At 38.0% G+C, this 113,116-nt stretch overlaps 4 protein-coding genes across 7 annotated transcripts; 2 read left to right on the top strand and 2 right to left on the bottom strand.

Moving 5' to 3' along the window:
* The first annotated feature begins 10,124 nt into the window (after nucleotides 1–10,124).
* On the top strand, nucleotides 10,125–97,644 carry LOC129738878 (aminopeptidase N-like). 4 transcript variants are annotated; one of them, XM_055730194.1, is made up of 11 exons: nucleotides 10,125–10,315; nucleotides 53,582–53,671; nucleotides 60,293–60,325; nucleotides 78,407–78,566; nucleotides 82,407–82,730; nucleotides 88,876–89,015; nucleotides 89,077–89,743; nucleotides 94,114–94,306; nucleotides 94,383–95,623; nucleotides 95,858–96,001; nucleotides 96,075–97,644. In XM_055730194.1, the coding sequence occupies exons 2-11, from the start codon at nucleotides 53,629–53,631 to the stop codon at nucleotides 96,328–96,330; spliced, it is 3,201 nt and encodes a 1,066-aa protein (XP_055586169.1). In that variant the 5' UTR covers nucleotides 10,125–10,315; nucleotides 53,582–53,628; the 3' UTR covers nucleotides 96,331–97,644. The 4 variants fall into 4 exon arrangements, with proteins under 4 accessions (XP_055586169.1, XP_055586171.1, XP_055586168.1 ...); XM_055730193.1 differs by lacking the exon at nucleotides 10,125–10,315 and adding an exon at nucleotides 45,562–46,897 and having other exon boundaries at nucleotides 96,075–97,643; XM_055730196.1 differs by lacking the exon at nucleotides 60,293–60,325 and having other exon boundaries at nucleotides 10,128–10,315; nucleotides 96,075–97,643.
* LOC129738880 (uncharacterized) lies at nucleotides 97,566–99,629 on the bottom strand. The gene is made up of 3 exons (XM_055730198.1): nucleotides 99,471–99,629; nucleotides 98,401–99,093; nucleotides 97,566–98,333 (listed from the first exon to the last, which is right to left on the bottom strand). Exons 2-3 carry the CDS (start codon nucleotides 99,052–99,054, stop codon nucleotides 98,025–98,027), a joined length of 963 nt encoding a protein of 320 aa, XP_055586173.1. The 5' UTR covers nucleotides 99,055–99,093; nucleotides 99,471–99,629; the 3' UTR covers nucleotides 97,566–98,024.
* Nucleotides 99,630–100,314: 685 nt separating this feature from the next.
* On the top strand, nucleotides 100,315–102,744 carry LOC129755792 (transcriptional protein SWT1). The gene is made up of 2 exons (XM_055752448.1): nucleotides 100,315–100,888; nucleotides 100,960–102,744. Exons 1-2 carry the CDS (start codon nucleotides 100,382–100,384, stop codon nucleotides 102,565–102,567), a joined length of 2,115 nt encoding a protein of 704 aa, XP_055608423.1. The 5' UTR covers nucleotides 100,315–100,381; the 3' UTR covers nucleotides 102,568–102,744.
* Nucleotides 102,745–104,155: 1,411 nt separating this feature from the next.
* Nucleotides 104,156–110,862, bottom strand: LOC129755476 (probable E3 ubiquitin-protein ligase makorin-1). The gene is made up of 4 exons (XM_055751994.1): nucleotides 110,438–110,862; nucleotides 106,566–107,498; nucleotides 106,239–106,500; nucleotides 104,156–106,167 (listed from the first exon to the last, which is right to left on the bottom strand). Exons 2-4 carry the CDS (start codon nucleotides 107,474–107,476, stop codon nucleotides 106,048–106,050), a joined length of 1,293 nt encoding a protein of 430 aa, XP_055607969.1. The 5' UTR covers nucleotides 107,477–107,498; nucleotides 110,438–110,862; the 3' UTR covers nucleotides 104,156–106,047.
* Between the last annotated feature and the right edge of the window lie 2,254 nt (nucleotides 110,863–113,116).

The raw sequence follows: 113,116 nt of genomic DNA, 5'->3' as shown, positions 1-113,116 counted from the left end.
AAAATAACGGATTTTTATTGTATTGCTGGATCTCGTCGCAACGTGTTTTGCAAACGTTTACTAAGTTCCAAGTGCTTTAGCTTTTCGCGAATTTGTACACCCAAAATTCAGCCTCTGTGCCAATGGCGTGTAGTCAATTACATAGCGTCATTGGTACAAGAAGATAACGCGATCGGTGCTGATTCGATTTGCTCCCACCGGCATTAATCTCCCAAGTTAACCGAATTGCGTATGTCTGAAAGAAACAAAATAAAAACGCTTTCACGTCCCTCCCTATCGCATCACAAGACGAAGAAGGATGGAAATAAATACCGGCCAACACCAGGCAGCCAGCGAACCGAGCACTGTGCGTGTGAATGTAGCAAAAGCAACAACAAAAACATCCTTCTAATTCAATCCCTTCAATCTACCGGCAAACAACCACGGCCGAGCTGTGCGTGTGTATGCAGTAAAAGCAACAACAAAAAAAACATTCCTTCAATTCAATTGCCGGCAAACATCCACGGCTAAGCTGTGCGTGTGTATGTAGCAAAAGCAACAAGAATATATTCCTTCAATTTACCGGCAAACAAGCACCGGCCAAGCTGCCCGGCTTTAGCAGCTGTGTATATGTAGCGTGTGTATGTAATAGCAGGCAGTAAGCAAAGCACAGTTCTCATTCAATGGGTTTCCCGTTTCCTCCACTCCCGTTCCCTTTCCCGTTTTCATCGCAAGACAAATGAATATCTTGAAAGGAGGCCAAACGCCGGGAAGCCACTGTCGTGCGTTTCTTTTGTGATTGATCGGCGGCAGAATGCCTATGACAAATATCCCTCTTCCTGCATGAAGCTCAAATAGTACACTGGTTAAGATGTCGGTCTGGCAAGACCATTTGGTTAGTGAATTGAGTTCGATTCTCCCTACGGGGCGCTATGGTTTATATTTTTATTTTCTTGTTTCTGGGATGAATTATCCAATAGGAACGAAATCCCATAAAATGTTTTTCTTGTTTTGCTTGAATGTAGTGGTCATGCATCATTTTAGTTGGGAGCCGAGTCCTTATGCCAGTTACGGTTTTTCAAACATATCATCTTCGGCACAGTGCACATTTCAGCGCATTATCGGCACAGAGATGTGCTAAATAGGCATTGGATTTTTGCAACCTCTTCTATGGGTGTAGTGGATAATATTAGGTTTCTGATATCTCCAACGATTTGTCGCTCGAAGTTGACGAAGAGCGTTCTCGTTGAACATTCCGGTTTCTAGGGCCAATTACACTGTGATTCAGCTCAAGTTGCCCCGTTTCCATGTAAGTTTTTTTTATATAGAATTGGAATATTTGTTAATCTAAACATCTTATCAGACGCTAGGCAATCTGTATCCGGAACGCCGGAACGTAGCACTCGAGTACAGACGAGTTAAGAAAGGGAACTATTTGTAAGTAACCGAATTTGTTTTGTTGTACCTCAATTTTAAATAAAAATGCCTTTGCAGTTGAGTCCTGTCGAGGACAGTTTCCCGTCATTAAACGGCATTAAGTCCTGTCGAGGACAGACTACAGAAAAACCCAAACAAGAGAAAATAAAAATTAATGAAATTTTGAACAATAAAATTAGAAAAAATACTAAAAATGTGTTATACACCAAATTTAAAGAAAAGGCTTAAATGATAAAGACTACGAAATAAACGTAAAAATGTCCAAAGTAAGAACCGAGTCGAAAAACGACAAAAAAACAACTTGAACTGGCATGGAATTGCATAAAATTCGAAGACTGATAAAAATGACAAAGATGATGAAAAAAAAAATGACTAGATGACCTAAAATGACAAAAATTTCGATTCTGTCAAAAATGCTAGGGATGACAAAATCGACACAGAAGCTAAAAAAAATCGACAATGACAAATCACTAATCACTAATCTCTAATCGTACTTCCATAGCCAGAACTTATGTCTGAGTCCCAAAGAATAATAAAATTGTCTTATTATTCTTCTTGTCTTTGTTCATGTCTTTGATTATTTTAACATAAAAATATTAAAATGATCAAAAACACAAAGTGGTAGGGCCTACCATGGAGCAGAGAACGCAGAGACATCTGGAACACAGGAACAGGAAGAAACGTGGACCACCAGTACCATACGTTTCAAATGGGCAATATCGTTGGAAGCATTTGGAGCATTTGGAACAAAACTCTTGGAAATGTACACCGCATGCCTTATAAAAAAGGTAATAATATGTGCGATTTATTTACCCCCTGACAAAAGCAACGATTGTGAGCTTATCGAAGCACATATTTCATCTGTACGGGAAATTTGTGAAAAAGAATCTATCGATGTCAACATCTTTGTATGCGGTGATTATAATCAGCCACATTTGGCATGGGATGTTTGCGATAATGAAATTATTTGTAACAAGGCTACATCACAAACGCCTGCAAGTGCAGCTCTACTTGATGGTATGAATTTTCTGAACTTATCCCAAAAAAACGTAAACCGTAATCATCTGGGACGAGTTCTTGATCTAGCATTTTGTTCTGCAGAAATATCAGTATCTACATGTGTTGCTGACGATCCTTTACTACCGCTAGATGCGCATCATCCAGCATTAATATTTACCGTGCCGCTGGCTTCGACCACACTTGAATCAAGGAACTATATCAATAGAGAAGAACCAATTAACTTGAAAAAAATCGATTTTGAAGCTCTATCAAATTACCTTAGCATCTTTGATTGGAACATCTGCTTCGAGAGCAATAGTGCAAACGACATGGCGGATAGTTTTGTCAACGTTATCTGTGCTTGGATCAATCAAAATGTTCCACGTTGTAAACCTAGCAGCTCACCAGCTTGGAGCACTAAACATTTGCGTAGTTTGAAGCGTGAGCGTAACAAGTGTCATCGTAAATATCGTGTCGATAGTTGTGAATCTTCCAAGAGAAACTTTAAAATCGCAAGTAATGCTTACAGATCGCTTAATGCCTCTCTGTATAAATCGTATGTGCTACGCATTCAGTCGAATCTGCGAAGAAATCCCAAACAATTTTGGAAATTTGTTGAATCTAGGCGAAAATCATCTACTGTACCCTCGACTGCTGTTTTGGATGATGTTGAATCGTCTTCTCCATCTGAAGTTTGTGAACTGTTTGCTGCCCATTTTTCATCAGTTTTTGCAACCAGCTCTGTATCAAAGGAAGAAGCAAATGCTATAACACAAGATGTTTCTACGTATACAAGTCTAATGGATACTTTTGAAATAACCTCGCAAATGGTGATCAATGCATCGAAAAAATTGAAAAGTTCTTTCTCGCCAGGACCTGATGGTATTCCATCTGTTGTTTATAAAAGATGTGTAGATTGCCTTGCGTGTCCGCTCAGTCAAATTTTCAATGCTTCCTTTGCCGAATCATGGAAAAAATCGTTTTTATCGCCCATACACAAAAATGGGGACAGGAAAAACGTCAAAAACTACCGTGGAATAACCAACTTATCTGCAGCATCGAAGATTTTTGAAATAATTATACATGGTTACATGTTCAACAGTACGAAAACATTAATTTCTGAAGATCAACACGGTTTCATGCCTGGACGTTCCGTCACAACCAACTTACTTTGTCTTACGAAAACATGTTTTACTGCCCTGGATGAAAGATTACAAGTTGATGTCGTCTATACAGATTTGAAAGCAGCTTTTGATCTGGTGGATCATGAAATACTTTTGTGTAAGCTAAGAAGACTAGGCGCTACTAACAAGTTTTGGCACTGGCTCCGTTCGTATCTCTGCGATAGAAAACTTCAAGTGAAGCTCGGTTCCTGTTTTTCAAGAAGTTTTGTAAACAATTCTGGCGTTCCACAAGGATCAACTCTTGGTCCATTATTGTTCACGTTATTTATCAACGATGGTGTTCAACTCCTTGAAAGTGGATGCAAGCTTGTGTATGCTGATGATCTGAAGTTGTATATGGTTGTTCGTGCTCTGGAAGATTGTAAACGATTGCAATCTTTACTGGATATTTTTGTTGATTGGTGTACCCAAAACAGAATGACACAGAGTATTCCCAAATGTACCGTTGTGCCGTTCCATCGAATATTGAGACCTGTAATATTTCAGTATTCAATCAACGGAATAGTTTTACAGCGCAGTGATTGTGTGAAAGACTTAGGAGTTTTATTGGACTCTAAATTAACTTTTAACTAACATCGTGACACGGTCATAGCAAAGGCTAACCGACAATTGGGATTTATTTTCAAGATGTCAAAAGATTTTAACGATCCTCACTGTTTGAAAGCACTGTATTGTTCGCTCGTACGACCTATTCTGGAAAGTTCAGTTTTGGTTTGGATGCCTTATCAAGTTTCTTGGAATCTAAGAATGGAACGTGTTCAGAAAAAAATTGTCCATCGAGCACTAAGACGATTACAATGGAGAGAACCTCAAGAAATGACACCGTATTCTGATCGCTGCCAACTATTGCAACTAGAAACACTATCTCGTCGTCGAAGTTTTCAACAGGCTACGTTTGTAGTGAAAGTTTTGAATGGTGAAGTTGATTGCCCCGAGCTGCTGTCATCGCTGGATTTTCGCGCAAGTCAAAGAACGCTACGAAATAACTCTCACATACAACCGAAATTTCGACGCACTACGTTCGCCTACTACCAACCAATAGATTCAATGATAAGAATGTTTACTGCTTCCGAAAGTTTGTTCGAATTTGTCCTCCGGAAAATTTACCGGGAAACTAAGAAGATCATAATTCTTATAACATTTTTTAATTTCTGTTGTTCCTATTTTATTATTCATTAAGACACCACAGTCAGATGAAATTTAAATAAATATACAAATATACAAATATAAATATTGGAAATTTAAAACATTATAATGCAATCTTCTTGTACATAAAGTAGGCATAGATCGGGCTCACCAATTCTACCAAATGCTACATATGCTTTATATACAATAACTATATAAAAATCATACAAAGCAGAAGATTAAAATCGTAATAAGGTTGGATCTCACCAAATAGCTCGACAGCACACACTCTTCGCTGATTTGAAACCATACTTCCAAAAGCCACGATTTCTCATAGTATTTTCTCTTATCCGGTGATCGCACATGCAAAATATTAAGAAACCACATCACATTGTTGAAATTATGTTACTTTACTATCATATGAACCGAAAACACTTTCTTTGAAACCCAGCTCCCAGCAGAAACCCAGCATATTCCTTGATTTCTCAACTTCTGTTTTCTGCGCTTTGTTTTCGTAACTAGTAAATTTAAGCAGGCCACCGAAAAAACCACTCCTCCCCAGCACTGGAATTTGAATTTTTTCTTCTACCTCAACAAGTTTCTTCCAGTCACAAAACCCTAATCGTCGAACATTGGAAAAATAATTGAAAGTTCTTCCCTTTTCATCACTATCACAAAAGAAAATTAAGCTGTATCCGTGGATTCAAATCAACCGAAATTTCTTTATTTTTCACAATTGGGGCACGTGCATTTTCTTCTCGAATCTACACGAATGTAAGCGGGAATCCAGTGTTGACCGTCATGGCCGTGAACCATCAAAGAATATCGACATTAAATAAATATTCCGATTATAACTCGATTGCTAAAAAAAAATCGACAATGACAAATTGACAAAAAGGACAAAAATTTAAACAAAAAATTGACAAAGACGACAATAATCACAAAATTACTGAAATTTTCCATTTTGCGAAATCACCATGTTATTTTATTTTGATAACTGAACCATAGCTGATATATTCTGAATTAATGTTGTGATATATCGGCAAATTATAATAAACTGTACAATGATTATGGTAGCAATGGATGTATGGGAGAAAATTCTTGATTGAATTTTGAAAACCGACCATATATATTTTGTAGACTGGACTTGATTTAGAGGTGCCTCAAACCACACAAAGTTTCGTTTATTTGACCCTCAAAAATCACAAAAAATCAAAATTTTAGTTTTGATGTCAAATGGTAAATGTTATTATTTTTTAACCAAAATCCAAAAGTTTCTTGCCTTTTGGTAAAATATAGATTCAAAACACTTTTAAAAAGTGATACATTTGAAGCAACATTAAAAAATAAATTAAAAATTTTTTTAAACATCTGAGCTTTGTTGAAGGTTATTCAGTTACGAGATATGTCGAAGAATCATTCAACCCAGGGAACAAGTATCATCTTTTTGTTCGTTTTCAGTGTTTAAAAGTAATTTGTAGTCACTTTTGAAATCTTGAAGTTGTTTTTGAAAAAAAAAATGAAAACACCAAATTTCGACTTTTTATGCATTTTTAAGTGATTTGGCATCAAAATTTAATTCGATTTTTCCGATTTCCTTTGGTCCTCCCTTTGATGATTTTTTAAGTTAAAAACCAAAACTTTGAGCGCTTTGAGGCACCCCTAAATCAAGTCCGATTTAGCTAAAATTTTGCAAAGATCAGTGGTGTCAGTTGGATTTATTTTTTTTTTTTTTTTTTCAATGCCAAAATACATACCCCTAATCAACTGCTAAAAACTTTTTTGCCTAATATAATACGCAACTACTGCCTTTGACAAAGTTGTTTAGTGCAAAATTTCCTTTAGCAAATTTATAAGTTGGCACAAAAGGCACTAGCAGGCTTGGTTCCACAGCGGAAACAAAAATGATGTTGATTTTTTAAAACAAAATATTCAATTTTTCCACACAAACTTGTAAGTCGAAATTAACTCATGTAAACGTTACTTAAAAATTCTGCAAAAAATCATGGATGAGTTTGATACAAAACGAAGTTTTTTAGACCCTAGGGGTTTGACTTCAAATCGACTCAATCTATTATCACAGCTCTAGGTGAGAGAAATTTTGAACTCAAATTTAGATACACTATTTTGAATTTATTATAAAAATGATAAATTATATTTAAATTAAGTATAAAAAAAATCATCATTTAAGAAGCCCAACATAATAAATTAAAAATCAACGGTGATTTCCGCTTACCAATGTTAGAATTTCGAATCTGAATTCTGAATCAGAAACTGAACTTTCTTAATTTGTCTTCTTGGTTGAATTTATTTCGAACACATGATGACATTGATGTGTTTTTCTTGAACACAAAATTTTCACAACATTGACTGTTTGGGAAAAACTTTTCCCTTTTTCCTAAACAAAATAGTTAAACCTGATTTATGACAAAGAAAAACTTCCTCAGAGCGAAGCCAAAACAACAACCCGATTTATTTGGGAAAACAAACAGACTCCAAACCCGACCAGAATCCTGGACAGCGGAATAGCTCGGAATAGATAATGAGGAATCCAGAAATTCGGTCCGACAGATAGTTAACTAAACGTTCATATAGTCCGGGGGGTGTGTGCGCTTCCATGGGAAAATTTTTTGATCAATGAAAATGACTTTATGAATGGTTGTTGGGCATTGTCGTTTTGCCTTTTCCAATGATCTTTCGCCACTGTTACTATGAAAGCGTGTAGTAACGAGAAGACGTCTGGAAATTTTCTCGGGAAGCGTTCCGACTAGGTCATCGATGATTCCCCCGCCCCAAACACTCGCGCCTTTACAAGTAAACATAAAAGAAAAATGTGAATCTCCCACCTCACCATGTTCTAGCTCAGATTAATGTGATTAAATGCTACAGTGGAACAATTACCACGCTCGATTAGCGTTTGCCACCGGTCTGTAACGGATCTTGAAAGTGGAACTAGAGAATCTACATATGTTCAATGTAAGAGAACTTCCTGTCAGCTGGGATGGCGGGCGGCATCTTTCAGATTTTCCGAACCGCCAACGGAAGGCGGCTAATTACTTTGCTCGGGCATAAGTCAGCGATTAATTCACTAGAACATGTTAGGTGAACTGACTGCACCTCACCTCATAGAAGCACACCGAACACGTGCCAAACGGTTCCTTTCACGTGTTTGTGTGTACGGTAAAACATTTATCACTTTCTCAAGTGGCAAGTGGCAATCTAACGGTCGCCAAGTAAGTACATACATAAATGCAATGAAAGGTGCTTCCACATCCTTAAGTTGGTGCTAACCCAAATCGGATGCCCTAGTTTTGCTGTTGCTTGGTCGAATGAATATCCTTCGGTTTCCTTACCAGTTTTAAAACGGTGCCGTACGTTGTCCTTTATCGCTTTCCATCAGGACAGCAGGGTGTGACCTGCTCCTTCATACACCAAGGTTCAGCTGGTTTCGGGTTTCACTCGGCTGAATACTTTCTCTCCGGGGTGTGTTATGGGTGAAAATTTATTTCCCACTTCCTTCGTTGTGCATGTTTTTGTTTTCTCTTCTTACGGATCATCGATGTTGATTTTTGTTTTGATTTTTTTAAGTTTAAGAGCGTATTGCTGAAGCCTTCAAAGCTCATAAATTAAACCTTTCCAAAACAAATCTTTTATGAACTGTCATATTAACGACTGAATGAATAATTTGTTGATGAACACCCAAACACGACATATTTTTTTAATGTAAAATAAATAAGTTGAATAATTAACGATATCCTTAAAAAATGTTTGGAAGAAATGATCTGCTTCTAAAAGCATCAGCTGTGCTAGCAATATTATATTATCTGGTCTTGACAACGGTATACAATTTCGAAAAAACAGACCATATACATTTTGTAGATTGGCCCAAAAAACTGACCTGTGCAAAATTTCAGCTCAATGGAACTTGATTTAGGGGTGCCTCAAAGCGATTGAAGTTTCGGTTTTCGACTCCCAAAAATCACCAAAGGAAATCGGAAAAATCAAAACTTTTATTTAGATGCCAAGGAATGCATAAAGCATCGAGATCTAGTGTTATCTGGAAAAAAAAATTTTATAACAAATTACCAAAGGGAGGACCAAAGGAAATTCGGACAATCGAAATTTTTGTTTTGATGCCATATTACTTAGAAATGTATAAAACGTCGAGATCTGGTATTATCTTGAATAACATTTTTTTTGGCAAAAAATCGACTTTCATGGACTAAGCCGTTTTTCGGAAAAACGACTCGTACGAAATTTTCTCGTACGTTTTGGATCAATTTGTCAGTATTTCGGTGTCCCGGAATAAAAACTATATACAGCATGTTTATATTTGAATTTTTATCCACTTTTTTGTATTCCCAAACAAAGAAATTGAAAACTTCTATTATTGGCATTTGCTATGCTATACAATGATTTTGATCGAAAAGTTACTCTACTCAGCATATGACGACCAGACTGTAAAAGCAATATTCCCGTTATTGGTAATATTACATTAAAAATGTGATACTTACATTATTGGATGAAATTTGAAATAATTTTTCCTGTAAACACTTGCTACAAAGCACGAAAAAATCGGCTAATAAGTACTTTTGTTCCCACGTTGTTAGAAGCGCACTCTACCTGTATATGTGAGTACAAAAAGATATTTATTGTCATTCTTACTTCCATAACTCTTGAAGTATTGTATGCCCTATTTTAGTATCTTCAGATGAAAGTTGCATCATAAATTCGGCTATACAATGGTATTTTTTGTAGAATATTCAGTGATGCAGACGCACTTTTAGCAGACACCATTTCAAGCTTATTTATAATTCTTCATGAATGGTTATTCCTGGTTATTGGTTTCTAATGGTATGGTCTAATTGGTCTAATGGTAATGGTTATTGGCTTCTAATGGTTATTACTTAAATTTTTCAATATTTTATTCATAAAACTGTTAAAAATTTCAATGCGGTTTGATGTGCTGTTTTATGACCACCGTTGAAAAACGACACACGTTAGCTTTGAAATATGGTTTGATTTTATTTACAAAAAAAAATTAACCAAATCTAACTCGAAAAACAAAAAATTAAAAAAAACCTGAAAAAGTTGTGTCTAACGTAAATCAGTGCATAATCAGTGTTTGTATAAACCAGATGTTATGTTCGAAAATGTTATTGATGATGCATAAATTAAGGGGTTAAAATAATCATACCTTTTTTTCGATACTCTATTCTAGGACTCCATCGGAAGGTAAGGTCATAATCTTCTGGATTTAACTTCAAGGTACGTACTGTTCTATGTGGTTTATCTATAGGTGGGGACAATCAAAAACCTTAGTATTTGTTTGTTGTATCCATACAGTAGTTTATGAACGATTGTGACGTAACGCGACGACATCACGGAGTCCAGTATTAGGCGTACGAATGTAGCCATAGAAACTTATTAGTGTAACGATGCGTAAACTGGGGTTTCAATAAACATAATATAGGTTATACGAAATCGAGTGTGTAAACGACGGACGGGAGGAAGAACGATGCGAAGGAAAGGCATTCTTGATTACGACGCGGAACAGACGACTGCTATAATGGCGACGAGGCTGAAAATCGGTAAGCGGATTTGTTAAATAACATTGCGGTCTTGATTTTTTTATAGGGGAAGGCGATGGAGATGTTTGCGATAAACTCGCAAGCATAAAATTGAGATGCGACACTTAGGAAGGTGTCCAAATTGGAAAACAAAAGTCACCCAGTATTCGAATTCGAACAATCGAAAATGGCGTCGTGTGAAGAAGTTCTGGCGTAGTAAAAATTTTCATGGGGTAAAAATTTAACAAAATGTACCAAAAAAGAAAAAAAAAAGATTGTGGAAGTTCTCGTTAAGTGATGAAAATGGCATCGGCTGTCGTATCCGGGAATTTCTAAACACAGATCAGCGCGAAATGAGTGTGGTTTTACAAGCTGGAATGAGGCCGGAACATAAGCGGAAATTAATTTTACGTCGCAGTGCGATTTCCATGGAACGAGTGGCGCTGAAGTTTCTGATGGTGAAGGGGGAGTTGTTTGAATTGATTGCTAATGTTTTTTTTTGTTACAACTATGATTTTAGCTCTCGCGCTTCACACTTGAAGTGCCCTTACTTAACGATACTTAAGAGATTGCTTGATGCTACGGAATGAAATGAGTCGGATTTATAGCATGTGATGATTCGTTTTTGAAAAGATGTGTAATGATCATATTGAGATGCTTCGTGCTACAGCTATGCTACGTGCTACAACTGTTGCCGCTACAGTTTTGCTTCGTGCTCATTTAGGCTTCGTACCAAAGTTATGCTTCGTGCTAAACCTATGCTTCGTGCTACAGCTATGTTTCGGTTACAGCTTTGCTTCGTGCTCAGCTAGGCTTCGTGCCACTGTTATGCTTCGTGCTACAGCTTTGCTTCGTGCTCAGCTAGGCTTCGTGCCACTGTTATGCTTCGTGCTACAGCTTTGCTTCGTGCTCAGCTAGGTTTCGTGCCACTGTTATGCTTCGTGCTACAGCTTTGCTTCGTGCTCTGCTAGGCTTCGTGCCACTGTTATGCTTCGTGCTACAGCTTGCTTCATGCTCAGCTAGGCTTCGTGCCACAGTTCTGCTCGTGTTATAGCTATGCTTCCTGCGTTTAATTTGCTTCATGTGGGGCAGAAGAGAACATTGCTTGGAATTTAAATACTTTTTGAATTTTTGAATAATTTCAAGTAGACCCGGTGTGTAGAGTTCTGCTGAAAGATTGATGCTTCGTGCTAAAGTTTGATGCTTCGTGCTAAGGATTGATGCTTCGTGCTAAGGATGTATGCTTCGTGCTTCAGATCTTACTTCGTGCTAAAGATTGAGCTCCGTGCTAAGGAAGGATGCTTCGTGCTCACATATGTACTTTTCTGCTAGAGATGTTATGCTTCGTGATGACGATGAACGAAAAAGTATTGGGATTGATACGCCCTGTGAAAAAGATTATCTGTGTTGGATCAGTTGGATCCTATGCTTCGTGCTATTGATGTCGTGCTTTGTGCTAAAGATTATTATGCGTGTTGGCTGTTTCGGAGGAGATATGTTTTAAGGTAGATGATAAGCCTTGTGCTAGATATGTGATATGTCGTGCTAAAGATGGTACGTTTCGTCGTGGCGATGATAAGATCCGTGCCAGAGAAGAAGATCTTTTGCAAGGGTTAAGATACCTGGCGATAAAGATGCAATAATATTCTGTGCTACAGGTGACGTACTTCGTGCTGGTATTTCATAAAGATGTTATGTGCATCGGGTTTGAAATGATGTACAACGCGCTTAAGACGCTCTGGTCCGTGTTCATTGAAAGCTGAAGTTGGAGATGATATGCAATGGAATTCGTATTCTGTGTGCGATAGTACTGGTTCATTCCTTATGCTTCATTGTTCTATGCTTACAGATGTTGGATGATGCATCTGTGTTGCTGGTTTTGGAACTCGCATGAGTTAGCCTTCGTGAAAGATGTATGTTCGAGAAATGGTTTGCTTCGGGCTAAATATATTTAAAATTTTTTTGTCTTTAAGTAGCCTTACGGCGAGATAGAGTTGTATTTTCATCCGGAAGGTATCGTATTACACAAATGCATGGAACGTGCTGTTTAGTGATACTTGATTTGTACAAGACACAATCTTGAGTTATGTCAGAGATTACGTACTGTTAGTAAATGTTAGAAAAGAAAGACACAACTTCGTAAGCTCTTTTTATTACAAAAAAAAAGTTTAGCCAAGAAATAACAGACGTTAACCTGAGACATGCAGGTTCTTTGAAGAAATGATCATGAAAATCATGAAAAAAAAGCTACAAATGTTGAAAACAAATGAAATAGATTGGGCTCTTGAAGAGATAAGTTGGTGGGTGACGTTGGTTTCAAATATGGAGAGTTTTGGAAGAAGGTAGAGGTAAATGGTTAAAGGCTTGAGAGTTTAACTAAACTAATTGAAAAGGTACGTGGTCAAGCGCTTATACAGCGTGAAAAAGGTTTAAGAATCCTGATTCAGCATTTCCCCCCTACGAATGAACTTGTGCTAGAACTTAAAAGATTGACGTGCTTCATTCAAGTTCTATCGGCAGACGCACGGGTGCTTCTGAGTTTTTATTATCCGGCAAACATGAATAGGAACAATAGGATAAAAAAAGATGTAGCGGACATCGATGATTTTGGAATGAATTCAAAGCAGAGAAGCTACAATATCCAACATCTATCGAGTATCAATTCAGCAAGAACATATATATGAATGGATTATTTTTTATGACGACTTAATATTTGGGGAAAAGCTAAGAATAGGTTTGGTCTTTGGATGATAATTTGGATACGAAATGTAATCTTAAATGCTATTTTATTTATAAGAACTAGGCATAGCATCAAATGGGGTTCGTGATCTGATTTTTAATCTGGGCTATTCGATTCGAGTCGGAACTCTCAGTACGAAAACATGATGTTTTAAGCCCTCAAATCGCTGGCGAGGCTCGTCAATAGTATGAGAAATCTCACTCGCCACGATCCGCAGACAGGTTGCTGCACAACGACATAGAGGTTACTTGATGGAAGAGACTCATTTTTGAGATTCTATTCAATATTCTTTGAGATTTTTTTTGTTGGTACATAAACAACATCGTAGGAACATGTATGTGCAGGATCCTTCGCCCAATGGGTTTGATGTCGTTTGAACAGGAACCGTTGCCTCATTCTGATCATCATATATGCATCTAAAGAATTGAGCTGTTTTGTTATCATTGTTTGATTGGACCAACCAACTAGATCCATGCGATTGGGTTGGAAAAAAAAAGTTCAAACCCTGATCAAGCAAACTAGGTGTAAATACCTACTGATATTTGGATAAGGAAGGGTTAGCAAAGAAACTGTTTTATACTAAGTTTTGTAATGAGAGAGATGTTTCATAATGACGCCACAGAACTTTCGAAGAAACAATTAAAAACATCGGACTGATGAAACTTTTCAAATATGTGGTGAAAATTTTCGCAGTAGAGGCTGAGATGTCCTTTAGAGATGTAATGAGCGGAAGTATTGACGAACACTCGTTCTGGGAAATTGATATGGATATAAGTATCTCTCATATTGATTTGACAGTTTTTGTTACTAGATTCAGTTTGATCATAAAGAGTTCTGCTGAAATTTTGAAGTGCATCAGTCAGAACTCTGGCAGAAAAAATGGAAAAGGGTCTAAAGGGATTGTTGATTTCGTGATCATGGTAGAAAAGTTGAAAGACGCGACCTAATTTTAAATAGACTTATAAAGTAAAGAGTGATAACATGGAGATCTACAGGGATTCACTTACGAAGAGTAAACGTTCCGATTTTACACTCGTATTTCCTTATTAAAAGAAAGTAAAACGAAATGAAAACGAAGGTAGACGTCGAGAGGAAGCTACAAATTTTCGTTCAAGATTCTTAAGATTTGTGAGATCCCAGATATCTTTTGGCTCAAAGGATGTATCACATTATCGAGTTCCGAAGATGTAGATCAGTTTTACAACAGGGCGCTCGGTTAGAACTTTGTGAAATAAATGGTATATATTTATATCTTAATCACCGTATTGAAAATCACTAAGTGGTCGGTACGTGGCATTTAAAACAAAAATCCATTGTAGTGAGGGGATAGCGTCAGAAATTCAACATGAAGTGGAGAAAGGATATGTGGTCATTTGTTGGGACAAATGGTATCCATGTAGAGCACAAATGAGGTACAGGACTTTGATATTTAATATATAAGAAGGGAAATATCGAACAAATATGAGCTTTACTGTATGGATTCATCTTCATTGTGTTTATTTACAGTCATTCGTCTAACAATATGATACCGTTTGAAATTGACATTGTTTTGATTGTATTGTGGTTGATAAACGGAATGTTCATTCCATACAACCGGTTCATAAGTAGAAAGAATGAGTTGGAATTTAAAAAAAGGAGGGATGTAACGATGCGTAAACTGGGGTTTCAATAAACATAATATAGGTTATACGAAATCGAGTGTGTAAACGACGGACGGGAGGAAGAACGATGCGAAGGAAAGGCATTCTTGATTACGACGCGGAACAGACGACTGCTATAATTAGGAAGAAGGTTTGGGACACAAATAAGTTTGTTTATTATTTATCACTCATAGCGCGCAGTTCTGGGCGTCAGGAAGAAAAAGCGTTAATAAAAGGGTGCTTTGATTGTGATTTTTTAAATAACATGGAACGTTGCATGTCGTCGATGTATGGCGACTTCAACGTCGAGACGCTCATGAACGTTTGTGACGTAGCAATCAAAACATTGAAAAAACTGATTCTCACACTCGTGCAAGGGAAGTCTTGTCCCCACCTATAGATAAACCACATGGCGTACTGTTAAGTTTCTACAAAAAAAACTTACGATTCACCAAAGTTGCGGGCATGTAACGTCGCTATTTGTAGTGTGAACCCAAAATTGATCAAATAAGCAATCCACAATCAACGGGAAAGCCAGCGAATTTGAGGGATTATGCAGAAGAGTTTGTGATTTGCGTGATTTTTTTTTCTAGAAAGTTTCTCAAACATGGTTGAAGAAATGTATCGGAGGTAGGAAAATTCATTTTCACGAAAAAATTAAGTAAAATACAGCTCAATTGTTTTAAGCTGAAACTAACTCATTCACCCGAATCTTTACGGCAGTAACACAACCGCAACCTTAAACCGAGAACAAAGTTTGACACTCAATGAAAACAGGAAAAATCATTTTCCCCTCCGCGAGTTTGGTGTTATTTTATTGCTCATTTTTTATCCAGTTTCGAAAACAAAAAAGTGCCAACTCGAAAAAAAAAACCAACGCCAACAGCGCGGAGGAAGTACGACGAAATTCGATACAACAATCACAACACAGCCAATCGTCACTCGGGTTGACTTTTCTCTTCATTTTTTCGAGCTTCTTTTGGATGATCACAGCTTATGATGAAACATTCCATCTGTTTGGCCGTTTGAAAAAAGAACAACATCTATGTACTGCAGCATAGAGCAATGGTTTTAATTATCAACAACTTATCTTTTTTTGTGTCAAGACCCCTTATGTGCTCCCCCTATTTAGCAAATCATACTTGGATTAGCCAAATACTTACTGAACTCTATCATGAATGCTGTTGCTGGACTAAATGGAACGAAAGCTGAGCTGCCCAAATATATGGCTCAATATAATGTGATAATTATAGCAGGGAGCAGTGTTGCTGTGCAATAATTGCTATCTAATTGTCATAATTTTCGGCTGATGATTTGTTAATGCTATTTGCTCGGGGAGAGGAAATTGTGCAATGCTCGTGCGCGAGTCGATGCTTTCCCCATATAAGGTATGTTGGAAATCAAGCAAAAATCTTTTGATTTCGCCAATATTAACAGCAATGTTTACTACTCAAAATTTTTCTCCTAAGTTTAGTTTTTTTTTACCTTAACCAAAAATTGATAAAAAAAAAACTCCCATCAAATTATTCATAGCCAGTGAACGTCGACAAGTTCTTCCAAGCTTCGCGCTTAAAAAAAATAGCCTTAATGTAGACTACGCTTCTCACGGTACGGAAAAGTCGACCAAGAGAAACTTCCCAATTTGAATCCGAAAACAAAATTCGATTCGTCAACCGCAGCACGTGCTTCGGTTGCCATGGTTGGCTTTGATTATACCGGTTGACAGTTTATTTGAGCAACGGTGAGTGAAGTAAATCGTATGAACAACACAGAGTGTCTTTATTCCAGCTATGAGTGCAGTGTGTTAAAACGCTAAACACCACCAGGGGAAAAACAGTCGGTAAAGATGAAAAGCATAATGCTGGGTGCATATGTATAATGAACATAAAAACAAAACATAAAATGAGCAATTTTCTGCAATCGCATATCGAACTTCCTTCGTTCTCATCTCACAAAACAGCCGAGCATGACTCGTATTGCATTATGCAACTAAATGCAAGGAAACGATTGTACTGAGAACCGGGGTTAAAAATCCCTAGAAAATTATGTACGAAAGCCAGAAGTAAATGGACCACACACAGATACTGCAACTCCTGTGCCGGTTTGAAGATGCACTCGTGGTTCCACAGGCTGACCAGATGGTCATCACGGCCAACCGGAGGAGCAACTGTAATGTCTATATAAAAATGTGCACCATCAAAGGAAATTGGAAATTATTTTCTCTTGCTTACTGACTGACTGCCCTCGCACTTTTGGGTGTGCGCCTGCATGTCTTCCTTCGGCAGCGGAAATTTAACCAGAGCGTCACATGTGTTTGTTTACTCAAATTGTATTTAGTTTTTAACAAAACGCCCAACGTCCATCGATGACGTTTGAAAGATGATCTAGTTTGGGTTTGGGTGCAAGATGTTTGGAATTTATCGATTTCCAGGTTGACGCTTTTTGACACAACTTGAGGAGTGAACATAAAAAGTTTGTAAAAATATTCCACATTATTAAATTTTTAATCATTTTCATAGTTGGAAGAATTTCAAAAGTAGGATTTTGCAACAGAAGAAAATTCATAAAACAGCCCCATTGAAGATATTAAACAAAAAAAGCATTCAACTTTATGGGAACGTATGGCACTGTTGTCCAGGTTTCTTCTCCCCTGTGTTCCGGTTGTCTTTGCGTTCAATACTGCACAGTGGACCCGACCTAGTGAAGATGAGAAGTAGGTAAATTAATTTAATATGTTCATTGACACGTGCGGCGAGATGAAACGCTAGGTAGAAGAATTTGTAAAGGCATGAAGAATAGGCGGATAGGCAAGCATCAGATGAGCTTCGTAGGATAAAGTTTGGATAGGGGCCGTTCAGATACCAGGTGGACAGAAAAATGAGATTTTTGACACCCCCCTCCCCCTCCGTGGACAAGCGTGGACATTTGGTAAACCCCTACCCCCCTCCCCGGATGTCCACGTGGACAGATTTGAAATTGTTTTTTTTTCAAAAACTCATTTGACAGCTTGAAAACACAGCTTTTTTGCCTGTTTGTTATTGGAATGGCTGATTTAAAAAAAAAATGCTTTACCTAATATAAAATAATTTTTAAATTTCTTAAAAATCATATTTATTACTTGCTTTCAAGTGGCTTCGATTGTTTAAACTTTAAATGGAAGGCTTTGTAATTCTATGATTCAAACAGTAAGTATGTCCACGTGGACATGACCCAAACCCCTACCCCCTCTCCGTGGACAAGCGTGGACATTTCCATACACCCCCCCCTCCCCCTAAGTTGTCCACGTGGTATGTGAACAGCCCCATAGGTGTTGAAACTGTAAGGGCAGAAACACAGTGCACGCGAGCGAGCGAGCGAGCGATTTTTGAATGAACCTGAAATGAATTTCGCGCGAACATTTTTCAGGATCGTTCACAGTGCACGCGACGAACGGGATGCGATTTACACTGAGAAAAAACTTTATGGATAGGAAAGAAAATAATATTTATGTAAATTAATTTATAAGGAATTGAAAGAATAATTTTGAAGAGGTTATTTTTGTTTAAATCATTATGAAATAATTCGTATGTGACATTCAATTAAAATGTTTAACAGCGTCATAAAACCATTCAATTATTTTTATTGCCGAATCCATGCACAAACCGGAGTTTTCATCGCTATCAGCGCCGGCGACTTTCACTGACGTCAAATCATGTTGACCCGACAAATCCACGTCACGTGACTCGCAGAATAAGCACCAAAGATTTTATTTCAAAAGCACTTTAATGTAAGATAAATTTGTTCTAGAGTCATATTTATTATTTAATCCTTGCTCATGTTACAGATTGAACTAGTAAAATTTACCTTTTCCTGGATATAAATGTTCTGTGCTCAGCAGTTGAGTGTTTTCTTTGGTTACAGATGTTAGGATGCTATAGTTTTTTCTAGGAGTTTTCATTGTGAGTCCAAGCAACTGATTTTGATCTGGCAGCTGCGTTTCTTTTCCAGTCGACATATTTTGAACTGTATAATCATGATTATAGTAATTTAGGATGAAGGGAAATGATAAATAACCATTTTTGCAGCTAGTACTTTATATATTTTTCAGCTAATCTACTCTTGTTTTAAATATTTAAAACAATATCCATAAATCAATTTCTCTAGGAGAAGTTATTTCATTTGTTCTTAAAGAAAAGGAGTATTTGTTTTTAGAAGAAAATTATTTTTTATAAACCATCTTTTTTATTTTGGCATCAAAACTTCACGTTTTTAAATTATTCGAGCAATTAAAAATGAAATGAAAAAAAATGGATCGTGCGAGACCTGATGACCACGCAATTTGTCACCGGAATCTCCAAAGATCTCGAATAATTAGAGAAAAAACGCGCGCCGGTATATGGAATATGCATCTTATGCAGCTTGGCGAAAAAAGTAAACTCACAATGTTTGAATTTTCCCCCGAAGTAATGTGTTTTTAACAGCACAAAGAGCACAATTCACCGTGCCGCAAAATAATACGAATTTCTCTTCAGAATTTGCTGGTCACCATTTCGTCCATATACTGGACAAACGACAGGTTTATGCTGGAAAAACTTTGTCATAATTGAAATTGACCTCTGCTTCGAATTTATTTAAACAGTTAGTCGAGGAAAATCGTTTTTTTTTTATTATTTAAAAATAACGCGATATATTTTCAAATAAAACTGCCGAGAAATAATCTCAGTGCAGGTTCATATGAAGTTTGGGTGAACCAAAACAAAGTATTCACGCGACTGCTGCGACGGATAATTTTCCGAATGGTATTTCGCGCGATAGTACGAATCGCATCGCTTGCACTGTGAACGGTCTCACAGTTTTCAACGTGTTCAAATGAGGTGCGATTCTTCGCGCGAATCGCTCGCTCGCTCGCTCGCGTGCACTGTGTTTCTGCCCTAAGTCTAGGGCATTTTTATTGGAAAGCATGAAAGTGTGGTGGTACGCCTTTGCCGTACAACAGACTACTCTGTATAGGAAGCGTGATCGACTTTTGATCAACACATTCCTAAACACAGCAGGCCAGTTGGACTGTGTACTGTCAATACACAGTCAGGCAAAAACGTAGCACCACACCGACTTACATGTGCTTTCTTAGATGCGCACCCGATTCTAGCGATGATTGCAATTTTTGGGTTTCGCTTAGAGTAGTTGCTACTTGTTGATTTTTCACATTTTATCTACTCGGCGTCCCTACTTTGCGAAAATTATCTAAGTGAATCGTAATAATTTGACAAAAAAGGGGGGTTAATAAATGGGAATAAACAAATTACGATTCACTTAGATAATTTTCGCAAAGTAGGGACGCCGAGTAGATAAAATGTGAAAAATCAACAAGTAGCAACTACTCTAAGCGAAACCCAAAAATTGCAATCATCGCTAGAATCGGGTGCGCATCTAAGAAAGCACATGTAAGTCGGTGTGGTGCTACGTTTTTGCCTGACTGTGTATTGACAGTACACAGTCCAACTGGCCTGCTGTGTTTAGGAATGTGTTGATCAAAAGTCGATCACGCTTCCTATACAGAGTAGTCTGTTGTACGGCAAAGGCGTACCACCACACTTTCATGCTTTCCAATAAAAATGCCCTAGACTTACAGTTTCAACACCTATCCAAACTTTATCCTACGAAGCTCATCTGATGCTTGCCTATCCGCCTATTCTTCATGCCTTTACAAATTCTTCTACCTAGCGTTTCATCTCGCCGCACGTGTCAATGAACATATTAAATTAATAAATTTATCGGCGATTAAAACTTATCATCAACGAAGTAGGTAAATGTACTTTTACTACTCACCGGCATGGTGACAAGATCTGGCGGTTGAAAATCTGGCATTAAAAAAATGATTCAACTTTGAGGAAAAATATCAGAATAGACAAATTTGAGAATTCCGCTAAAATTTACATATTTTAAAATTAACATTATATTGAACAAAAGACAGAATTTTTTAAAACTAACAAAATTTCAAAATAATGACAAAATCAACAAAACCTTCAAAATGTAAAAATTTGACGAAATTGACCGACAAAATTGACATAAATGACAACATTGACTAAATTGACCAAATTTTCAAAAAACACAAAATGACAATTAAAAATCAACAAAAATTATTAAAATTACATAGCTGACACAAATATCTCAAATACCAAAAATGACTCAAATGACAAAATTGACCAAAAAGACAAGAATAACAAAAAATAAGCAAAAATAACAATAATAACGAAAATGGCTAAAATTACTAAACTGATAAAACTGACAAAAAAGACATAACTTGACAAAATTTACAAAAATGACAATACCGACATAATTGGGGAAAATTGGAAAAATTTACAAAATTTACAAAATTGATAAAATTGACATGATTGAGAAATCTGACAACATAACAAAATTGAAAAAAATACTAAAAAATTGACAATATTATCAAAATAAACAATAATGACGAATATGTCAAAAATACCAAAAACGACAAAAGGGGTAAAGAATGAATAAACCCAAGAGGCTAAAATCTCATCAAAATGACAAAAGTGACCAAAATTGATTTCAAAATTCACAAAATTGATTTTTGCGAACAATTTCAAGGAATATTTAAAGAAGTTAGTGCCAGACAGCCCTGTTCTAGTATTGGTACACACTGTGACTGTGAAATTATGTAGTTTAAAGTTTTTGATGAAAATGTCCAAGCCAGGGAGGTTTATGGTCCTTGTTATAATTGAGTTATCATAACACAAATTTTTATACGAATCTACAATATTTTATTGGCTATTTAGTAAACCGGATTAACAATCATTTATTCATGTTAATTGTTCTACATAAGAATTGTACATAGTAAACCGGTTGGATAAAAAGTATGAACGCTCAAAAACTACCAGCTAGATCTTTTGAAAGCTGAATTTCTCTTCCTTTTTTCATGTTTTAACTTCAAGATGGCATTGCATTTGTTAATAAAAAAGAAAAAAAACATAATGCCATCTTCAAAGGACCAAAAAACTTCACTGCATAATTCAGGGCTAGAAGTTGGTCACTTTTTAGTAACTTAGCCACTTTTTTCAGGCTGGTCACTCACAAGTTACTTTTTTCGAAATTTGGTCACTAAAGTCACTATTTTTTAAATAATTTCCTTAGATTATTTTTTATTTAAATTTTTTCTCCTTTCTTTCCTTTCGAGTCCTGTGGGAATTCACACGATCTAAATTGGGAGAATGGATCAGATTCAGTAAATGAAGATTATTAGTTTGTTTTTCTTTGATATATTACACTTCAACATTATTTGGATGAAAATTTGAATTTAAACAAAAATCGTTTTTCGCCTTAAAAAGTATGTATTTTTTTGTTTATTTGGGGCACTTTACCAACGTTTTGGCATTCGTATTAAGAAAAAAAAGTATAATTAATAAATTTATTACCAAAAATATTTTCTAAAGAGACACTCTTACAACATGTTTAACCAAGATTTGAAGTTTCATGACTTTTAAAGCTTGAATTTGTTAAAATATAATAACTTAATTAAAATATATCAATCAAAATCTGTACAGCGCACTTTATCACATGGCAGGAAACTTCCATGCTATTAAAACTCTTGTTTGTATTGAATGAAAGGTAAACTTGTGAAAAGTGACTCAATTGAATCGAAAATATCAGATATTCCCATTCTAAGTTCCTTTATTTCTAGACATTTTGGAATCATTTGAAAAATTGGTAGATATATGTACAAAGTTATCAATTTAAGATTTCAAAACCTATTTGAAGTTTTCGATTACTTTCAGTAATTTCTGTACCTTTTAAGAGGTTGACTGATATATCTTCCACAATGTTACAAGAAATTACAGAGGTGTTTCTTGGATTTGATATTTTTTAAGAAAGTGTCATGTTAAATCATTTGTGAATAATTTTTAAAAATTTCTTCCTTTTTGAACCTCATTTTTCTTGTAAATCTTTCTTATGATTGATATGTGAATCATGCAATAAAGTCTGCAGTAAATATCTTTGGAAATGTTTCATTTTTGAAGGTAAATTCCCTTTGAGTTAATTTTAAATTTGAAAAATTTTATTCTTTGTGTAAATATCTTGAATCTTAAGTCAATTTTCCGCTGAGCTTCTTTGAGTCATTGTCAATCTTCTGTCAACATTTTGTCTTTTATCTATTTTCAATCTTCTACCATTATTTTGTCACTTTTTCATGAGGACCTACTTATTTTATAATTGCATGACTCTTTCATGAATTAAAATTTCTGCAAATGTAAATCTTAACTCAATCTCAAGTATATACTTTTCGTTGAACATGTGCTGGTTTTTTATTTGAATTTATAGTTTTCTCACATATAACAATTTTGATCAAAATTTTTGATTTCTGTTAGTTTATTTCGTTGTTAACTTTTTTCAATATGATTTTATTTTTTTTTTTTCAACTGTTTTAGTTACATTGAAAAAATTCGGATTTGGGTGTATACACTATTGAGTGAAGTTTCAAAATTTGTGGGTTTTTATTTTCAAAGAAAATGGATAAACTCGAAGTTCTTTTCGGACTTAGTTGTCCTAGTCCTTCGGATACGATCTCTTGGTTCCCTCATAACTTTAGGATTCTGCGGTCGCTATTCTTAAATTATCTAAGCTTATTTAAAATGTCCCTTTTTTGTCCAACGTACTGCTTATCTACTAGTGAGACCAAGAGGCTTTCAAAAAACGTTTTTCAATGAACAGAATTTTCTTTGAAGCGTTTTATTTCAGTTGTTAAAGTCATTTTTAGTTAGTTTTCGTCTTGACCTGGTCACTAATTTTACCCTAATTTCACTTCAAAGTAACTATTTTGCCCTACTTTTTTACCGCATGGTCGCTTCTAGCCCTGATAATTAATAGAGGCCTTACACAACATACAATCACAATGAAATTGAAATCCCATCACTGCATAATTAAACAGAGGCCTTACACAACATACAATCACAATGAAATTGAAATTCATTTTCGTTCTAAAACGTGTTTTTCTTTGAATTTCTGCCGTTCTCAAATAAATTTGCGTTACAATCGTTTTTGTGACGTCTCAAAAAAAATACAATACGGCTCTCGGCACTACCTTCTTTAAATATTCCTTGAAACAATTTGAATATTTTTCCATAGATTGTACAATTTGGTATATTCGATTGAATTGTCAATTGATAAGCGACGAATCCCAAATTGAATAAACAAATATTGAAAAAGAGGGCGTGAACCTCCGAAACAAAATATAGACGCCACAAAAGAAATTTCTGCATAACATCTGCAGAAATGCATTCAGAAACACACGCACCACGTTTAGCATAAACACGAACACGTTAAATTATTCCACATTTTGGCACAGTCTATTTTTATGTACTCTGTTCGGTTCGGATACAACAATCGTAATAAAAGCCATTTGCAATTATTCGCCGGCTGGCACATTTCGCGTATCTATGTGTATAATTGATACAGAGAGCGAAATAAAGTTGTGAATGAAAAGCCGGAAGGACATTGAAAGTCGGTGATGAATGAATGTGCATGAATGAATCGAATAAATAACATGTGGGATTGATGGATGGATTAACTGAGTACGATGAGGGGTGAGAAATTCCGGGACGTCCTATCGTTTTGCGAGTAGATAAAATCTAACCGATGTAGATTTTTTTTATTACTCTGCGAAATCAAGTTTATAATCAACGCCGAAACAAAAACAACACAGTAATAGCATGTAAATAAAGCTTTTTCTGAGTTACATGTAAATTTAATACGAATAAACTTACAAAACAGTATTGCTTAAATTTAGCTAAAAAGAATAATAGAAATAATAGAAAAACTGAAAAAAGGAGGATTACCAGATAATTGCCCATTTCTCTGAGGCATTAAACGCACATTCCCCTGCGAACAAAAATTTCCTTTATTGACCTATTTACTCGAATCTGGTCGTTAACTTTGAAAAGCAAGATCACAAAAGCTAAGTGCGTCATTATACGATCTACATCGATAGAGTTGTTCTTCCACGAGTTGTGACGATTGTTGTCTTTCCACCCCAAATTTTGTCCCAAATCACAAACTTCGGTCAAGGAGCACTGCGCTACTACTTCTATGCTGCTGCATATCTGGAGCGGGAGAAAAAAAATATCTACTCGACCCAACACTTTTCTCGGCACAAAGCGCGGTCCAGACTAGACGGCACCAGCAGTAAAATCGGCCATATCCATCCCACCAGCAGCCGCCAGGGTTCACCGGTTGCTGTACCTACAAACATATCTTTTCCGCATCTGCTGCTGCTGGATGTGGAAAATTCTATGTTCCGTAACAGAATCTTAGACGGATTCAATTTTGTTGTCAGCATACATGCCATCCTCAAATTTACAAACTGAAAAAAAATCGACACTTTAATTGGAGACTCATTGATTTACGAAAACTCCTGAAGTTATATATTTCTTAGAAGGAAAAATTAAAACACCTTTTAATAGGCAAAAAATTCTGGATAAAATGAAAGTCACATCTTTAAAAGTATCCAAATATGTTCACATAAGGCAACGTGATTTGCAATTACTGCATTTGTGCTTCATAAACATTGTTTATTGTGCTGAACTAATTAGAAGAATTCGTTCAAAACCGAAATTCGGGGGTAAATAACGCACAATAGTACCTACTATTTGCCGCTAGAAGTGTTCGTGATGTTATGCTGGTTGTTTCACCAAGACTTCTCAGTTTTGGGAAAATCAACATAAAAAACGACCGCCTGTCCGTTTTTTTGTACCGAGAGCTTTTGAGATTAATTGTCCCGTCTCATCAGTACACGCTCAGCAAGTGTGCGTTAGAAATGTCATAAACTACTTTCACAACTCAAGCTAAAAATAACTTTATTTTTGGTTTAAAAATTTTTTAAAACTTTTTCGAATATTAATAATGTTTTTTAACTCTTTTTTTCTAGGATTCTAACGCTTTCGCGTTATTCATTATAATAACTCCTCCCGAAACGTTCTACAATGAACTCATGTTTTAATTTAATGTATTAATAAATCATGATCTTATATTGGTACTTTCTCTAGGAAATTAATTTGATCAAATTCATGCTTAGCATGCATATCAATTAAAAAAAAATCCAGGTTTTGTTATAACACCACTAGATTGAAGGAAATATCTACGGAAAATAAAAAAAGGCAAAATTTACCGAGAAGCAATGTAATTTTTAGCTACCCATCTTTCTCAATATATATTTTACCTTTTTTTTTTTCTTCTACCTAGCAAAATGGTAAATTTTACCTTTTTCGCATTCACCTAGCAAAGTAGTAAAAAATACCATTTTCTCATTCACTAATTTTAAAGGTGAATGCTAATTGGTTTATTTGGTTTAATGAAAAAAAAACAAAATTTATTAGAAAATTTATATTTATTTGAGACTAGCTGACCCGGTGTACTTTGCTACACATTTATGGAAATTGTTTTAATTTCTATTTTTTTTTTATAGGAATCATTTTAAGTCAAATTGCAGAGTTGCAGCTGGAGTTTCGGATAGAACTACAAAGATGATTTAATCTTATTTTCTGAAACTTGATCTCAAAATTAATTTTTCAAGATTTAGAATTTTTTCTCTGTTTTTATAAGCTTCATTGATTATTCAATTATGCAAAACTGTATGTTTTCTGGTATGGTATGGTATCATCACTCTTTCTCCCTTTCAATGAAGAAAACTACTCTCGAACACTACAATAGATATATTTTAATATCTATATATAACGTCAGATTTCACTGCGTTTTTCTGATAAGTTCTAAAGATTAAAGGAAGGTCTCAAATTACAACCTCTCTTACGTAATATGGTAGAACTCGATTCTCTGTCCCTCCCCCTCTCCACACTGCCAGGCAGAAGGGTCTATAACATTCATAAAAACATACCTCGTACTCATACACCTTCCCATGTCAAATTTTATTTTATTTGCCTCATTACTTCTCCAGTTATACCAACAAAATTGTATTAAGGCTCACTCCCCACTTCCTTTGTACTCCCTGGAAGACGGATGGTGTTTCAAATATTCATAGAACCATTCCTTGTACCCAAATAATTTCCCATGTAACATTAAGCTCTATTTGTTAGATAAGCTTTTGGTTTATGCAAACCAATTGTATGGAAGCTGCCCTCTTTCCTAACTTCATCCCAATTGAAAGACAAAGGAGTCTCAAATAAGCATTTTACTATTTCTCGTATCCAAAAGCCCTCATATGCCAAATTTGGTTCCATTTTCTCGATTAGTTCTCGGGTTATGCGATAAATTGTAAATCAGCCCCACTCCACCTCCTCTCCTTCCTTTCATCCCACTGGAGGGAGTGGTAGTACCAAATATTAATAAAAATATTCCTCGTATTTAATTTTAGTTTAGTTCCAGTGGCTGAATAAGTTTCCGAGTAATGTAAAAAAATTGTACAAGAGCCCCTTCCCCTTTTCTATTTCTCCACTGGAAGAAGGAAGAGGTACCAAATATTCATAGAACCATTTCTCGTACCCAAATATCCTTCCAAGCCAAATTTGGTTCCATTTTATCAATGTTCTTAAGTTATCAACAAAAAAGGTATGCAAGCTTTTCTTAATCCCACTGGAAAAAGGGAGGGGTCTGAAATAATCATAGGCAAATTTCTCGTATTCCAATACTCTCCCATGCCAAATTTGGTTCCATTAGCATGATTAGTTCTCGAGTAATGTAAAAAATTCTAAGGAAGTCCCCCTCCTCCCTTCCTATCTCCTCACTGGAAGGAAGGAGGTACCAAATATTCATAGAAACATTCCTTGAACCGATATACACTCCCATGCCAAATTTGATACCATTTGCTTGATTGGTTCTCGAGTTATGTATACATTTGTCTTTTGTTTGGGAGGCCCCTCCTTCCCCGGCCTCCAATACCCCAACCTGCCAAATTTCACGAAAATCGGCTCAGTAGTTTCCGAGTCTATAGGGAACAGACAGACAGACAGAAATCGATTTTTATATACATACATACATAGATAGACTTTATTGTTAAGGCATGTCCTTTCTTCGTCAGGCTTTTGTTTATATTGGCTAATACGACCTAAACAAAACAAACTCTAGAATTGTACTTTTTTATTCAGTTCAATTCAGGTGAACTTCACCTCGCTTGGAGGTAGGATTTACATTTTTTGGATTCACCTTTTTTCTCGGTGAATTGTACCTTTTTTGTCTGCTCGATTGAGGTAAACTTTACCTGACTGTGAAGTAAGTTACACTTCGAGAAGGTAAAAGTTACCTGTTTTGCTTCCACGAGCGTAAATTTTCCTTTTTTATTATTTTCCGTGTCGTGAAGCTCTGCTTAGTTTGCATGATTAAAGGCAAAATGCCGTTGGAAGCATAATTGTCACATTTTAAATTTTGAAATTTTCTACATTTTAGTGTCTGGGCGACTTGTTGTTCTGTAATAGAAACATCAGGTTCAGTCTAAAAACTTAAGTGAGCAGAGTGTTGGCTAGACAACTGCAGTCAGGGCCGTAGGAAGAACTGACTCATGGGGGGGGGTTTTCATGACCTATTTTTTTCTATGACATTTTTGCTCAAACAATACTTGAATAAAATAAATAAAAATGCTTTTTTTTAAATATTATATAATTATTCGTTTTTATGTATTTTTTTAAACAGAAACTAGTTTCTATTGTTTACTAGAAACTGTTAAGAATACATCCTAAAATCTTTCAAAAGATATTAGGATTTTTAGAGAATGCTTTAGGACCAAAATAGGAAACTTACTTTCATCGATGGTTGAAATCTTAAATTTGCATCAAAATCTGTTGACTTAGCTTAAGATTGCCAGAAGTTCTCCTGCACGTATCCGGGCCTGGCAAATCCGGGTTATTTTATTTAAACCCTGGCAAAATTCGGACACTCTATTTCCAAATTTTCAAACCGAGATCCGGTCCATATTCGGAAAACTTTGATAAAATCCATCAACAAAAATCAAGAAAAAAAAAATTGAATAACTTTTTTTAACCGAAAATCACAACCAGATTTTTAATTGTATTTCAGTTTCCCAAAAAATCGTTTATGTTTATTTTTACAAATTTTACTTGCAAAATTTCATTTTTTGGCGACCAAATTTAAAATTGTAATGATGCAGATGATTTTCTTTTTATTTTCCAATAAAATGTGAATGAATCTGGACAAAATCAGGTTTATTTATCAACAAAATAATCGGGCAAGTCCAAGAAAATCCAAATAATTGACTAGCTTAATTTTGCTAATTTGATTTGAACTTACAGTCAGCTTTTGTAAGAAAGCCTTAAATTTTGAAAAAAAAATATTCTAAATATAAATCCAATTCTCAAAGATTTGCAGTACAAATCGTATTTATGCAAACTCGATCCTAGTTAAAGATTTTGGTTTGAAATTTGGTGGCAAATGGACTATAATTCTATTACTTTTTTGTAATTTTCAGCTGAATTGTGCAAACGAAACTGACTTTGGCTGAATTTTGCAATCGGACTTACAATCAGAATTATCATCCTGCGATCTCATGTAACTTAAATTCTCACCGAAATAGTCATCTGGATAATTTTGTGGAAATCATTTACTAATCACTAATCACTAATCGTACTGCCACAGCCAGAACTTATGTCTGAGTCCCGAAGAATAAAACAAATTTGTTATTATTCTTTTTGTCTTTCATCATGCTTTTAATTATGTTAACATGAAAACATTAAAATAATTAAAAACATGAAACGGTCGGGCCTACTGTGGAGCAGAGAACGCAGAGACATCAGGAACAAGGAGAAAGAAGAAGCGTGGACCACCAGTACCATACGCTCCGAGGGGCATTACGTTGGAAGCAAATAAGCTAAAAAAGTGCTCCTTGTTGATAATGGAACCTATGGAATATGACCCATCCTTCAGCGGTTGCAAATGAGTTATTTTAAACACAGAAATCATAAAACATTACAAATAATCAGTGAGGATTGGAAATTAGTAATTTCAATCATTTTTATTCAACTCATCTGTATTAAATAGATTTCTGTGTTCCCTCATTTCTGGTCGTTGACCAAGGATAAAGCGCCTTTACTCGCTCTTGAAAATAAAGAAGAACAAAATAAAACATTAGTAGACACAGGACCTTTCGAGCCCTTCAAGAGCTCAAAAGGCTTATTTCATAAATTCAGTCAGATACAAAAGTATTTGACTAATTGAATTTTCTGTTAATTGAACAATTAGGCAGACCTGTTTACCCATAGTGTTGAAAATAATAGTTAAAGCTGAATAATGATAAATTCAGATTATGTGAAATGAATTTTGTATTATGATTATAATGCGTTGAATCTTCATATCATCATATGAAATTATAAAAGATTAATAATTCTATTTTTTACTGAATTTTTACCGTTAAATTGTGTCGTGTAAAGGAAGCATAAGACCACGTTGAAATTGAAATAAAACCAGTAAAGAGCGAATATGGAAAAGTTAAATTGGAAGTTCCTCACCAAATGCTGCAAGGCAACGCTTGCTGTGACGATGTTCGCCTTCTTCTAGTAGTTCTGCATCGGAGCTTCCCGGTTCGCGAACATGTTTGGATTCAGTGCTGCAGACCAGTGTCATTGTATCATTAAAAAAGAAGCATTGATACTGTCCCACCAAAAATATCATTAAGGGGGGGGTAGGGTCTAACGGGTATAAAAAAACACAATTTTCACGATTTTTTTCTAGAGCTATCGTTCAAACAAATGTATTCAAATTTTTTGCATTATACAAAGCATTGTTAAAAGAACATTTAGTAATTTTTTCGTAGAAAAATATTGAAAAATGAGCCGGTGACGGAACACTTTCGAGGATGCCTTTTAGAAAACAGGATTTGCGGTGGACACTGTATCTCAGCACAGAATCATCTAAAGTCAAAAAATCAGAGCAAAATATTTTTAATAGATGTTTTTCTGGACCCCAACGTTTTTATTTAACTTAAAAATATTTTTTTGAAATTTTTGTGGCTGTTTGAAGTAAAAACTACGATTTTTCACTTAAAAATCCGCCATTTTTCACCTGTAAAATCTCCCCAAAGTAAAAAAATCGAAAAAGAAAAACGTTGGGGTCTGGTATTTTGTATGTAGAAAATATGTTCCAAATTTGAAAAGAATCGGATAAGTAGTTTTCAAATGACGATGTCCACGGACTTTAAAAATGTGCTTTCGAGAAAAACGCGTTTGAAGTTTCTGCTCTTGCTTTCTTGCAGTATCAGATAGGAGGAAATAAAGGCCTATAACTTCTACAGTTTTGCTTCAATTGACTTGAAAATTTGACACAACATTCTTGAAATGTTTTACAATAAGAAAATAAAAAAAATAAAAAATCGATTTTTTGAAAGAGTTTGACCCTACCCCCCCCTTAAATGAATGTGTTTAAGCAATGTGTCAAACATTTTTCACGTGTGCAAGCCACTTCATTTTTCCCAAGATGCAACACTTAACGCAATCTATGCCACTGAATCATTTTCCGAATAACACACAAGCCGGGGGAGCAATAATTTAGACACTCAGGCTTTGCTCTTTTTTAAGAATTCTACCAAGCTGTATTTTAATTTTTCACTCCACAATTAACTTATCAAAAACCTCCTTTCACTTCATCCAACAACCGCATCGTCAGCCAATGATAAGGTCGCCGTGCTTAATTTTTCTTCACATAAATTTCAAATCAATAACCGTTGTGCAAAAATAGCTCCAGCTTGATTCTTCAAATATCACTCCACATATCAATTTTGGGATTTACTTCCCATAGTACTCTTTTCTCAGGGCGCTAACTTAAATCGAACTGAATCTACACCGCTATTTCACGCTCTCCAAAGAGGCTTGAATATATAAAAATTAATCAAAAAACGCGTAGGAAACTTCTGGCGAGCATTTAAACAAAGATTTTCACTATTTCACTTCAAATTTCCTATTTAAACGATAAATGAATTGAATTTTTGGATGGAGGAAAACAAAAACGCGTCCGTCGCCAAAAAAGTCATGGCTTACTCCCCCGGCCAGGATCTGTACTGAAAAATAATGAAAAACTCTTTTTTTTTATGATAAATGTGTTCTTGGGGCAACCCTGCCCTCTGCTGTTTTAAATTTTTGTTTCTTGCAAAATAATTGTAAAGATGACGTTCGGAATAATTTTGTGGAAATCATTTACGAGCTGAATCTGAATTTCGAACCTGAATCAAAAATTTGAATTTTCAATCTGTTTCGAAATTTCAATACGCTTTCTGAAATGTACATAAAAACGGTTTCTGAATTAAGAAATATGAGTCAAGGATTGAAATCAGTTTCGGAGCTCTCAATCATGAATCCATCCATAATTAGGATGTTTTGGTTTTCAGTCATGAATCAAATTTTGAAGGAAATGTGAAACCAAATTTAAACGACGATACACAGCTTTTCATTTCAATTTTTAAAGACGATTCGAATCGATAATCAAGAATCCTTAACTGGAAACATAATCCGAAAAAAACAAATACAATTTAGATTTAGATTATAAGGACCAGGATAAAATTAAGTATTGAGAAATTAATTACAATCCATAAGGGAGAAAATTTTGAAAATCTGTAGCTGAATTTTAAACCTGGGATTAGTTTTCGAAGTTTTGATATCAGTTTTGAGTCAGAATTGTTACTATCAATAACCTTACTCCATCATCAAAATTTGATTGAAATTTTAAAATTTTGAGTGTAGAGTAGAATACCTCGCTTGCTTTTGATGGACCCTCATGGGGGGGTTTAATCCCCAAACCCCCCCCCCCCCCCCCCCCCCGTTCCTACTACCATTAATTGCAATCCATAAGGGAGAAAATTTTGAAAATCTGTAGCTGAATTTTAAACCTGGGATTAGTTTTCGAAGTTTTGATATCAGTTTTGAGTCAGAATTGTTACTATCGAATAACCTTACTCCATCATCAAAATTTGATTGAAATTTTAAAATTTTGAGTGTAGAGTAGAATACCTCGCTTGCTTTTGACCCCCCCCCCCCCCCGTTCCTACGACCATGACTGCAGTTTATCTTATCGAAAACCTTTTTTTCAACCCGCTTTTTTGAAACGGCTCTTAGGCGCAAGACAAAGCAGGATGAAAACAATCAGCCAGTAAGGATATTACCCAATAAACATTTTGGCTGCTTAAGAACGGCAATTCGCTGAACAAAAGCTGAGCTAAAGCGTAATTGCTGCTTCAGCTTAATGGTTGAATAAAGACAAACTATAACCATGTTTCAGCGTTTAAAGAAGTCTCAGTGCAGCCAATGGTAGGAGTTGAAGAGTTGCTTCCATAACACTTTTTCAACCATTCGCTACCAGGTTTTTTGCTGATTAAAAATTGAGCCACGATATTTTTTCAGCGTTTATTCAACAAAAAGTGTTTGTTGGGTAGCTTCGTTTATTAGCGAATAGAAATTAGTTTCGGTCAACTGGTAGTTGTTCAATGAGCCAATGCAATGTTTTGGTCGAAACTAGTCAGGTCGTGGATCAATGAAGCAAGTTGAAATCGATCGAAACTAGTTAAAACCGATCCAGCTCGGCTGCAGGATTCGTTCCGACCTGGTAGAAATCCACTAGTTCCATCAGTGATCGTCAATACGCAAAATGCCCAATCGTGGTTTTCAATAGGAATTCTACCCAATTTGACCAAAATCGTATTTGATGGATGTAGAACAATTTCTAAATTTTATCAAACACCTATGAAGAGGAGATTCATTCAATGAAATCTTCTAAATAGTTTTTCACAGAATTAACAGAAGTGTCATTTGACTCATTCTAGTAAAACGCTCAAGGTTGATTTACTTTCCCTCGGAGTTTTTCCAATAATTGTCTCTCTTCCATCCAGGCAGTGTGGAATGCTGGCTGCCAGAACCGGGGCAATGTTTGGATTAGATTTGGATAGGAAAAGATTCTCCCTTGATTGATTTAAACCCAAGATCCGGGGACCTTATAGTATAGCTAAGCTGTTGCTCCACAAAAATGGAACGGGAGCCGAAGTTAAATGGCAGGAAATCGAGATAAAACCATCATTAATCAACTGGCAATTTGTGATGTGCCTGCCATTCAGTCATGACGTCTAGAAATTAACTGTTTATTTTAGTTTGAATTTTTAAAATAAATATCGTTAAACTGGAAAAAAAACAAGTAAACGGTTTCTGCTTGTTCGAAGTGGAAGCTTAAAAATGCAATTCGGAATCCGATATATACACCTACCTTATATTAATACTAATGTTGGAATTACGTTGGAATAACAGTTGAGCATTCATCCAACTGAAGAGTTAAATACAATTGTGCTGGAATTCAAGATAAAGTTTCCACAATCATTTAAATTCACACTAGCTGTGTCCGAATGTTTACATTTCAGGAATCACGAGCAGGCTTGTGAGTGACACATACCTACTTATGATGGTTCAAGCGACAGAACTCGGAAGTGATACATTTAGCCGGAGCGTCCCACAAGCCATAAATGTAAATGTTTATCGATTCGCACGTTGTGGGTCATTGTTGAGTGTTGTCTTGAAAATTTGTCACCGTCTAGTTGGGGTAAACATTTGCGCGGAAAATAAACATTCGGTTTGGATGTGCTGGTGATAAAACCCACTCTTGATGATATCATTTTTCAAAGAAATCAAGCAAATCGTTCCCTTTTCTGTCACACTTTTTTTTCTTGAAGACTCATTGATTTAAAAATAATTAAAAATGTGAAAGGCATCAGGTGAGTTTAATGAAATAGGTCACCTGATTTTTTTCTTGAGTATTGTTCCATTTCTGTAAATGGGTCAAGCTATATTTTCTTATTCTTAAAAACTACAACCCAAAAGTAAATTGGAAATCATTCCCCAGAACATTCATTTATAGCAGCTGGTAAAAGATTTTTCACTTCCTCAGATCGCAACATAAACACTCATTGTATGTAAAACGCGCCGATGGATCCATCTCGTGTTGCAATAAATCGAGTTAAAATACGTTTGATCCGGTCAGGTTTCCCAATGCGACGTTTAGATCAATATTTTGGTTACGGATAGTCTTTTTTAAACTGAAATCGCTGTCTTTTTCGTTTGGTTTCAAATCATTCAGCAAAAATAAAGCGCTTGGAGAAAATGCGTCAATTTTTACGGCCCCTGCCCCTGAAGATGTTTGTGGGTGGAAAATGTTATTCTTTCTCTGACTCTCGTCTGAACCTTGTCATTGATCAGTATACGCGAGATGCTACCTATGCAGGGGTATTTGTTGGTGGAACGAACTGGGTCCGTTTTTGTTGATCTAACAAAATAGATAGTAGGATGTACAACAGAAAGAGAAAAAACGAGAATAAAATTTACGTTAACTGTGAACTTGTTGGCGGTTGTCAAATCCTACGCTGTTCGGTAATTTTAGAACCTCAAAAATAATATTTATCAATCATAAATCTTGTAAAGCCGACGACGGTGAGGTTGTATAATTTGAGTTATGATTCACGAAACGTGGATGCTAAAAATCAATGCTATCCTATCCAAGTTAGGATTCAAGGTGACAAAGCCAAGTTCATAGTTTGCATAATAAATATATGGCATTTATATGAAAAATAATTAATAGAGAGAAAAAAAGCTTCCTCCTTCAGACCTAATTAAAAGGTACTGTTTTAAAACGATATGTTTCATATTTTTCTAAACTTTCCAACTTAAGAGGGAGTGATTACTATTAAAAATTTATCATCCATAAATGAATCATGCAAGTTTATGGCCTATTCCGAAGAAGTTTGAATGAAGTCACTTTTTTAAGTTCTTTTAATCCCAAATGTACTTGAAAATTAATCATGGTGACAAATTTGCGGTCAACTCCAGTGAAAATCCACCCACTTCTTCGAACGATGATAATACTGGATGATCACATCCATAATACCGCCTCTGCAAATAATGATGAGCCACTCGCATCCAGTGATGATACACTAAGTTAAACAGACATTTCGTAGAACTCTCCACAAGCAGTTGACGCGCGCTAAATAGTTTGTCAATTTCTGCTTGCTGAAAGTCTTATACCATATTCATAAATGACCATTTTTCACACGCACTGACTAATGAGAGCAATATTAAAACACGACGCGCCGGCTGGGACTGGCATGTTGAGCAAGAAAAAGTGTCAACCGATTCAACCCAACATCCCTCTTTCGGTGCTACCTAAAGAGTTTGTGCGAATGCATGGATGGGATTAGCATTGATGCATTTAGGTTTTTACTTTTGACGTTTGGTCGGTCGAGAAAAAAAAACATTCTGAACAGAAGTGATCGAACGTCGTAAGAACCCAAAGGCCGAAGAAAGTCGGGAAAAACGAAGAGTGGTTAAGTGAGTAATAAATTAAACGAACTTGGGGCCCTTTAACTTCGTACACAGCTTGGTATACGTTTGCTGTTGAAAAAGTTGTCAACAGTTAAGTAGACTTAAGGAATTGCATGGTTGCCAATAATCTTAGTAGGAAATATAACAATAAAACTGATGTTCCGGAAGCATGAACTTTGATCAAACGTGTTTAACTATGGGGTGTTTCTAAGGAAAATCGATTGCATGTTTTCTAAAATTTGTTCTACAACAGAACTATACTAGTAGAGGGGGATTGTCAGTATATCGATATTTTTATAAAATTTATTACGACTTTTTTCAACCTTTTAGTAATTTTTTCGTTGTAGCACGACGGGTATGTCAGTTGGGCAGAGCTTTGAAACGTTGAAAAGTTTTCTGTTCGTGAGCACCAAATGGACGTTGTTTGCGATAAACCACTCCATGATCTTGCCGGTAATAACATGAAGGGTGATACGGTCAAAATTTGGTCAAGGGAAAACGCGTGTAAATCGGTGACATCGTTAATTTAAAAAATGAAATTAAATTTCATTTTCAAGTTAAATTAGTGTAAAACTCAGGTAAACTATTCAGTTAGGCTTCCGCTTTCCAAATCCGAATTGCCAGGCCTTAACGCTTAACCCCTGCCATCAGATTTTGTACAGCCACCTTGTCCACCTTCTTCTCCCCGGAAAGCCAGTTTGCCTTGAATTGCTGCTCGTCCTTAGCAGTTTTTTGGTCTTCTTTAGGTTCCGCTTGACAATAGCCTAGTATTTCTCAATTGGGGGGAGCTCTGGCGTGTTGGGAGGGTTCTTGTCCTTAGGAACCACCTGCACGTTGTTGGCGGCGTGCCTTTTTACCGTAATGGCAAGATGCCAAATCCGGCCAAAACAGTACGGAACAACCGTGTTTCTTCAGGGAAGGCAGCAGACGTTTATTCAAACACTCTTTCACGTAAATTTCTTGGTTGACAGTCCCGGAAGCTATGAAAATGCTGCTTTTCAAGCCACAGGTACAGATGGCTTGCCAAACCAGATATTTCTTCGCGAACTTTGACAGTTTCATGTGCTTGAAAATATCTGCTACCTTTCCCCTTCCTTTTACAGTATAAAACTGCTGCCCCTGAAGCTGCTTGTAGTCGGCTTTGACGTAGGTTTCGTCATCCATTACCGCGCAGTCAAACTTCGTCAGCATCGTCGTGTACAGCCTCCGGGATCGCGCTTTGCCCGTCGTATTTTGTTTATCATCGCGATTTGGAGTCACTGACTTCTTGTAAGTCGATAGTCCGACTCGTTTTTTGGCTCGATGCACGGTTGTAGACGATACACCCAGCTTATTTGCGGCATCTCGGAGAGAGAGGTTAGGGTTTCGCTTGGAACTACCGGCAACTCTCTTAGTCGTCTCAGCGGCTTCCGGTTTTCGATTTCCCCCCGATCCAGACTTCCTGGCTGTCGAAAAAAGTTCCCCAAACACTTTAATTACATTTGTAACGGTTGATTTGGTAACTTTTAGCGATTTTGCCAGCTTTGCGTGCGAGTAGCTTGGATTTTCGTGATGCGCGAGCAAAATTTTGATACGCTGCTCTTTTTCCTTGGACGGCATTTTGACAACTGAAGAGTGAATTCCAAAATCAAAATAGGAGCAACATTCTACACACACACCTTCAAATGAGGGGTGTTCAGGATTTTTAAATGCAAAATTGAAAGAAATACGTCAAGTTGATATTGATCAAATTTTGACCGTATCACCCTTTAATTAAGCATGTCAGACGATCGAAAAGCTCCTTATTCTTCCTCAACTTGGACGTTTCGACATCCACTGGATCATTTTCAAGTTTTTTCGATGATTTCCGCTTTGCTTACTCGGAGAAAACCTGCTTACTGACTTCCTTTTTTCGGCTTTCCATCTGATCATCGACTACCTACTCGTGGCTCCAAGCACTTGGATCTGATCTGACAACCTTCCCTGCCACAAGTTTTACCTTCCATGGCCTTGCTTCGCCAAACAGGAAATAGGTATTCAAAAGGTATTCGAAGGAAAGGTCCGCAGTCTACTGATCGCTTTTAACGCCTTGATACCACCCTGAACAAAAGAGAGGGATGCCTAAGCCCAATGGGCAAATGTGTTTAAACCTGGAAGAAATTCAATATCTGCCCTCCTCGACTATTGAGATTGAGATTAGCATTGAGGTAAAATACAGCCATATCTCAATTTTACGAAACGTAAGGTTTCTTCAATAGCCTTCATCGGGTTTCTTAGCAAAAATAACACAAAACAGGTCTTTTTTTGGTCGAAATGTTCAAGTCCAAACATGCTTTTTTGTGAATAATTTAAAGAAAATCAGGAAATTGAGTGTAAAAACAGCCATAACTTCAATTTGCGAGTCTTGCGTTGTGCAAAACAACACAAGTGAACGGTTTTTGCTTTTTCGAAGTGGAAGCTTAAAAATGCAATTTGAAATCCGAAATATACACTTACCTAATAGAAATAACGTTTCCTCCTCAGTTCAAAATTCATACAATCAGCCAGGCTAGGCTTTTAAAGAAAATATAGACCTTTCTGATCTAAATTTAACAGTAAAACATTCATCCAACTGAAGAGTTAAATAAAATTTTGCTGGAATTCAAGATAAAGTTTCCACAGTCATTTAAATGCATTTCAATTCTTTTTTCTTAATTATTTTAAATTTGGTTTCTGGAATGTAAACATTCGGACACAGCTAGTCCGAATGTTTACATTCCAGAAACCAAATTTAAAATAATTAAGAAAAAAGCATGCTCATATTTACTAATTTTTAACTCAACGAGACTTATCTAGGGGCATTAATACAGAGAATAATATCTCAATTTTACGAAACGTAAGGTTGCTTCAACAGCCTTCATTGGGTTTCTTAGACAAAAATAACACAAAACAGGTCTTATTTTGGTCAAAATGTTCAAGACCAAACATGCTTTTTATTTGAATTATTTTTAAAAAAAAATCAAATACATAAATCCAATTTCCGAAGCTTACGGTGTTGTTCAAAAAGCCTCCATTCGATTCCTCGGGAATAATCACACAGATAGGTCCCATTTTGTTAAAAGTTTTCATGTCCGAACGTGCTTTTTGAGAATTATTTGAAAAATGTAGGGGAATTGAGGATAAAAACAGCCATAACTCCAATTTCTGATGCGTGTGGTGGCTCAAACAGCCTTATTTTGATGCTTGGGAAAAATCACACAAGATAGGTCTAATTTGGTTCAAAACTTTCAAGTCCAAACATACTGTTTGCTAAGTTATTTGTAAAATATAGGGGAGCTAGGGGTAAAATAATCATGCTGTATTACGATGTCTCCCCTGAAATGAACCGCTAGTTTAATTGAACTGTCTTCAATGCCAAAAGACATACCACCACAAGAACATTCAGATGGGTTAGTTCCAAATTTGAAAGAATATTATGTTCGTTTTTCATAACAAAATTTTAAAGTTTCCCATAAAACCTTAAAGTTTAAAAAAATTCGAAAAAAAGGAGTTTTGAACTAAAAAGAAGCCTTTTAATCCTCAAAATCTGAAAAATTCCAAAATGACCCCATACCGACCTAGTCGTACTAATCTCATCTGCATAGGAATGCTATGCTATTTAAATAAGGTAATACGAGGAGCCAAATAATGACATTTTTTAATTTGTTAGAAAATTTAAAATATGTAGAAATTTCATATACATACTTGTTGAACATACCCCAAATATGATTTAGATCAAGCTTACTTGAAAGCCTGTCGGCGATTTCTATCCTGTTTTGTTATTTTTACATTTCTATTTTACATTGAAGTTGGTGGAACTAAGAATTAAAAACGTTGTTCCTCCCAACATCTCGTGGCACCACTGACGAATTGAGACGCGACGTCATAAAAAACCCTGGTTAAGTGATGATGTTCCTTTCTCCCTGACTGATACCACAACCGATGCGTCAACCATGGTTGAGGATTGGCATGGTTGGCGTCTGGCGTGGAGTGCCAAAGACCAGAGCGAGAGAAAGAGGGCTAAATAGCTTAAGTCCCAGTGTGACAGTTTTATGGGCAACGATTTATTTCCCATACACCGCGCGCACACTTCGGATCGAACGGATTGGTGCACCAGGAAGCGCATTGCCTTCGTGTTGCACTTGGCCTTCCGCCGTCGAGCCATTTGTAGAAGCCATTCCCCGGAGGTGGGTTGGTTGCGGTTGTTGGCTGATTCTTCTTCGGCTTAGGCAGAATTTCTTCGCTGTTTGCGTGGATATAGGGATGCCTGCCTACTCGGAAGATGAATCATTCGCACTGTTCTGGGTTCGATGACGCGCCAACATGCAAACAATGAAACACTCATTCTGTCAAAAAATAAAAAAGAAGGTTCAAGTGAATCGTTTGTTGTAAGTCGTGGAACGAAAGGAAATCGAATTACTGTCATGGCAAGAATTTTTTGCATCAAAACTTTTGAAACCAAACAGACGCGTCTGTTTAAAAAATTTGTGACATTAATCGTAGAAACAGCACGCAAGCAAACATTGTCACGCTTCGTCAAAGCTAGTCAATATTCAAAGTTTAATTACAACATCGTCAAAGTTTTAGTGGAATCAATCCAAACGACGACGTAAAGTCGAAGACGTTTAACCTCAACCTAAATCTATTTCAATTAAGGACTGACAGGCCGAACCGTTTCCTATTTACAGTGAGGGGCAAAATAAAGTGTCCAAATTATTTTTTTATCATTTCTTCAATTTTTCTGGTTAAAATTCACCGAAAACAAATCGCAATCATTTTTAAAATATTGTTTATTATGTTCTGTCTAATTTTTGTTAATATAGCGCTGGTAAAAAAAACAAAATTTTTCTGATAGAAAAAAAACAATTAATATTCCAAAAAAAAAAATGGGCAAAATAAAGTGTCCAACTCAAAAATCAATATAATTTCGATAAGTTTCCATCGCGAAGCCCCTCGAATTTGTTTGTTTTGTGAATTTTGACGTTTCATAAACAACTGGCTTGGCTCTGGAGTATTCAAACAGGTGTCTACATTCGAATAAGTTGTAAAATATGGGGAACGCATAAATTTCTGGTTCCATTCCGTTGTCCATCCGGAAACTGGTAGTTCGTGATGTGAATAACGGTCAAACGCACCGGGAAGTGGCCAAGCACTACGAAATCAGCAAGACAGCGGTATCAAAAATCATGAAGAAGATGAAAACGTTCGGATCGGAGATGGATCGCCCAGGAAGAGGACTGAAGCCCAAAACAGATGCCAGAACGGACAAGAAAATCATTCTCGAAGTGAAGAAAAACGCAATAATAACGATCCGGCAGATACAGGAAGAGCTCCAATTTTCGGTATTGCGTTGTACTGTCCGTCGCCGCATCCATGCAAAGGAGTACCATAGCAAGATCGCAGTGAGAAGGCCTTTCATCAGCCAAGTGAACAAGGCTAAGCGGCTCAAGTTCGTCAAGGAACACGCCGATAAACGGCTCGAGTACTTGAAAACATTGTTGTGGGAAGACGAATCCAAATTCGAGCTATTCAACCGGATGAAGCGGGATCATATGTGGCGCAAGTCGGGTGAGGAGCTCCAAGATCGCCATATCCTAGGAACAGTCAAGCACGGAGAAGGTAACGTGATGGTGTGGGGGTGCTTTTCTTGGGGTGGGGTGGGCAATTTGGTAAAAATTGACGGAATTATGACAGCTGAGTCATATTCCATTATCCTGCGGGAAAACCTCGAGGTATCGCTCATCAAGACGGGCCTCGAAGAGCGCTTCGTTTTACAGCAGAATAACGATCCGAAGCATACGGCAAATCTGATGAAGTCATTTTCCCGTTTCTGCCGCATCAAACCCCTTGAATGGCCCCCACAAAGTCCTGATCTGAACCCCATCGAAAATCTGTGGGCTAGCCTCGATGCTCTGATTGATAAGACTGGTGTGACAAATTAAAAATACTTATTTTGATGCCATGGAGCATGCGTGGGAGGAACTCGACCCACAACACATGCACAACCTTGTTGAAAGTATACCGAAGCACTTGTAGGAGGTGTTGAAGGCCGAAGGAGGCCATACCCATTATTAAATCGTTCTTGTTTGCCTTCAGTTTGAATCAATTTGAAGCTGTACCGATCTGGACACTTTATTTTGCCCCTGTTTTTTTGGAGTATTAACAGTTTTTTTTTTCTATCAGAAAAACGTTTTTTTTTATCAGCGCAACATTTACAAAAATTGAAAAGAACATAATAAACAATATTTAAAAAATGATTACGATGCGTTTTCGTTGAATTTTAACGAGAAAAATAAAAGAAATTGAAAAAAAACAATTTGGACACTTTATTTTGCCCCTCACTGTAAGTAATATGTAAGACTAGTTGGATTGACCGTGGCAATGGGCGCCGCCTGCTGTGTGTTTGTTTTCAGTTCCGTTCCGCTGATTTACTCAAGCTTCGGAAAGACCCTCTGGTTTGACTGGGTACGTCACCAATCCATCTAGTTGGCCATTCTCTGAAGTTACTGTTGAACATTCCTGGCATTTCTTTCATCGAGACGTCATAACAACAAAATAATCAGCAGACTGATTTCGTGTTCATGCATTTTTTGGTGGATTTTTATATCAGATTGCTGTTATAGAAATTTGACAAAATCAGGGCCGTTTTCTTCTTCTTGAATCTCTCTCATACGTTTTGATCGATACTCCCGGCATAAGGGAGGTTCATTTGAACAGATGTGTTACGCCCCATAGAAAAAACAAAACTCCGATTCAGATGTTCCTATCGTACTTCATATCGTACAACATTCATATTTTGCTGTTGGTTTCCGCTTGTTCTTTATAGCCCATGTACATACCTAGAATCATTTAATCAAAGGTTAAACGTATCAAATTTCGTGCTGCATTAAAAACTCCCTTTTATTACATCTCTATTAGAACGGTAGGCAGCTGCTCTAAAGCAACTGCAGCATCCCTAGTCCCTTACGCAAACTTGGGTTGTTTGTGAAATTCACACCTTTATGGCGTTCTCTCGATCTTGCTTACGGGATAAGAAAAAGGAAAATATCCATTGTACTTTAAACCACTTTAAACTTCTGTAATTCAAACGAACGTCGACATTAGGGATAAACATAGGAGGTGGGATAATATCAACAAAAACTAATCCTAGCAAGCGTGTCGTTATTTGGCAAGCTTTGACTATGGGTTTGATGGTCGTGCAAGAGTTTGATAAGAATCGCTTGAAGGTTTTATGGCCACCTTAGATCATAGTTTTGTTTCAACTGTTACCGTCGCGTCGTCTATTCCACTTTGACAAGCCTTTGTGAAGATGCGGTGGCATTTGTTGGTTTACTTAGAGCCAAATGGCATTTGCCAGATACATATTTGCTACTAGTGTGAGCGGTCTTTACTTTCATAGCAGACGGCGGCTCGTCAAAAATAGTAAATATCGGTTGTTATCAAAGTGTATCTTTGAGTATACTGGGACTCAAGGACTGACAACTGCGCGGTCACCGGTCACGTTCTCGACTCGAGCTTTTTCAAAGCTAAGGTTTGCAAAATTCCACCAACCATCATTCAATTGTTCTTACAAAACTTTTTTAATGTTTTCTAAACTTCCTTTAATTTGGAGGACGTATTATTTACTTTCAAAACATTCCTAATGAATGCTGAGCGCACTTCCGAAACGTTGATTAGACGAGAAAAAAATTATCTCAACCGTCAACAGCCACGTGCTGTTCTCTGAATTCACGTCACGCGCGTTTCGGCATTCATCCATCGGGGAGAGAAATCCTCTCAAGCTCTTGAGGGTCGGTCGACTCTCCGATCTGTTTTACTCAATTAATTACATCAATTCGAACAAACCGAACCGCACACCGCACGCGGGCGCCAAACCACAGAGAAAAACGTTCTCTGGTTAAGCTCTCGTCGTGAATCGTTTGTTTTTTTGTGCGTTGGATGAACGCTTACTAGGCTGCCTGTATTTTATAAGACATTAAAATCTAAAATTAATGTTCTTTTTCATCGAACTGTGAATTTACAGTACAATACATCAGGGTTTTTCAACACGCCTTTTTTGTTAGGATTTTTTCAAATATTTTTTTTATTATTTTTGGCAATAAGCACAATGAATAGTCCTTTTTGTGAAAAACTTTCAGACATTGATAAAGTTGCGAGAATTTTACCTCTGAGGTTAAGAAGGTAAGCCCTGGGATACCTGAGACCGGAGATATGAGATTTTAGAACTGAAACGTTAGAAACTTGAGACCTGAAATTTAAGATCTGAGACTTCAGATATGAGACCTGAATCCTGAGTCCTTATACATTAAACAAAAAATCTTACAATTGAGACATTAAGGCTTGAGTAAGGCATGAGACCGGTCTCAAGTCTCTCTGAACACGATTCATATATCACTGTCTCACGTTTCACTTCTCACGTATCACTTGTCATGTCTCATTTCTCACTTCTCTCGTCTTACGACTTATATGTCATATCTATGTCTATCTCGGCTCACTCGGTATCTCGGTACATGACACTCATTAGACCTTTCTACGGGTACGAGATGTGGATATTGTTCGAGGAGGAACCGCATACACTTGGAGTATTCGAGCGACGAGTGTTAAGAACCACCTTTGGCGGCGTGCAGGAGAACGGAATGTGGAGCCGATGGATGAACATGAACCACGAGCTCGCGCGACTCTACGCAAACTCAGTATCCAGAAGGTGGCGAAGACTGGACGGATACGCTGGGCGAAAATGTTGCGAGAATGCCCGTCGAATGTCCTGCAAATACCCCCATTGTCCTTTCGGGCTATATATTACGGTTTTATTGTTTGGAGCTATGAATGACGGGTTAGGGCGAGCTCAGCGACTCCCGATTGTAACGTTTTTTGATGTGTGAAGTCGACCTCGAGTCTTCAAGAGGAAATGTCAGATCTTGAGAGAGAGAAATGGTTTAACCTTGAGTCGTTAGAGGAAAGGTCGGGTCTCTAGTCGTCAAAAGGGAAGTATACCTTCCACTTCATCGTGCTGTGAGTTCCCATGTATAAATATACCTTGAATAAGTATACCTTCCACTTGATCGTGGTGTGAGTTCCCATGTTAAATATACCTTGAATAAAAACTGGTAAAATAATGGATATGTAATTATGGAATCTTTTCTTAAAGCTTTCCTGATGATCTGACTTGTCGAATATCTAAACCAAACACTCCAAATACCATCCAGACCGGCGCCAATCTGCTAAGAATTTTCCAGATGATCTCCGGATGTTAGCTGTATCACTCCAAAACGAGGTGACGTATCACCATAAAATTCGCACCGGTTGCCCTCCATTGTAGTGTTAACGATATGCTGTCAATCAATATTGATCGATACCATTAAAAATGTGGGGAAAAACAAATTTCTTCCGAAAATAACGCACCAATTTCAATCGAGTGAGCGAACCAAACAGCTAACTACGATACGATACGAACGGCTCTTGGCATGGCATAAACACTGCATATCAAGAGCAAAGCAAATTTTGAATTCCTCTCGCGCTCACTGTGATTCACGTGGTTTCTAGTTCGCGGATTCATTCTCGGACGGAACGGCTCGGCAGCACACCGGTCTCCCGGTTTGAAGCATACGCTCACGCGTTCAGTTCTTGATTCAAACTCCGCGGTGATAGTCGCGCGACTACAGAGGGTGTGTTTACGCTACGGTGTAACGTTAAGCGGCCGGAACGGTTTTTTTTCGTTTTTCATCGAACCTGAATCGAAAACTGCACACTTAGGGATTTTTTTCTTTTTCTTTTCACGACACTGCCACTTGCCACCGGGCTGCAGTTCCTAATTCTGGGACTCTGGCATTTCTGTTATTGTGAAAATGTGATGATATAGTTCAGCGGGAAGAAGAAAGTGAAGTGAAAAATGTGATGCGCGTGAATTTTGTGCTCGATCTAGCGTACGGAACAAGTTGTACGGCCTGAGGTTTGGGTTTTGTGTTAAGCAGACGCGAATAACGTGTGGAAATCTGCACCAGGTTTCGTACAGATGTTGAACCGATTCTGTGGCCGAACGTGTGTGTGGCAACAATTTGCTTTGGTTAGAAATTAACATAAATCATTCTATCGATGCTCGGTGTATTATGTAAAAATATCGCTCATAAGGGAAGTTCGGAAATTAGTAGGCGGCTTTTCGGCATAGGTGAGACCGTTTCATTATCACATTACGCACGTGGTTTGGTGTGAGGCGCTGCTTACATCGTAGCAGGCGAGCGGGGGTGGAATGAATGTAATGTGATAGCGGGTGTATGTACCCATATGTGTTTGATGTCGAGCGCCGACGTCTATGAATGAAGAGCGAAAATCCGTAAGGAATCCGTGCATAGTAGTGTTCATGCACGGGGTATAGTACTTCTCAGTAGGGTGGCACTGCTGGATTCAACAGCAATTACTTTTAGCGACCGCTAGTCCGTCGTCAGTCGACAACCGGTAGCCATTGAGTCGACACAGTCTGCATGCGACAAACCAACCAACAACAGTCGATGACACCATCGTCGTTCGAAAAAGGTCGATACGAGTACATACGCGAAATAATTCACAAGAAGCATAAAAAAAATTATCGCCAGCGAAAGTGAACCGAAACGCCTGGTGTAAGAAACCACTGCCAAGGGTGCGAAACATGAAAGCAAATCGTGGTGGTATCCTGTGACAGTGATTGTTGCGTTAAAGTGCTTTTTCATGCAATTTACTTCGGCCTGTCTACTACGTTCGTCCGTTCGTTCTTTTCGCGCCGAGTTGTTATTGTGCAAAAAATAAACCAATTCAGCAACACCCATCAGAAATCAGGTCACCTGGAAGAACTACTTACCTTTGTTGGAAGAAAGCTGAATAAGCAGACTAGTCAAGTGGAGCTTTTCGTTAGCTCCAAATTTCTTCGGAAGCTTCAAATTGAGAAATTTGAAAAAAAGTGAGTAAACAACACTGATTGCTTTGACCTAACCCCAAATTAAAAGTGCATTCAACTTGACTTCCGTTGTGCTGTTGAACCCCGAAACAAGAACAGCAAAAGCAAAAAATAAAATTCGTACACAATTCAATCAATCGATCGAAGCAACCTCAGGCAGGAGGGTAAAAGAATGCTAATGAGCAAATTGCATGCTTGGAAGAAATTAAGGAAGGAAAAAACGAGCCCCTCATATGGGCTTCGATGCGATCGATCGGTTTGATTTTTTATCATTTCGTTTATCTTGGATAGAGAAGTATGAATTTCCAAAATAATAAGAAAACCTTGCAACCAGGAACTTCAGTTGAATTGGATTCAATTTTTTTCATAGAAGGTCCAGCAGTTGATCGACGGAGCTCGATTGCTCGTGTTGGACGATTTCATCATGTTCACCGTTTCGAAATTGGCTTACGCGCCGTTGTACTGAAGCGGAGATTGCAGGTTCAAGTCCTGCCGGTGAGCCGTTGTATCTTTTTCGAAAAGTTCATGATATTTACGGCTTATGTTCTTTCGTTCTTTGATACCTTATGTTTCTCTATTTCTTTCCATCACCACCTACGAAAATGTGATAATTTTTTTGTACTTTTCATTGAAAATACCGAATTAAAAAAAAAACAAAAATTTACAGGACGTAAACCATCTTTGGTAATACATGCGTGCGGAGAACCGAAATGGGACAGCTTTCAAAACGAAAAGTCTGTGTTCCACAGGGTAGTTATGATCCTACAATGTTTTTACCTCGAACCCACTTCTAGGTGGTTTAATTAATTAGTTTTAACGATGATGATGATGATATAGTTTGCTAATTTTATCTTCCTCTTTTCACTTGTTTTCCTGTGTTTTTATCCGAAAACACGTTTTTGCCATTTTTTCGGGGTTGTGCCGAGAACGAACCCAAACAACCGTGTAAAAACGCTTTTTTTCGTTGTTTTGTTTTGCTTTTCTGCAGAACAGATGAATCGATCATCTGTCTGTTGTTGCTGGTGCTGCTGCTGCTAAGGAAGGATTTTTCGATCTGTGTTCGGAGGCTCCCGGCCGGGCCTTTGATCGTCGTGGCTAATCTAGCGAATCCAACCAGTCGGCTCGGCGTTGTGCTTTCATTTGGGAAGCAATTCACGCCTCTAATCCGGTCGCACGCGATTAAACTTTTAATTTGCGCTTTTAGTGCGAGGTATTTATGAGGAAAATTCTTATCTTCTAAAATAGATTCCGAGATCTGTTGAGAAGTAGAATGTAGTAGAGTGTAGAGTGAGAGTAGCTAAGGTAAGCCTGATGATCGTTGGCTGAAAAAATCCGTTTTCATTTTATTTTAGGTACATTAATATTAATCGTAAATTCATCTTCGGTTGATTAGAAAAATTAGAACATTTGAAGTATGTATGTACTTTAGACTGAGCCGATTTGAGGTCATTTTTGAATTTCTGATCCTAAGGGTTTAAAATAAGGTTGCCAGAATTTTTTCATTCCCATCCGGGCCAGCAATTCCGGGCATTTTTTCAAAAAAACCTGGCAAAATCCGGGCATGGATTTCAATTTTTCAAATCCAATAACCGGGCAAAATTCAGGTGTTATTATATATAAAAGCAAAGAAAAAATGCAAAAAAAATTGAAATTTATATTTTTTTAATGCAATTGCAGACTTTCAAAATTTTTTGGAAGACTTAAATATTGAAAGGTTTAAAAGAGTAAATCAGCGAAATTATTTGAAACAACCGTTGAAAATTTCCATACCGTTAATCGATTTTGCTGAAACTTACTCAAAAACTTTGATTTTTTTGGTTTCTTTGTGAAAATTGTGAAAAAATCCGGGTAATATCCGGACTTTTTTCACGATATCCGGGCAACCGGGCCGGACCGGACATTCTCGAAATTTTGCATCAAATATCCGAGCAAACCCAAATAAAACCGGGCAATCTGGCAAGCTTAGTTTAAAACGTTTCGTTTTGGTTCAAAACTCGTCGATGTTTTGAGAAGAGTAGGCGTGCGCTGAACCATCAGCACGTGGTTTTTGTGCTGTAAAAATCTCATTTTTAAATTTCACGAAAAATATAATTAATTGGAGGATTTTAAAACCAATATCGTTACATAATGTAAGAATTGTGCAAATAAAGTGTATTTTAGTAAGTTGTGCGTTAAACGGTTGGAAGTTTGATTGGCTCCGTTTGCACTTGTGGAATCAGTATCACGAAAGATCAATGTGGGTTAGAATAATATGCGAAGTTATGTGAAGAAAAAATAATGTTTTAGTTTTACTGGTCAAACATAAAAAATTTGAGCTACTTTGACAGCTAGTATCTTTATGAGCAATTGATTGAAGTGAAAAAAGTCTTCCTGTGTTGACTAGAAATGATGGTATACAGAAATCCTAAACAATACAACATTATTAAGTTTTTCATGTTCAAATATTATATAGTTATAATTTGACTTACTCTAACTTACTTTGATTATCAAGTTTTGTGATTTCTGTGTTCAAAAACTCATTTTCAGCCCCTGAAGGATGGATGATATTTCTCTTATCAACAAGGAGCACTTTTTAGCGTACTTCCAACACATTTTCCCTTAGTAGCGTATGGCTTCTTCTCTCTTTTCGTTTCTGACGTCTCTGCATTCTCTGCTCCACAGTAGGCCCGACCATTTCGTGTTTTTGATAATTTAACTGTTTTTATGTTAACATTTTGAAAAACAAGAACAATAAGAAGAAAAATGATTTCATATTTAATTATTCTTCATTTTTTTTTTGTTCCGCAGAATTAACAAGAACCTTCTAAGCTGTTCATTCCAATGACGATAACTTTGTATCTTTGAAGGTAAAAAAGTGATAAGTTTTCAATTGGGGTAAACATTTTGCTATTGAAAAAAAGATTAGAATATTTTTTTCAATAATAGGATGATGGAACAATGTTGTGATAGTAACAAATGTCAATTTTCAAGTAATCAATGCCAAGACGTATGGAGCGCGAAAACACTTTATCAAAAATTCAAAGGAGTATAAGTTCAACAATCATCAATTTCTAGTTAATAATGCCAAACAATTTTCATATCCTAATCTTTATCTGGTTTAAATTTCGGATTGTTAGAATATTATTACCTTTCTTCATTGATTGAATGAATATTGCACCTTTAAAAAAATATACAGTCGAAACTGGATAAGCCAGAGTCCAAGAAATCTATTTTTTTCCCTTGCTTGAAGATTTTTCATTTGTCCAGGTTTTCTTTTATAGGGTTTCTGGCTGAAACAATCCCTGTTCTTATAGCAGTTTTCATAAATGCAGCCAAAAACCATCTTAAGAAGTAATTGAAGATAATATTTTGACTGTAAGAAGTATGGAAAAAATAATTCTCAACGAGTTTATGACAAGGTCACGGGTATGTTTGTCGCCCTAATCAGTCTCAAAAAACCCTTTCATACTTGTTTGAATTTAAACAACCCAACCCAAAGGTCTGCAAAGTACCGAAGTTTGTATAAATATCTCGTATGTGAGTTATGAAGTTATATAATGAAGTTATAGTATTTGATAAAGCTTGTTCTTCAAGGTCACTGTTTAGAACAAGTATTTATAAGATACATAAATCAACCATCACGTGAAATTGATTGAACAATGTAAGATGTTGGGTTATCGTTTGTTAAGTTGATCAATGATAGGATGATTTGTTGGTTCTTCCAGATATAACTTCACTTTTACTTACGATCAGAAGAAATCCCATGAATGATTCAATCAGCCATGTTCCATGGTTGAAATGACTGAATCTGAATAACAATGGAGTATCAAAAAATTTATGACTACCATATTTATTGTTGGAAATTGCGTATTTTGAAGTTTTCTTAAACATTTTTTACTTTTTTCTCCATAGGTATAGTGTGAGTTTTACTATCATTAGGAAGTTAGTAATTTTTTTAATTTTATTTTTTCTCGAAAACTTGAGTAGAAGTAATTAAGAGTATATTGTTTGCCCTATTTTTATCATATTGTTCGAAAGTTTGAAAAGGATTGGTCTAGAAAGTAATTTTCTAATGGGTTTTTTTCTTCATATATTTCATCATATGATACATTTTCATATGACCTGGTCAATTTCGTTGAGCAATTCTGTTCGTGTAATGAAAGTTTCCCTTAGTTTTTTTGTTTCGATTATAGTCGTTTTACCATCTCTATGGCATTCGCGACGTTATCAACGTTGCAGTTGGTGGATCGTTATTGAAAAACTTATCCGGTACAACTGTGTTCGATGTTTACTCTTGGGCTCGAACTCACGGACATCGGCTCAGGAGACAACAGACTTGCCAACTGAGCTATATCACAAGCCCAAAGTTTCCCTTAGTCTATATTCAATAAGAAAAGCAAAAAAAATCATGCATCCTAACGCATTACTGCTTGTGTATTCCTTTGAGTGTCTTACGAATAGAAACATCAGTAAATATGTCTGTGTTTACAGATAAATCCCAATGGTTTTTAATGGCTCTTACACGTTTCACCAATTTTACGATTTTTATACATCAAATTTATTGTGATTGTAATGAGTTCCGGCTTCGAGTGGTTTTTGGCCATCGACTTCCAACAGCAACAAAACTTGTCTCAATTGTCAGAACGAAACGGTCAAGGCGGAACAAAAATTTTACAAATAACTCGACTCTTGAAAACTTCTTCATGCCACTTGTCATTGCTGTAAGTACCACTCTGGTCTGTGCTCAAAGAAAAAAAAATTGCAAGTAGCAGAAACGCTGTTAGCCACGCTGCTGTCCGAAAAAAAATATGCCGTCTGGTCGTTATTTCCTCGTGGGAAGATCGTTGTCGTTTGTTGCGTTTCAAGATCGCGATGCGCATCAGTATCGAAATATTTTGAAAGAATGCTTTCTTTTACTTCCTTCCCCTCATTCTTTCTGATTCGCATTTTTGACACATCAAAACAACTTTTATGCCGGTCGCGGCCTCTTGTGTCGCATGCGTGCGTGTGGATCGCAGCGATGTTCATACGTACATACGATACATATGATGTTTGCATGTCATGCTTATTTTAGATCATCGCGTCTCTTGTGCGATTTTTATAGCGTTCCCAATGAGTAACGTCCCACTTTTGGTGGCTTGTGGATTCGGTATTACCACCAACCCATAGGCGGTCGAAAAAGTTTGTGGTCAAACCAATTATGATGTGCATCCGACTCGAGTATACTCTATAGACATACTAGTTCTTACGCTGAGATTAGTTGTGCTCTATATTGTACTAAGTATGATCGAACTTCTGATCGGCTCAACAATTGCCCAACGTTCTCATCCATTGGTTTCTTGATTGGTGCATGCCTACACGATCTTTGTTTTAGGATGGTGACATAATTGCCACTGCCATGGTAATTAGATGCTCGTTAAAACCGGCCTCTTTTGTCGGAAGAGAAGCCGATTGCAAGCGATTATGATACCACCACTAGTTTCAGATAGATACACACCGCCTGCTAGACGAGAACTCTCATCGGATGTTTTTATTTCGAAAGGACGTATCACCCCGTCGTTCATAGAAAACTGTCATGACTTCGACATCGCAGCAGTCTGGGTAGAGGACTAATTGATTGTGTCGCGTCGTCGTCGTCATCGTGCGTATCGCAATTTCGAATCAAATTGACCACCAAAGTAGTAGGCGCTGGCTGTGTAACGGTCGTAAAAGGGTCGTCTTTCTACAGACTAAAATCTGCCAACTCGATTGAAGCACCAATTGGTGCCAATTGGTGGCCAGATCAATTTTGACAAATTTGGAAAATTGCTTCCTATGCGAATTGTGATCGCTTAAATTAGAAACACGTGTCATGCATCACCTGTTGATATATCATTCAATATGAATAATTCATTGAGTCCTTTGATGTTTACCGACATTTGAGTCGGTCAGGCTGAATCCTCTATTTTTGGTCTTTTGAGGCCAATAGATTCGTTTAAAAGTTATTGATTATTTGTTTTCAAAATTTGGTTCAGCTTCCTGGTTCGTTTATTTTGATGGTCATTGACATTAAAACTCTAGTTGACTGCCGTCTTATGCCATGTGCAATTCACGTTTTTTTCCCGATTTTGATAAACATGGCCTCCTTAGTTTACGCATTGACCCGAAATAATTCAACCGAGCCTCTTTGTCGTCAAAGTTCGAATAAAACAATCGTTCCTATTATGCTGCGCGTTTAGTTGAAAAATGTCTCGAACTAGAACGTTTCAATCCCGTTAACATCGGAATTCTACTACAGGCCATAAGAGTCCTCTAATAGTGATGATATGGTCATAAAGTTTGTCAATTGATGATCCTCCATTGCCCAGTCAGTGACACTTCATCCGGACGACAAACGAACCAACGAACGAAACAAAACCACACATCTGCCCGCCTTTGCCGGGCGCATCTTGATAGGTTTATGTTGTTTGGCATGTCACGATGTCAAAAGCCACAAAATGTGCGCCAAATTTATGACCGTACTGGTGGTGGTGGTGGTTGTTACGTTTCATCATTTCGATTACTTCAATATACAAAACTCGACCGAAGATTTGCGTATCAGCACAATGCTGTCGAATTTTTGCAGGACATTCACCGAACGGACAACGGAGCTAAATTAAAGATTAAAATGACTCGCATTGTTCAATGAAGTCAGATAATGATTGAATGTTTTCTCGTTTCTTTTTTCAGATTATTTTGTTCGACTCGTCAATCTTGTATAATAACTTGTAAGCCAAATGAAGTCACACGACATGGATATGGGCGGGTACATAAACGAAGGTAAGTTTTATAGTTTCAAGATTCGTGTTTATAACTCCTCTACATTGTATTTTATTATCCCTTACAACCAACCGTCTTTTTACAACCTTTACAAAGTTGAGTAACAACTTTTTCAGACTAAATTCCCGTTGTAGTGTATGGATTCACTAGTGATAACTTCATGTATTTTCCCCAAACAACCCTAACAAAAATTTGAAGGTCATCTTATCTTTCATTTTATATTACTAGCAGCAAAACCCTCATGTATCATGTCTTATCAATCTTATCGCATTCTTAAGCACCCGATAGCCCTATCATAAAATCGAATTTCCTCGGCTTCGATTTACGGCCTCCTATCTTCCATTTTTGTACAAATGGAGGTGCATTGATTTTGCGATTGTTGCCCTTGATTATTTTTGTTGTGTCTTGAACTGAGCCGTTTTTTTTTCGGATCAGATTGGTCGATTGATTTGTCTACCTTTCTTTTCTGGTCTTTTTTCTTCTCCAAAAAACCCAAAAAACATACGCATACACGCTACTGTCCGTCAGTCGAATACACAACAAACTTGATTGACTTGAAGAGCGAATCCAAATTTGTCTCCACAACGGTCTTCACAGCTTGATTGATTCGAACAAATTTATGCTAATACTTGCGGGCTCCGTTTCTGCTGTGGCGCTAGAGCGTGCTTTGGGTTGACAAAAAAAACTACAACAGATGAAACCGGTATGGTTTTTTTGGTCTCACTTGGAAGCAATTTATGTAGGTTAACGCCATAGACGCGTCAAGTGACAATTGGGTCCTTTGCATAAAGCAAATATAAAAATAGGAAGGTCTCATTAGTATTTAAATTTGTTGGATTAAATGAAATAAAATTTAGAAAATTATCAACTTAACTTTTGCTGGAAGCTATTCACCCAGTGAATTATTTTTGCGAATTGTACTTCACGGCACGTCGAAAGACCGCGTCCTGCAAGTTTAATACTCCGGATCCATTGATACGATGGCTTGATTCATGGTATACCCATTAGACTGAGTCGATTTGGGGTCATTTTTGAATTTCTCAAACCCTGGGGTCTAAAATGCTTCGTTTTGGTTCAAAACTCATCCATGATTTTTTGCAGAATTTTTAAGTAACGTTGACATGAGTAAATTTGGACTTTTATGTTTGTATGGGAAAATTGAATATTTTGTACTGAAAAATCATCATCATTTTTGTTTCTTCTGTAGAACCGAGTCTGCTAAAGAGTTTTGTGCCAATTTATAAATTCTTCATAGGAACTTTGTCGAAGACCGTAAATTCGTATCTTATGAGACAAAAAAGTTATTAACTGTTAAACGAGGCTATGTCTTTTGGCATTGATAAACAATAAATTCAATTGACACCACTGCTTGTGCCCCGCGAAGTATTGCATGAAAGTTAGTCATGCAATACCTCGCAAGGCACCCAGCAGTGGTGTCTATTGAATTTATTGTTTATCAAACAAAAGACATAGCCTCGTTATACAGTTAATAACTTTTTTGTCTAATAAGGTACGAATTTACGGTCTTCGACAAAGTTGTTCAGGGGAAAATTTCCTTTGAAGAATTTATAAATTGGCACAAAACTCTTTAGCAGACTCGGTTCTACAGAAGAAACAAAAATGATGATGATTTTTCAGTACAAAATATTCAATTTTCCCATACAAACATAAAAGTCCAAATTTACTCATGTAAACGTTACTTGAAAATTCTGCAAAAAATCACGGATGAGTTTTGGACCAAAACGAAGCATTTAAGACCCCAGGGTTTGAGAAATTCAAAAATGACCCCAAATCGACTCAGTCTGAAGTCCACCTCTGCTCTCTGACCTTCATCCCACCGATAAACGCGATGAAACTTTTTGTTTTGAAAGTGGGTCTATCTCTCAGCGTATACTCATTGACGATTTCTCCTCTTCACGAATCAAGGCCTGATTTCTCCTCTAGCGATACAATACTACAGTTCAGATGATTCCTGACGAAGACGTCAACCCACAGCGACTCAATTGACTTCCTCGGCGTTGATAATCAATCTACTATTCCCTATCTGCATGAACCATGTCTTATCCTCGCGAAGGACGACACCACTCGGATATTCCCGAAGGTGGAGTTATCCTACCCTACCCACAAACGCGGCGTATCCTGAGCATCCATTACGCCCTGGGTATATCTTGCAATAACTTTGTAGCATTAAAAATCCAACAAACACATACAAAATCTGTGTGAAATTTCATGTTTCTTTGAAGAGATTTAATTTACTTAACTCTAAGGTATACATCTTTCAAACATATGATGGCTAGCATTTTACAAATGCTGAAACCACCAGTCCACAGAACGGGTACTCGCGGGATACGATCGAGATCCAATCTCATGACCTCTGGCTTAGTCCACGGTCGGCGGCAAGCATTAGCTGTTGAAGACCTTGAACTCAGACATACCCGGCAGCGTATAAAACGGTTTTACCAGAAGGACCACATCGTCCACAATTATCCACCTGTCGACTCCACGAATGACCTACATAGGTTCATGCATGAAGTTCACCAGTAGCACTTAACTGATTTCATGTAGAAGCTTATATATCCGACTGTACCACATCGATTATACCACTTTCACATTTCTGCTGTTGTGGGGACTAACTTTAGACAAATGGTGGCTTCACCAACATGACTATACTAACACATTAACGCGTTTCCTCTTCAGATAATTTACCTTTAGGTTCGAGTTTCACGGCTATCGCATTGGATTTCACGAGCATCTGATTCAAAGCTTGAAATCCCTTCTTCAACTCCCGAAGCAAATCCGTCCGAGCCATGACGCCTCCGAACTTATGATCAGTTTTTGATTACATATACATGCATAAGATGGTAGATGCGATCGCTTTTAATGGTCTTCTTACTTTTCTTTTCAGGGTCTTGAACCCCTGCGAGGTTCAGGCCCAAAGCCTTCGGCATTAGTCGGAAGAGGCTTTCTATGCTAGCATCCACTGGCACTCGTCAGTTTAGGTCAGTGAAGACAGCAACCCTTTTAACTACTGGCCGTTTCAGGTACATTTGCAAAAGAGTGGTTTCCAGTTCTATCATCCTATCTTCAAACAAGTTCCACGTGTGTTGATACACATTATTGATCAGTATCATTTTAGTTTCCTTAATCGTTCAAGATCGTTGCCATTCTAGACCACAAAAAGAAGGAAAACCCGCACAGATCGCAGGATCTAACCCCGCGGCCTGTATCTTAGGCACCGCTATTAGGTTTTTTTTAGTTGGTAACCACAGGTGGTAAATCCCGGTTTACGGATTGTATTCCAAGGCACGGCGAGCCACCGCGTCCCCCCAGTTTGCTACTCTGGGTCCATGGGTACAATGGGAAGACTCATGATATACTCCGTGTAAACTCCACCTGGGGCCACAGACCTGGTTCCCACCTCGAACTGTTTAGTACACTATGCTTCAATAGTGGGAGGTCTATTCGCGCTAATGCGCTCCAAGGCAGTACTCATTAATGAGACCACTTTCAGCAAAACCTCTCATCCTTACGACTCGACACCTGAACTTTCCTCTAAGGACTCGACATCTCTAAGAACCAACATCTCCTCGCAATGACTCGAGATTCCCACACAAACCTCTCCTCTTAGCGACTTGAGGCCTGATCTCTCCTCTAACGACTTGAGATCCGACCCCTCCTCGCATCGACTCGAGGTTTACCTCTCCTCTGCACGATTCGAGGCCCGATTTCTCCTCTAACGACTTGAAATCTGACCTCTCCTCGTAATGACTCGAGGTGACCACTTGTACCCCTCCTCTTGTTGGTAAGGGGCCTGATCCCTCCTCTTACGACTCGAGACCCGACCCCTTATCATAAAGACTCGGGGTTGACCACACAAACCTCTCTGCCTGAAGGTTTGAGGCCTGACCTCTCCTCTAACGACTCGAGGACCGACCTCTTATCTTCAGGGTTCGAGGTTTGCCACCTCGCCCGTCGTGTGCCTGATCGAGAGCAGCTTATCCTAGACTCGCGCCTGTCACGGCACACGCGCGGGACTTAACGCAACGACTCGTATGATTCCCGACGAAGACGTCATCCTTCTCCAACTCGAATGGCTCGCCCGGCGTCGATAACCACTCTACCCGTGGGTATTCCCCGAACGTGGAATAACCCTTTCCCAACGATTTCCACTGCGAAGAAGGTCAAGTTTTATCCCCGCAGCTTCTGTCGTTGAGAACCGAAGTCTTAATAACGTTAGGATCTTATATCACAAACTACTAAGAACCCATTAATGAATATGAGAATAGAACCTGCTTGAGCTATACCGGGCTAGCAATTCTTGATGTCTGTATGCCGATAATCGTCATTTACTTAATCAAACTGTCAATCTCTGTTCTCAAAAGTATTGTTCAACGAGCGAAAAGCAAATTTGCCGTAAACTATTAGTAAGGAGTGCAAATTCAGATGATAAGGATGGTAAAGTCATGTACTATAAGTTCATGCTCATGGTCTTCTACTTCGGATATATTGTTCGTTCCGCATTACTTACCACAGAAAACACAGTGAATCCAGCTCTCTACATGCAAGTGTGAAGGTCGCTACCTTAACCTTCTACATAACGGTTCTGAGTTCAAATCCTTCTCCTTAACTGAAGGTCTGATGTTACATCTGGTAACAATAGTATTAAAAAGATCATTCGTCAGCTTTTTGGTCAAAACTTAGTTGATCATAACACTATCTATAGTCTACATCTGTTGTAGAAGAAACTCTTGACTGGCAATGAATACTCCTAGGTAGAACAGTTTAAGAAGCCCTGGATAATGAACGTGTTGATATCCGTAATTCAGTGAAGATTGTAACCAAACATTGTTTACAGGGTCTGTCAAATCGTATAAAGTGTTTAGGCCTAAGTACAAGGTAGTCCACTTAAAAAAACAAAGTCAAGGTTCCGAAATCATGGCACAGCCTAATTAAAATTACGACATTAGGTAAGGTATTTTGATTTTCGATTTCCGATCCCCAAATTTGTTCACCAACGAATTTCGAATTCTTAGCTATTTCCTAAACCATCAATGGGTTAACAGATAAGTTTTTTTGCAGATCCTCTTCATATACCAAAAAATCATACAGTCATTTGACAAGTTGAGATGAAACTCTTGAATGAACTGATCGATGTTTCATATTGTTGATGCAGAGTGCAGAGTGGGAATGGATATATGGGAAAAAATTTTTGTTCGAATTTGTAAAACCGACCATAAACATTTTGAAGATTGGCCCGAAAAACTGACCTGTACAAGATTTCAGCTCAATCGGACTTGATTCAGAGGTGCCTCAAATCGCTCAGAGTTTCGTTGTTTTTTACCATCAAAAATCACCCGGACGGGGATCAAAGGAAATCCGAAAAATTGAAATTTTTAATTTTGACGCCAAATGAGAAATGCATAAAACGTCGAGATCTGGAAAAATCTCGAAACAAAAAAATGTTGGCCAAATATCGACTTTCTGGGACTTCGGAAAATATGCAAGAAAGGCGAATTTCGGCAAAACAACGTTTTTCGAGATAACACAAGATCTCGAAGTTTCATGTATTTTTCGGCCATTGTGCAACCGAATTTATTTTTTTATTTTTCCAATTTTCTTTGGAAGTGATTTTTTAGGGTGAAAAACCGAAGCTTTGAGCGCTTTGAGGCAACACTAAATCAACTCCGATTGAGCTGAAATTTTTCATAGATCAGTTTTTTGGGCCAGTCTAAAAAAATTTTATGGTTCATTGCCACCCTAATGTACAGTCTATTGTGTTTCACACGAAACGCTGTTCTGTTTTATTGAATAAACAACTTTTTATACATAACTCTTCAAGTTGGGCCAAAATTCCATAATAAGCATATGCTAAGCAAGACAAACCTGTGATGAGCAATCGCGCCTTTTTACATTTTAATGATGGCTTCGGGTTGAAAATTTACCACGGGTTTGGGTCATGCAGGTAGCTAAAATTTATCTAATAGTGCTGTTCTTGAACCTTAACCAATAGTGTCAGCACGATCAGCTGCTGCGCCTACTTAGTCTACCCACCACCACGAAAAAGTAAGTTCATCACTGTTGTTGATGCTTTTGGCCAACTGTAAACAACTTAACATATTAAAACAAATTGGATAAACGGTTCCCGTTCATGTGAAAGGGCAACAGTCTCGAGCAATAAATCAACGATCACGAAACGGTCCAATTCATCATTATTGTTTCGACCCCTTGGAGCGGAACGTGAGAGACCCACATTGATAAAAATCAATCAAAAGATCATCTTAGTGAAGCAAAAAAACAAAAACCCAAATACACTTCGACGCCGACAATAATTTCCTTTTGTTTTTTCTCTCTCTTTTAATTTCATCCTGCTCGCCCCCTTAATCGAATGGTATGCGAAACTGGACTACCCCGATATCTTGGGTCATTCATAAAACAAAACCAAAAAAACGACAAAACTCCAATCACTCCACCCCGTCGCGAATTGCTCGATACCTTCGATCGAACTTTTACAACTCTTTTTTTCGTCGCTCGATCGATCGGGATGTGCTACACAAAAACATGCCCATAACAAATTACCTGCTCCGACCGACCTGTCTGTGGGGTGGCCACAACACCGCGAAGATGATGAATTGGAACCAGTTATGGACGATGAAGGTAATTGAGTTACCTCCAGAGGTTCCTTTTCTTGTTGTTGCTTGCTGCCCAGTCAATAGTAGGCCTCGAGAAATCCGCGCATGGTAGCTGTTATTGTTTTTTTTTTGTTTTCCACCAGTATAGCCGAAAACCACCATATTTAAGACAAGCATTTAGGCTTCGATTGTACGTACCCCGCTTACTATCTGAATCGGGTCAAGTTGCATGGCTACTTTGATCGGCGAGGCGCTACATCATGTGTTGGGGCGATCTTGGGTGTCGCGTTTGCTCACGCCAGCTGTCAAAATGTCAGACATGTTCTACTGCTCTCCTTTGAGCATCATCCGCGAGAAAGGGCCTACTTTGCCTGTGCATGACAATTACATTCCTTTCCACAAAAGCATGTAATTTTGGGTCCAATTAATTGTTAATGCCTTTTTTCGATCAAGTTTTTTTCCTTTGGTTTTTTTTTATTGCACGTAACTTTCCTCATTTGCTAGTGATAGTAGATATTAAATCCACATGTCAGTTTTGGGATACAGTACAACTTACCCAAGTAACAATTTAAATTCAAATAGGCTTTGTAAGCAAATGAGGGTGTTTTATAAAAGATTCAAAAAGTCTTTGTTATCCTTTAAGGTATTTCAATAAGAACTCTATAAAAACGTTCTTCAAGATAGCTACAAAACCTTTATAAAACTTTTTACAAAAGTGTCAATTATATTTATTTTAAGGCTTTTTGTAAGAGATTTCAAGAGTTCTATAAAACCGTTTTCACACTACCTTATGAAACCTGAAATATCTTCCGAAAAAAAATCATTATTGCTTTGATATAGTACAAATTGACTGTGCGATAACCCTTACAAAAAATAAAACTTGGAATAAAACCTAATAGTTTAATAGTTTCAGAAATTTACTGTCAAAATGACCTTAAAAAACCCTTATAAAGAAAAAAAACTTTGATTAAAACCTAATAGTTTAATAGTATTACAAATTGACAGTCAAAATACCCCTAAATAACCCTTATGAATATAGAAGGTCTCGATTAAAACCTTATAGTTTAATAATATTACAAATTGACTTTTAAAATACCATTAAATAACCCTTTTAAAGAAAGAAAGCTTTGAATAAAACTTAATAGTTTTATAGGTAGCAAAATACTCCGTATGAGGTCTTCGTCAAGAAAAAAATAAATGAACAACGCCAAACAGAATGTAAACAAACTTTTTGCATTTTGATATATTGTAAAATTTATTGTCAATATTTCCTTTTTTATCTTCACACGAGTTAAAAAATGTATAATATAACTTTTAGGGAGTTCGTTCGTTTTCAATTATGGCACATTGATTCCATCAAGCATGTTTTGAATCGAAAATGCCCGCCGGAAGGCAGTGACGTTCTTGATCTTACATAACACATCGGCTCCACAGCACCCACATTCACTGGTCCATTCCTGTGTTCCATTTCTTCCTTCTTAGAGGTACTTGTTGTTCCGATGATGCTTCAGCTTACCGTAATACCGTAAAACCATTCCTTAAACGATGACCTTGAAAAACAGAGCGGATCCCATCCGCTTTGGTGTCCACTATTTGTGCTATCATGCATCGCCACAAGGCGCGAGTGACCACAGTCCCGGCTTCGGCTTTGGGACTCTTTTCGCTGCGCACAATCCAAGATCCGAGTTCGTTCAGCTTCACTTGTCCGAAATGAGTATCCGGTTTGCCGTATAAACGGGCTGGACTTTGGTATATTATTTTCCCGGATAAATCACCAAAACCCATCCGGGTTCTTCTGTACGCTCTAGTTAAACGTCAAATAACCTTAAAAAAGGAAGCTTTGCATAAAACATTATAGTTTTATAGCCAACAAATTTCTCCGGATATGGTTTTCTTCAAGAAAAAATGTAGATGAAATGTTCTATAAGTTGCATAAGGGATTTAACCAAGTCCAATTATTCCTGAAAAGGAATTTATCTAGACAATCTAGTTTTATAACTGACTTTTATAAATCAAATAGGAATTATTGTTCATTCTCCATTTTTTAAAGGGAAAATGTTAAAAAAAATACTTTTTTATTGAGTATTATTGCGTCAAAAGCAATTTTTTACCGTAGATTGAAGAAAAATATTATTTTCGCAGAATGTTAAATCAAATTATGACGAAGAAGACAAGGAAAAATACATTTTCACAAAACGGAATGCTATTATGAAGAAAATTAATTGATTTGTTTTAATTAATTTCGAAGGTTTAATGTGTGGCGCATTTTCATTGCTAGTTTTTCAAAAAAATAACCGATAAAATCAGATGCGCAATATCTTTATGCGAGAAGAACATGAAAAAATCGAATGTAACTTTATGATTTTTGATTATTGGATAGAGAATATATAAAAACATTAAGTCACAATGATTTGATTTGGTATAAACATTTTTAAACCATCTATTGGAGATAATTGATTCAATCAAGAATTTTTTTCCTATCACAAGAATTCATGGTCTTAGAAGAGTTTTTGGTAAAGTCCTTATATATTCCCATGGTTTTATAAAGTATTTTAATTCCTGTCTGGAAAACCTCCTGTAGGTGGGCCTTTTTGTATATATAAGCGTTTTATAAATGTTTTGAAGGAACTTATAAAATTTGGTGTTGATTTAAGGCGAGGTTTTATAGATCTCTTGTAGATTCTTATAAAACTAAAATTGTTACTTGGGTTATTCACATGTCAGAACATAATTTCAGTTTTATGAGTAATATAACACACACGAGACAAACGAGACCTTCTCCTTTTCCAAAAATACAATCAACATTGACCTACGTGCATGAACAAAAACTTCACCTTGTCTGGTCGAAATTGTCAGTAGTCACACCACACGACGACAGGGAATTTTCTGTGTAGCCTACTTCGTCGTTAGTTTTTTGGCGATGAGTATCATAAATCTGTTCCAAGAAACATTCTTGCCATGGAATTGGCCTACTGCGATTGTTCAGAACTGCGGACACAGTAGCCATTTATTGATTAAACTGTGCTAGTTTTACGATCAATCGGATAGTTACTGTCTTTCTCGACCACACCGATCAAATAATTCAGTCAAATGGTTTATGATGAACTGAACATCACAAAAACATTCCAAGTCACACTTAATCAATGGGGAATAATTTATAACGGATCGTTTTCTCATGTCGGAAGAACTGCCAATGCAGCAACCGCCTCAATCAGGTCGATTCGATTGGTCGCTCGTCGAGGGAGGAAAGTGCAAAAGATTTCAATCAAACATAAATCAGCCCCCAAGGAAACCAGGGACTGCCTCAACTGGTGATGGCCTTTGTGGTGGCTGACGTAATTTTTCTGTTTTAGCAAATCCCCGGCAAGCGAAATCATTTGTAATAATCACTAGATGGCGAATGAATTACTTCTTGTTCCGAAAACGGTTACACCACATTACAATAGAATAATGTAGTTGTAAATCAAAGCACGCAGGGCACGTTCCGGTGGTTTGGACTTGTAATCAATAAAACAGCTAAACACGCCATTTCGGAGGGACAGTTTTGTTACCAACGATGTTCCATTCTGAAACAAATGAGGCACAACAAATGTAGCTGGAGCGATAAGTTTGAACAGATGGTTGCCTCCGATGGTTTGTAAACATGTGTGAAATTAGTAGAGACTAATCCGGTTGTGAAGTATCATAAAAAAGGCTGATGATGGCTTTCATCTTCTGTCGAAACGTTGCATATTTGTTCAAACTATTTATTATCTTAATTTGTAAAGCAATTTATTTAGTCGTTTGTTCAAAGAAAGAAATTCAATCAATCTCCATCAGTAAAATGTAGCACGAACGGCAAATCCATTACGATAAATTTTCGATCCAACTCACATTAAACGTGGGAAATTCACACCATTACTCTTTTGCGAGGGTTTGTTGATGGAAGCTTTAGTAAATCCGAATGACATTTCAACTCGTGCCCTACCAACTAGACGTAGTACGTGTCAAACTAAGCGAGGGATAAACCATCCATGCGAAAGAAAGCAAACGATGTCGATGGTTAGCTGGTTTACATTAGGCTCACTTTCGCCGCCACCGCCTCCTTCGCTGTTAATGAAACCTCACCCATTTTGCTTATGGATGCTTTAATCTGGGTATGCCTGAAGCTTCCCACGATTCATCAAACCAGCTGACATCATCAAAGTAGTCTGGATGTTGCGGAGGTAGCACTTCGATACGATCAAATGAGTCCAGGGATGTGATTCACGCGATTACTAACCCTGTTACCAATAACACAAAGTAGCACTCGAAATATTTAGTTAAACTATTTTTTACGAATAAAAAATCGTATGTTTATCGTCCATCGACAATCAAACGTAAACAGTGCGCAGCGAAAATGGCAAACCATATAAGACCAACCGAACGTGATCGAGATGTCACTCGCGTGTTTATACAAATCAGTGCACGTTGTCCAAATTTCCAATCAGGTTCATTGATCACCACACTGACTGGGGATCTCGTGAGCTGCATATCGCCGTTGCCCAAACAAATCCCACGTGATTCATCGGCGAGCACTCGAGTGGCGCTCCCCTTCCAAATCCGCATCAGACCACAGACCCCATGACCAACACCCCTTCGATGTGTTGTGTTAAAATGCAAATTTCCTTGATACACTCCTCAAGCATCAGAAGCACGAAAAGGTGAATTGTATATACCGAGCTGATCTTTCCTCGATATATCACCAGACCAGAGAGAGAGGAGTATGTCGACTGGCCGGACACTCGTCGTCCGGTGTTCATGCCACTCTTGGGCCGAGATGCAAAAGCGTTTTCGCACTTATACGTAAAATTTGCAGTCCACCACATCACGGCACGGCTCGGATGCTGTTCTCCCAGTGACCTAGTAAAAAGGAATTTAGGGTAACCAGAAGTTTTGTGTGTGTAAAAATGCTACAAAGAAAAAAAAAGACAAGTTGTCATATATGAAACAGAAAAAATAGATATATTTTAGACGCCAAGACCATAGTTTTGCCAATTCCACACCCAGAATCACATTGTTAGCCACGGCAATAATACGGAATAATTTACTAAGTAAATTATTTCCTTTACAATTTTTGGTCTGGAAAAACTTCATAAATCATTGCTGGATCATCGACTACTTCAATCGATAGATATTGCAATCCTCCTTTACTTCTATGAACCTTTTAGCACTGACCACTGACCATTGGACACTCGATTTCGATTTTTGGCTGCTCGAAAAATTAACAAGCAATGTCGATACCAGAGGCGCTTCGATCGATGTTGTAGCTCTGCTAGAAAATTAAACCAGACATTATATAAATATCGATCAGTTCAGACTACTCGAACGGTCTGAACAGGTTGGAGACCATGCTATTTAGTAAAATTTTTAGGCTCGAAATGCTGCCGCGCAATGTTGACGGTAGGAGGCTTTTAGCCAAAATTTGAGCGAAATTTGGATCTAAGTGTCATGTCAGTGTGATCAGTGCTTTTAGGCTTTTAGTACAAAACCACAGTAAATATATTCAGATCATTGGGGCACACCCAGACTTTCAACAAGCGTGCAAACAAAAAAATAAGTATTATTGCTCTGATTGTACTCCGGTTTCTTGTTCATTTGGACTAAAAGAAGTTCGTTTGAAGGCTTCCGATATAACTCAGTTGGCAAAACATTTGCCTCCTGAGCCGATGTCCATGGGTTGGTGCCCAATAGTAAACATAGTTGTACCGGATAAGGGCTTGACTATATACAGGATGACGAATATTGCTGTTAGGATTGCGCTAGTGCAAGCGACTAGTACTAGTACCGGTATAATACTCATGGTTTTTTGACAATTCCTTGCGACATCTTGAGTGGAAGAGCTTGACTAGTGGATGACGAAAATAGATGTTAGGAGTACGTTAGTATAGGCAACTTTTAAAGTCATTTCACCTATGGTGTAACACTAGTAGTGTCGCAACGCAACATATGAATAGAAGCACCGAACGAATTCCGTGTCACGAAAATTGATACTTCAAAAAACATCCTAATGCAAACACATATTACGGTCTGTTACCAAGCAACCAAGTTAACTATCGGCTCAAAAGGATACTTTTGAAACACTATCCTGATTATTATTCAGTTTTTGATCCTAATTTTAGCAGAGATCTGTATTAAATTGATGAAAATGTTAATAGAATCTGTTCTTTTTCTAAATTGAACAAAATATCACAGAATAGACGAAGCATACAAAAGAAAATCCAACAAATCTCAGTCAAGGTCCTTTAAAATCGCAAAAATCAATGTTTGTTTCCCTATTTTGGCATCGGAGTAAATTTATTACGTTGGTTCAAGCAAGAAATGTAAGAAAAACATTGAATTCTTAGAAATTGATAGATTTTGTGAAACCTTTGAATAGTTTTCCTTAAAACGAACATCTGTATGAACGCAGATGGCTATGCGCGCTTCAAAGTAAAAAATAATAGAAGACACTTAAGAGTAAATAAATTCAACCTAACTGCTTCGGCAGATTCTACTGATGATCATTGATCAAAGATCAGCTTCCGAGATCAGTCCGGGATCAGAATCCAGGATAAGAAGACAATATAAGTTGGGATAAGAATCCTGGATCAGAAACAACATCCGAGATCTGGATTTAGAATCGACGATCAGCATTTGAATCAGGATCCAGGATCAGTATCATCTTCATGGTCAGAATCAGTAGCTGTAAATTGTATTCACGATCAGCGTCACGAACCGGGTTCAGGAGCCAGAATCTGAATCCAGCATCGGTATCAGGATCAAGATCAAAATCGGGGTACATTAGGGTCTTTAGGAATCTATAATCAGGATTAGACCGTTTAAGAATAGATATCTGGATTAAGATCAGGATTCAAGTTCGATTTCCAGGATCTAAGATAATTTTTCACGATCACGATGAAGAATCAAAATCAAATATCCAAAATATAGGATTAATATAAGCATTCGAGAAAAAACATCAGCATAAAGATCCGGGATAAGGATCAACGTATCAGTCAGTAATCGATCCCATGATTAGGCATCAGAGGCCGGGATCAGGATCCAAAAGTAGAGCTTAGGACCAGTCTCTTCGTAAAAAATCAGTAAGGATCCAAGCTCAGGGTCCGAGATTCTGAGGATCAGAACAAGTACTCAAAATCTAGGATCAGAATCGAAATAAAGAATTTGTAATCTAATCTAGCATCAGAATCCAAAATCTCGATCGATCCAGGATCAGAATCCGACATCAGGATTGACGGTAGATAATGGGATCAAGATTCAAGATTCAGATTCAGGATCCAAAACAAGATTTTTTTTATATTATTCTTGTACAGGTGAACTGGTAAATATTCAATATCCGCGTTCAAGTTCAGGATCATGATTCAGGATTGGGATATAAATACGCGACCAGGATCCCAAATTAGCTTAAAAATTTGAGATCATAGTCCAGCGTATAAGATAAGGACTGCTATCCAGAATTAGTACCCAAAATCCGGATCCAGAATGTTTCAGGATCCTTGATTTAAAATCATGATCGAGTATCCACAATCATGAACCAGGATCTACGATCAGGATAAGGATGCAAGATCAGAATCCGTGATCATGATGTGCGATCGTAGCTTAGTAGCTCGATCAGGATCGGGATCAGTATTGGGATCGGGTTAAGCTTTAGGTTCCACACCAGGATATCAGAGGCGGGAGAAGGTTGGGGATTCGGATTGAAATCAGTATCACGTTCTGGATCAGTATTAGTTTAGTTATTTGGAAACTTCTAGTTTGTAAATTGTGGAATTTGTTTTTGGCCCGAAGTTATTCGAAAGCTTGTTATTTGTAACGCTGCGTTCCCTGTTTCAATTTTAGTCATTATAACAAAAATAAAATCAATGTTCAATGTTGAGAGATGTGCTCGGAAAAAATTGATAAAAGAAAAAAATAATCTGACACCTACCTCCAGGAACAGTCGTTCTAAAATATGGTGATAAAAATTTGTTTTATCTGATATTCATCCGTCGTCGAGCTGGAAAGCGCCACCCCGTAACCCTAGAACTTGACCTACTCGAGAGCTTTGTAGTAAATGCAGCTTCGGTAAACAAACGATTTGTTGGACGGTTCCTTTTCTCAAAAGTCAAACCTCGTGCGTTAACTGTTTACTTATTTGAGGTAATACGGCAAAACGAAAACATCATAAGATGATGCGTTTATTCGCCAGGTTGTTGAGTAATCTCTGTTGCACTTTTCTGCAGTTGTTCTCGTGTCTTGATCGTCGAAAAATACGTTCTTCATTTACCACAGAAATAATCCGTGGGCCTTTACTTAATCATCCGTTTGCTCATCTGCACGTCCGACGTCCGCGACGTCGAGCTTCAAATGCGTGATGAATAATCTGCTCATCTGGTAGGCATATTCTATTTTGATTCCATGACCAGATAAGCCGGTCAGGTGAGGTGGATTTAATATAATTAATTGCATAGTCGTTTATGATGGTACTTTTTCCCTGGAATTGTAATGCGTTCATGACTCTTGAAGTAGACGTTAGATCATCTCAGAACTTCTTCCCCCTTTCTTCAAGTACTCCCTGGAATTACGAGTTTATTCGAAACCAACATCGTTAAAGTTCATACGTGGAAAATTAAGTCACGCGTCAACTTATCTCTAATGATAGGACGCCACTACCCGCGGAGTCAATGCTAATTTAGCTGATATCAGTGTGAAATGAAACACCTTGTGCGTCCTCCAATCAAAGACTATCACAAAAAAAATTAAATGATAAGAAACCAAAAGATGCAAGGCTCTATTTTTGAGAGGATGATCTCATGGCGCACGAATTCTGACGAACCTTTTATTCGACCTACCGTCGATCGAGTCTGTCGTCTTTTTATGTTCGCTACCGCTAAGTTTGCATAGTAATCAATTGCTCGAACTAGTCGGTCCACTAAACTAAGCAAACTTCGATTCGATGACGAAGTCGACTATCGTCATCGAAGTGTGCTCTGTGCTGCATGGTGGTTTTTAGATTGTGCTGTAATGAATTCAAGGTATTCAAGAAACAACATTAAAAAAAAACCTGGCCTGCTCAGAGATGGTCGGCCATCCTACGCATGTCGCCGCTGTCAATCAGAAACACCGAAAGTCGCTGATCAAACCTTATCGTTTGCGTGCACTGTGCACTGTTGAATGTATTTTATCAGTTCTTTGCGGCAAAAAAGAAAACACAACAGGCTTTCGGAAGAAGTCTACACATATGGTTGTTGAAAAAGGAAAAACCAATATTGCAGCGTGCTATGCGACAATCGGCTCATTCATAAGTTAAAATTACTGCCTTACAGCCCCTAGGGGAAACCAAGCCGGTCAACTTAAGTGGATCGTTTGAACACCTACGCAAAACCGGTGGTCGTATACGGTTTCATTCATGATAGCAAGCTCACGACGACGCGAACTGGTGTGGTGCTGTCATATCGTAACGCCTAAACCGGTGGATTTAGTCACCGATCAAACAGCGTAAAACAACAAACACACGAAAAATACATCGTAAAAGTTGCAATCGCAGTTGGCTGTGTCTGCTACTAGTAGGAATAGCACATCTGCGCCCTGTCAGACAGCTAAAAAGTACATGTGGACTTGCTCTCAAGAACATGGGTTTTTTCGCCGACCAATCTTCAATCTTCTTGACCTTCCCCACGAAATTTGTTTCGTGCTGCGATGACGCGTCATCGCACCGGCAGTCTACACGCTACGCATCGCACCCACATGGTTTCGAAGTACATATTGCCACATTCCATTCCATCGAATCATCCCGATCAAAATTTTATAATTTATCACCCTCAGTTTTAAAATCTGTTCCAATTGAGCGAACAGACATTCCGGTGGCAAGTAATCAAGTAGAGAAAAAAGTCCGATTGACCAATTTGATCTTTGATTAGATCATGGATTGCTTGGATCGCCGCTTTCGTGAAGATGAAATGAACCATTTGTCTTAAAATCTGTAATAAAATGGCCTTTCTCCCGGCCTCGACAACATTGTACCCCTGCACTTGTACTGGCCAGCACTATACACGCTAATAAAAACAAATGCGAAATTGATTATTAACACCATTGGCAATCCGCAAGCGGGGAGAGATGAGCATTTTCCAGCTACAGCGAAGTTTGATACAAGTCGCGACCCTGCCCAAGCTGGCTGGTTCGATGAGAGGTAGGTAGCTGGGTGCTGAGCGCGCATGGAATCAAATAAAATAAATGGGATTATTAATAAACGTTGTTTCCTTATTGCTGCCAATAAAGGCCCAGAAAAATATACCAACTACTGACTGATACGCTCTCTCGAGCTCACACACTTTCCTCCATTCCAATGCTGCTGCATCGATGCTCCCGAACAAAACGATGCGCCTAACGCCTTGCCTTCCACGTCTGCTCAACGATACGCACAGACAGTGCAGTGCGTTTGGATGTTGATCTGCTGATCGGTGAGATGCATCTTGTCGGCTTCTGGGCATCCATTTGATCCCGACTTCATTTGCCAGCGCTGGAGAAAATATGGGGAACAACAATTATCACATTATATAATAATTTAATGTGGTCTGCATTCATCCAAGTGGGCCACAGAGTATTTGTATCGGCGGTAAAACGAGGTATCAAAGGAATTCACAGATGGCCTACTGTGATCTTAGGAAAATGCTTCTGTTTTGTTAAATTTTCCTTATCGACGGCATCGACGAAAAGTCACGCCAATTCAGCCATTAATATCTGATTAAATATGATCGGAAAACTCATTCGAATCAGACAGAAGGTGAAGTGTGAAAAAAAAGGAAACCCATAGGCTTACCAGAACTGTCTTATGTCAACTATCAGGAGTTACCCATGGAAAAAAGAAGTCTTAAAATAGTTTAGGATATCCTCGACTGTCCGTCACAGCAAATTTGCATATCTGTGGAAAAAGAGAAAAAGAAGGGTGCAAAAAGTCCTTCAAGACCCATATCACTTAGCAAAATTATCTATCATCCACCTGGTATCCTCATACGGCCGTTTAAATTCTGACGCAATGTGAATCACATTGTAGCGATATTTTCCTCGCTTTCCACACACGTCTGGGATAAGTTTGGACTAGATGGCACGGGGTGGAGTTTGCCACAAGATGAACAACACTTTCCCAAACACATCGTTGCCAACTGTTTTAAAATATCTATAATGTAAGGTGCCAATTGGAATATCACGTCCGTACACGGTTGGGCCATCACGTGTTTGTTGGCCCAGCCAAGAGCGAGGATCGTTCATATATGCACCCTACTGTGCATTACCGCAAACTTGTATTGTAAATATCTTTTCTTTACTCTTTTTTTCGTTGTTTCTGTTGAACCGGTGCAGGACGGATAAACTTAGTAGCCGCAGAGTGGTCGATGATGTCATCGATTTTACTGTCGCGTCGGCAAAATCCGCAGCATGCTTGAGGTTCACCTCAAACTAGGCACAAGGTATAGCTCTAGCAAGAGTTTGTAAAAAAAAAAAACAGAACAAATTTAAAACCATGGCCTACCTTGTTCGATTTGCAACAGTCAGCAGCGCGCACACGCTTGAGGTCTAATATGCAAAAATGTGTAGGAGGACAACCAGCAGCAGCTACAGAATAGAGAGGTTGTTGTTAACAAAATCATCAAATTAGCATTTTGTTATAGCGCTCTGACAGGCGTTTCGCTAGTAGTCGTTAATTTTAAAGAAAATCAAAATTAATTGTTTTGAGGACGTACCTTACTAAAAGAATAAAAAAATGATAGATTACCTTTTTTATATTATCCTAGAACGCTTTTGAGCTTCTACACGATAGTACAGAACTAGTAAAAACAGTTGCTCGTTACTTTGCCATATTTACGCTAATACCAACTGGTAAACAATTTTTATTGTTCCTCATGGGGAGTCGAGCTGTTGTTTGCAAATTTCGATTAGCACATTACAGCAAACATGCACCATGCATCCGCTCGCGCTCCATGGAAAACAAAACAAATGTCCCTGTGCGCCCCTCGATTTGTGGATGAGACCATCAATCGGTTGCGTCGTCTTCGGTGTAAGGAATTAGGAACCACAATCTGAGCTTGTTGTAATCTTGCGTTAAAACGCCCAATGAAATCAATACAGCACCTAACCTAGAATAGAACGTGCATCACACCCGTTACAAATTGCATTCTTGCAGACCGTGTACGGTTTATGGACGGCCATTGGACACACCACAGTTATACGCCCCCCATTTCGTCGTTGCGAATTCAGCTGCAAAAGTCGTAAACAGTGTTTTACTCTTTTTTATGAGCTGCCTTTTAAAAATTACAATTAAAAACTGAAACGTTAAAGCTTCAACACTACACACCGCACTGTTGAAGTTGACCCTTTATGTGCCAGTGCCAACGTTAGGCTTATCTAATCGAGGTCTCCAATGAAGGGTTTGAATTATTAATATGATTATTATTTATTTAAAACCTTTCAAATGTTTAGGTTATTCTGTTTTTGCAATTTTTAGTTAAAAATATACTGCAGAGTTTTCATAAGATCGGCTTCGTGATACGACTTTGGAAACGAATCTTTTTAGGTCAAATGCATGATATCGATGTAAATAAACTTTGAGATTAACAATGACTTTGAAACTTGAAAAATTCGTTTGAAAACAGAGATCATTCTACTTATGCTTTATCTCATATGACTGCACCTTACCAAAAATCTTCAAGTATCAAGATAGGCGTGATAAAATACCAATATGACAAAAACTGCAAGATCGACAAAAATGCCATAAATGATAAAACTCACAAATAATATATAAACGGGAAATGATGAAATTGGCAAATAATAAAAAGTGACCGAAATGCGGTAAACGACGAAAATAACAAAATTGACATGAATAACAAAAATGATGAAAATGACAAAAATAATAAAAATGACCCAATACGTACCTGCAAATAATTACAAAAATGTCATACCTAAACAAAAAAAAATAGAAAATTTACATGAAAATGAAAAAAACACAAAAAATACCAAAATGACAAAAACTATAAAAAATATAAAAAGACAAAATTATACAAATGCAAATTTTCAAAAATGACAAAAAAATAAATATCCAAATTGACGAAAATTACAAAAATGACAAAATTGATAAAAATGGCAAAAACTTTTGAAATGACAAACATTATCAAAAATGAAAACAGGAACATGTTGAAGTTGTGACGAAATCCAATCACAGCAATCTTAATTTGTATTTATCATAGCAATCATGTCTTTCCTAATTTACTTTAAAAAATGTGTTATAAGTTCAGTAGTAGTTGCCCATTAGGTTATGGGCCCAGATATTTGAAGAAATGGTCACGAACGCAAATCCTGGAATCGAGTATCTGATAGGACGAGAGAATGGGACCACGTGGATGTTTGCAGTTCAAACTTATTTGGAAGTGGAGGACCTATTTGTGGGAAGCGGTGGAACCGAAAGCGGAAACGGATGGGACAGTGGAAAAGGTTGATCCAGTCAAGGACAAGAAAACCCGAGGCAAAATCATCTTGTTTTGGAACCCGTTAATGAAGGTTGAAAAAGCTTTGCGATGCCTTCGAGGAGACAGGTCTCACGAGGGAAGTAGGACTGCGCTGTACAAGCTGATTCGGGTCTATCTGGAAAGCTGCAGTACGATGGAAAACTACGCCAATCGTATGATATCCACATCCACATCCAATCGACTGAAATTGATTTCCCAAATCCTGAGAGGTTGTCGGTATGCTGCTGCTAGCTGGTTTGCCGGAAAATTTTCAACCAATGGTCATGGCACTAAAAAATTTCGGAACACCGATAACCGGAGATTCGATCAAGACCATTTTGCTGCAGGACGAGTCGTTGCCAGGGCACAAAACAGCGCTGGTAGCCAAGGGACGTTTCGACTACCAAAAAACGGTTACCATGTCAACGCCAAACATAAATCTGTACATTCCAATCTCAAATGTCATCGTTGCAATAAAGTATTTCGATATTGCAAAATTCTGTCCTGCGATGAAGAAAAGCGGCCAGGCGTTTTGAACGGTGATGTCAGCTTTTCCCCTGGTTGACGAACAGAAGCAGCTAACAACGGTCAACGGCTAACAAAGTGTCGAGAGAAACGAACTGCGATTCCGGCCCATAATGTCCAGTTCATTCCGGAACTATCGGCGAATTTTTTTGTCTGTTGTGCAAATTGTGAAACGTGGTTATTCTGTGACATTCGACAACGAAGGGTGTCGAACCAAGACAATCAGCTTGTGGCGAGCGGAAGCATCAAGAATGACTTACTCAAGTTGGACCAGCATAGTGACTCTGCATGGTTGGTACTTCGAAAGTGTCGTTGGAAACGTTGCATAAGCGAATATGTCATCTCGGAGTGGCAAACGTGAAGAAAGTGGCCAACGGTATTGCAAAAAGTGTGGTGCTTGAGGTGAGTTCGTTGACAGCAACATGAGTGCTAAAGGGAAATAGGCAAAGCAGCTCCCGTTCAGCAAACGAGGTTCGAGGGCGCAACAGTTGCTGGAAGTGATTCATTCGGACATCGCCGGCCGGTCCGATGGACGAGTGTTAGCTAGAAGGAGAATTAAATTTTTGAGGACCGATAACGGCGAGTATACCAACACCACTATGCTGATGCGAGTGTTGAACGAACTTTGTCCGATACTGATGATGTTGCTGTCGTTGGTGATTCGGACGATGGCGTCGTTTCGGTTAGCGAGAAACCGATTACGAATCTGCAGATGGAAATACATCAACTGACATCGTAACTGATATGACCTTGCTCTCTCCGCAGAATAACTCAAATTCACCTTGGTCACAGGTGTTGAGGCGCAGTTGTCGGGAGCACAGACTTCTAGGCAAGTATTCCCATTCTGCACAGAATCAACCGGTTGTTACGAGCGCTGGTGCTCCCGACCGTTAGCCAGGAGCTGGCTTCAGTGGCAGATCTGCTATTTCTGGGCGCATTCTGGAACAGTGTGAGGCACCTAAGACCTACAAAGAAGTGTTTTCCTCACCGTATGCTGCGAATTGGAAGATGACTGTGGACGAAGAACTAGTATCTATCAGGACGAATGGCACCTGGGCGTTGGTTGACCTATCGCCTGGAAACGTCTTCCGGTACAAAGCGCGTCTTGTTGCGCAGGGCTTAAGTCAGCAGTTTTGTACGAACTGAGAAGAGGTCTTCGCGCCGTGGTTTGGCAAATTACATTCCGTACATTGATGGCGGAAAAACAATTCGACATCAAGACGGCTTTTCTTTACGGTGACCTTAAGGAGAAGTTGTATTGACAAAATAATTCTTCTCATTTTTTTCTCATTTTTGTTATTTTTTTTTATTCTTATCACTTGTCACTTTTGTAATGTTTCTCAATTTTTTATTTTTTGTCAGTGAAAATTTAAAAAAAAATTGCCATAAATTAAAACATTTGAAACATTTTTTTAATCGATGCACATCAGCTGCATTCGAGTCGTGCTTTTTAGACTTGCACAAATTGTTAATATTTGGATTTGAATGATGTTCTATGATCTCCTACAAAAGTCGTCTCTAAGTATGACTTGATCAACTATGTGTAAAACTATACGTCGAAATCGTCATAACAAAGAACAACGTTAAAACTTCGTAAATAAACAAACCCAAAAACTACCCAACAGTTGCATTTGGTAAAACTTTTCCCTGTACAGGGCAATGTTCCCAAGTATAAACGAGTGGAGTTGTTCACGTTTGACCGAATTTTCGGATCGTAAAGTTCGTCGGAATGCACCCGACCCGACTCAGCATAATAACCGCAACGAGCAAAAGAAAACATTTTGAGCAACTAGAAGGCATACTTCAATCGGAAACCAATTTTTATGCTGATGATGTTGAAACGATGAATTCCGTAGAACAACAACCACATCATGTGGGTGCAAAATTTAGTAAACATCGTCGTTGGTCGTTGGACTGGCTGGCAGTTACTTGACTATGGTTTGCAGAAGAAAGGCTCTCTCGGGAAACGATTTTTTTTTTCTTTTTTTTCGGAAACGAAATTATGAACTCTAGAACTCATTTGAGAAGTTACAAAAAGAGAAAGGAACCCAAACCGGTCGGTTGAAGGGAGTAAATTAAAATTATCCACCCACACCCGAACTGGAATGGATCGGGAAGAAGATGGTCAACGATCGGAATAATCTCGAGAAGCGACACCACACAGATCAGGCCGAATGAAAGAAAAAGAATACCAAAATAAATTACACGATAAACTAACCAACCACAGCACACTGAACCGGACAATTCAGATCGTTCGAACTTTTGCCGGATCTATAAGAAAGTGATAAAAGTCCGTCTGCCGTTCGTTCAGCTAATTAAATCGAAGGAAACCGATACGGCCACACGCTCTCTGGAGTCGGTCGCATCAGTCTGATTCTTCACCGTGTCGTCGTCTAAAGTTCGGTATTGTGGTTGTGGGCGTGTGTAATTGACGCACTTATCTAAATGCGAATCGTCTGGTCAAAGTCAACTAGCTATGCCAATCTTAGCATATTTCTATTCAATCCAAGTAACCCATCCTACCTATTCGCCACCTTAGTTTGGTATTCGGTTTCAGTACCTACGTACTTCGATCAGTGAAACGGAAAAGCGACATCCTATCTAGTTACCTTTGACTTAGACTTTGGGAGTGTGGCACGGCCACATCCTCTTCAGGCAATCGGCTTGCTATGATTATGATTCACCTATTTACCACGAGTCCAACTAGTTGTGGCTTATAATGGTTAAACTGGGAAGGGAGCAGATTCGATTACAGTCGACGACGCGACCGGGAAATTAAAGACGCGTGCGAATAAAAAACAAAAATTATCGCTCTCGTCGAGACATTTCTCATAATTCCATTTGTGCAGTATGGATGGACGGATGGAACCAGTTCGACCGCCCGGTTGCATGGGTCAAAAGGTGAAAACCGGGCAATGAACCGAACTTCGAGCCATTAGAATCAGAGTTTCATACGTTAGGGTAAGGGATTCAGTAAATACTTACTTGTATTGAATGCTTTCACTGAACAGACTTACACGGAGATTATAGTTTTATCAACAATATTCCACTTCTCTGTATTGACATTACATTTTCAGTCAACTCTTAATATAGAACATTTCATTAATTATAGATTCAACTAAAATTTTTGAATTTAGTCACTCATAAATAAAATAATTTCATAAAATCAATCAGAAATTTATAGTTGAATCTATTATTTTGACAGTTAAATTCATAAGAAAGATCAGGCATTTATAGTTGAATCTATGATAAAATTAGGAGGAATGTTTAATCTTTAGAGTTGAATGACGGCTAAATATGAGGTAGTCCGTTCATATCGGTTGGTATCGATAATAAGTATGCACTCTATGTGAATCAAAACAAAGTTTGGAAGTTTAAGGTTATGATGACTCATTTATTTCACTCTTGAATGATGAGGGTAGACAACTTATCGTACATCAACCCTAACCGGAGCTCTCAAAAACAACTGCATGTGCTTTTCTCGGACACTCAAACGACGATGATGATGGACATGTAGAAAAGTTTTTTTTTCTCGGCATTCATACCCCTTTGCGAAAAAAAGAATGCTGTTCCTCATCATACACAGATTTGCATGCTTTAAAGGTTATTTATGCAGAGTTCTCGATTTTTTTTTCAGGAGAAGTAAGGTGAAGACGCCTGCTTTTAAATTTGAATTATCTCTATTCAAGTTTGCAAACATTCATTCCATGTCCATAATAAACAATCATTATCTGATCACAGACCGGAAAATTACTTTCCCGAAATCCTCTTACAACAATATTCCAGGTTTGCCTGCCACTGAGTTATATCGGTATCTTCTCTTAATTTCATTACCAAAACTTCGAAGAAAAACTGGTTCTACATCCCCAGTCAGTTCCTTCTCTTTCTTTTGTATCATTTATTGCATGCATCCAGATTGAGCATGACGTTTTGCTTGTTTGAAAAATCATTTATTATTCTCTCAGGAATGCACTTTTAGAATGTTTATAACCCCTCTGCGCATTAGTCTTTTACTAACTATCATAAAGAGCTTAATAAGAAAAACTCGAAGAAGATTTTACAACCATACCATTTCCATTTAATTCAAGGTGGTCAGCTGAAAAGCAAAAATGGTCAGAAATACACCGTCAATCGAGCCCCGCGTGGCAAGTACATCCCGACCTGGTGTTGGTACTTCACCCTGTTCCTGGTGCTGGCCCTGATTGTGCTCTCGGTGGTCCTGCTGGTGCTGCTCATCACTCAACAACGGTGAGTAATCGGCTTTTCCCGCGAAGTTTGAGCGCGATTGATTCGCGCGCTTTATTCGGAAAGGAGCCAACAAAACAACAACTCTGTCACCTGAGAAATTTCGAGCATTTTCTTGGCATTCATCACATCACCCGTCATCCATATCGATGAGCTCAGCAGCAGTAGGCTATGCCAATATGTAGTGGCAAGAAGAAAGCCCGAACAAATGATGCATTCACCTTTTTTTTCTTGCCGTACAGACGGCCTACTGATTATTCGGTATTTATTTTCGGGACGTGATTCGAATTCTCGAATGCGGTGAGCAATTTGAGTCGGTGGTGTACGGATCGTAGCCAAACCGCAGGCTGAGAGACAAATTAGCCTCGTTGCGAGAAATATGGGTCATTAGAGGTGCATCACCGTACACTCGGGATACCCAAATATTTTAATTAGACATTAATAAACACATATTTTGTGTCCACTTGTGGCAGAAGTTAGTAAGAACTGTACTTTGTCATCCGGGTAATATTTAATGAGAAAATCATGTGCAAATTTGGTTAATTTGTTTACCATCAACACAAATTAACAGTTTGTTTTTCAATATTTGGATCAGTTTCAAAAACACAGCACAAACATACGACCACAGTCCACGACAATTATTTCTATCCTTTGAGGTGATCCAGGAATTTTACCATTAAATTTAATGAATAACAATGAATTTCTGAGAAGAGTTTGCGGCAACCTGATGGTTCATTTATTTTTTTTATTTCTTCACCACATTCTTCACAAAAAACTTTACATAAACACTTTAACATTTTCATCGAAAAAAAAATTGGCTTGTGATATAGCTCAGTTGGCAAGTCTGTTGTCTCCTGAGCCGATGTCCGCGAGTTCGAGCCCAAGAGTAAACATCGAACACAGTTGTACCGGATAAGTTTTTCAATAACGATCCGCCAACTGTAACGTTGATAAAGTCGCGAATGCCATAAAGATGGTAAAACGACTATAATCGAAACAAAAAAATCGAAAAAAAAAATAAAACGATCGCGATATTTATCTTATTTTACCTGGTTATTAGATAATTTTAAAAATGATTCCTATTTATACATAAATAAATCACAACTCACAAACAAAATAAAATAAAACAAAAAAGACAAAAAAGACAAAAAAGACAAAAAAGACAAAAAAGACAAAAAAGACAAAAAAGACAAAAAAGACAAAAAAGACAAAAAAGACAAAAAAGACAAAAAAGACAAAAAAGACAAAAAAGACAAAAAAGACAAAAAAGACAAAAAAGACAAAAAAGACAAAAAAGACAAAAAAGACAAAAAAGACAAAAAAGACAAAAAAGACAAAAAAGACAAAAAAGACAAAAAAGACAAAAAAGACAAAAAAGACAAAAAAGACAAAAAAGACAAAAAAGACAAAAAAGACAAAAAAGACAAAAAAGACAAAAAAGACAAAAAAGACAAAAAAGACAAAAAAGACAAAAAAGACAAAAAAGACAAAAAAGACAAAAAAGACAAAAAAGACAAAAAAGACAAAAAAGACAAAAAAGACAAAAAAGACAAAAAAGACAAAAAAGACAAAAAAGACAAAAAAGACAAAAAAGACAAAAAAGACAAAAAAGACAAAAAAGACAAAAAAGACAAAAAAGACAAAAAAGACAAAAAAGACAAAAAAGACAAAAAAGACAAAAAAGACAAAAAAGACAAAAAAGACAAAAAAGACAAAAAAGACAAAAAAGACAAAAAAGACAAAAAAGACAAAAAAGACAAAAAAGACAAAAAAGACAAAAAAGACAAAAAAGACAAAAAAGACAAAAAAGACAAAAAAGACAAAAAAGACAAAAAAGACAAAAAAGACAAAAAAGACAAAAAAGACAAAAAAGACAAAAAAGACAAAAAAGACAAAAAAGACAAAAAAGACAAAAAAGACAAAAAAGACAAAAAAGACAAAAAAGACAAAAAAGACAAAAAAGACAAAAAAGACAAAAAAGACAAAAAAGACAAAAAAGACAAAAAAGACAAAAAAGACAAAAAAGACAAAAAAGACAAAAAAGACAAAAAAGACAAAAAAGACAAAAAAGACAAAAAAGACAAAAAAGACAAAAAAGACAAAAAAGACAAAAAAGACAAAAAAGGCAAAAAAGACAAAAAAGGCAAAAAAGACAAAAAAGGCAAAAAAGACAAAAAAGACAAAAAAGACAAAAAAGACAAAAAAGACAAAAAAGACAAAAAAGGCAAAAAAGACAAAAAAGACAGAAAAGACAGAAAAGACAAAAATGACAAAAAAGACAAAAATGACAAAAATGACAAAAATGACAAAAATGACAAAAAAGACAAAAAAGGCGAAAAAGACAGAAATGACAAAAAAAAAAACAAAAAAGACAATTTTTTTTCCGTAGTGCCCTTTTTCCCGATGCGCACTTTTTCTCAGATGCGCATTTTTCCTCCGATGCGCCCTTTACAGCTTGTGAATCCTTCTGGGAACCAATCACCACCGTGGGATCCTTCAAGGAGGCAGTAGCCGTGGGATCCTTCCTCTCGGTTGCCATTTTTGGGTTTCTTTCTTGGTCTCTTTCCTGCTCTCTTTCCTGCTGATTCCTCCTAAGAGTCGAAACAGAACACTCAGCAACTCTTCACGATAAACTCTTACACAAATCGTGAGAGTTTACCGAGTGTTCCGTTCTTCTCCTAGGAGGAACCAGTGTGTCCTCCTTATTACAATATCTGACAAAAAAGACCAAAAAAACCAAAAAGACCAAAAAGAGAAAAAAGACAAAATGACAAAAAAAGACAAAAAATACGAAAAAGACAAAAATGACAAAAAAGACAAAAGACAAATATGACAAAATGACAATAATAAGAATCATGACAAAAGTTACCAAAATGACAAAAAAGACATTAACGTTATAATTAAAACGACAGCAAAACGGGTTAAACTGATTAAAATTACTCAAACGCCAATACTGAAAAACTGTCAGCAATGACGAGAGTTTTTTTATTTTTGTCCTTTGTTTATTTTAGTCTTTCTTTTCTTTCTGTGTCATTTTAAGCAATTTTGTCCTTGTAATTTGAAAAGAAAAAGATTCGGTTTGTCAAAAATATTTCCTGTTAAACAAGTCACGTGTTGTTCAGTTTCGTTTTCCATTGTTTTGCCAAAAATTTGTCACATGAAGCCATGCGCCAAGTCTAGCGACAGAGATCAAAGTCTGTTTCCTCAAAACTTAAACCATCACTCAATACTTCAATAACAATAGACAACAACAAATTTTCGATTAAGATATATTTACAAGAACCATTAACTGAGAGGTACCGTATTTGCCAATTTGCCTTTGACAAATAAGTGGCATAAAATATTCACTTGGTACACCTCAGCTCAGGGTACATTCCTCAAAGTGTTCCGATAATCTCGACACGGTCATTACTTTTACCTATAAACCTACATGTGTAAATCTGCTACCAGTTAAATCGTTCGTTGGTCGGTTGACCGGATGATTGACGGTTTCTGTCAGCAGCATCCCATCGAAAGACGCTTCCTCATTCGCTTGCGCGCTACCAAACCCACTTACTTACTACCCGTGGGGTACTTAAATGACCAAGCGCAAACGATTCGACGATGAATGGCAGATTAGCGGCTAACTCATCATCCTATCCTCGGCTCTCCGTTTCAATTTCGAAAGATATCTGGCTGCCCATCTGCTCTTATCTGACCGCTCTTTTTCTCCTTCTGTATGCGCGTTTTAACTGGATGGATTGGATACGTTAATAGATGCAATTCATTTAAGCTTTGTTGAGCAACTTTCCGGCAGCTACATGATGATCTTGGTGATACTGATCGATCCCATTACAATTGCAGATTATATGCGGCGGAGAACGGGGGCCACAGTAATGGAAATTCCACCATCCTGACGGGGTCCCTCGGTGGCAGCTCAGCGTCATCGGTCAGCTCCTCGACCAACGGATTCGGTCCGGTGACGAACGGTGGCTCGAACCCGAAGAAACATCAGCACGACCCTCGATTGAACACCAACTATCGCGATAGCTGGAGCAGCGCCCGGCCCGATCACGGCAATCGGGATGACGATTATTCCGATGACGATGGGAATCTGGCGCCGCCGGTCGAGGAACATGACGAGGATATCATTGGCCGTCATTACGGCTGGATTCCACACCATTACAGGTGAGTTTTTGGTGGAGGTGACTCCAGTAAGGTCAAAAAGAACAACATGAGATTCGAAAATTAGGTAGATTAGTTGTAACAGACTTAGACTCACGTCTATTCAAGCTGAATGAAGATTTAGTGGCATCTCGACCTTTTCTAATTGAAATTGAAATGCTCGTGCCGTGTTCCATAAATAGAAACATCGAAAATCTTCGATAGTAATAATAGTAACAATCCAGCGAAACGAGCTTAGAAACGATTCAAATCCCGGAAAGTTCCGAGAACGACTAACGCCGCTGTCGATCGGCATTTAAATAAACAAACCCGCATAATTTGTTTCACGAAACGACGATGGGTGCTGCACAGTTTATTGACCCGGTGCGAGTTTCCACACACTAGAGCTGGAGCCGGAGCATTAGAACGATGGCAAACTCCAGCTTCTCCAGCAATGCTCTGGATACATTCTTTTTTTTGCTAGTATTTCCATATTGTATACACACAACCATCTGTGCAATCGAACCGATCGAGATTTGATCGGCAGTAACAGGTCGATTGTTACTTTTCTTAACATAAATAATGTTTGTAGAAAAGTTAGCCTATAAATGTTTCTCCATAGTTTAAAATACTATTAAAACTGAATGAATGGTTTTAGTAGTAAAGTTTACTCGATCACCTTAAAGCTATCATTGCCAGCATAAAAATGGGATGCCAATTGTAACAGCAGGCCATGAATGGAAAAAAATCAATAGTTCAACCTCACGCTTGATTCGTTATGATCTGGACGCTTGTCTTCATGTTGATCGGGCTACTATACCTATTTATTTACTGTCTAGCCAGACATCAACAGCGGGAATGCTCTCATCCGCTAGACGCGAGAAGCAGAAACCGAGGGGTCACGTTCACGGTGGGGCGCGATTAATGTGAACATTGGCATTCGGAACTTCCCCACGGCTTGCTGGGATGAATTTCGTTTATGTTGTCTCCGCGCACAAACCTCTTCACGCGAGGAAACCACAATAGATGTAGGTACCCACTTATGCATAAAACATTCTAGCCCATAGGCCTATGTTTTGCATATAGAAGAACAAAGCTAGCCAGAAGATCAGCAATAAAGATTAGTATACAATTGAGCGAAATAAAAGCGAATGCAATTAGCGGAAAAGCGATTTGTAATTAGCATAATGCACATATGCTCGGGACGACCCGACCGCGACATAACCAACAGACCCAACAACCACTTGGTGACGACGACGATGATCGTTGAAGCTGAAATCAAGATATTGCAAAATTCACAGACACTGCGTGATATCCTCCGGAAATTCTTCGCCTTCACATCACCACACCACAGCACCGAGCACGGACGGGTTGGTTACGGGGAAATGCTTTCGTTGACATTTCGTCTGTTCTATGTTGTACGACAAGAGTGAGAGATGCGTCCGTTAAGTGGGATCCTAATGGGATGGAGCAATTTATGCGTTCTATTGCACTTGAGGTTTTTAAGTGCACTCAACTCAACTCTATTGTGTACAAAGAAACATTGCAATGATTGGTTCACCATCATACATACCTACATTAAATATTCAATTTTAAATTAATCCCACAATTTCAAATAGCCCCCCTCATTACGCCGAGGGTTTAGAAAAATAACATACTCGACTGATGGAAGTACTAAATCATCCCAGCATCGGATAACGGCGATAACTCGCATCAGTCTCGCTCGTCGTCGAGAAACTGATTGAAAAATAAACAAGAGAAAATCCCCTTCTTTCACGGGTGAAAATAATAAACCACTTGTCCCCCAGAAAACCGCCGCAGCGCCAGCCAGTAGTAGGCGCTGCTGGGCCTTAGCCAAGTGTATCATACACACTACCAGCTGATGATGGCCTACTTCGTTAGCAACCGAATCTAACGAAAACAAAACAAAAATAATAAATACTTTCAAGAATAACATTTCCAGCCTGTTTTTTTTTGGTATCATTCAAGGCCTACTGTTCCGTCCTGACTTTCGGGGCCAGACTAGCGGATGCGGAAGGCTAGGCTTCATCGCACCGTATACTTATCCGATTGGATGAAAGTACGTATGGAAGTATCCATTTCCATAAATGTAAACAGATCATGTCATTACCGTCAATGCAAGAGTACCTACTTGAAATATCCTTTGAAAAATTAGTGCCGCAACTGATACAATCTTGATAAAAAAAAGTGATTCGAAAACCGAATAAAACCGTGCTTTGTGCGAGGAACCGTGTAAAAAACCGCGATAATTTCGAAGATCTGAATTTGAGTCAATAATTCATGTAACCTAAGACCTGAGCCACGAGACCTGAGATTTGATACGTGAATCCTACATCCTAAGACCAAAGATTTGATGCCTAGGCAATGAGACTCGAGATATTGAACCTGAGACATGAGACTTTACTCTTTAGACATCACATTTGAGACCTGAGTTCAAAGATTTGAGACCTGAGATATGACACATGGAACGTGAGGTGCAAACTTTAGAAGTGAGAAATGAGACGTGAGAAGTAAAAAATGAAACGTGAAAAGTAAGATATGAAAAGTAAGACATGAGACATGGCGAGTGAGGCGTAGACATGAGAAATGAAAAGTGATAAGTGGTACGTAAAAATGTGAGACGCCTTACTTTTCATGTCTCATGTCCAATAACACATCATGTCTCTTTTTCTTGTCTCATGTCTCAGTCTCATAATTTATTTATGTTTAAGGATTCAGGTTTCAAGTCTAAAGTCCAATTTTTCATGTCCGAGGTGTTATATCTTAGTTCCCATGTCTCAGACCTCAGGTCTCAAGCTTCTAGTCTTGTTCCTCATGTCTCACGCTTAATCTCAGACCTTACACACAGCGAAAAGATTTTTTATTTCAAAGGACAAGAAAATATTCAAAACCAATCAAGAAATCAACTTGGAACTTTCATTTCTTACTCTTTTTAGCAACTCTTTAACCTTCGATGGTTAACAGAAGCTGAAAAATTCAAAAATGAAAATATTTAAGTCCTCTAAAAAACTTAAAATTTTGCTGTCCGGTCATAGACAATTTTCTTTAGTTTTTTTCGAAGCAAATGTTTCATTCTGGTAAAAAACTTTTATGAAAACTTCAGTATTAAAAAACCCATACTCACAAGACAATTGCGTGTAATTTGAGTCATTTCGCAACGTTTTGTGGCGATTGGTGACAAAATTCGTGGAACAATTCGTAGTGTCCGGCCATAGAAAACACTTTTTGAAATGAGCGAAAACTAACATAAAATGATTTCTCTTACCACATGAATAAGTTGGAAATTAATTTTTCCCTAATATAGTTAAGTGATCATAAAATTGATACAATGCAAATCAATAGAGGAACCAAGATTTACAAAAATATATTTTTGAAGTTATTTCGTTAAAACCTTCCCCTATATGTTCTCTATATCTAGTCTTCTTTTATAGTGAATTAATAAAAAAGGAAATTTCAGTCAATCGTAAGCCAGGTATCGATATAAGACTGCTCATAAGCTTCAGCACAGACTGATTTGCGATAATTTTGGCAACTTTTTTATAGTCTTTAGCGAAGTTTTAGATAGAATCTGCAGGCTTCACATATCTTCTCAAATATGATTTGGGAAGGACCCAAAAAGTTTCAATCGGTTTCGCTTGAGGACAATTCATCTCCTTTGGTACAATCCGGACTTTGTTGGATTTGTACCAAGCGATCGTGTCTCTTGAGTATCGATCGGAAGCCGATTCCGGCAAAAACAATACTGGGTGATGATCAGAAGAGGGGTAGGCTTAATAGCGGCACGTTATCAAAACAAACGTAGAGCAGTTCATTATATAATTGACGAGCTCTTGTATTGAGGGAAGCAGCTTGTTTTTGACTCGGCTTCGGCTTTTTCTGCTTCTATATGTTTTTAGACCCAATCTTACCTTGTATACAATGGACAGTGCTGAAAAAGGGATGCACGTTTTTGGCCACATCCTGAACAAAGGCAGTTTTCTTACTTGCAAGTGCACGCAAGACTTTCCGGGCAAAAGTTTTGTCCACCGGATCCTGTTCCCACTCAAATCTGTTATTGACCACCAAGTTCCTTCCCTCCATACTTCCGAATCGAATTTCTGCTTACTTACTTGAATGCTTACTTCTTCCATTTTCGCAATCTGACTCAGCGAAATGTTGGGAATATACACCATTTGTGCATAATATTTTTGCGCTTTTCCTGGGAAATGCTTCTCATTTTCACGAAAATTATGAAACAGAGCAAGTGAAATTGTACCTAAAACGACATTCTTCGTCAGTACGAGCAGCTCGAACTTAAATGACTACAGATTTTAACAGGTCACTCAAAAAACTATTAAGATCCATTTGTTATTTAATTTAAATGCTATTTTCGCCAAGAGCCTCCAACGACGAGTCATTTTCACACTTCATGTGCCGGCATGCACTTTTGTTGTAAACAAATATGGTTCAAAAGCACCGCCTACTCAAACAACAGTCACGTTACAGTGCAAAAACTCATCGACTGACATCACTTATCCTAAATATCTGAGTGGTGTGGTGATGAAACAAGACCAGGCAGGAATAAGTGAAGTGTTTCACAGAGCTCGCGAATCCTTATGCCAGAACTTTTATTTGCCAGCCAGGGGTAGGCTAGAAACTTAATTATTAATGTTTTTCACAAACTCATCTGACATTTAATGGAAGTTTTATGTTCGTACCTTGCCGTTGTACATTAACATGACCACAGTCAACTTGCGTTATGCGGTCGATTTTCCATATTTGGAAAATCAAATCAACACCCGACAACGGCAACGGGACGAAGTTCAATCTACCTTTGGGTTAAGAAAAGGGTGGCAAACCTTGAAATCGGTAATTAAATTGGAAACTAAGCCAGCATACGGCTCTCTATGTGCGTTTATCTTATCGGTTAGTTTGTATTTTCCTCTTTCGAATCCTCCAGTCTACCATAGAGTAACATATTCTATGCTTGATAAAAATCCAAGCCGCTATCTGCTCTTGGTATGATGTGAAGTGACGGCATGCGTACAAACAAACAACGTTGTTTTTGCAGACCTACAGTTAATTAATGGTGTTTTTTTTTCTCTTTCGGGTGGTAAGAAAATATTACTTCTAATCAACGTAAATATTCCTTGAAGAAATAGGCCGACTTGAGTGTGTTTTTCACCAAGAAATTTGGCATAGCTTAGCACAATTATTTTTCCGACTTCTAAAAGGCATAGATTGAGCTGGAATCTTTTTAATTAAAAGTACTTACTGGTTATTGATAATCAATATAGGGTAACAAAAAAAGGATAGTTTATCTCTCTATACCTTTTAGCAGACCTCCTCATGACAGAGATGGATACAATACATTTTATCTCGGATCTACGGATGTTTAAAGTACATAACCGACCGACGACGACGCCAACGACAAACGGTATAATGAGAGTATGATGGGATGAGGGTGATGCTCTGGAAATTAAATGAGTTGAAGCGAGTAATTACGTAACTCCACACCCATTCAGTAGAACACACAAGCTCCCACAACGTCGACGCGTAGCCAGCCGTATTAAGATGTACAGTAGGTACTACCCATAGAATCTAAATTATTAACTCCCCCGATGCCCAGATAAAAACCACAACGCATCGTCATGAGCAGCGGGAGCGTCGAGCTTCATTCATGAAACGAGAAGGTGTATCAGATATAGTTGAAGAGCTGATCTGGAACTTCGCGTATTAGCACAAGTATGGTTTTATCTCAGCTGAACTGACCTGCACCTCAGTTTTCGAATTTTCACTCGCACATGGTTCGTTCAATTTCAAAGATTTGTTTTAGCTTTCTCGATTGATGAACTACGCGACAGCTATGCAATCTTCTTGGATATATTTTCCCTATCCTTTCATAAATAATTAAGATTGATTGAAGACCTACGTTGGTAACCGTCTTAACCGCCAGCTAGGCTGTAAAAGAAACAAGATAGTCGATCAGGAAGTGGTTTTCGATTAAGACGAAATCTGTACCACGATATGAGTAATCTATCAAAACAGAAAGTAAGAGTTGGATGCATGTATCATTTTTTTTTTTTTTCTATAGGGAAGTCGCTGTTTATCTTATTTTGATAATAAAATTGGAAAAAATATAATGAATTTTTTTTTTATTTCCACGCAGACTAACGATCGAGCCCAACTTCGATCGGTCGATAAACAATGGATCCGTTGCTATCAACATCATCCGCGATCCCGAATACGGCTCCAGGGTGCTACCGATCGTGTTGGACATCAAAAATATTGAAATTCTCTCATCACAAGGTAAGACCAGTAGAACCTCAATTTCGTCAATAATCAAGTAATTGTCCCCTCCCCCTAACAGTGCTGGATTTCGACAATCAGGACATAGCGTTCGATGCGTCCTACGGGCGCAACAATCAGTCCTATCACATTAAGATCAAAGAAAGTGGTGACTTTCTGCACAACGTGACAGTCGTACTAGATTTCCAGGGCCAACTGAGCGACACGCTGCAGGGTTTTTACAAGGGTTCTTTTCTGGAGGAGGAGACCAACAACCGGACCTGGTTCGCGAGTACGCAGTTTTCGCCGATCGATGCGCGGCGAGCTTTCCCCTGCTTTGACAATCCGGAAATGAAGGCCACCTTCGACATTTCGCTGGTACATTCGGAGGACAAATCGATGGCACTGTCCAATACGGCACTGATCCGCACCAGCGTTCATCGGCCGGGATTTCTGCGGCGGGATTTCGAAACGACGCCCCGCATGAGCACCTACCTGGTGGCGTTCATCGTATCGGACCTGGAGCTAGCTCAACAGTCTCAACTCCTCGCCTTCAAACCACAGATTAGCATCTGGAGTCGGCCCGAGGTACGGCGGATGACCAATTACGCGCACCAGCTGACGGTGCGATTGCTACCGTTTCTGGAACAGTACTTCGATCTGCCTTACCAAATGAAAAAGATCGATATGGTTGCAGTGCCCGATTTCGGATACTCGGCCATGGAGAACTGGGGATTGATCACATTCAGGTAGGTGTATTAGATCGTGTTCATATTTAGCAAGATTTTCACTGTTGACAATCTGGAGTTCACTTGACGCCAGTAAAGATTTTCATCGACAGTTCCTATTTCTGTGGCTTCTAGGCCCAATTTTAATTCGAGGCCCTTCTGTTTTCCACTCAAGGACCTCACTTCAGCTGATCTAGTTCATATCTCTACGCAGTGTGTATACACTCCCAATTAAGTTTCCGAATTTCAATTTCTATTGCTTTCTTATGTCACCGGCGACACTGCTGATCGCATCGTTGACAAAATGGCACCGAATATCCATATGCTCCGTTCTTGGGTTGTCGGCACCATTTTTTGTTAGTCACAGGTTCACCTTGGACGTCTTGCAATATTTGGCTGTTTAAGAAGTCGGACTTAAAGACTAAAAATTACTTGAAAAAAATTTCACTCCAAGATTACCTCGGATATGTACGCGTATATGGTTAAAGTGTTTCAAAACGTTGTGTTGCGTCAAGAAGCCAAAGTAGTTTGTTCAAATTATTCGCTCAAGTCAACGATGAACAGTTGTAAGGCGAGACCTATTCTGGTCTTGATCATCAAAATAGATCAGTCGGTGAAGATCTGACATTGTCGTTTAGCATCAGCAGTTGAGCGTTTTTGAATTTGTTTTTTCGCTATGTTGTTGGAGGCTGTTTCAGTGTCGTCTCTATCAACTCATCGGTAGCTTTTTCGAGACTTTACCCTCGACTGGGAGAAGTGTTGGTGAGTGCGGCCCTGTGCGATATTCGCGACAGCAGATTGACAATCACTGCTACCAACAGTGCCAGCAGTGACAGAGAGAGAATCTTATATTTCCTTTTTAACCACATGTATTAGTCCTTATCGATCGCTTGAATAAACCACATCATTCGGTAGCTCGCTTTATATTATTTACTCGCCACGCGAATCCGGAATATCCGTCGGGTTTGGGACATTGTCTGCTCCGCTTGTGAGGTCCGAATTCCCACAAGAAGTTCTAGGAAAACTCGGTGTTAGGTTTATTGATGTTTTCTCTCGATTCGTAGCTGTTTGAAACTCCATGGTTGGGTTGATATTTCAGCCCGATTCCGAATCCAGATGTTGTTGTGCTGGCATTCGCGTAGTGGAGTGGTTGATGTTGAGTCAGAGGGAGTTGGACTGTTTTGTGAACTACTAGCTGGATATTTAGTCCACAGCTTGTCGTACGACCCTGACTCAATCAACGATTTTAGACCGAATGAACGAACGGCTCCAAGTTTTCAGAAAATTTTAGCGATCTAGTCTAGGATTGTTCGATCTTCGGGAAAAGATCGATCTCCAAGATCGATTCATATGAACATATGATTCTTGGATCGATCCATCTAAAAAATCGATCTCCGATTAATCGATCTTTTCTATTTGTTACAAGAAGGAACTGCATTTTATCAAAAATATGCAAAAAAGACACAAAATTTCAAATTTGTGTAGTCCTTCTACATATGGAAAGAAAAAAAATTAAGCGCTATTTTGTAAGGTGAACCGAAGTTGGTGCTTTGAAGCAATACTAATCAAAATCTAAATATCTCGGAAACGCTTTGATATTTTATGTAATGTACTGACAAGAAATATTTTAGAAATTAAAAAAAAAATATTCCAAGGTATTTTTATTTAGATTTTTAAATGAATGTGAGAGATTTCGAGAAAAAATCTGCGGAAAAAAATACAAAAAATCAACTTCTTTTTAACAAAGGATTTTTTGGAAAAGTGCTATCATTTCTTAAGAATAGCAAATTCTAGCAAATTTTTCATTCTTCATCAATCACAAACACCTTCTTTCACCCAATTTACAAGGTTTGGAAATAGTTTTCGAAATTCAATTGAAATAAATAAAAAAAATTTAAAATTATTTTTCAACTGATCATGAATGCTAAATGAAAAAAAAATTGGCTTAACCAGTAATTCAACTCTAGTTTTCTGATTCTTTCTCCGACACCTTACCAATAGGTAAATCGTCAGATGTACCTGGATTAGTCCAGCTAAAGCTCTATAATTCAGTTGACTTTATCAAATCTAGCGTAACATTTCAAAAGGGCGAAACTGCCAAATGTAAACAAATCGAGTTAACGGTCATTCCGGATGTACGCGGTTGCACTTTACCTAATGAACGCGGTTTCATCTTAAAATCGCTTAAAACTTTCAAAAACTTGATAAAATTTAATTGGGCGAAACTTCATGTTGATGCATTTTTGTTGGAACGTGAAGTTACGCCTATTCAAAATGGGGTTAATTTTTCTATTCGTGTAGGCTCAATAGGCGTAACAGAGTTGACCGTGTGTGACAAAAGGGCCCAATTAGTTTTTGCGTGTAGGGCCAAAGGGCTTAACTTCAAAACCAAAACAAAAACGGCCGATCAATTGGGCGAAACTTGCAGGCGTAACTAGAATCGAAAACAATAAAGGACGAAACTTGAAAATCTCTGAAATTTAGTAAAAAAAGTTAAAGTTTTTGATAACCAACGAACAATAAGTGAATATAACGTAAATTTTTTGATTTTGTTGTACAAAAAGTGGACGATTTTTTAAATAGGATTTGATTAGATGTTCCGAAATTTCAAATGCGTTTTTCTCGATTCGAGCTAACTGCTAGTTTCGCCCTTATGAAATGTTACGCTAGAAATTATATTCGCTGCTAGATTCTACGGCAGAAAACGCTCATCGTGCCCCGATTTATGGTGCTTATACTGCCCCTACACCTACAGTGACTGGTTTTCATATTTCGGCACAAAAAGGTAAAATGCATTTTTAAACGTTTATAACAATGATGTAACTGACATATTATTGCTGTTTCCTATGGTTAAATAAGAGTGCTCCTTAGAGTATCAGCAGCGGTCAGGTGTCAAAGCTATAATAACACCCCATTTTGACACTTAGACGGCGCACCGCAAGGTTTCAAACCAGGTGTTATCTTGCTCCTGGGTGTTAAAAAAGCAAGCCAGGAGCCATATTTGAATACCGACCAGCTCCTGCTAAAGTTAAAATAAGACCTAGAATGTGTCTCGGGTTAACACCTGGGATAGCACTTACCGGTACTGGTGCTCTTAAGGTGGCCGTTATAACCTTATTTTTTATAAATGAGAAAAAAAGATCGAAAGATCGGATCGAAATTAAACCGATCTAATCGATTTTTTCCTGGCCAAAGAATCGATCCAAAAAATCGAAAATCGGAGTTAAAAAGATCGGTCTTCCAAAGATCGATCCAAGATCGACCAATCCTAATCTAGTCATTATTGGACCGGAACTGCGTAGAGCGAAAGTTTTACGAAGTTCCAAACATATTTTTGACCAAATCTTGTTTTCCCGATAGATCGGCTCTCTTTCAAAACAATTCGTGCCTCGATGTTCATTGGGAAAGCTCGTTACGAAGTAGACAAAACTTGCGCTCTAGTGTTCTTATCGGGCGTTACAATTTCACCAAGGTGGAAGGTGAGTTATCCGATAATGGCAATTTAGACGTTATAAAACTGCACTTTAGACGCTTGATGTTTTGCTCGCGTGAAATGTTTGGCAACGAACTCAACATCACTATTATATAGCTTGTTACACAGTATTGAATACTTTACTTACTTAATGATCCCGCGCTGATCCACCGGTGCCTAGGGCCGTGGTAGTTTTGAATCATCAATTTTATTTTTGTAGTCGACTGTTTATATTCAATTTTGTATTATTAAAGTTTTATTAATTCGGTTATTATAATTTTGAAGTTTTCATTAAGTATTAAAATTGAAAAAATCTAAATAAAAAAATGCAAGATTTTCAAAGAACCACTTTAAAACTTCCGACTTTGGATGCTATGCTTCCAACACAATATTTCTCGTATTACAATTCAAGGAGAAATTGCTTTCTATGCCGCCATATGTGATCAGAACATGCGATTCAATTCTTTTTCCACGTAAAGTCTACTCGTCGAAAAGGGAAAGCTTGAACAACATGCAATGTTGCCGGGACCTGGGCGTTATCCGGTAACCGAGCCGCTTGTGGAACCATTGAGTTGTTGCTCTTATTTATCCTGCCCGCAGTTAGTGCCGAAACGGAGGGGAAACTTTCCTAATATAACTTATACCTATTTGTCGCCCAAGCGTCCATATGTGCATATGCACAATAAGTTTGTAGGAGTTCACCTTGCTATTCCCTTACCACTTGAGCGCGATCCTCCCTCTAACAACATGCAACAATTAAAAACTGAACTTAGTCACGCAACGAGGACGGTTTAGAATTACACCAGCCGTACGCACGCACTATTTCGGCGTGTACTTCCAATTTTATAATTCTCCTAACACATGTTTCTCGGAACACAAATTTTGGAAGTTGAGTTAATTTACTGTTTTTTTTTTTCAGGGAATCCTCGTTCCTGGTTCCGGAGGACAACGACAAAAGTTCATCGGCAGCCCACAAGGAGCGGGTGGCGTTGGTCTTGGCCCACGAGTTGGCTCACCAATGGTTCGGCAATCTGGTCACACCGCGTTGGTGGAACGATCTCTGGCTCAAGGAAGGTTTCTCCACCTACATGAGCTATGAATGCCTGAATTTCGTAAGTTATTTTTTTTTTTTTTTTTGTTCTTAGAATAAAGTACCTAAGTACCTTTATGTGTATATATATTTTTTAGGCTGAGAAAAAATGGCGTGTTTTTGAGTCGTTTTCGGAAAAAGAGCTTGAACCGGCCTTTGAAACGGACTCGCTGAGAAATTCTCACCCCATTTCATTCCCGGTGCGGCATGGTTCTGATATTCGTCGTATTTTCGATCCTATCACCTACTCCAAGGGAGCTGCCCTGATACGGATGATGAGTAGTTTCCTGGGACCGGATGCCTTCAAGGCCGGTATCGTCGAATACCTCAAAGAATATCAGTACTCCAATGCAGAACAGGAGGACCTGTGGGAAATTCTGACCAAACAAGGTCATAGTCACGGAACGCTACCGGAAACTCTTGAAGTTAAGGATATTATGGATACCTGGACCCTGCAAGCTGGTTATCCGGTGATAACTGTTGAACGGCTTGCGCCAACCAAGCTTCGGATCTCTCAACAACGATACATTCTTCCATCGAAGGAATCCTCCGACGAAACCCGGTGGTATGTGCCAATAAGTATGGTAACCAAAACATCTTCTCTCATGGAAACTTCGTTGCCGATCTTTTGGTTGAGCTTCGAAAACAAATCTGTAGAAATAGACATCGAAGCAGATGCTGATGACTATGTCTACCTCAACGTAGATCGAACTGGGTACTACCGGGTTAACTACGATTATGCTTCCTGGAAGAAACTGACCAACAATTTCGCATCATTGCCTCCGATGACCAAAGCCCAACTGATTGACGATGCATTCAGTCTAGCACGTGCCGAGTTCATCCAATACGACATACCTCTAACGCTGACGCTCTTCCTGAAAGCCAACCACCAAGATATATCCTCATGGGCTTCCCTGGCCAAAGGCCTGAACTTCCTCGATGCCATGCTCTCGCGGGAACCAGCCTACGAAAGTTTCCTTGCAGTGATGCGATCAACGCTTCGAAAAGCTTTCGATGCGCTTGGTTTCGAGGATCACCCCGAAGATGACCACCTGCAGATGATGCACCGGGAGCGAATTGTTCGGCTGGCATGCCAGTTTGGAATAGACAAATGTACCGTCCCGGCGCAAACGCTGTACCGCCGGTGGATGACCAACTTCCGGGACAACCAGATCCCACCGAATCTCAAGTTTGTCATTTACTGCACCTCGCTGCGGGAGGGTGGCGTGCCTGAGTGGAACTTTGCCTACAAACGCTACCAGGAGACGGATTCGGCCTCGGAGAAGGAAACCATCCTCAGTGCCCTCGGCTGCTCGGTGAAACCGTGGCTGCTTTCCAAGTGAGTGAAGTTATTTAGTCCTTATAAACAATAAGTGCTAGACATTCATTTTTTCGGAATATTTGTTAAACAAGTTTTTGAAGGAAATGGGTTGATTCTTATTAATGTCGCCTTTATAATCAGTGGCGAGTTCACTTGAACTCCATACGGCAACTTAAAAGCAAATAAATAGCAGATTTAAACTTATACACTTTCATGAAAATAACAACGAACATACCTTTTCTGCTGTTTCAGGTACCTCAACATGACGCTAGATCCTACCTCTGGCATACTAAAACAGGACGGTGGTCGAGTGTTCCAAGCAGTGGCCAAAAATTACGTCGGAAACGACATCGCATTCAATTTTCTATATGAAAATATCGAGAAGATAAACAAATAGTAAGTAATCTATTAGTACAAATACCGAATTTTGTAAGTCAGCAGAATATAATCGGTGTTCCCCTCTTCACAGTTACGGTGACGGTTTCTCGATCCTGCCGAAGATGATCCACTCGGTCACGGCACTGATGAATCAGAAGCATCACAAGGAACAGTTCGATCGTTTCGCCCGGAAGGCCCGCTCGCTCGGCTTGTCCACTATCGAGAAGAGCATCCACCTGGCCGAGGAGCAAATCCTAAACAACATGTACTGGCGAACCAGTTCCTACTATCAACTGCAGAACTTCCTGAATCAGTTGATCCGTGATCTCCACATGAATATGTACTAGAGAAAGAAGCATTTAAAATACTGAAGGTCTCTTCCTAGGGCTTAACAGCCAGAAGTCGAAACGTGATCTATACAAGCAAGCTACTCAAAGCTTAACAGTCAAAGTTCCAAACCAAATGGAATGGTAGTGTTTTGGAGGATTCGAAACAAAAAACACCGTTAAGCTTTTTTTTTAATTTGATCATTTTTTTTTTTCTAAACCAATTCAGCCTCGCAGCTTTGTCTTGTTCTGTAAATTTTTTTAAACCAAATCGCGCAATAAAAGATAAATAAACGAATAGTAATGAATAGTTAAAAGAAAACGAAAAAAGTAACGAAGGCGCGATAACAGAAAAAAAATCCTTACGATTTTACTTTGGTTTCGATGTTTGGTGAACGGAATTCGTGAGCAACGGAATTTATTTGGCTGTGTACCTCTCAAACAACAATGATCGAGGATTGTATGTAAAAATTTTGTATAGGACTTAAATTTAGTCGCTCGGTTTGAAACCATCCTAGAATTATATCGTCAGTTAACGATTCTTTTTTTTCGAGTAGGTTAAACTAGGTTCATATCTAAATTTCTGCGAATGAGTTCGCACTTAGGTTCTTTTATAATCTAGAACCCATCATCAGTATTTATTTATAATTCATTTATTAATTTATATGAAACGAAAATTTTATTTGAACCCAACAGAAAAAACGAATGAACACCGATTTGGGGGGATGTGAAGTAATGAACAATGCGAGCGATGCATGAAAAACAGTCTGCTAGGTGAATAAGTTTCCTCAAAGAGATAGCCTGTAAGCAATCTACGTTTGCCATATATGTATGTATGTATTTTCCAATGATTTAGTCTAGTGCCTACTTTATCTAATTTGTAAAATTATGAACATAGAACCTTGATTACATTATGTAAGCGACCGATAACAAAAAATAAAGTGTCTTCAATGGAAAATACAATACTAGCCTAAAACAAAAACAGATGAATTACGCTATATATATATTTAGAGAAGTAAAACATATATTCAACTAAAATTTTATGAAAATACGCTTGTTACGAACATTTGTGTATGCGCTTGAAGGGCGAAGTGGCCATGGCCGTGCAAATATTTCAATGTAGCGACATAATGTTCGAAAGTTTTAATAAAGATGTGTTATTATTCTACGCTCATAGATTTGTACTTCATTTTTTGCAACAGAGACTTTCGGACTTCATTCGTTTGGAAAAAAATAACAGTTTCTTATAACCTTTTAGTAGGTTGATAGAAATTACTATTTGAAGTTTACTTCAAGTTTGATCATATTTCATTCAATATGTAGACATCATTCACATTTTTATCTTATAAAAAATAATAAAATGAGTTACAAAAACAAAAAAGTTCGAATACATCAGTTAAACAATGTAAAAAAACACGGAACGGACGATACCATTTTCTATCATCACCATTCTTCGATAGCGCCGCCGTTAACAACGGTTTTCTGCTCGGCAAAGTTTTGCTTTTCCTATGGGGCAACGTATGGGTACAATTCTTCGTTATTCAAAGAAAAAAAACATTCCGAAATCTATACGTAATATAGAAACTGGCACACTTGAGTTCATTTGTTCGAAAACAAACGCCGATTGTATGGATAAAAGACATAATAAGAAAAAAAAAAAAAGTTTCAAAAAATAACGATTCGAATATGATAACACAAAAAGTAGTGCCTTCCATTTAGAATCGCAGAGAGCGCTTGCCCTGCCGAAGATGGTAGTACTTGGACGGTGCATCTTGCATGTTCTCTTTGTTGTAACCATTCCTGGAAGTAGTCCCCTCTACTACCATTCTCTCCAGATCGACCGGCGTGATGATCGGTTTTTTTGGGCAATATTTCTTTGTATGAGCCTGTCGATCGGTGGCTTTGCAGTACGGGCACACATATCGGCGCAGATGTGGACACTCCACCAGACCATCCTCATCCCGACAAGCGTGACTCATATAGGTATCTTTGGCCTCTCCGTTGTTGTAACAGAACACACAATACTGTAACAGAAAATATTAGAAAAATAAATAAATTTCATCCAAAATCTGAACATAGTCGAAAACCTACATCCTCATTCTCTTTCTGCAATTTACGTCGACGCATCGAAGCTTTGGTCTCCGGCTTCGAGACAACTGCATCTTGTTTTTCATCTTCTCCCGCAGATGGTACAGATACTGTTCGTTGGTTTTCTACACTGACCAAGGGCCACTTTGACGGAGGCAATGGAGCAACTGGGGCCTGTGACTTCTTCTGGCCACATACTCCTACTACATGCATTCTGGGCATTTCACCTATCGACGAATCAATGCCATTGCGGATGAAATCCTGCCGAATTGAGTCTACATCCCGACGCCTCAACAGGCTACCAAACAGCTCCCGAGTCATCCCCTCCAGATCGATGTTAATACTCTGCTGTACATATCTAGCCCATTCCGATGTTTGCTCCAACGAGCAGCAGCTACTGCCACCCGGGGAACCAAATCCGCTAGAGGGCGACGTCAGAGACGACGACGTGTTATGGTAATCAAAACTATTGGGGAAGTGTCTCGGCGAACTTGATGGTTCCGTTTCACCAGTAGACAACGATGAATCCGATGGTGTCGCCAGCAGGCAGCTATTGGCACCGCTTCCGATTTTGAAACCAAACCGGTGGTACATCAATGGGTTGAAGCCATACATCTCGCTCTCTACGGACATCTCAGCACCACCATCGATATCCATTTCGGCTACCGGACGACTTGGGATATTGTTTTAGAAATACTATGGAATTCATTAAAATCGTATCAGATATTCGACCGATTGTGAAAACTAAACTTAAAAAAAGGACTTGAAATCATTTGTAGTGCCATTGGTGGTTTTTCAGATCATTTACGTAATAGCTGTTGTAGGTGGGTATCCTTATAATTTTTTCTCGGCATGATAATATCATAATATAATATATTATTATAAATTTGTTGCTATCTTTTAATTTACCGTCGTACCTAGGACAACAAAACAACATTTTTTTAAGCAGCTCTGTTGAGCTTGCTGAGTTTTGGGTCTGTACAACTTAAACAATAGGGCCCTTTATTTCGGAGCTTCATCGCATTGAAGAAACCGCCACATTTGAGTGCATGAAAATGATAGATTTTACTTACCAGTTTTCTAATAAAGGTGAAATATGGAAAAATTAATTTAAAATAGTCATAAAACACACGGATTTAATTCTCTTCAACTTTCTACTTAATTATACAAAAAACAAAACGACAAAAGCATCAGAACATGCGGTTCCAAAGCGTACTCCATATTTAAAAAAAAACATTCTTGAACGATCCTGAAAAAAAAGAAAAAATCGGAAAAAAGGAAAAAAAGGATTGACCAAGGTGATGATATGCTGAAAGTGAATAGAAAATGGGAAACAGGACCTTCACGCTTAATTCAAATGCTATTGAGGTACCAATTGCGAATTTGATTTTTATTTAATGAAAATGCTACAATCTAATGAAAAATACTGGTTTATTCACGGTTCGTTTCTCCGAGCTTCCACGTTATTCTAGCCACCTGTTTCTTTAAAGATCCTCAGGTTTATGTGTTTTCAAAATTTGATTTTATCCATATTAAGCTTATAGGCCGATGACAAGTGATGAAAATGTATGTGAATCCTGTGAATCGCTTAAACCTGACCGCTAGAGTACGCATTGGCCGCGTTCGCCAATTTGCATCGCATCGCTCTCACCGGCCTTAACCGAGGTTCAGTTAAAAATACTGTTCTGGTGGTTCTGGTGTTATATTCATAATCAATTTATGTAAAAAAGAGCAATTCAGGTAAACACCACCATACATCTCAATTTGCTCTTTTACTTAAAGTAAACTTTGTAGTTTTCAAATGAAGCGCCTTAATCAAAATATCACAGGTATAACTTGACCAGATATTTCACTGAGAATTTAAACCAAATAAGCACAATCTGCGTTTAACGTGCATTGTTTTTGTTTAAAGTTTTGTTTCGGTTTTTGGTGCGTTTATTCGCGGTGCGCATTCCTGTGCAGAATTCCGCAATATTTTCAGTGGATGGGTTCCCAAAAACGGACTATGTCCTCATCCAAATCCAAACAGACAGGTAAGAACGGTGAAAAAGATGTTGCCGCTTCCTGCAGTGCCAGTCTCGGGAGTGAAGCTCCGAATAGCGCTGGGGAAAAGTGTGACGATGAACCTCCGCTTCCCAAGCATTGGGTCAAGAAAGAATCGAAAAAACGCCCGGGAAAGCACTACTATTTCAACCTGAAAACCAAAGAAAGTCTTTGGGAACATCCGAGCCAGACGTCAATCCTACAAAAGGAAGAACAAATCATCCGGAATGTGTATGCTGGTTCCAAGAAGGAGAAGCTTTCACCCGTTTCACCTGAAAAAGGCTCATCCGGAAATAAAGGCGGCGAGAAGCTGATGAAGCTTAAGAATGAGGGTCAAACAAAAAAACGGAACCTGGCAAATACTCGGTTGGACGCGTTTCGAAAAATATTGGAACACGAACGTAAGGAGCTGGTTGATAACCAGACACAGCAGCTTACACAAAAAAAGGTTTGTATGTCTACATGTGTTGAAAGCACCAATCACAGATATTTCAGCAATTATGTTTGTTTTATTTTCAGGAAAGTACCTGTAAGCCTAGTACTAAAGTATCAACCAAGACTGAATCTCCAAACAAAGGAAAACAAAAGAAGGCGGCGCCAAATTTAACCGAGCAACAGTTAAATAATCCGCGTCGGAAAAGAACTATTAGCCCTAAGGAAAACGCCCCAACGAAAAACGCAAAAATCAGCGCCAAAAGTCAAACTATCAGCAAAAGAGTTTCTCCGAGAAGTTTCAACAAACTTAAAACGGAGATTTGTGATAATATTAGAAGTCAAGTTAAGGAACAATTGAAGTCGGAAGTTGTACCTTTGAAAGATTTCAAAATTCCGAAGAAGCCAAAACAAGAAAATTTTTCTTCGATCGTTTGCGATGACATAAGTAAACTATCTCAAGAAAATATTGTTAAGACTGAGTTGAAACCTGATGATTCTTATGTATCGAAAGTTGTTATTACGGAAGATACGCCTGAAATCGTAACATCCTGCAAACAACTTGTAGAATGTAAAGCATACAATGAGGTTGATGGACAAGTTACCAACAACAATTCAACCGAGGTTCCGTCGAATGCAGTTAGTAACTTAAAGCCGAATAAGAGTCCCGAATTTTCAAAACCCTGCGGTCAGATTGTTTTAGAAGAATACGCGTACCCCGAAGTCTTCGCAAAGCACCGTAAGCTTGAAACCACAGAGACGCCTTCAAAAAATAGATCACAGTCTGTTGCGCCAATCCTTTGTCAAACACCAGAAATTCTCGAACCACCACGAAAACCTTATAATTTTCCTATAGCTGCTTCTACACCGAAAAGCAGTGATACAAATTTTTATAAATCACCTGCAAATGATCGTCTGGGCAACATCCGTCAACAGTTGGCCGAAGAAGTCCAGCTTCAATCTCAACATTTTGACGAGGACACGGAAATGACAGACCTTAGTGAACAGAATTGTTCGAACGCTCAACAAAACGATCTAGAGCTGATGGATTGGGATGATATTCCAGAAGAAGTAGCTCTGCGGGAAGTTACTGCCATGCGTCAAAAAGTTACCTCCAACGGTGTATCACTGGAATCGATTGAAACTAACATTCCCGAATACCGAGTCCATCTATTTGACGAAACATCTACCTATCAGCGCTTTTTCTGGATGATTATTGACACCAACATCTTTTTGTCCAACCAGAAGCCATTGGAAAAATTGTTTCAAAATGGTTTTGCTCACATTGGCCAGCCAATCCTCATCATTCCGTATGTAGTTTTACAGGAACTGGACCGTATCAAACATCGGGAAAAGGGTAAACCTCTTTCCTATGCCGCTACGGCATCTATCCATTTCCTCAATAAACATCTCAAGTCCAGGGACCCCCGCATCAAAGGACAATCGGCGCTAGAGTCGGTCCAATCGTTGATCCCGATTGAAAATCCCGACGACAACATCATCAATTGTTGCCTCCAGGTGCGCCAGATAATCACCGGTTCCGGCACCGAACTGATGCTGCTGTCCAACGATGTCAATCTGCGCAACAAAGCTCTAGTCAATGGGATTCCGTCGTTCGGGTTTGCAGAGCTGGCGGCCGAAGCCGATCGGATACGGTTTGCTGCGGATGTCGATTCGGTGACCGGAAGCAGATGACGACCGTTTTTTGGATTTGTTCTCGATACGGGAAGCTAGTGATAGGACTAGTCTCCAAGAGACACCACGCGAAATGTTAAAAATTCCCGACAGAATTACCTATATATTTTTCTATTACCTGAGGTAGTTTTAAGATATTTTTTTTGTTGAAATGAAACATTGTTATAGAAAAGTTGAGTCGGCATTTTTGTTTGTAAAATTCATGAACGAAGTCCCTATGCTTAGGAAACTTTAAGATCGTACTGATATCGTGCTGGCAGACAAGTTTTTCAAATTCCAAATATAGCTAGCAGTATCACGACGCCTATAGGGAAATACAATCCTAATGGACGCTGCTCTCTGGAGCCACCCGCATCGCACGGATGTACAGCATAAAATTTCAATTCAAGGATTTCTCTATATAATTTTTCGAAAACAATACATATTTTTTAAAACAGCATCCGAAGTGCGGCGGTGCTTTGCACATGTAATGCATATAGGTATATATATATATATATATTTTTTGTTTTTCAATCTATTTTGTTTTGCGCCCTCTGCTCTTTTTAATTATCAATTTTCTGTTCCCGTTCCGGGGGAGTTGGTTTTTGTTTTTTGATTAAATTCAATTTCTTTTTTATTTTACTTAGACAGAACCATACAAACGTCCGCTAAAGTTTTAATAGTAGTATTTTTTTAATATAGTAGTTGCAGTATGTATAATATATCACTAATTTGCTTTTTTTTCTCCATTACTTGTTTTTTTTGTGTTTGTTTTTTTTTTTCGTTCTGTGTTATAATCACGACCAAGCGATACATAATATATGATGCTTTGTTTTACTGATCTGCAGTTGAAGTTAGCAACGATTATAGAGCCTAATATTCGTATTCCATTGTTTTCTTTGTTCCACTTTTTCGAATAGAGTTGCCATCTCTTCCAAATCCTGCAATCCAAAAAAAAAAACTAAAATCTATCACAAGTCTAACTTTGTTACTTTGTGTTAGTTGTATTTGCCATATTGTTAGCTTACCATAGGATTAAAACTGGAAAAATTTAATCTTATGTCCAAGTTTTATATTCGGGAATTTTTTGGGCCTTTAAGGTGGCTGTTTTTTTTTTTGCTTTATTTTACCGCTAGTTAAATCTGTCTAGGGTCTCAACAAACGGCACACGGTTTAGTTAGAACAAATATAATGTTAATTCAGCGAAATTTAACCCAAACTTAAAATGCGTTGATGTGCGACTGTTTTTGCATTCTAATAGTAATATCAACCAAGAATAGTTCTTTGGAATTTCCTCTATTAATATTGAAGACTTTTTAACCATTTTTGACACCGAAGCAAATACTAACGCTTCCAATAACCTTATGCATCTTGCTTCTATTTCTAATATGCTTATTGTTCATATAATTATTATAACTGGATCGGAAACTATAATGAAGACGTATAGCAAAGAGTTTGTAGAACCTGTTGAACATTAAGTAGGGGGATCACATTTTGGTTTCTTACGAATAGTGAGAGAAAGTTTGGTTCAAAGGCGGCGTGCATTCTTGTTTACGTTCCCAACTTTTTCCTGAACTGGTGTTTGGGGAAACCATTTACGATGGGTTAGTTTTTATTTATTTATTTTTTTTTTTTTTGTTTTCGAGTACATAATAGGGAGAACGATTGCATTATGATATTCAAAAAAATAACCACGCTCCAACTTCTATTTGTGTTCTGTTTTTCAAAATTTCATCCCTTCGATAATCAGATTTTGTGAAACGATATTAACTACTAGTTGAGAGGTATTTTGCGACAAATCAGGTACCAGTTTGACAAAAGAATCGAAATGCCATACATTTGCTTTTGTTACGGTAATCATCAAACTAAACGTGTTTAAATTTTAAAATTGTTTAAATTAATCCTGAAATATCTAGATTACTAATACAAAATCCTATAACGTTGAACTAAGCTAAACAGAAGTGATAATTGATGATATTTGGTGAATATATTTTATTTTCGTGTTATAATTTGTTTCATTTTCAAACAAATTTTGAACAAAAAACATGAGAATTTTTCAAAGAGTAAGCGTTTTGAGTCTAACTATAATATGATCGCTTTTACCGTTTTGTTTTTTGTGGGCGTCTAAGAATATGGTCTTAAAAACAAAGATTTTTCTAAATTAAATCTAATACGCTAGTAATATGACTTTTACCGAATTGAAGTCAAATTCGAAATGTAGTTATAATCAAAAAAGAGCTCTTATAAAACTTTATCGTTTATGATGATTCCAAACAGTAAATTTCCTTCCTGAATTAAAATTTATACTTCATTATTATTACTTATTCATCTGGTTTGAGCATTCTTTTAGACATTTATTACATTTGATTTGGTATTCCGATAATGAATTAACGCATTCAACATTTCGATCCTGACAACAAGGAAAAACTTTTGAAAATCTGAACACAAGTTGCGTATCTTTCTTAGTTGGAGATGGTCTTTAGTTCCGCTTTTCAATGAAAAACTTTCCATCAATGAAAAATACATTTCAATTATTTGTGTATAATTTTAGAGGTTATTTTTTAACTATACAATTGGGAATTTGTTAGTACTCTTTTGAAAATCGAAGGGTTAACTAAAGGCAAAAATATACAATTTGAACGTTAATGTTTATGAATTAACTCTAGGTGCGTCACGACACGTTTTGTTGTATTGGTTTCGATTCAAATAAATAGGGATTACAAAAAATAATGGCAAAATCAAACAGATTTACACGAAAAGTGCGGATTCGAATTCGTTACGCAAATCGGGACATTTTCAGTGGCTTTAGTTCAGTTGCTCACTGTACAAATTTTTCTGTCACAGTTCGATAGATAAACCAAACTAGTTAAACAACCATTGCGGTTATGACAATTTCTCTTACATACCGAAAAAACGGGACGCGCACGCCGCCGTGCAGTGTCCAGAGTGTTTTGAAACATGAGAAAGACAATCATTGTTTTGCTTGTTTGTTCTTGGTTTAGACGACGACTGACAACGGTACGATAATTAAATTTAGTGTTTCGTAAACAAACGCGAGAACGAGCCCAGACTGGTGGTGTTTACCCGTTTCTACATCACCGGGATGAGAATCGGTACTCCTGTGGTCGGGGTCGTTCCACTTCCAATGTGGATCAAGTAGACAAAGATACAATTATTGATGTCGTTGCTGCTGCTACTGCTGCTGTTGCTGCTGTTATTACTGTTATTATAAGGGGCAGGATTCGGGGCACCGATAGTACCTCCTGTTGTTTCACGCAGCTGATAGTAGTAATAGTAATAGTGGTAATAGTATAGATAACGATTTGGGTGGAGTTGCCGGAAGCGTGACGACGCTTGGCTGCCCCCGTTTTCCAATCTTATTGGTAATCGTTGTTGCTGACACAAATTGCTGGGTGGAAATAGTTGATGTTGTTGTTGATGTAACAGCAACGGTGCCGGAAGTTGCTGCTGCTCCTGCTGCTGAAAATCCAAACTGTGCAACTAAATGTCATAATAGTCGTACAGTTCGGACATTTCCGAGTCTTCGCTATCGGATATGAACAGTGACACAAACTCTTCCGACAGACGACCACGCTGACGGATCACAGTTCGGAAAAAGTCCTACGGGCAGAAAACGATCAACGGATTATAATAAAGTTACCACATTAAGGGTCTTAGACACAGAAACTCACATGCAGGTGGGAAAGCCGAAGACGGTCCGACGATCGTGAAGGGCCGCCCATGTCGACCAGCTGGCCACTTGGCAGGGCGTGTTTGTAGAAGCATTTGTTACCGAACGGGCACTTACCCGAGCCCTTGTTGAAGTGCTTGCAGTGAGTTGTGTTACACGCTTTCTTATAGTCGTTGATTAGTTTTTCTTTCTCCTCCTGGCCCTCGACCCAAACGATGCTCGGACAGACAAAATCCGACGATATACGGCACGTTGGGCAACCCCTGAAAAAGAAAGTCAGTCAGTTCATTGGTGTCTTTGGAAGAATTAAGCATAGCCAAATACCAACCTTTTGATTTTATTTTCGAAGTTTTGTGCCTTCCGCCAGGTCCGTATACACTCTAGACAAAACACGTGATTGCAGTTCGGTAGAATGCCAAATCGCTGCTCACGGCCGGGTTTTTCAAGGATCACCTCCAGACAGATACCGCAGATTTTGTCCTTGGATCGCTGTATAGCGAACGAATGCTCCATATCCAGCTCGTGCTGTTTGATGCATTCCACGTTGTGCTGCCGTTGCTGTTCCTTGTCGGCAGGATTTAGGCAAAACCGACCGCACAGTTCACAAGGTTCGCCATGTTCGTAAGGACACTCGTCCAACAGGCACACTCCGCTGTTCTCGTAGTACGGACAAAGCACACAATCGACTTGTTCCTCGATGATTCCCATCCCGTTGTGATTGTTGTGCATAGTCACGATGTCGGCATAGGATATCGCACCAGAACCAGCACCACCCCGCTCACTGTCGGCATCATCGGCGGCCAGTTCATCTGGATCACTTGACTCCCGTATAGCACCTTCAAGGTTGTCATCCTCCTGCTCTTGTTCTTTTTCCAACTGCATTTCTTCCAAACCATCCGATACATCCGTAGAAGGAGTTTGTTTCGATTTGGGCACGAACTCCGGTGCATTGACCCATTTCAATGGATCGATTTTGAATGAGCATTTCACCGGAGCACCGGTTGTTGGGATTTGTACTCCCGCGGTCGAGGATACATTTGGTGATGTCTGGGCTGAGGGCTGATCGACTGCCGTTGCAGCCACGTGGAGAAATCTACAGCTGGTTCCAAAGCGACATGATCCAAGCTTGAAGAACTTGCAAACTTCGGACGATTGTGGTAAGGCGACGGTGGGTGCTGCGGACGTCGTTGATGAACCAGCAGATGGTCCCGGCCCAATGAAGGCGTCCAGACATTCCATCCTCAATGAGTGGGTTGGCTTTCTGGAAATATAAGTCGAATACACGAGCAGTAGTAAAAATTTTTAAATTTGTTCTATTGAGTCACAGAATTTCCTGGGAAAAACGACGTTCAATTCGGCCACTTGCTGACAAACTCAGTTACGTAAAGCCTGAACTAAATAGTTCAGCTTGTCATGCTCATGGACAAGACAAGTCAGCAACCCGAAAACAGTAACAATGGTTACGGCGAAGCTACCATTTTCAGTTGAATCTTTCGCAAATGATTTCTGGCCAGTATGTATGTTTTGCTAAATTTTCTAAATTCGAATGACTTTTAAGACAGAAAACGTGGAGGAGTTTCTTTCTCTCATAACTTGTTGCTTCTATTTTTTTTTTTTTTTTTTTTTTTTTTCATAGCGTTTAAATAGCTCGGGGAGCTGACGCTGGAAATGAAAATTAGAATAGTTTGGAGAAGAAAATTTAAAGTTTAGAGAAGGCAGCGTAGAATAGTAAGCGATCTTGAGACGTTGGTTAAACCATCAAGCACTTCATTATATCCATGGAATATGGATAAAATGCAGTTCAAGATAATAAACCAACCCCTCCCGATACCAGTTGGAGGAAGGACAAGGGTGGGTTCGAGACTGGCCTCTACATACTCCCCAAGCATCTACATACTACGGTTTATAAGCGCATTGAAAATATTAAAAATAAAAAGGAAGGATCTCACCAAGTTATAGGACACCATCTTCAGCAGTTGATTTATGGTTAGATCCTTGGGCTGGCAACCATGTCATGCGAAAGCCAACGTCTGGGTCCCATGATGTTAGGGGATGGCTTGAAGGTTCGCTCAACGTCATCATTGGACCAAATGATTTCTCGGTAGTGCATGCCACGATACATGAAAAGAAAACAGAAAAAAAAGAAAAGAGAAAAAAAAGAGAAAAAAAAAGAGTTTTAGTTCATATCATCTATCAATATCTAAGAAGAAGCCTAGCTTAAACTCATAATAAACCGAGATCAAATTAATAGTAGAAGTAAGCTACATTGTTTCTGTCATATCATAGAACCATACTATTTTACCAAAATATGGATGTGAGAGCCTGTTTGCTTTTTGAAGCAAGCCTATTTCAAACTAATAAAAATTCTAGCTCAAATTAATAGTAGAAGTAAGCTACCTTATTCCTATCACAACATCATCACAATCATGCGAATTCAACAAATTATGGATATAAGAGCCTATCTTACCGTTTGAGCATTGCCCTACACTACCTGCCTCACATAGTTGAATGCCTACTTTTGAATGAGATTTAAAAATTGCCAAGACTGTTTGCTTTAAACTATAATACTATCAAAACAACTCAGGTGACAGATCCGTTTCACAAACCTTAAACCACAAAATATCATTTCCATCCAATTAGCCCCCAGTGATTGAAAAAAGCTAGATTTAAGAATAAGCCATCGTAATTCATAAACCGCAAATACACATCCACTGGAGCATTGGGGAGGAATATGGTATTTGAATATGTTAACCTACTCCTTTCTAACTTTCCAACTATTTGAATATATCTGAGAGAGAGAAAAAAAAAACTCCACCTCCGAATGATCTGAAAAATAGAAAAGAACATTAAGAAAAATAGAAAAGAACATTAAAATGACAATAAAAGGTCAAACAATCATTTCTGATCGGACCAGATTGACCATGTGATTGAGCTTTAGTTAAAAGCCGTGGGACCGACATCTAGGGGTTCCGTTTCACTTATGGTCGGAAGTGATCTGTTGATGCCTATAGCAACACTGAACTGTGATACTCTCACTATTCTATATTTAATGTTGCTATACGTCAAGGTATACCCATTTATATCAAAGTGATATAAATGAGCACTCAATCACGCCCACGGCATAACTTGTTGCTTCTATTTTAACAACTTAAAAAGAAACAACTACAACCATCCAAAGTTCTACGAAGAGAACGGTACTCGTCCTTTTCAATGACGAGGGTTGTATACTAAAGGATTTTTCTCAGCTAAAAATTTTAATTCTATGAATGCTTTTTGTATGCTTAATCCGCTCAAATGAAAACTTTTGGCCTAATCATAAGAATCCAATTAAGGATCATTATGATAAATTTTAGTGTCTAGAGCAGAGACTCTCGATTAAAATGTTTTAATTCTAAAATTTTTAAATTTTTGAAATAGTTTAATTCAGTTAACAAAATTATTTGATGTTTTTCGATCATTAAACTAATTTAAGGTATTAATAAAGTGTCAAAATTGCATTTAATAACCTCGACCAATGCGCCGTCCATCAGCCCACAGAAGAAACAAAACGGTTTAACTAGCGTAAATCGATAGTTTGAATGCGGCTGGCAAAAGTCGCTCAACCATCTAATCTTCGGATAAATTTAGTGCAGAACACTGATCTATTGGACAACAGGTATGATTCCGAATGCATAACACGTACTTTTACGACACCGCATGAGCTAGTGCAATGCAATGCTGCACTAGTTTTTTTTAATAAAAGCCGCCTTAGCCGTGAGTGAGTGGCATAAGAAAATCCATCCACCAGCAGCTGCTCAAACGACAACAAACAGAGAGAAGGAAAAAATTGTCTGGTGGTAGCCATTTCCGAAGTTCAGTTCAGCAGTGCTGAAATGGTTTAAGTTCACCAAGGGATGAATAACACTAGTGTTAAAATCTCAGAAAAACAAAAAAAATGGTTTAAGTTCACACTTGCCAATAATTTTGGGTTTTGGTCCAAATTTCAGATTCATTCAATTTAAAGGATAGGAGGAAATTGCATGAAGTTTCATAATATATCCGGAAAACTTGAGCTCATTGAACTGATCTAATAAATCGAGCTTAAAATAGAGACAAGTGTCTAAGCAAAGAAGTCAATTGAAATAGTTTTCAGGGTTATGAGCCAACAATGGGAACACGTTCCCTAGAAGTCGGAAATGGCCTCTAGATCACCACACTTACCCTAGCACAGTCGATGAACAAATTCCAAAGAAAACTGCTGTATAATCCTGTATTCGAGCACCTTCTACTGGTATACGATTTTTAAATCAACTTTTGCGGCCCAAGTATTGAGAAAATTCCGTCGCACACACGCACTCCAACCTTTTTTTTTCTTTCGCCTCACTTGCCCTTTATTTTCCAACCACAAGAAAATGGCTCAACTGCGCACAATAAAAAGAACGGTGACAACGGGAAATCAAATCGCCCAGCCAGGCATTTAATGTGTAAAGTTGCTGCACAAACTTAGCTAAACGATACACCAACTTTTAATGTCCACGCCTATCTCGTTTGTATTTAGTTTGAACTTTTTAGCGATGGACAAAAATTCACTATTATTCCAACCACCATCTGCAGATCGACCATCGACGAACATCAGCAGCTGCAGCGAAAATCCAACTAAACGAGAAAGGAAACAAAAGCGGCACGACGAAAAAAGTTATTGGCTTTCGTTAATTTTAAACGTGGTTTCAATCTCTGTTGTCGACAGCATGTTCAGAAATGTTATGAAGTTTTCTAAAAACTTTAATTTTCAAACGGTCACAAATCTAGAATTTACTGACAAATTCAACTCAAAATATACCAAATCGCGAGTGAATTCAAATTATTGCAAAAACATCGATGAACGTTTTTCGGTGTGTAAATAGAGAAAGAGGCCACCAAAGGGATAAAGAAAGTAAAGGGGAGAGAAAAACGGGCGACTGTTATTTGACGTTTCTTTTACTTTTTCTTTCGGCGCAGGGGTGTATCCGAGCCCAATAAACAAAAATCGAAATGACTCACTACTCAAAAGGGCGCACTCTATATGCATCTTTTACATAAAATATAAATAAAATATTTCAAAAAGAACTATTAAAATGCCAGTGCGAAAGCTTTGTAACTGTACGCTTCAAAGTTACATATTTATTTTTTTTTTTTTTTCCAAATAATATTCTTTATTAAGGCCTTTTACTTTTTACAAGTTCTTATGTGCCGTGGGTCAATTCTTTTCTTTAAACTAATGGGTTGGAAGGGGTTTGAAGGGGAAGTGGTTGGGATAGGAGGGGGATAGGAATTATTTTCACTGTTCATATTCCGTGTCGCGGAATTTGTGTGAATCTTGTCGCTTTCGCGTTGTGGGTCTTTTGAAGATTCATCTTCAGAAACCATCGGGGATGGCAGAGATGATTTTTTTCGAGGAGGAGAAATAGTCGAGAGTGTTTTTTCTGGAGTTTTGATTTCTGTCGGGTGATGATTTCTTTTCTGCTGTTGCTGGTGTTGTTGTTGTTGATCGTGATCGTTCGGTTGACTCGATGATGCAGGTCGGGAGATTTTTTCCGTCTGTTGTTTTCGTTTTTTCTGCTGGAAGTGTTGATCGCTTTGGAACTTGACGACTGCTGCGTAGCTGGTGCTGGTGGTGTTTTGTGTTTCGGCTATTTTACGAGCGGCTGCGAGTGTGATGTTCTTTTCAGTTTTTATTTTAAGCACTTCGGTTTCGTATACATATACTGGGCAGCTACGATCGAGTGGAGCATGGTCACCTTTACAGTTTCCACAATGTTTTGCTTTGGCGGTGCAACTATCACTGCTGTGAGACTCGGAACAAACAATACATGCTTCTACAGCAACACATTTGTTTTTAGGGTGTCCATATTTGAGGCAAAGTCGGCATATCAGCGGTTGAGGATAATAGAGTCGGGTCCTGAGGCGAATAAAACCGAAGTTGATGAATTCGGGTACCACTGTCGAGTTTATTGTTAAAACAATTGTTGCTGTTCCTACAACCCCTGTGGGAGTTTTTTTTGTTATCCTTCGGACTGCTGTAATTTTTTGCGGAGCAAGCTCTTTTAGCAGATCATCGTCGGTCATGCCTTCCACCTCACTGCATTGAACAACGAATTTCCGAGTGTTTAATTCGGGATGATGTCCTATTTCGATTGGTGTACCGTCCATTAACTTCGTTAGAGAAGTCATTTTTCTGGCTTGGCCTTCATTCCTAAGCTTAAGAACGTACCTTTTTTTGTTTCTCTCGAAATAGCCGCTCTCAATTTTGCCCGCGTGCTGCGCAATAGATTTTTCAATAATAAAGGGATTGTTGGGAAGATTTGATCCATCTTTAGCCTGCAGATATAAATAATAAAGGTTTCCGTGTACGTTCTGCGGATCCATCCATTCCGGAATGGTTCTCTCGGGGTAGTTTCCAGGGGAAGGACTCATCCTGCAGTAAAACCACTTATCACTTTCACTCTCATCTAAAAAAGATTTACAGTTGCCTTCCAAGAACGTATGTCGAGCGCGTTGAGAAACACGTCCGATCACGGCGAAGGCAGAGAAAAAACTGTTTAGTTACATATTTAGCTGTGATAGATGTTTAAGCCTGATTAAACTGTTCATGGGGCTTGTGTGCAAGCATACAAAAAAGGCTTTTATATAAATATATACTAAAATTTGAGAAATACTGGACATTTGTGGGACCTTTCAGATCAGAATAAAATGTGTCATTTATCGAGACTGCTTGAGAATTGCTGATTCTGCTCTTAGATTAACATGAACATGCTTCCATACTATTTTTCTCTGACTCTGTCTGTATATTCAAAATGTTTGTTTGGGTTTGTGTTTGCATATTGATAGGACCGAACATCAACTTGCGCCTCCTATACAGCA

This window comes from Uranotaenia lowii, chromosome 1 (assembly GCF_029784155.1).
Source record: "Uranotaenia lowii strain MFRU-FL chromosome 1, ASM2978415v1, whole genome shotgun sequence".
Classification (NCBI taxonomy): Eukaryota; Metazoa; Arthropoda; class Insecta; order Diptera; family Culicidae; genus Uranotaenia; species Uranotaenia lowii.
Note: the sequence above shows the minus strand (reverse complement) of the source record. Positions and strands in the feature narration are given on the sequence as shown.

Excerpts from the sequence above, each read along its gene's own strand:
- LOC129755476 (XM_055751994.1), bottom strand. The coding sequence starts at position 107,476 with ATGGAATGTCTGGACGCCTTCATTGGGCCGGGACCATCTGCTGGTTCA. Across the intron at positions 106,501-106,565 it reads TTCGAAAATAAAATCAAAAG|GGGTTGCCCAACGTGCCGTA; the intron begins GTTGGTATTTGG and ends TTTCTTTTTCAG. Across the intron at positions 106,168-106,238 it reads TTCGGCTTTCCCACCTGCAT|GACTTTTTCCGAACTGTGAT; the intron begins GTGAGTTTCTGT and ends TTCTGCCCGTAG.
- LOC129755792 (XM_055752448.1), top strand. The coding sequence starts at position 100,382 with ATGGGTTCCCAAAAACGGACTATGTCCTCATCCAAATCCAAACAGACA. Across the intron at positions 100,889-100,959 it reads AGCAGCTTACACAAAAAAAG|GAAAGTACCTGTAAGCCTAG; the intron begins GTTTGTATGTCT and ends TTTTATTTTCAG.
- LOC129738880 (XM_055730198.1), bottom strand. The coding sequence starts at position 99,054 with ATGGATATCGATGGTGGTGCTGAGATGTCCGTAGAGAGCGAGATGTAT. Across the intron at positions 98,334-98,400 it reads TGCAGAAAGAGAATGAGGAT|TATTGTGTGTTCTGTTACAA; the intron begins GTAGGTTTTCGA and ends TTTCTGTTACAG.
- LOC129738878 (XM_055730194.1), top strand. The coding sequence starts at position 53,629 with ATGAAGTCACACGACATGGATATGGGCGGGTACATAAACGAAG. Across the intron at positions 78,567-82,406 it reads CTGCTCATCACTCAACAACG|ATTATATGCGGCGGAGAACG; the intron begins GTGAGTAATCGG and ends TTACAATTGCAG. Across the intron at positions 94,307-94,382 it reads GCTATGAATGCCTGAATTTC|GCTGAGAAAAAATGGCGTGT; the intron begins GTAAGTTATTTT and ends TATATTTTTTAG.